The following is a 108,030-nucleotide window of genomic DNA, read 5'->3' on the forward strand; positions in this document are numbered from 1 at the left end:
ACCGCCTCACACCCAGTAGGAGATCCACTATCAAAAAAAAAATAATAGGGACTTCCCTGGTGGTTTAGTGGTTGAGGCTGTGCTCCCAATGCAGGGGGTACAGGTTTGATCCCTGATGCAGGAACTAAGATCACACATGCTACGTGGTGTGGCCAAAAAACAAAAACAAGTAGGTTGTGGAGAAATTGGAACTCTTGTGCACCGTTGAAGGGAATACAAAATGGTGCAGCCATTGTGGAAAACAGTATGGTGGTTCCTCAAAAAATGAAAAACAGAATTACTGTTTAATCCAGCAATCCCACTTACCTCTAAGTGGGATCAAACTAATTCTGTTCCGAAAGAGTTCCGAATTCTCCACAACCTACTTGTTTTTGTTTTTTGGCCACACTGCAGAGTATATCATGAGAAACGCTGGGCTGGAAGAAGCACAAGCTGGAATCAAGATTGCCGGGAGAAATAATAACCTCAGATGTGCAGATGACATCAGGCAGAAAGTGAAGAAGAACTAAAAAGCCTCTTGATGAAAGTGAAAGTGGAGAGTGAAAAAGTTGGCTTAAAGCTCAACATTCAGAAAACGAAGATCATGGCATCCGGTCCCATCACTTCATGGCAAATAGATGGGGAAACAGTGGAAACCATGTCAGACTTTATTTTTGGGGGCTCCAAAATCACTGCAGATGGTGACTGCAGCCATGAAATTAAAAGACGCTTACTCCTTGGAAGGAAAGTTATGACCAACCTAGATAGCATATTCAAAAGCAGAGACATTAGTTTTCCAACAAAGGCCCTTCTAGTCAAGGCTATGGTTTTTCCTGTGGTCATGTATGGATGTGAGAGTTGGACTGTGAAGAAGGCTGAGTGCCGAAGAATTGATGCTTTTGAACTGTGGTGTTGGAGAAGACTCTCATGAGAGTCCCTTGGACTGCAAGGAGAGCCAACCAGTCCATTCTGAAGGAGATCAGCCCTGGGATTTCTTTGGAAGGAATGATGCTAAAGCTGAAACTCCAGTACTTTGGCCACCTCATGCGAAGAGCTGACTCATTGGAAAAGACTCTGATACTGGGAGGGATTGGGGGCAGGAGGAGAAGGGGACGACAGAGGATGAGATGGCTGGGTAGCATCACTGACTCGAAGGACGTGAGTCTGAGTGAACTCCGGGAGTTGGTGATGGACAGGGAGGCCTGGCGTGCTGCGATTCATGGGGTCGCAAAGAGTCGGACACGACTGAGCGACTGAACTGATGCTCAAAATAATTGAAATCGGGGTCACAAAGAGATATTGTACACTGATGTTCATAGCAGCATTATAAGAGCCAAAAGGTGAAAGAAACTGGAGTCCAACAGATAAATAAGCTGTGGTATACAATACAATGGAATAATTTCAGCCTTTAAAAAGGAAGGACATTTTGATACATATTATAACGTGGTTGATTCTTGAGGATATTATGCTAAGTGAAATAGGTCAGTTACAGAAAGACAAATGTTATATGATTCCACTCAAGGTACCTGGAGTAGACAAATTCATAGAGATGAGTATCTTTGGTGGTTGCCCTGGGCAAAGAGGAAATAATGAATTTTACAAGGTGCACAGAGTTTCAGTTTTGCAGGATTAAAAGATTTATGGAGATGGGTGGTGGTCATACTTGCACAACAATATAAATGTCCTTAGTGACAATTCTACTCTTAAAAACGGTTAAGATGATAAATTTTGTGTCAGGTGTATTTTAGTTTAAAAAAAATTGTGAAAAGCAACATACACACTCAAGTGTACTACATAATATGCCAAATTTTAACATACTTTGAAATTTGCTGCCAATAATCTTATGTACACCTCTCATTCCTCCTAATGTGTAAAATTCATTACTTCTTCTTTGGAGAATTTTCTGAACCTGCAAGGCCAGTACTTACGGACAAAATCAAAGCAAAACTTAGTATTTCCAATTACCACAAAGCGTGCACTCCCCAACCCTTCCCCAGACCCAATACTACAGGACTACTGTTGTCATTAATTATGCCCCATTAAAAAAATTATGCTCAGAACAGATTTATGGGTTTTATTGCAAATATTAAGTATTCTAGAACTTAGAGGAAAATAAATGGATAAGAAAATATGCTTCGTACCCGTTTAATATATTTGGCTTCGAAGTAAGATTTCACTTGGAGAGTTCAGCTTATGAGGATCAAGAAATGCAGGCCTAAAGCAGGCCGACGGAGGTCGGCCCCGCCCCCTTGACGGGCCAATCAGCCGCGCGTCCGGGAAGGACGTTCAGCCGCCGGCCGAGCGAATCGATGAGGACGCGCGCCAGGCAGGCCCCCAGCTGAGGTGTTCGGCGGCTTGCCGGGCGGCTGGCCATCTTCGCTAGCTGCCAAGTCTGTTATCTGTCTTCCCGGAGAGGCAGGCGGGCGACCCGAGACGTGAGTCCGCGAGGTGGGTTGCGTTTGTGCAGCGGGCGGGTTCCGCAGGCGGCGGCGCAGGCGAGGCCAGGGGCGCTGTCGGGGCCTGCGGGGGACTTCGGAGCGCGGCGTCGACCGGGGTGGGCGAGCGACCTGCCCCCTTATCTTACCGGCCAGTTGGCGGCCTTAACTCTGGTTGCCGCGCGGTTGCTCTCACTTTACGCGCTTCGAAGGGCGTCCTCGGGAAAAGGGGCAAGACGCGCAAAACGAGACGCGAGCAAACGTTGACTTTTGTTGGCTTCAGTTATCTCTGAAAACTTTAAAAACAATCTGAACGAATACCGTCAGCAGAATGGCTCGGATTTGGTTGTAGTTAAGTTTTCAAAAACTCCAAATTAATTTGAATGTTAAAATTAGAGATGAATATTTATGACTGGGTGGTGAAAAACAATGACATTTTTCACTGTGATGGTGGTTATGAAGGCGTGGTCCCCAGACTAGCTTTATCATCATTACTATCATCGTCGTCCTCATCTAAGAACTGTTAGAAATGCTCTCAAGTTTGAGAACCACAGTTCCAGGAAACTGCACAAATGCACGCGAACTAAATTGCAGCCCCCTGATTCCTATGCCCTTCAGTTGACTCTAATATCCACGTTAATTTTCTCACTCATTTCACGTGTAAACTCGTTGAAATCAGATGCTCCTCTTTTATGCCGATTTCCACTCAGTGGCTGGCAATCTCTTTGGAGATCTCTTTGTTGATAGCTGCCCAGTCTAGTATCTCCTGTTACAGCCCACTCTGCATTTCCCACTTTGTAGGGATGGGATCCCGCAGTTCCTCTCCGCCTTCTCAGAATAGCCCCTCAGGACCTTTGGCATCCTGCTCTGGAGAGGCAGTTTTTAGGTAGAGCCAGTATGGGTTGGAGGGCTTCCCTGATAGCTCAGTTGGTAAAGAATCAGCCTACAATGCAGGAAACCCCAGTTTGATTCCTAGGTCAGGAGGAACCTCTGGAGAAGGGGTAGGCTACCCACTCCAGTATTATTCTTGGATTTCCCTTGTGGTTCAGCTGGTAAAGAATCCGCCTGCAATGCGGGAGACCTGGGTTTGATTCCTGGGTTGGGAAGATTCCCTGGAGAAAGGAAAGGCTACTCACTCCGGTATTCTGGCCTGGAGAATTCCATGGACTGTTTAGTCTGGGTTGGGCCACATAATAGCTGAGTGGCCTTGGGCAAGTTACTTGTTTTTCTATTCTGTAAAATGAAGATAACAATAGTACTACTTCTAAGAGTTCTTGTGAGAATTAAATGAATGAATGTAACAGGTTTTGGCACATAATCAAATACTTGTACTATTATTTAACAACTTTGACGTTATAAGCGTCAAACTTGCTACTATTATTTAACAACTTTGACGTTATAAGTGTCAAAATACTGACAGATGAAAAAATTGATTAAAAAAAAATAAAAACTAGGGGAGAGAGACTGCTGCTGCTGCTAAGTCACTTCAGTCATGTCCCACTCCGTGTGACCCCATAGTCGGCAGCCCACCAGGCTCCTCCGTCCCTGGGATTCTCCAGGCAAGAATACTGGAGAGGGTTGCCATTTCCATCTCCCATGCATGCATGCATGCTAAGTCACTTTAGTCGTGTCTGACTCTGTGCGACCCTATGGACAGCAGCCCACCAGGCTCCTCCATCCACAGGATTCTCCAGGCAAGAATACTGGAGTGGGTTGCCATTTCCTTCTCTGGAGAGAGACTGATTATTGACAAATAGTAGAATCACAGATAGTGCCACTGAACTAAACCAACATAAGGTACTTTTCCTTAACACTTTGAGTGAGATGGTAACGAATCTCTCCAATGCAGGAGACCTGGGTTCAATTCCTAGGTTGGGAAGATCCCCTGGAGGAGGACATGGCAACCCACTCCAGTATTCTTGCCTGGAGAATCCCTTGGACAGAGGAGCCTGAAGGGCTGCAGCTCACGGGGTTGCAGAGTTGGACACGCCTGAACGTCTAACACTTTGACTTCACTCTTTGCACTCATAGTGTAGTGTGCAGGCCAACATCTCTGCCATCACTGGGAGCTTGTTAGAAGTGTAGAGGCTCATGCCCACCTCAGATTTACTCAGTCAGAATCTGTTTCTTAACAAGATCTCCAGCAGGCTTGGATGTGGCTTTGTATGGAGGACGTGTGAGATCACCTGTGAGATTTCTCAAGGAGAAGTCAGGGACCGGAGGGGTTTGGCAGAAGGGCTTGACTTGGCAGCTGCTTCCACTATTCTGCTTCGCCTCCTGGTCTTTTATCATTTCTGCATTGCTAACCCCTACCCCTAGGGCTGCTGATCATTATTGGAGAAAATAGCATAGCTGCCAAGAGTATTACCTTGTGGGGTTCATAGTCAAAACTCAGCTGCTTGACAGTTTTTTGATTTATCTCCCTTTGCGGAATGCCTCCTATTTTTCCAAATCTCCATTCTCCATCCCAGCCTGTGCACACAGAGACAGTCCGGATTTTCCAGTGGTCTTTTTCTCTGTCCTCTTAATAGTCACAATGTGAACCCTGAGCTGCTCTTTTTGCTTTCGAGCCTTTATTTCCATTCTTCCTTATTCGTTTCTATTGATGTGCTCAGTCACTCAGTTGTGTCCAGTTCTTTGTGGCCTTATGGACTGTAGCCTGCTCCTCTGCCCATGGAATTTTCCAGGCAAGAATACTGGAATGGGATGCCATTTCCTTCTCCAGGGGATCTTCCTGATCCAGGGATCAAACCTGCCTCTCAGGTGGCAAACTGTCCTACCAGAAAAGCTCTATTGATGAAGTCATGTAAAACCTTGTTGCCTATGAAAATCATTAAGTGTAGCCTTGATTTACACTGCTGTCTTTTCTGAATCTCTGCTCAGTTCAGACTGTCATTGTCAGCTACCCTTAGTTCTTTTTTTTTTCTTTACTCACGCCTTGCAGTTTGATGGATCTTAGTTCCTTAACCCGGGGAAGGCAACGGCACCCCACTCCAGTACTCTTGCCTGGAAAATCCCATGGACAGAGGAGCCTCGTAGACTGCAGTCCATGAAGTCGCTAAGAGTCAGACACGACTGAGCGACTTCACTTTGACTTTTCACTTTCATGCATTGGAGAAGGAAATGGCAACCCACTCCAGTGTTCTTGTCTGGAGAATCCCAGGGACGGGGGAGCCTGGTGGGCTGCCGTCTGTGGGGTCGCACAGAGTCGGACACGACTGAAGCGACTTAGCAGCAGTAGCAGCAGCAGTTCCTTAACCAGGGATTTATCCCCGGCCCATGGCAATGAAAGTGCAGAGTCCTAATCACTGGACTGCCAGGGAATTCCTTAGTTCTTTTATTCTCATTGAAAATGGTTGATTTACATTGTTGTGTTGGTTTCTGCTCTACAGAAGAGTGATTCAGTTATACGTATATATGTACACACTTTTTTCTTTTCCATTATGGTTTATCATAGGATACTGAGTATAGTGCTCTGTGCTATAGAGTAGGACCTTGTGGTTTATCCATTTCAGATATAGCAGCTTGCATCTGCTAACCCCAAACTCCCATTCCATCCCTCTCCCACCCCCTTCCCGTCGGCAACCACAAGTGTGTTTTCTGTTCACCTACTTAGTTCTTAACTGCTTAGAATTAGGCTCTTCGTCATTTTATGAAAGTCATTTCACAGATGACCAACTAATTAACCAATCCAGTGATTTTTTTCAGACTTTCTTTTTCTCAGCTTCTCTGGAGTACTTAATATAGTTGACTAACACCTCCTTCAGATTAAGCCCCTCTTGGCTTCTACACTTTGCATGTTTTTAGCTTGCCTTCTATTACTGTCATTAGTCTTGAGTCTCCTCTTTTATATTTGAATCTTCTCAAGGCTTTATTCCTTAGCTTAACTCTTTTTTTCCCTAATAAAGTATACAGTTATCCAGTATTTCTAAGTATCTCTGGAGCGTCAGAGGGATCTTAGGATGCCTTTCCCATCATTATTGTTATCTAGTGTTTTGACTTCACATTTTTAAACATAAAAAGTTAGTTTTTTCCAAAAACTCTCAGTTGTTTATTAAGTTTATCAGTATACTTGATTAGTCCTCATACTCCTTGGTTCTTTTAGTCATACCTTGCCTCATTGCAGGTAAACTTCTTTAACATATCAAGAGTCTGTGTGTTGTTGACTTTGTTTTTTTATGTCTGAAGAAATTTGTGTTAGTTTGCTAGGGCTACCATGACAGAGTACCCCAGACTGGGCAGCTTAGACGACAGAAATTTTTCTCAGTTTTGGAGGCTACAAATCCAAGGTCAAGGTGTCTGCAGAGTGGGTTTCCTGTAGTCTCTCTGGCTTGCAGGTGGCCATCTTCTCTTTGTGTCTTCATGTCATTCTCCCTCGGACCTGCCTGTGTCCAGATTTCCTCTTATAAGGACGCAAGTCATAGTGGAGTAGGGCTCATGCTAATAACCTCATTTTAACTTAATCACCTGTTTAGAGATCCTGCCTTCAAATATTCTGAGGAACTGGGGGTTAGGACTTCAACTTACGAATTTGGATGGAGGGATATAGTTTAGGTCATAACAGTAGCTTAATTAGTCTTTCCCATAGCGGGGAAAAAACCTTTTGTAAAATGTGAAATAGACATACGTACAGAAAAGTGTGTAAAATACAAATGTTCATCTTGCTGCTGCTGCTAAGTTGCTTCAGTCGTGTCCAACTCTGTACGACCCCATAGACGGCAGCCCACCAGGCTCCCCCGTCCCTGGGATTCTCCAGGCAAGAACACTGGAGTGGGTTGCCATTTCCTTCTCCAATGCATGAAGGTGAAAAGTGAAAGTGAAGTCGCTCAGTTGTGTCTGACCCTCAGCAATCCCATGGACTGCAGCCTTCTAGGCTCCTCTGTCCATGGGATTTTCCAGGCAAGAGTATTGGAGTGGGGTGCCATTGCCTTCTCCACCTTTTAAGCTAGGGTAATATTAATTTTGAGATTATTTATCAAAACTAGTTTAAATTATCTCACTTTCATGTTAGCTACATGAAATTGATTTATACATATGCTCAATACTCTTTACAGAGGGAAAAAATGTGCACATATATATATAATGTATACATATGTATATATAGTCGTTCAGTCATATTCAACTCTTTGCAACCCCATGGACTGTGGCCCACCAGGCTCCTCCGGCCATTGGGATTCTCCAGGCAAGAATACTGGAGTGGGTTATGTTCACCTTAGCGAGTTACTAAAAAGCAAGCACCTATGTAATTACTGTCCGGGTTAAGGAGTAGAACATTGCCAGTGTCCTAGATGCCCTCCAGCACCTTTTCCCTTGTCTCATTCCTGATCGCAGAAGGAAGGGTCTCAATATTTACCAAGTGTAGTGCTTGCTATAGTACTCTGACAAAGTTTCTTTTATTCTTGGTTTGCTAAATGTTTTCTTTTAATCATGAATGAGTTTTCATTCTTTGATACTGGTTTTGGGGGCCTTCTCTTTTTCTTCGTTAATCTTATTATATATAGGGTTATCAGTTTTATTCATCATTTCAAAGAACCAAGTTTTGGTTTTATCATCTTCCCTATTACATGTTTTCTTACTTCTTTTTATTCTTTATTTTTGCATTGAATTCTTTCTGTGGTTCTTTCTCAGGCCTCAGCTACTTTTATCTTATGCGTGCATTGGTCAGCACTGTGCTGAATACTCAAAGGGGTCTGTTTTGATACCAGTTCTCTCAGACTGGGTGTCCGCCAGTTTAGTTCTGACACTGCCTATCCAGAGTTAGTGTACACCCCGCAAGATAAGGTTACAAGACTTTCCCCACATAAGATGCAGGTCTTAGAGGCCACCTGTACTTTTGACCAACTAACTATAGATTGAGTGCTTCCCACAACCCCATCAGATTGGATGATTCACTAAAATGACTGAAAGCACTACAGTTAATGGTTATATTATAAAGAATATAGACGAAGATCAGCCAAATGAAGAGACAGACAGGGCAAGTCTGTGGGGGAGAGTGCAGCGCTTTTGTGTCCTCATGGAGGCCAGGGGTTTCATCAGCTCAGCACAGCAGTGTGTCACCAGCCAGGATGCTCCTGTGAGTTGCAGTGTCCGAGTTGTTTTTTTTTTCTGAATATATATATTTTATTGAAGTATAGCTGACTTACAGTGTTTCAGGTGCACAGCAAGGTGATTCATTACACATATACACATATGTTATTTTTCAGATTATTTTCCATTATAGATTATTACAAGATATTGACTATAGGTCCCTGTGCTATACCGTAAACCCTTGTTGCATATCTATTTTTTAAAATTAGAAATCTAGCATTCTATTCATACTAAGTCAAATGAGTGGAATCAAAATGTCAAAAATTTTTTAGTTAGGCAAAATTAATAAGTTTTCTAAAATATATATATTATGCATACTATTTAGTATAGTATAATATACATATATTATGCTATACTATGCTGCTGCTAAGTCGCTTCAGTCGTGTCCGACTCTGTGTGACCCCATAGACGGCAGCCCACCAGGCTCCACTGTCCCTGGGATTCTCCAGGCAAGAATACTGGAGTGGGTCGCCATTTCCTTCTCCAAATATATAAATATAAATACAAAAGCTTTTCTGTGCTTGCTAAAGGCTTCAGAAAAAACGTCAAAAAAAAGATGGAGAAATTGGAAAACATAATCTAAATGAAATGGGAGCACTGAATATGAAATAGAGAAAGTAAAACTAGATAAAAGTAAAAGATCATCATATGGTCCAGTTGTTTTTAAAATAAACATGGCTGCTAGTTAAAAACATCTGGAGCTCTGGGGAAAAAAAAAGCAATACCTGAGCATTTGTATTTTTCAAAAAAATTTCAAGATAATTCTGCTATGCATCAGGATTTTAAAAAGCGATTAAAGGTTTTTCTATTAAATGGTAGTTTTGGTGATACAGAATTCTATTATTTTCCTGTTGACCAATCATGATACAGTGGTATTGAGTACTAGTTACATAATCACAATAGTAAAAGATGTTTATCAGTTTTCACAATCAATAGCCAGACCAAAAAAAAAGATAATTACAATTGCAAGCCATAATGGGAACATGTGCTGTGCTTAGTCACTCAGTTGTATCCAACTCTTTGTGACCCCATGGATCCTGCCAAGCTCCTCTGTCCAGGTAAGAATACTGGAGTGGGTTGCCATGCCCTCCTCTGGGGGAATCTTCCCAACCCAGGGATTGAACCCAGATCTCCAGTATTGCAGGCGGATTCTTTACCATCTGAGCCACCAGAGAAGCCCAGTGTAAAATAATTACATACAATTTGGAAAGTCAAGCAGGGTGCTGTGGTAAGTGGAAATGCATATATGTACATGTTTGCATCTGCCCAGCCAGTCTGTGTCTTTTGGTTGATGCATTTAATCCATTTAAATTTAAGGTAGTGATTGATATGTATGATCCTATTACCATTTTCTTAATTCTTTTGGGTTTATTTTCTGTAAGTCTTTCCCTTCTCTTGTGTTTCCTGCCTGAAGAAGTTCCTTTAGCTTTTGTTGTAAAGCTTCTTTGGTGGTACTGAATTCTCTTAACTTTTGCTTGTCTGGAAAACTTTTGATTTCTCCATCAGATTTGAAGGAGAGTCTTGCTGGGTAGAGTATCCTTGGTTGTAGGTTTTTCCCTTTCATCACTTTCAATATATCCTGCCATTCCCTTCTGGCTTGTAGAGTTTCTGTTGAGAAATCAGCTGATAACCTTATGGGAATTCTCTTGTGTGTTATTTGTTGTTTTTCCTTGTTAATATTTTAACTTTGTCTTTAATTTTTGTCAGTTTGATTACTGTATGTATCAGTGTGTTCCTCCTTAGGTTTGTCCTGCTTGAAACTCTGTGCTTCTTGGACTTGGTTGACTATTTCCTTCCCCATGTTAGGGAAGTTTTCATCTATTATCTCTTCAAATATTTTCTCAGGTCCTTTCTCTCTCTCTTCTTCTCGGACCCCTATGGTGCAAATGTTGGTGCATTTAATGTTGTCCCAGAGGTCTGTTAGGCTGTCTTCCTTTTTTTCATTCTTTTCTCTATATTCTGTTCCGTGGCAGTGATTTCCATCATTCTGTCCTCCAGGTCATTTATCCGTTCTTCTGCCTCAGTAATTCTGCCATTAATTTCTTCTAATGTATTATTCATCTCTGTTTTTTGTTTTTTAGTTCTTCTAGGTCTTCGGTAAACATTTCTTGCATCTTCTCCATTGTTTTCAGAGCTCCTGGATCATCTTCACTATCATTATTCTGAATTCTTTTTCTGGAAGGTTGCCTATCTCCACTTCATTTAGTTTCTTTTCTGGGGTTTTATCTTGTCCCTTCATCTGGGACATAACTTTCTGTTTTTACATCCTAATTAACTTTCTGTAATGTGATTTTTGCTCCAGCTCCTGTGGGATTATGGTTCTTGCTTCTTCTGTTTGCCCTTTGATGGATGAGGCTAAGAGGCTTGTATAAGCTTTCTGATGGGAGGGACTGGCTGTGGGGAAAACTGGGTCTTGCTCTGGTGTGCATGGCCTTGCTCAGTAAAGTTTAATACAATTATCTGCTGATAGGTGGGGTCATTTTGTTGTCCTCTGATCACTTGATCTTTCAGCAGCATTTGATACAGTTATCTGTTCCCATTTTTCTTCACTTGGCTTCTGGAATAACAGCCTCTCCTGGTCTTCCTCCTGCCTCACCCATCTCTTATTAGCATCCGCTTGTTCTCTCCAACCTCCAAGTGTTGGCATGCTCCAGGTCTCAGTCTTTTATCTTCATAATAGATCCTGTGGTGATCTTAGCCAGTCCATGGTTTATCCATCTCATCTACATCTTTGTTGTTCAGTTGCTCAGTCGTGTCCGACTCTTTGCGACCCCATGAACTACAGAGAGCGTGCCAGGCTTCCCTGTTCATCACCAACTCCCAGAGCTTGCTTAAACTTGTGTCCATTGAGTCGGTGATGCCATCCAACCACCTCATCCTGTGTCATCGCCTTCTCCTCCTGCCCTCAATCTTTCCCAGCATCAGGGTCTTTTCCAGTGAATCAGCTCTTCACATCAGGTGGCCAAAGTATTGGAACTTCAGCTTCAGCATCAGCCTTTCCAATGAATATTCAGGGTTGATTTCCTTTAGGATTGACTGCATTGATCTCCTTGCTGTTCAAGGGACTCTCAAGAGTTTCTTCCAGTACCATAGTTCGAAAGCATCAATTCTTCGGCGATCAGCCTTCTTTATGGTCCTGCTCTCACATCCATATGTAACTATTGGAAAAACCATAGCTTTGACCAGACAGACCTTTGTTGGCAAAGTAATGTCTCTGCTTTTTAATAAGCTCTCTAAGTTAGTCATAGCTTTTCTTCCAAGGAGCAAGCGTCTTTTAATTTCATGGCTGCAGTCACTATCTGCAGTGATTTTGGAGCCCCCCAAAATAAAGCCTCTCATTGTTTCCAGTGTTTCCCCATCTATTTGCCTTGAAGTCATGGGACTGAATGTCGTGATTTCATTTTTCGCTGTTGAGCTTTAAGCCAGCTTTTTCACTCTTCCTCTTTCACTTTCATCAAGAGGCTCTTTAGTTCCTTTTCACTTTCTGCCGTTCGGGTGGTGTCATCTGCATATCTGAGGTTATTGATATTTCTCCTGGCAGTCTTGATTTCAGCCTGAGCCTCATCCAGCCTGGCATTTCGCATGATGTACTCTGCATATAAGTTAAATAAGCAGAGTGACAATATACAGCCTTGATGTTCTCCTTTCCTAATTTTGAACCAGTCCGTTGTTCCATGTCCAGTTCTCACTTTTTTTTTTGTAGTTTTTTTTTAATTGAAGGATAATTGCTTTACAGTATTGTGTTGGTTTCTGCCAAACATCAACATTAATCAGCCATAGGTATACATACGTGTCCTCCCTCCCCATCCCACTCCTCCAAGTTGTTACAGAGCCCAAGTTTGAGCTCCCTGAGTCATACAGCAAATTCCCTTTGGCTGTCTATTTTACGTATGGTAATGTATGTTTCCATGTTACTCTCCATTCAGTGTTGCTTCTTGACCTGCATATAGGTTTCTCAGGAGGCAGGTAAGGTGGTCTGGTATTCCCATCTCTTTAAAAATTTTCCACAGTTTGTTGTGATCCACACGGTAAAGCATCTGCCTGCAGTGCGGGAGACCCGCGTTGATCCCTGGGTTGGGAAGATCCCCTGGAGAAGGAAATGGCACCGTACTCCAGTACTCTTGCCTGGAAAATTCCATGGACTGAGGAGCCTGGTGGGCTACAGTCCATGGGGTAGCAAAGAGTCGGACACGACTGAGGGACTTCACTTTTGCTTTCACTTACACAAAAGCTGTGACAGGCTTTAACATAGTCAGTGAAACAGAAGTAGATGTTTTTCTGGAATTCTCTTTTTCTATGATCCAATGGATGTTGGCAGTTTGATTTCTGGTTTCTTTGCCTTCCTAAATCCAGTTTGTACATCTGGAAGTTCTCGATTTATGTACTGTTGAAGCCTGACGTGAAGGATTTTGAGCATTACCTTGCTAGGAGGTGAAATGAGTGTGGTAGTTTGAACATTCTTTGGCATTGCCCTTCTTTGGGATTGGAATGTAAACTGACCTTTTCCAGTCCTGTGGCCACTACTGAGTTTTCCAAATTTGCTGGCATATTGAGTGTGGCACTTTAACAGCTTCATCTTTTAGGATTTGAAATAGCTAAGCTACATCTTGAAGGCTGTCACCTGTATTTCTGTAGATCCACTTCTCTCCTTACCACCATACTGGTAAGGAGAGATGGGACATCTCTATGTGGTTATCAGTAAACATTTGAAATGTACTGTGTCTGAAGCAGAACTCTTGATATATCAGAACTTGTTGTCTGCCCACCTGAGTGTCCTTCAGTCTTTTCCCATTCTCCCTGTTGCTCTGGTCACAAACCTTAACATCATCCTGTATCTTTTCTTGTCCTTACTTCTTACATCCAATTTACCAGAATTTCTGCAGTGCATTTCTATATTAATTACAGTAGCACAAGATGGTATTAAAAAACCAACCCCTCAAATCTTAGGACTTACCCTAAAATAAATTAATTTTCATTCACGTGAAAGTCAAAAAACATGTTCCCACTTAATAGGTGGCCTTGCATGTGGTTGTTTAGGGTCCAAGCTCCTTCCATAGTCAAGCTGCCCTCCTCTAGGGCTCAGCGTCCTCCCCATTGCCTGGTGGGGGCTTGGGGGACAGCTGATGGAAGTTTAAGCAGGGAGGCTTTCACGGATGTGGTGCATATTTCTTCCACTGCTGTTGTGCTGACCAGGACTTAATTGTCACATACTTAACTGGAAGACACCACTTGTTACCATGTGTTCAGAAAGAAGAAGTAATGTGCTTGGTGACCTGTTAGCTGGGCTTTGCCACGTGTCTTCTTTCTAGTTTTCTGCTTTTGCCCTTCTGTTCCTGCTTCCACATAGCAGCCCCAGTGATTTTAAAATGTAATCCTGATTCTATCGTTTTTGTGCTTAAAACTCTCTAGTGGCTGGCTTCCTGTTACACTTAAGTAAAAACCATACTCGTTACTATGGCCTATTCCCCTTCTCCCCTCCAGCTCATTCACAAGACGTAGTTCACAAACCTTGACATCATCCTGAATCTTTTCTCATCCAATTTACCAGCAATCTCTGCAGTGCATTTCTGTGTTAATGTGCATAGCACAACCTCATGGTGTAAAAAAACAGTTGTTCTAGCCTTCTTACCCATTCTTTGAATACGTCAAACATAATCCCTACCTGGGCCTTTACGCTTGCTATCTTCTCTCTGAATTTTCTTTTCCTGAATCTTTCTACAGTTCGTTTATTATTTTTCTGCCTAATAATGTGGTTATGTACCACTGTGTAACAAACCACCCCAAAGTTTAGAGGCTTTAAACAACCATTTTCTCATCTCATAATTCTGTGGCTTATGGACTCTGTTGGACTCAGCTGGGTAGTCATTTTTTCCCACATGATGGTGGCAGATCACCAAGTCAGTTATCAAGGGATTGGACTGGATCCACCAAGAGGACTCACCTACATGACTGGTTGTTGATGTTGGCTGCCAACTGGGAGATCAGTGTGCCCTGACACGTGGGGTCTCCTGGTGACTTAACCTTTTCACAGCCTGGTGGCTGAGTTCCAAGGGAGAGTCCCCAAAAGCATGTCTTCCAAAGTAGTAAAGTAGAAGCAGCTGATCCTGGTATAGGGTAGGCCAGGCCATCTACACCTTCATCTTGTGTTGTTTTCCTCATAGGACTTATCACTATCTGAAATTAATTTTTTGTCAATTTATTGTCATCCGCCACTAGAATGTAAGTTTCTTAAAGACGACCTGACTGGTCTAGCTTTCTGTTAGCCCCATCACGACAGTGCTAGAATCCAGCAGCTATTTTGTAAATGTTGAACAGAGGAGTGCTGAACTCTTCCCCAGGCTGTATTCTCATTCTGTTTCTTGAAGTTAATGATATCACCGTTTTTGTTGATGGTGGGCCTTGAAATCTTACAGCCCTGTCTGTCATCGTTCTCCTTTTTTCCTTCTACGTGCATCCAGCTGCCAAGGTCTCTAGAATTAATCTTTAAAATGTGTCTGGGGGGTTGTTTCTGGTCTCATTGCCACAACTCTTTCAGATCAACATCCTTTTCTACTTCAGCCTCCTTTTGAACTGAGTGTACATTTAATTCTGGTTTCATCTTCCCCAAATATAGTTCCCATCCCCCTTGAAAACTATTGTTAGCAGGTAAAGTTAGTTACAAGCTTTTTACTTTGGCAGAGTCATCACAGCCCACCTCTCCAACTCTGTGTTCCACCATGTGCGTCCTCGTGTTTGCAGTTTCTGAGACGAACATGTTGCTTTCTGCCTCCCATGTCTTGCACTCTTAGAATGCTGCCCATACTACAGAGTCTATTTCCCATGCCCATTCCATGAAATCTTCCCGGTTGTTCCCAGTCAGATGTGCTATTTCATCCTTTCAGCCCTTGAAGCTCTGCTCTGAATCCTTGCTGAGGCCTTGATTGTTTGCATTTCCTGCTTACATTACTGAGTGTCTTTCACTTGCTGGCCACTGGGCTGGTTGTTGGGTTTAGAGAGGGGTGAGGCAAGATGGAGGAGAGGGCATTAGGAAGGTGAATTCAGACTTAAGTAAGGAGTTAACCTTCCCTGAAAGAGTTCAGATTATAGTGCTGTGGTTTTCTACCTTCATTGTGTGATGGAACCAGCAGGGGAGCTTTGAAAATCCCTACACTTGGTTTTGACTAAAAAGATGCACAGCGTGAGAGTTGTGAGTTAAGTTTTATTTAGGACAAAATGAGAACTGCAGCCAAGAGACAGCACCTCAGGTAGCTCTGAGAGATTGCTCCAAAGAGGCCCTCCAGGCTCCTCTGTCCCTGGAATTCTCCAGGCAGGAATACTAGAGTGGATTGCCATTCCCTTCTCCAGGGGATCGTCCCAACCCAGGGATCGAACCTGGATCTCCTGCATTGCAGGCAGATTCTTTACCATCTGAGGCACCAGGGAAGCCCCCAGGGGAAGGTAAATATATGATTTTGATGCAGGGGGAGTTCAGTGCAATCAGGTGCTTACTTTACAAAAGGTTTTCTGCTAGTCACAAGGAGCTGATGTCACCACGAAGGGATTTAGTGCTTTTCTAGATAACGAGGAGATGCAAGGATTGGGATCATGAACTCAGTTCCCGAAAATATCTGTCTGAAGACCTCTTCCACCATTTCCCTGGAGCTCAGAACGCCTCATTCTCTGCCCTGAATTCCCCGCAGGGGCTGTTGAAGGTTTGCAGCTGCAGCAGCACAGGGTTCGGTCTTTGCAGAGGCAGATGGCGAACACCCCTGTTGTTTTTCAGTCACTGGCAAATGCTTTTGGCAAGTGCGTGTTTGTAGTTGACAGGCCAGTGCCGATTTGTAGACAGTGGTTCCTCACCTAGAGATTCTGATTTAATTGACTTGGGAGGTGGCCATAATATTGGAAAATTTAGAAACTTCCCAGGTGATTCTAATGCAGGATTGAGAGCCTTTGTGGCAAGGGACGAGACTGACCAGTAAGTGGTTAATTTCAATCTGTGTTATGCTAGAAGAAGAAACAGCACACCAGGAACACAAAGAAGTGTTTGGTTTAGCCTGAAGTTACTTTTATTCCTACAACTACACTGTAAGCCATTACTGGGCAGGGCCCAGGGCATTCCCATCTTGGAACTCCCTCACCTGATCCTTATTCACAGAGGCTGTTTGACAGAACATTCTGCAGTGATGGTAATGCTCTGTATCTGCACTGTCCAGTTTGGAAGCCACTCTGCCCAGTTTGGAAGCCACTAGCCATAGGTGGCAATTGAGCACTTGAAATGCAGCTAGTGAGAATAAGGAAATAATTTGCAGTGTAATTTTAATTTAAATAGCCACGTGTGGCTAATGGCTGCTGTATTGGACAACGTTGAATAGAGAAGATAGTGTGTTGAAACAATTTGACAGTGTTTATGCAGAGGCTTAGATGAAACAAGCTATTTTCTCTGAGAGTTTAGTCACCTCATTTGAATCTTAATTTTGCACCTTTTAAGTTTCCCATTTCCCACAGCTTTACTGAGAAATTATTCATATACTGTACAATTCATCCATTTAAATTGTATAGTTCAGTTTTTTGGTATATTCACAGATAATGCACAACCATTTCCACAGTTAATTTTAGATCACTTTTCATCACCTCAAATAGAAACCCTGTAAACAGCTCACAGATATAGAGGGAAGACTTGTGGTTGCCAGGGGGCAGGGAGTTGGGGGAGGGATGGATTGGGAGTTCGGGGTGAGCAAGACAGACTATTATATTAATACATAGAATGGATAAATAACAAGGTTCTACTGTTTAGCACAGGGAACTATATTCAATATCCTGTGGTAAACCATAATGGAAAAGAATACAAAATGGAATGTATGCATATATATACTGAATCACTTTGCTACACAGCAGAAGCTAACACAACATTGTAGATCAACTATACTTCAATCAGAACAAAAGCTCTGTACCACTTAACTACCACCCCTGTGTCTCTTATATCCTCAGTCTCTTATATCCACTTACCAGTCTCTCTAGACTTTCCTATTCTGGACAGTTCATGTCAGTGGAATCATAATATATGGTTTCTGGTGACTGGCTTTTTTCACATGGCATAATGGGGGCTCAGTAGTGAAGAACCCACCTGCTAATTCAGGAGATGCGGGGTTGGATCTCTGGGTGGGTACGATTCCTTGGAGAAGGAAATAGCAATCCAGTCCAGTATCCTCAGTGGAGCTTGGTGGGCTACAGTCCATAGGGTCACAAAGAGTTGGACATGACTTAGCGACTGAACAACAAGGTTTTCAAGACTCTCCCACGTTGTAGCGTGGATCAATACTTCATTCCTTTTTATGGCCTAATAATAATCCACTGTGTGATAGTCATTAGCTTATAGACATTTGGGTTGTTTCTCCACTTTGGCTATTGTGAATAATGCAGCTGTAAATGTTTGTGTACAGGTTTTTGTGTTGACATATATTTTCACTTCTCTTGGGTATATACCTCGGAATGGAATTGCCAAATCATTTAGAAAAAAAAAAATATATATGTATATAGTCTCAATGAGACTGTGTGCACATGTATGTATGTGTTTATATACAAACACCATTTTACTAAGTATTTTTATTTCAGTTATTATGACCCAGAGGGATGGTATGGGGAGGGAGGTGGGAGCGGGGGGTTCAGGATGGTGAACATGTGTATACCGGTGGTGGATTCATGTTGATGTATGGCAAAACCAATACAATATTGTAAAGTAATTAGCCTCCAATTAAATAAATTTATATTAAAAAAAGGAAGCATTATCTTAACACTAGAAGTAGGTTGTTTTTATTAAAAGTAATCATACTTCAATATATGTGCTAATTTTTGTAGCATTCACGCAGGATGCTGTATTCTCTGCTCCTCTGTGAATGTCTGTGGCTGATAACTGCTTATGCTCATGATGATGAATGGATTGATCCCACAGACATGCTTAACTATGATGCTGCTTCAGGAAGAATGAGAAAATCTCAGGTATTTACAAAAATCCATGTGTGTATAATACCCTACCAGTCCTGTGATGGAAATAGTCTACATTTGTTATTGTTTTTCACAGAGCTGTGAAAGAGTCCTATGTCAGTGATTAATGACCATGCAGAATATCTTCCTGTCTCTTAGCCTAAGATGATTTCAACCCCACCTGTTTAATTCTGTTTCAGATTAGAATGTAAAGCTGATCAAGAAGCAAACCCATTTGATTTTAGTTCTTAGCTAGTATATAAATTTGAGGCTGTTATTTTTTTGGTGGTTTAATACAGTTGAAGAATATAACAAGCAAAGCCATAAAATGATGGAGTCAAAATTGTAGTCTTCACTAACTGTAGATTATTTTTACAACTGAACTATAAAGAAATAAAACCTCTCTCTGCTTTGCTTTAGGTGAAATATGGTATATCAGAGAAAGAAGAGGTCAATCCTGACTTGTCATGTGCTAATGAATTATCAGAATGTTACAACAGACTTGATTCTTTAACTTATAAGGTTAGGATTTTTTATTCATGATTTTTGTATTACTTATAGTATGTTAAATTGTTCTGTGTTTTCTGTCTTTGCTAACATTTCTTGTGTTTGTATGGATGTGAGAGTTGGACTGTGAAGAAAGCTGAGTGCTAAAGAATTAATGCTTTTGAACTGTGGTGTTGGAGAAGACTCTTGAGAGTCCCTGGGACTGCAAGGAGATCCAACCAGTCCATTCTGAATAAGATCAGTCCTGGGTGTTCTTTGGAAGGAATGATGCTAAAGCTGAAACTCCAGTACTTTGGCCACCTCATGCGAAGAGTTGACTCATTGGAAAAGACTCTGACGCTGGGAGGGATTGGGGGCAGGAGGAGAAGGGGACGACAGAGGATGAGATGGCTGGATGGCATCACCAACTCGATGTACATGAGTTTGAGTGAACTCTGGGAGTTGGTGATGGATAGGGAGGCCTGGCGTGCTGCGATTCCTGGGGTTGCAAAGAGTCGGACACAACTGAGCGACTGAACTGAACTTGTGTTTCTATCTAAAGTACAATTTACAAATATATAAATAATTTTTTTCTTTAATTACCCTAGCCTTGGTTTCGCTTTACTCTGGCCTTGAATTTTTAAAAATTGTACTTTTATTTTCCTGTAATAACATTTATCTCACTATGTTGTAATTATTTCTTTACCAGGCTGAACGTTTCTTGGAACAAAGAATAATTTACTCATTCTTGATGCTCTATCACCTGTCACAATGCTGGACTGTAGTAACTCATGACAAGTATAGCAAATGAAGAAATGTCTCTGCTGCTAGCTTATAAGCGTAACAGTTGCTCCTACAAATATAAGGGATTATTATAATCTGGTGTGTGGTAACTCTTATTTCATTTATTCAGTCCTTTTATTTCTGTGGCTGCAGTAGAGTTTGAGAAAGGAAGTAAGTCAAGATTGTTGGTTGGTTGAGTTGTTTGGGTTATGCTGCAAGAACCCACCTCTGTTGGTTTTGAAGCAGGGTGCTGGCGGCAGCGTGGAGGAGGCTGGGATGGGGGATGGCAGAGGTGCAGCAACGCTGAAGGCTCACCCTGAGGCTGTGACGGGGTGAAGAGAAAACTTTTCTGTGGTAGAATAGGCAAGTTGTGGTGGTTGAGGAATAGGGAAGAGCGAGAGTGAATGGGGGAGGGTTCCAGCTTGAGAGGCTGGGAGAGCTTGCTAATTGAGATCCAGATGTATCCCAGTGAGGTCTATAAGCAGCTGCTTGTGGTTCTTACCAAATGTGAATGTTGTCTCATCTGAGTGCTAGCAAAGAAAGGCTTGGATAAAATTTCCTTCAGTCTTAACTGCATTTTGTAGTGTAGTGAGCTAATTTGGCTGCCTGGTAGGAAATGGAGAAATGCCCTTTTACTGAAATTTTTCATTCCATTGTTTGTGACTTTGGGTCTGACATTGTAAAAACATGATTAGTAAAATGAAGTCTTTAGTCTTTGTTTAAAAAATTTTTTTTTACTCTTAAAAAGAAATTTAAAAATGTTAAGGTTTGTAAACCTTGCCTAAAAGCTGAGGAGTGCCCTGTGACTTCTTGAGTGTCATTCTGTCCTGGGTCTGTGTGTGCTGCTCAGTTCTTACGTGTTTATCATCTGAAGCCCATTCCAGTGCTCCACTCAGCTTGTGGTCCACACTCAAGTAATAAGTGGAAGTTGCTTATCGCAGGTTCTAAATGTCTTACGACGTGCACTACCCTCACTCAGAAACTAGCCGCTCTGGTGATTATAGACCTGAGTTCAGAGGAAGTCTGTCCTCATGAGGGATTCTGTGCAGACGGGCTGCCGTGTGTGGACGTCTGGAGAGGCCTTAGTTGAGTTGCTCAGTCGTGTCCAACTCTTTGCGACCCCATAGACTGCAGCACGCCAGGCTTCCCTGTCCATCACCAACTAATTGTTCAAACTCATGTCCTTTGAGTCGATGGTGCCATCCAACCATCTCATCCTCTGTTGTCCACTTCTTCTCCTGCCTTCAATCTTTCCCAGCATCAGGGTCTTTTCCAAGGAGTCAGTTCTTCGCCTCAGGTGGCCAAAGTATTCCTGCCATTTGGTAGGGCATGATTGATAGTTGGCAGGAAAAATCAGCAAAAGGCCAAAAAGTAATACACACATTCAAGAAAATCTTTGCTGTGTCCTTCATCTTCTAGCTGCATGTTGCCTCTGTTTTTGTTTGGCTGTGCTCTCTTTCTATTTTTTTTCTCCCCTTTTCCTTTTTTCTTTAAATCATTACTTTGGAATTAGGAAGGGGCAGATTGGTCCAAATGTTCTGCTTATCCACATCTCTGCTTCCTTGTTTCATGATATTCAGCTTTACTGCTGAAAGTCAGCAAGAAAACTGCCGGTTGGTGCAGTATGGGACTCCTGGTGCTCTTTTGTTGCCTACTCTTTGCAAAGAGAACCCACAGAAAGCAGGCCAGCTCTACATTTTAATCAAGCTTGATGAACATAACCAGCTCCTTACTTTGACCTTGATGGGGCCACTAGGCTAGAAACTTGACCCTTACATTAAACTCTGACACTAACTAATGTATTTGTTTTGTGGTGCAGATTGATGAATGTGAAAAGCAAAAGAGAAAAGACTATGAAAGTCAAAGCAATCCGGTTTTTAGGAGATACTTAAATAAGATTTTGATTGAAACCAAAAAGCTTGGACTTGTGAGTATTTGATGTGATACTAATCAGTGTAGTGGATATTTTTGTTGTGTGTTAATCTCACATTATGTCAGCAGTGATAAAGCATCATTATGCTTCAACAGAGAATACCTGACTTGCCCTTTTACCAAAACCTTAATCATGCAGGATTGAAGGTAGCGGCCTGCTGGTTTGGTGGAAGGCAAGTGAGCAGTGCTGACCCTTCTGCTCTTTCTTATAGTTCACGGGAATTTACTTACTCTGTGCACTGCTGTACCACCTAATTGAGTTGCGGGGAGAGGGAGATTGTTTTAAATTTGCTATTTGAACTTTGCTGATCAGTTGCAAACTTAAACTCATGACTTGGTAAGGAAATTCTATTCCAGTCCTTAGTTCTTTTCTATCATTTCCACACTTTCTTGTTCAAATGATGTAATATCATTACATATTGAGAAAAAGAAAAGTGGGTTTTAAGATTTTTCCCCTAGCTGTTTATTGTGGCAAGGGCTGCTTTATAGAATTACATGTCATGGACATATTGTTCATGATTAATATTAAGATTCCATTTTTTCGAGTCATTGTTTTCCCTTCAGGGAGTTGAAACATCTAGAAAACTTTAAAAAAGGGAAGGTTAAAATGAGCAATAATCCCACATTATTTTGGAGATGTAAAAGCAGATGTAATCATATGTATAACCTTCAGTTAGAGTCTTACAACAAGTGCAAGGTGGAAAAGAGTCTGTTTTATAGACGAGGAAACAAATGGAGCTAGAAAATACTCAAGATGGAGAAGCTTGAAATAGTTTTGGTTTTTTAGAAATATTTAATCAGTGACTACTTTTTTATACTTACTGATGATTTGTGATATTACATGACACTTGGGTTTTTCTCATTTTATACCTACTTTGTAATATAAAAATCAGTATTTACTGTTAGAAAAGATAATTTTCTCTTATGTGAACTGTTTAATGTTTATAGAGATTTTGCTAACCTGTACTCGCACTAATAAAGATAGTTGTGCATGTCATGTATGTTCGTGGAAGCCCAGATTTTGCTGCTTTTTGAGATCCTTTTTGTTTTTCTTATTTTTACACTCTAAATTTTAGGCTGTTTGAAAGCTGTGTCAGCAAATGGAAAGTCATAAACTGAATCATAAAATAATGATAGTTTATCCTCACTATTTGTGGATTCAAATTTTGTAATATTTTGAATACTAAACTTTATTTGTAACCTCAGAATCAGTACTCCTGCTTTTGTGTCACCCTTAGACATGCTCAGAGTGGCAAAACATTTGAGTTGCCTGATGAGCCCACTTTCAGTTGAGGTGAAACAAGGCCATTTTCAGCTCTCGTGTTATCTTTTCAGGCTATTTTCTAATTTTTAAACTTTTGCTGTTTAAAAATCTCCCAAGTGTTTTGCTGTCTAGTGATCCTAAGCACAGGGAGGCTGAGCTGTGCCTTAGAGAGAAATACCCTTGTTAGATAAGTACAGTTCAATCGCGAGTCATAGTGCTATTGGCTATGAGCTTATTGTTAATGGATCCACAGTGTGTATTAGGTGTCTTTAAACAGTAACATAAAAAGGTTATGAATTGATTGGTTGATGAAAATATGGGTGCAGGAAACTAAGCCCATATTTCCTTTAGGAACCATGGTTCAGTATTTGCTAACTGGTTCAAGGTGACTTTATAGAATGTAAGTACTACAGATAGCAGGAATCAACTATAATTTAGTAAAATGTACTGTATGTTACTTGCATAGAGTTTTATAATTTTGAAATGTTTTATAATTTTAAAAACATGTTTTAAATTTGAAAATTTTGTACTTTTGAAATGTTTTTCATGTTTATTATCTTTGGTTTTCATGTTGGCCTGTGAGACAGACAGGTAGATATTATTATTCTTATTTTATACCTGGGAAATATCATGAACTAGTTATATATTTAGTTCCAAGTTGGTTTTATCTTAATGTTTCATTGAGTAATGATAAAATTCTCCTTTTCTGTTTTTTTTTTTTTGGCAAATTTAATTCAGCCTGATGAAAACAAAGATGACATGCATTATGATGCTGAGATTATCCTTAAAAGACAAACCTTGTTAGAAATACAGAAGTTTCTCAGTGGAGAGGATTGGAAGCCAGGTGCCTTGGATGATGCACTAAGTGATATTTTAATTAATTTTAAGTTTCATGATTTTGAAACATGGAAGTGGCGATTTGAAGAATTTTTTGGAGTGGATCCGTATAATGTGTTCATGGTAAGATGGGATGAGGGGCACCTGATTAACAGTTTACTTTTTAAAATACTTTAAAAACTTCACCGTAATTATATTGAGAACTCATGCTAAGTCACTGATACTGGCTTGATGAACATGCAGCACAGTGGTACAAATGATTTTGTGTATTCAAGTCCAGTTCTTTTTCTTTGCTCTCAGTCAGCTCTTTTGATGGGGAGGATGGCTTGGCAGTGACTCTGTGTTTCTGTTTCCAGGTGCTTCTGTGTCTGCTCTGCATCGTGGCGTTAGTAGCTACTGAGCTCTGGACCTATGTTCGTTGGTACACCCAGTTGAAACGTGTTTTTTTCATCAGTTTTCTCATCAGTTTGGGATGGAATTGGATGTATTTATATAAGGTAATATATAAGTAGAAGTTTCTAAAACTCTAAAGTGTTATTTCATAATAGGAGACTAAGCTATTTAGAGCTAGTGTAACCTCGGGTGAGGGTGTGAGGCAGTGATTGGAGTGTTGGTGAGGAAATTGGCAGCTGCTCAGATGTCCCTGGTTTTTGGGTCCTTGACCAAGTTAGTGGAGGGAAATGTGCAGTCCTGATTTTCATCCTGCTTATGTGTGGCATCTGGACAGCTAAATTAGAATAGAGTTATGTAGAGAAGTAAAAAATTCTCATGTTGGTAACTTGGGGTATGTCTTTTTTATTCTTTGCTAGAAATGATGCCAAAATACTATTTTCTAAAGTTAGATTATTTTATGACTATAAGAATGGTGTATTTATAGCAGAGAATATAGAAAGGATAGAAAAATACAGAGAAATTTAATTTTTTAAAAATTGTCTAGGGAATTTCCCGGTGGTCCAATGATTAGGAGTCGGTGTTCTCACTGCCAGGTATCCGGTTTGGGGAACTAAGAATCCTGCAAGTTGTATAGAGTGGCCCCCCAAAAAAAGTCTATAATTTTACCACCTAAAGATAACCACTGTTGATGTTGTGAGGTATTTATAAACTTTCCCAAATTTTTATTCTTTAAAAATCAGGACCACATTATATATTAACATTTGAACGAAGCATTATTTTTCGTGACAAATTGACATATTGTTCCTGTCAAACTAGCATAATCATTGAAGAAAAATTTTAGACCTTTTAATGAGTCAAGTGGCCAGCTATTTTCAGTGAATTCATCTGATTAAATCTTTGTGATATTTCTTTAACCTTTCTCTCTAAGTTCTGTAGCTTCTAGAACCAATTATTTACAAATTAGAGGAAGGAAGAAAGTTTGGTTGAAAATTATCTGTGATTTCCCCCAAGGCTTTGATTTATAAAAGACATTTTGGCCATTTGTGCTGAAAATCATTCAAAGCAAAACACCATTTTGTCATGAATTGTTTGGGAGAGTGAGTAGGCACTTAATATGTATAGTTATGTTTTGGGGCATGACGTGAGCTATATTTGAACTAATTTTTAAAACAATCTTCTCAGTAAAAAGGTTTTCTAGAATTCCTCCTCATAATTATTTTAAAAGAAGGCAATTGTAGTTAGTTCTTTACCAATTGAATGTGTTTTGCCGTGAGTTGAAAAGAGCCACTCTTTTAAAATAATATGTATTTTTTTCTGTGAAAAATTTTTAAATAATCTGGTTTGGATGAATGGTGAAGACACGCTTTGAAGTGTGGTTTTTAGGGTGAGTAGGCATAATCTTTATTGTTAGTAGCCTCTCATGGTTCCCTTTGGTGTTGGTCAGCTCGCTTTTGCCCAGCATCAGGCTGAAGTTGCCAAGATGGAGCCACTTAACAATGTATGTGCTGAGAAGATGAACTGGAGTGGAAGTCTCTGGGGTAAGATATTGGTTCTCTTGGCTTTATTTTGAGTAGAGTTTCTGAGAATGAGGAAACATTTTAATAATTACAAACAAATGATAAAATGCCAGAAGGAGGCTTTCCATGACTGAATCGTTAGTATCAGAACCGGCAGGAAGAGTTGTAGGCTTCAGTGACTTCTATGTTTATATGTCACAGGAAAGGGATAGAAAGTATGTATGTGTCAGCTCTGATATTATCTGTCTGCCTGAATTGGACTCACTTGTGTTTGTCTAGTTCTTAGCACAGTGTCTAGCACGTCCTGGGTCCTCAGCAGAAGTTTATTAGAGTATTTTCCATCTTTGATTTCATCTCTGTATTGACTTGTGAAATCTTATGTTGTAGCTTCGCTGTATGTTTTTTTTTCATTAAAGGGGAAATTATTTTACTTTTCTTTTCCTTCAGATTTTATAAACATTCTCACTAATGTTGACTGCCTTTAGTTATATGTACCTAACAATGGGAGTGGTTTAATGATCAAATACTGTTTGTAAATAAAAGTCCAAACAATGACTGATTCAGAATAGAATTTCGGCAGCAAATCAAGGTGTCCAAAAAATTAATTTTCTTAAAAAGATATGGGAGCTAAACCAGCCCAGCCTTACTTCCCAGCCTCAGGGAATAACTGAATGCCTCCTGTAGCTCATACTAGTACATAAAATATTATTCAGTTCAGTTCAGTCACTCAGTCATGTCCGACTCTTTGCTACCCTATGGACTGCAGCATGCCAGACTTCTCTATCACCAGCTCCCAGAGTTTCCCCAAACTCATGTCCATCAACTCGGTGATGCCATCCAACCATCTCATCCTCTGTCGTCCCCTTCTCCTCCTGCCCTCAATCTTTCCCACCATCAGGGTCTTTTCAAAAGAGTCAGCTCTTCGCATGAGGTGGCCAAAGTATTGGGAGTTTCAGCTTCAACATAGTCCTTCCAATGAACACCCAGGACTGATCTCCTTTAGGATGGACTGGTTGGATCTCCTTGCAGTCCAAGGGACTCTCAAGAGTCTTCTCCAACACCACAGTTCAAAAGCATCAGTTCTTCAGCGCTCAGCTTTCTTTATAGTCCGACTCTTACATCCATACACGACCACTGGAAAAACCATAGCCTTGACTAGACGGACCTTTGTTGGCAAAGTAATGTCTCTGCTTTTTAATATGCTGTCTAGATTGGTCGTAACTTTTCTTCCAAGGAGCAAGCATCTTTCAATTTTATGGCTGCAGTCACCATCTGCAGTGATTTTGGAGCCCAGAAAAATAAAGTCAGCCAATGTTTCCACTGTTTCCCCATCTATTTCCCATGAAGTGATGGGACCGGATGCCATGATCTTAGTTTTCTGAATGTTGAGCTTTAAGCCAACTTTGTCACTCTCCTCTTTCACTTTCATCAAGAGGCTTTTTAGTTCCTCTTCACTTTCTGCCATAAGGGTGGTGTCATCTGCATATCTGAGGTTATTGATATTTCTCCCAGCAATCTCTTTAATAATTTTCCACAGTTAAAGTATTATACATGAGTCTGATTTAGAAGAAGAGAACTAATGTTCTACTTTGTTTTATAAGTAAAGAATTGACTTTTTAAATTTAATTTTATTGAGATAGTTGTAGATTCACAGGCAGTTGTAAGAATACAGAGAGATCCTACAGACTCTTTACCCATTTCCCCCACTGGTAACATCTTGCATGATTACACTAGTGCAGTATCACAGCCAGGATATCGACTTTGATACAAGCCACCTATCCTACTCAGATTTTTCCAGTTTTTTCTTGGATTCTTTGGTGTGTGTAAAGGACTGTTTTTAATTATTTACCATTTAGAAATCTTCATAAAATATTTTCTCTGTATAAGACTTGTATAATTTGAATGGATTTTTAAAATAAACATTTTGGACATGAGATGACATTTTAGAAAATCACTATTAGTAGGAGTCTATTTGTAAACATAGTTTAAAATTAATTGGGGGTTGTGGGGGGAAGGAGAGTTAAAACTAAAATATTATTTGGGAATGAAATGCAACTTAAAAAAAAAGACTGTTTTTTGTCTTCTAACAGAATGGCTTAGAAGTTCATGGACCTATAAGGATGACCCATGCCAGAAATACTACGAGCTCTTACTAGTCAACCCTATTTGGCTGGTCCCCCCAACAAAGGTTAGAATATATTTTGTGAAAATTACTTACACAAAGTGAGTAAAAAGTCTCTGTTTATTAAAACTTGTTTTTTTTTAACTGTCACTTTGCTAATAATAAACCTTTGTTCTAGGAAAAATACTTCCATTACTGTCGTTTCCACATTAAAAGTATATGATAACATTTGTGGAATTTCGTAATTTCAGCCTCAGCACAGTTGATTTTGACTTACTCTATGCACCTCGATCCTTTGAGGGAAAAAATTAAGTTGCTTTTACCTTTCATTGTAGGCACTGGCAGTTACATTCACCAACTTTGTCACGGAGCCATTGAAGCATGTTGGGAAAGGAGCTGGTGAATTTATTAAAGCAGTCATGAAGGAGATCCCAGTGTTACTGCACATTCCAGTGCTGATAATTATGGCATTAGCTGTCCTGGTTAGTACATAGCACTGTTAACAATTAATAGGATTTATAGAAAAAGGCAATTCTAGGATTATTAGGGTTTTTTTTTAGTGTTGTAAATTGGGCTAAATCATGCTTAATGGCATGGAAAGATGATTTTTAAGTGATAAACGTTTGTTTATATTTGTCCATTCCTCTTAGTAAGAAAATGGTTCTCAAGTTTAATTGTAGATGTCAAAGTGGTGATTTAGAATAATACCCTCTTTTAATATTTGTTTTTTAAACTTTGTGAATCAATACGCGTGGTATCAGTTGCTTATGTCCTCGTTGAGAAAAGGGGCATTATTTCAGTGTGAGCTTTTTTGCCACACTGAGAACTGGAGAACATTGGTTTTAGCATAGAATCAGAGAGGGATGTAGAAAGAGGTGCATGTACTGAGAAATAATTTAGGGGATCCAGGAACAGAGATTTATTAAGGAATCTTACAGTGTTACTTGTCATTCATCCATGGTCTCTTCAGCTCTTTTTTGGGTTGATTTTCAGCCCTTACCCTAATAAAGTAGTTGTCCCATAAAACAAAATGTAAAGAACTCAGATGTGCCATGGGAAATTATTAAAGAGTTCTCTTCCCTTAAGGATGTAAAATTTACTATGTTCTGTTTACTTAAAATTGATACTCTTTTGGTATTGCTGTTTGGCTTGTGACTAGGATTCATTGGTTCAGGGATCTGTTTTTGTTAGGTGACATTCGTGCAGTAGTAATTTAGTCTCTGAGACTGAAGTTAATAGCAAAACCCTATTATTGCTTGTTGCTTCATCTGCTGCCTTTTGCTGCTCCATCTTTAAAGAGTCATGTCTCTACTACAGTGGTTTTCAAATTTTTCTTCTCAGGACCCTTCTGTAGTCTTAAAAACTGAACACCACAAAAGCACTTGTTTGTGGGAGGTTTATTTATTGATATTTATCAGAAATTTAAAAAATACAGGTATCCACAAGCCCACAGTGCATGGGCCATCAGAGTGAGGGGGTCATTCTAGCCCCGCAAGACTCCACTGTACGTTTCACAAGGGCAGAGTGAAGAAGACTTACGTCTTTGTATTATGAGAAGTTGAGACCTCACAGATTTGTGGAAGTCTCTGGGACCCCTAGTGGGTCCCTGGGCACACTTTGAGAACTACTGCCTAGTTTTTCCTTGGAGTGTGACTCAAAACTTTTTGAATTTTAGCTGTGGCTAAAGCAAGTTTATAAAATAAATAAAGCTACTGGAGAATATTTGTATAATGGTATGCAACTTTAATTTTCAGCATCTACCTTATATGATGGATGTGAATATAGACAGCATATGAGCAATGATCAGACAATTAGTACCTTTTAAATTTCTAGGCTTTAGCCTAACTGCCATTATATAATTCAATAAAAATGTGTCCAGCTGATTGAAATGTCTACTTAATACTTAACGATTTCTCAAGTTTTGTTATGGGCTCTTCTGGTTCTATATTAATCTAGAGAAGAGATCTTTAATGAAAACCCTGTGAAACTAACATGTTTATGTCTATAACACAAGTTAAATTACATACTTTTGTTGGCATCAAGGAAATCACCTCAAAATTTCATTGTCAGTCAGTCATTAAGTACTCAGGAATATGTATTTCTTTTCCTTCTAGAGTTTCTGCTATGGTGCTGGCAAATCAGTCAATATGCTGAGACATGTGGGTGGTCCTGAAAGAGAAGCACCCCAGGCGCTTCAGGCAGGTGAAAGAAGACGGCAGCAGAAAATCGATTATAGACCCCATGGTGGAGCAGGTGATGCAGATTTCTATTATAGGGGCCAAATTAGCCCCATTGAGCAAGGCCCTAATGACAACACATATGAGGGTAGAAGAGATGTTTTGAGAGAGAGAGATGTTGGCTTGAGATTTCAGACTGGCAACAAGAGCCCTGAAGTGCTTCGGCCATTTGATTTACAAGAAGCAGAGGCGAGAGAGCATCCCAAGGTCGTACCTGGTGTAAGTCAGCAACTTTTTATTTTGCTGTCTCTTATTAATAGGCTTAAGTGCTTCCTATTAAGCTTTCAGTTAAGTGTTCTACTCTTACCTTTCATGGTTAATTATATCACCAGTGATACAATTATTCACTCTGTTTCCCTCATTCTGGTCAAGTTAGTCCAGCCTCAGAAGAAGTGAGATTTAATTTTTATGTTAAATACTAGTTAGCAGTAATTTGTTAGAACAGATAGCAATTCGTTTTATAGGAAGCCAACAAGTGACCATGACTGAAGTTTCTACCTTTGAAGAGATCAGAGAGAACTACCCCCTGAGGCTGGAGCCTTAGGGAGCTGGCCCACAGGAGAGCCCTGAAACCTTAGCTAGATGGGAGAGTGAGCTGGGGAAGGATCAAAAACCTTGCTTTTCCAAATCTTTTGGCTGGCTAGACTAACTTTTTTTATCTGGGGAATGGTCAGGCCTCTTTTCCACCATTATTGGCCATTTAAATAAAGGGACATTTCCATTTCTGTTTGAAAGAAGAATTTGTATTGTCATTTGCAAGGTTTACATTGCAGATGTAAACCTTTGGGAAACCGTGACGAACACAGTAGAATCTAGGAACTTGTAGAATCCTTCCCATGGAGTTCCTGAGAAGGATAAAACATCTGCGTCGGACTAGAAAATTAAGATGTTCCTTTCACATGAAACCGTTAGTCACTCAGTCGTGTCCAACTCTTTGCGACTCCATGGGCTGTAGCCCACCAGGCTTCTCTGTCCATGGAATTCTCTAGGAAAGAATACTGGAGTGGATTGCCATTCCCTTCTTCAGGGTATCTTCCCAACCCAGAGAGACCCAGAGATCGAACCCAAGTCTCTTGCATTGCAGGCAAATTCTTTACCATCTGAGCCACTGTTACTTAATCTCAGAAATACTCCAGTTCCCAGCTCACTTGAAGGGAAAGCCAAAGATATCAAAATGGCCTAGGGCCTCCCACTGCTCTCCCCTCCCATGCTCCCTCCAGGCTCATTCTGCTTCAGTCACAAGGGCCTCCTGTCTGCTCCTTGAGCTCAGCCTTTGTACTTGCTATTCATTGTCTAGAATGCTGTTCCCATATATTCATAAGGTTCATTTCCTCAAGCCTTTACTCATATCTTTTCAGACCACGCTAATTTAAACAGCAATTCAGCCTTCCCACCCCCAGCATGATACTTTATTGCCCAGTAGTGAAGAGGAACTAAAAAGCCTCTTGATGAAAGTGAAAGTGGAGAGTGAAAAAGTTGGCTTAAAGCTCAAATTCAGAAAACGAAGATCATGGCATCCAGTCCCATCACTTCATGGGAAATAGATGGGGAAACAGTGTCAGACTTCATTTTTCTGGGCTCCAAAATCACTGCAGATGGTGACTGCAGCCATGAAATTAAAAGACACTTACTCCTCGGAAGGAAAGTTATGACCAACCTAGATAGCATATTCAAAAGCAGAGACATTACTTTGCCAACAAAGGTCCGTCTAGTCAAGGCTATGGTTTTTCCTGTGGTCATGTATGGATGTGAGAGTTGGACTGTGAAGAAGGCTGAGCGCTGAAGAATTGATGCTTTTGAACTGTGGTGTTGGAGAAGACTCTTGAGAGCCCCTTGGACTGCAAGGAGATCCAACGAGTCCATTCTGAAGGAAATCAGCCCTGGGATTTCTTTGGAAGGAATGATGCTAAAGCTGAAACTCCAGTACTTTGGCCACCTCATGCGAAGAGTTGACTCATTGGAAAAGACTCTGACGCTGGGAGGGATTGGGGGCAGGAGAAGGGGACGACAGAGGATGAGATGGCTGGATGGCATCACTGACTCTATGGACATTAGTCTGGGTGAACTCTGGGAGTTGGTGATGGACAGGGAGGCCTGGCGTGCTGCGATTCATGGGGTTGCAAAGAGTCGGACACGACTGAGCGACTGAACTGAACTGAAGTTCAGGGAAGGGGGCAGGAGTTTTCTTGCAGTCTTTTGTATCCCTAGGACCTATAACTTAAGGTATGCTCAGTGAACATTTGTCAAATGAATTATTCTCCCCAGGCAAGAGGAATTACAGTACTGGTCACCAGTCTTCCTGACCCTTCCTAAGCTGGGTCACTAGACCACCTAGCATATCCTGAGTGTCCCACTCTTCCATAGAGAGTTCTTTTTTTAATGTTTATTTTTAATTGGAGGATAATTACTTTACAAAGTTGTTGGTTTCTGCTGTAAAACAAGGTAAATCTCATAAGAATATATATATCCCCTCCCTCTTGAACCTCCCCACCATCCTATCCCTGTGGGTCATTACAGAGCACCAGGCTGAGCTCCCTGTGTGAGGCAGCAGCTTCCCACTGTGTTTTACATGTGGTAGTGTCTGTTTCCGGAGAAGGCAATGGCACCCCACTCCAGTACTCTTGCCTGGAAAATCCCATGGATGAAGGAGCCTGGAAGGCTGCAGTCCATGGGGTCGCTGAGGGTTGGACATGACTGAGCAACTTCACTTTCACTTTTCACTTTCATGCATTGGAGAAGGAAATGGCAACCCACTCCAGTGTTCTTGCCTGGAGAATCCCAGGGACGAGGCATCCCGGTGGGCTGGATGTCTATGGGGTCACACAGAGTCGGACATGACTGAAGTGACTCAGCAGTGTCTGTTTCAGTGCTATTCTCACAATTCGTCCCTCCTTCCCCCATTGTGTCCCCAAGTCTGTCTTCTATGTCCATAGACAGTCCTGTAAAGCTTAACATTTATCTAATTACAGTCCAGCACCGGGACAAGGACTTGAAAGAATTCAATGTTTGCTATAACAGATTTGTGGGAACTTGTTGAACATGTATATTACAAACCTTCATGTTATGTTAATTGAACAATTACAACACTGTAATTCTCTTCTTTGTAGCTTAAATCACCTAATTTGGAATCGAAGCCCAGAGAGATGGGTGAAATCCCAGGAGAAAGCACTCCGACAGAAAGCAGTACCGAAAGCAGCCAGCCAGCGAAGCCCGTCTCTGGCCAGAAGGTGTCAGAGGGTGTAGAAGGTTGCCCTGCAGTGGAGAAGGCCCAGCTTAGGACTGATGCCGCAGGTGGCCCAGAGGAAGGCAGCACGTGCAGCCCAGCAAGCACCGCAGTGGAAGTGTGCGGCTAGAGGAGCACAGACACGGGCCACGGTTCTGAGGTCGTCTTCAAGTTCTGTAAAGTAATCTCTTCACAGCTGTTTCTTCTGCACATATTCTGATATTTACTACATAGGTGCCAACTTTAAACATCAGTATTTTTACTGACAATCAGAATTAACAAGTGTGCATGTATCTCTGTCCAAATTCATTTCTTTGATATTAAGATGCATCCCATAAAGTTTTTGAAGTGTTAATTTTGGAACAGGATCTCATAGATGAACATATGGCAGGTATTAATGATTTTGAATCGTGAAAAAGACCGTGTGAGGTAGGGGACATTGAAAAAGAAGTTGTTTACAGGCATGTATAGGAACCAACTCACCAAAGTGTGCTTTGCCTTTTGGAAGTCCTGTGATACCTACTTTAGTTAATAGAATTATTTCTTAGTTGTGCATTGGACCCAGAATGTTTCTAAAAATGGTAGCTACTCAAAATCAACATTGAAGGAAAGTCACTGTAGTCAAGTTTACCCTTGAGGTTTGCCCCTGAAGCCATGCGCTGCAGCATTTTAGAGCAGCCATGGAGTCTGCATCACCAGTGTCAGTCTGACCCCCTGTAGGCGGCCCACCAACCAACCTCATTGCTCAGCTCTTACAGCTGTTACTGGGCCTGCTTCTTTATCACCCTTTTACTTTATCCTTAGCTAAGACAGAACTGAAGACTGTCAGGGGAATTTAGATTACATAGCTTGTTAAATTGATAATCTCAATTTTACATACTTTGAGAATGGCTTTATTTCCCCAGCAAATAAGTACACAGGCTTTATAAGGCCTGTGTTCCTTGCTACTTAGAATCCCAGATTTGAGGTTATTAGATATTACTGTATCTTACAGTATAGTAAACCATATTGTCCAAGCCATATGAAGATCTAAATTTTAGAGATCTATACAAAGAGAAGGATAAATACCATGATAAAAGACGAGTGGGTTTTTAACCCTAGACAGGTGATATAATCCACACTTTAGTTATTCTGATTTTCAAACTGTTCTTCATTTTAAACTTAAAAAAAAAAAGCAATTTATAAATTTTGCACGAAATCTAGCTAGGAAGCCACAATTATACGCATTTGGGTATTCTTTTAACCTTCACACTACAAGTTCCAGTCAGCTGCTTACTAAAAATGATACGAGTCGTTTTAAAATTTTCATGCAGGCATTTCTTTTAGAAAAGATTTAAAGCATTTGCTTTTCTATGTTTTTTTTTACATGAAATGCAGAATACCCCTTCTTGGATCCCAGAAGCATCACTTAGATGCCTATAACAAATTTAATTTTGTGTTAATATTATTTTCTAGCTTAATACTGCAAAACATCATTAGTATTTCATCAGAAAGGTAATTTTTTCCAATAAATGCAAAATGATTTATATAAAACTTTACAACACAGGCATGTAAGGATGTCTGCATTTTGGGATAGACTTGTGAACATCGATGCATATAAAGTAGTCCTCTGGGGGCCAGGTCTGTTTACTCTGCTGGTGAATGTGCTCCCAAGGTGCTATTTATCCTCTGAGCGGTGAAATGGATCCTCAGTTGATAGACTGTAACTGTGAGAGTAGAGTTAATGTTATTTTGCACTTCTGGCTGCTGCTTATCAGTCCAAAAATGAATCTTTACAAGAAAATTTAAGTAAAAGTTCACCTTTGTATTCTTTCATTACAGACAACCATTTGGGGATGAACTCTACTTTGACAGCTAGCAAGGCAACAAGGTACTGCTGTTGGAAGATAACAGCAGAGTTCAGGGAAGACTTATTAAAGCAAATTGAATATTCAAGGTCAGTTTGTAACTAAAAGAAATAGGCTTGTTTATTGTTTAGCCAACATTTATCATTAAAGTCAAGGATTATAGTAACAAGCTTTTAGGAATAGCAGACTGAGGCAGACAGCTTTTTTAAAGCAATTTTTAAGTGGAATGGCTAACACTGAATGTTTATGGGGTCTAAGACCTACACAAAATAAACACTTATTTTTACATTATTGTGTTTTGGTATGCTGTCTTTGCTCAATAAATGTGCTTGTAAGAAAAAGCCCCACAAAATTTAAGTGCAGGTTTTAGTTTTAAACAGGTGCTAATCCAGGACATTATACCCTATATATAATAAATAAAACATAATATAATAAACCTTGGCCATTTGGAGAAGTGGTTCTCATTGCCTATCAGAATCACCTGAAAGAGTTTTAGAATGAACAGAGGCCTAGCTCCCATCGCAGCTGTGCAGAATCAGAAGCAACCAGAAGCGAAGGAGTTGCCAGCTTGCTCCAGGTGTGGGCATCTGTATTCCGCAATTCAGTCTTAGTCCAGTCCCAGCTCAGTCCCATCCTGGTTGACTTGCTTTCGCTAAACTTACGTCACATTATGTCCCCTTGTAAAACACCTTCAGTTTCTGGAAGGAGGAGGAAGAGGCTTAATGACAACTGGGGGCTTAACCTACATCTTTCATACTTAATTTTTGTGGCCTAGGTTTTTGACATAGTCACATAAGGGTTTGGAGAAGGCAATGGCAAGCCAATCCAGTACTCTTCCCTGGAAAATCCCATGGATGGAGGAGCCTGGTAGGCTGCAGTCCATGGGGTTGCGAAGAGTTGGACACGACTGAGCGATTTCACTTTCACTTTTCACTTTCACGCATTGGAGAAGGAAATGGCAATCCACTCCAGTGTTCTTGCCTGGAGAATCCCAGGGACGGGGGAGCCTGGTGGGCTGCCGTCTCTGGGGTCGCACAGAGTCGGACACAACTGAAGCGACTTAGCAGCAGCAGCAGCATAAGGGTTTTGGGGTTTTTTTGGACATTGGGTCCTAAAAAACTTTACAATAGTATTGTGCAACAGAACATACAATTTTAAACCATTACACACACACAAACACCACCCCCCCACACACAAATGTACATATATACATACCTGTACTTATATGTATGCACATAAATTATTTTTAAAATTACACAAAGAGGCCAAACCACACTAAAACAAGTTTATTCTTAAATTCTTTTATGATGGCTTTGGCCTAAAAATATATTGAAAATAGAGATTTTCTTAGTGGGAAAAAAAATCTAGATTCTTTAACAGACTATATAATTTTTTACACATTGGTCAAGTATATTATTTTTATGAAACAGCGTAATTTCTCACTACATCCATGGTTAGGTATAAAAAATTGCCATTATCAATTAAGAGTAAAAAAATTACCCCAACAAGAGGATTAAATCCTACTCTAGATTCATTTTAACTTCCTGCTTTACAAATACTAGGTAAAGGAGTCTGACAAGTTGCCAAAGAACATAATCCCAAGCAGTAATCACAAAAGTTGATGAAGCACCTTTCAAGACACTTCCACTCAGAAACGAGTGAGTGTCCAGAGGAGTGTGAACACTATACTATTGAAGGTTAAATATTTACATCATGCTGAAAACGTTTTAAGCTGTAGTATAGTGCTATACTTTCTCCTTTTGGGGAAAAAAGTAGTAGATTGAATTTCCCTGCAGTGTTCTGAAAGGAAATAAGGTCATTAAAAAAAAAAAAAATTCAACAGTATACTAGTGGTTTGCTTATTTTTTCCCAGAATTTTCAAGTTCCAACAAAGCATTACTCTGCAAAAGGTCCTTGAGGCCAAATTCAGTGTCTCTGTTTTGATCTCTTTGTAAAAGAGCTCTCTGTTCATCCATTCTTTTTGCTTGAGACCGTAAAATGAGGCTAAGAAAGTCCTCATCTGGTACTGTTGGGCCCTTTGTGGCAGCAGGTGGTGGAGCGCATCTCTGATCATCTAATCTGGAGCCCTAGAAATTCACAAGAGATTAAAAGACAAATAAGGTGAGCACCAAGGTATGTTGTGTCTACCATTCACAATAAGAAGTGTAGCTTTAAATGTTTACTGCCTTTTAGAACTGCTTAGAAATTTACTCAGTCTTTGGATCTGAAAACTAGTAAGATTGCTTCTTTGAAATGACTTATATAATCAGAATATGCCAGTTATGTTATAGTACACAGAAGTATAGCCATAGCTTCATGGCTTTGGTAAGAGTAGTTAAGACACAAGGTCACCTGTGTCCACAATGACAGCTCAAGATTATAATCTTACCATAATAGGCATCACCCAATAAAACTTACCAAATCTTTAGAAAGGTAATGTGAGGTACAGAAACTCTGCATCGCTTCCTTTTAACACTGTCTTTGGCCAAGGGTCAGCAAACCATAAGTCCACTGCCCATTGTTCTTGTAACAACAGTACTTTCATTTCAACACTGTGCTCATTTGTTTTGAACTGTGTATGGCTGTTTGCCTGCTACAGTGGCAGAGTTGAGCAGCTGCAACAAAGGCCAAAGGGCTCAAAAAGCCTAAAATAGTTTCTCTATGGTGGCTCAGACAGTAAAGCGTCTGTCTACAACGTGGGAGACCTGGGTTTGATCCCTGGGTTGGGAAGATCCCCTGGAGAAGGAAATGGCAACCCACTCCAGGACTATTGCCTGGAAAATCCCATGGACAGAGGAGCCTGGTAGGCTACAGTCCATGGGGTCGCTAAGAATTGGACACGACTGAGCGACTTCACACTTCACTATATGGCCCTTTACAGAAAAAGTTTGCCTACCCTTGGTCTTAAGCATTTAAATCTTTAAGTTCTAGCTTATGGTTCTTAGAAGTATGTTAGAAATGTTTTTGATCAAATAAAAAATAAAAGCACTTTAAAAGTCTACAGGATGGTGTCTGGTATTGTAGCCTACGAGGAAGAGTAGGACTGTGACAGCTGACGTCTGAGTGCCCTCTGTGTTGCCAGGCGCTGTGCACCGATGTGCCTACACATTTAGCCGCGCGATCCCGTGCGGATGCAGTGGTGGACTGGCCACTCGTCAGCACCACGCTGGTGCCCACACACACCTGCTTCACTCTTCATCATCTCTCCTGTCCCAGTTCTTGGTCCTGTCATTGTCCTCTAATTCATCCAGCACTCAGGCACTTCAGTTCCTAGACCTCCTCTCCCCTGGTGTTCTCATCCTTACCCTCTGCCTTATCCATTAGCTCTCATGGTCAGAGGCCAGACAGTTATTCTCATAAACTGCACCATCTCTGAAATCACTTTAATATCCCATGTTGACCACTGATTCCTATTTTTCCAGATCAGGCTCTCCAGTACTCTTCCAGTAAATCATTTTTTTAAAAACTGAGATAAAATAAACATAACAAATTTACCATTTTACCCATTTTTAAGTGTACAGTTCGGTATCAGGTACATTCATATTGTGTAATTATCACCACCATCCATCTCCAGAACTTTTTTAGCCTCGCAAGACTGACACTCTACACCTATTAACAACTCCGCAGCCTCCCCTCCCTCTAGCCTCTGCAACCCCCATTCTCCTTTGTCTCTCTTAACTGACCCATACAAGTGGGATCACACAGTGTGTCCTCTTGTGACTGTATTTCTCAGCATAATAGCTTCAAGGTTCATCCATGTTGTAGTGTGTTTTTAAGGCCGAAAATATTCCATTGTGTAAGTACATCACGTTTTGTTTATCCAGTCATCTGTTGGTAGACACTCGGGTTGCTTCCAGCTTTGGCTGTTGTGAATATGGGTGTATCATATTGTGAACAAGTATCTGTTCATGTCCTCGTTTTCAGTCATACCCAGAAGTGGGATTGCTGGATCATATGATAATTGTTTTTAATTTTTTAAGGAACTGGCATCGAGTTTTCCATAGGAGCTTCACCATTTTATAATCCTACCTGCCATGCACAAGGGTGCCAATTTCTCCACATCCACAACAACATTTGCTATTTTCTGCATTTTTTGGTTTGTTTCGATAGCTGTCCTAATGGGTGTAAGGTGGTATGTCACTGTGGTTTGATCGTCCTTTCTCTAATGATTTATGATGTCAAGCATCTTTTCCTGTACTTATTGGCCATTTGTATATCTTCTCTGGAGAAGAATCTATTTGTGTTCTTCTCCCATTTTGAATCAGGTTTTTTGTTGTCGTTGAGCTTTTGGAGTTCTCTATATTTTGGATTAATCTTTATCAGTTACATGATTTGCAAATATTTTCTGTGGGTTGCCTTTGTGCTTTGTTGATAGTGTCTCTGCATAGAAGTTTTAAACTTTCATGAAGTCCAGTTTGTCTTTTTCTTTTTTATTCCCTATGCCTTTAGTGTTATAATCAAGAAACCACAGCCAAATCTCAAGTCATGAAGCTTTCCCCTTATGTTTTATTCTAAGAGTTTTATAGTTTTTAGCTCTTATATTTAGGTCACTGATCCACTTTGAGTTAATTTTTGTATATGGTTATTAGGTATGTATGTATGTAGATATCCAGTTTTCCTAGCATCAATTGTTAAGATTCCTTCCATACTGAATGGTCTTGGCAACCTTGCTGAAAATTGTTTCACCATATATATATGAGTGTTTGCTTCTGGGCTACTGTTTTAATTACTGTAGCTCTGTAGTAAATTCGGAAATCTGGAAGTGTGAGTCCTCCAATATTGTTCTTCCTATTCAAGACAGTTTTGGTTATTTGGGTTTCCTTGAGATTCCATCTGCATTTTCGGATGGATTTTTTATTTATGTAAAAAGGCGTCACTGAAGGAAAAAGTCTTACAGTCCATGAACGTTGAGACTTATGTCATCTTTAATTTCTATCAGTTTGTAGTTTTCACTGTATGAGTCTTTCACCTTCTTGGTTAATTCCTAACTATTCTCTTTGATACTACTTACAGCCTACTGTAATTGAAACGGTTTTTTTAAATTTCCCTTGGACTATTCATTATTAGCTTATAGAAACACAACTGATTGTGGATGTTGATATTATATCTTTTAACTTTGTGACTTTCTAACTTTTTTTTTCTTGGTGAAATCTTTGATTTTCTACACATAAGATCCTGTCATTTCCAGGGAATTTCCTGGTGGTCCCGTGGTTAGGGCTCCATGCTTTTACTGCAGGATCATGGCTTTAATCCCTAGTTGGGGGAACTAAAATCCCTCATGCCATGTGGTGCAGCCAAAGGAAAAGACAAAGACCCTGTTATCTCTAAAACAGAGACAGTTTTACTTCTTTACCAGTTTGGATGCCTTCTGTTTCTTTTCCTTACCTAACTGGCTAAAATTTCTGATACTATGTTGAATATAAGTGGCAAAGTGGGCATCCATGTCTTGTTCCTGATCTGAAGCTGTCGGTCTTTTTTCACTGAGTATGATGATCACACATACTGAGCACTGATATGATGATAGCTGGGGTAAATGATTTTTATTATGTCATGGTAGTTTCCTGCTATTCCTAGTTTGTTTATCATGAAAATGTGTTGAATTTCATCAAATAATTTTTCTGCATCAATTGAGATGATTGTTTTTTCCTTCATTTCATTATTGTGGTATATTACATTGGTTGATTTCCATATGTTGAACAATCTTTGGATTCTAGAAATAAACCACATCAAATTTTATGGCATATAATCCTTTTAACATGGTGCTGGATTCTGTTTGCTAGTATTTTTTTAATTTTTGCATCTATATTCAAAAAGGATATTGGTCTGTAGTTTTCTTATAGAGTCTTAACTGGCTTTGGTATCAGGGCAGTATTTGCCTCATAGAATGACATAGGAAGTGTTCCCTTTCTTCAATTTTTGGAATTGGTGTTGTTTAAACATTTGGTAGAATTTACCCATGAAGCCATAGTCCAGGGCTTTTCTTCTGTCAGGATTTTTTTTCTTCTTCTTCTTCTCTGTTTCAGTACATGGCACTGAATTTACTAAAATTTACTGAATTTATTGAAATTTACTCAGTTATTCAAGCCGAAAAGGTAGGAATCATCCTGAAGTCTCTTTCTCATGCCCTCCATCTAGTTTATTAACAGATCTTGCCAACCAACCCTAATTTCAAAAATATGTCCCTATTCTGACCACTTACCACTATGCTACCACACTAGTCCAAGTCACCAATATTTTTTGCTTTATTAGCACATTAGTTTCCTTCTGACACCCTTGCCATCACATTCTTTCAGCAGTTGTTAGGATGATCCCCCAGAACCCTCTAATGTCTTTCTGTCACATCTGGAATACAAGACCTCATCATGGCCTACAAGAGTCTATGATCTAGGCTCTGACTACTTCAGCCTCATCCTATAAGCTCTCCTCTACCTTTTACCCTATACCAGTCACACTAGCCACCTTGCCATTCCTTGAACATGCTGTCTCTGCACGGAATGCTCTTTCAGTAAATATTCACTGCTTTACCTTATTCAGGTCTCTGTTGCGGTGTCTACCACAGCTCAGAGGGAGTCATCAGCAACACCTCACCTCACAGCCAAAAGGAACACAAAAGAAGAAGCTATCACAAGGGAATGTTTCCCCGAATAATCAACTGATTGCCTCACTAATATACAATGAGCTTTTCCCAAGTTAGAATCATAATACTGCAAAAGTTCTCAACAACATCTGAGCTATATACAGAATGACAAAACTATGCAGACATGCCTGACATTTGACGAGGATGTCAAAGAAGTCTTCCTCAGGCTCTTTGTTGTCATTAGTCATCAGATGGCCAAGTACTGACTGACTGTTGTTTTGTGTCAGACGAAGCCCGGGCAGATTACTGAAACTGGCCCTCTGGTCATCTAGACGGCGGCTCTGTGAGCTGGCAAGAAGGTCTAAAAATTCATCTGTGTTGGGGGACACCACAGAAACTGGTGGTGCTATGGATAGAGGGGGAAAAAAAAATCCCAAAATAACAGTCATTTAAGCATATTATACACATATAATTTATTTCTGCCTTATTCAGTCCCAGTGCCCTCCCTGCCCTCTAGTTTAGCTCTGTTGCTGAGCGTCACTGATAGGCTAGGGCCAGACTAGATGGGTGGTGAAGGGAGAATCAATTTCAGAGTACTGCATATGGTTATTCGGATTTGACTGTATTTCCCTTTATCTAATAGCACCTAATATGCAACTTTATAAGATATGGGGCTAGATTTTGGAGGTAAATAGCTTTTCTTACATAATTTCTCAGCCCAGGATGAATGGGACAGGACAGTATTTTTATTTCATGCTCTGGTCAGGACATTGAGCTAACTATAAGTGCTGCTGGCAAGTCTTGATCTTCAGAAGTCTTTTGATAGCTGAAATAGAAAATTTTAAGTAGCCAACCTATTTTAATCTTTCTAAGGCTCAGGCAAGCCTTAGCTTCAGGTTCAGCCATAGCCACAGATTCCACTTCAGTCTGTCTAAGCTTTTCTTTTTTAAACCACGCATGAAACATTCGTATTTTACATGTAATCATAAGGTATGTATAACTAAAATTTTTTCCTTATTATTGTTAAGTTAGATTTTCTTTTCCCCAACCCCTAGGAAGCTCAGGAGGCAGTATGATATAGTTATTAGAAAGTACACAGCACTAGATAGAAATACAGATAAACTCAGGGGAACTAAAACAAAACCTTGTTTAAAGCTGTACAAATTCCAGCATTTCAAATATACTTCGATTCAGGCTCCTTGATTGTACCTCCTATGATAAGAATTAAATTCTCAGAAATAACTATATCAAAGAGAATACTCAAACTGCAAGAGAGGCACAGATAACTTACTTTTTAGCATCCTTTTGAGGGGAGTGGAAGAAGCTGCCGCTGCAGCTGATGTAGAGTTCTTCTCTTGTAAGCAGCACCTCTGATCATCCATCCGATTGCTTTGAAATCGGCTTAATAGGTCAAAGAACCCTTCATCGCCGATAGAATCTGCACTGATTTTCTAAAATATTGAGAGAGAAAAATCTCAACATTCCAGTATTATCCTTAGATCATCAGTGAAACAATATCATCTACCTCAAATGCAAAGGATGAAGATTTAGAGTAAAAAGTTGACATTTTCTTTGTGTAAGATGGCACCACTTGGTAATAGTTATTTCAGTTCAACTAACAAAAAGCATTTCTAGTTATTTTACTTTTTGATCCTTGTATTTCTAAAGCTAAATAAGTGTACCTCAGACTTAGGGGAACTGTTACAGATACTGAATGAATTACCCAAATATCAGTGATAGGAACATGTGCCCCAGGTTCAAGTTCAGCTCTTAGATTCTACAACAGAATTTAAGTAAACAGAACTGATAAACTAAGAAAGCGTGTATATTTTCTTGATATAGTGACTTCTAAGGTCTTTTACTGTAAAGATTTGAAGATCCTGAAAAAAAATATAAACTTCAAATGAATACTTGAGAAAGAGGGATACCTGTTATACTATATTTGGAAAGATTCAAAACTAAAATGACTAATGTTTAACAAAGGTAATTTTTTCACAATGATAGTCTTTATTGAAGTACATATACACAAAATGTTATGAGCCCTAGGAGAAGGGTGCAATTAATTCTTAGGTGAAATAGAAGCTTACGTGATATTTGAGTTCCTGAGCATAAGCATTTGCAGGGTAAAGATGTTTCATACTGATTAATATGCAATTCCAAAGATTTGTAGTGTTCAGGGGATAATGAACTGAAGGGCAGGCACAGGTAGTGAAGAAAGGGAGAAGAGGAGGCCAAGACAAAGGCCTCTGTATGACAGACTAACAAGCTAATTAAGGCTTATCCTATGTAAAATGAGAGGAGCATGGAATAGTCAACTTTAAGCAGTTTTGTACAGAAATAAAGCTGGCCCTTCCTGGTTTGAAGAGGTTAATAATGCAGGGAGAGGGATTAGTGCAGGTACCTATTCCAGAAATTTGGGTAAGATAAAGTAGTACATTAAGAATTAATACACAGTAGCAGAGATTTCTTAGGGATTAACTGGAAGGGAAGGAGGAGGAGTCTAGAATGACGCCTGCGTTCCCAGCCTGGGAGACAGTGTACAAACAGCATCCCTTTTACTGAAGTAAGGAAAACAAGAGGGCTTGAGGTTTGGGAATGGTAAGTATGTGTATAAGCTACAGTCAAATGCCTTAATCACTAACAAGACTTTTTCTAGAAGCATGAAGCCTCTTAATTCATAATTCTGCACACTGAAAGACAACAAGTCTCCGAAAATACAGACATCTTCAGTTAGGCTAATTGTGCTTGGTTAAGACCTCAAACCTTGAACAAAGATATTGCCTTCCAGTTCTGCTGTGGATCTACAAAAATATTCCTGGACCATTTTTATATACCTCATAATGTTTCCTTTTGTTAGTCATACATGTGTAAGAAACATGTAAAAAACTGATAGAATCAAGGCAAACAACACTGCAGGGTGCAGATATAAATAAAATGCTGACAACAAGATCAATAGAAATCTGTTAAATAAAAGACTACCACAGTTGTTTCAAAGGTTCTCACTGCTTGAAAACTGGACTTGGTAATTTGAAGTAGCTTCTTTGTAATTTATCTGATCTTTTTTTATCAGTGTAGGGTAGCTTCAGAGAAGGCAATAGCACCCCACTCCAGTACTCTTGCCTGGAAAATCCCATGGATGGAGGAGCCTGGAAGGCTGCAGTCTATGGGGTCACTGAGGGTCGGATACGACTGAGTGTCTTCACTTTCGCTTTTCACCTTCATGCATTGGAGAAGGAAATGGCAACCCACTCCAGTGTTCTTGAGCCTGGAGAATCCCAGGGACGGGGGAGCCTGGTGGGCTGCCATCTGTGGGGTCGCACAGAGTCGGACACAACTGAAGTGACTTAGCAGCAGCAGCAGGGTAGCTTAGAGATACCCCTGATACTTACCAGTAATCCCATGGTATTTTTCAATTTCTAAATATTTTGTTATATTTAATAATATGAGTCCTACACTCACTTTTAAGCAAAATTGTTTTTAACTCTATTAGAATTTTAGTAACAGAAATAAAGTTGATGCATGCAGACAGTTCTCACTTTAAATTAGTATTTAAAAATCCTTGAACATCTGAATTTAATTTGTTCTGACTTCTAAACTGAATGGAGGACATTTTAGTTTCTAGCTTTGAAAAATACAGAAAAAATAGGAAAATACAGAAGACTACTTTGAATAAGAAAGACATATTGACTATCTAATAATAAATTATAAAAATCCAGTATGAATATAAAAAACTCAAAACACAATATTCTAAAACTTATTTTAAACATACCCTTTGAGAATTCGGAATTTGGTGATCAATGGAATTACTAGCGTCTTGGAGAACTTTAGTGGAGGAATTAGTTTTGTATTTTTTCCCCTTCAGTCTGTTGACAAAGAGGAGCTTTGCAGAAGGTTTGGCAATAAGAGGCTTTTGTTTAGCAAGAATTTCACTGTTCCAGTTTTGTACCTACAGAATTATAAATGGAAAACAGGACATTAAAAAAAACAGTAACTGGGAGCAGGGTGAGTTAATACATTCCTTTTTGACAATATATCTCACTGTTTTCAAAAGCTTCGACCAAATGTATGCTATGAATTTATTATCAAAATATTAAAGTGGAGGTTTTTAGAAATCTTAATAAGTTTGCCAAAAGTCATAAAAATAAAATTTGGATGGTCAGAGAAGCTGAAGTTTTATTCTCAATGTGAGTTACCTGAAAATCAATTACAATTGGAAAGTTTGAATATCTAGAATTTTTAACCTTAAAAATTGACATCTAAAACTTACAAAGCAGTAGTAATTTTTTGTTGATAAAACTACTGAACTCTTTGACTTTATTATGAGGTAAAAAAAAAATCACAACTTAGAGATAAAGCCTTATCATCATTTGTCTATTGGAAAATTACAGGGTTGAATGTGATCAGCTTCTCATGGAATTACTGTTAGTACCACTTACAGATGCACCAAATTAATTTTGCTGCTTATTACTAGGTTCCTACCTACTAGAAGAAGGAAGATCTAAACTGACTTAAAAGTTTTTCTATTTTTTTTTAATACTCTATAGATTTAAAGATTTGCAAACCACACTCACAATATAAGAGGTAAATATTTGGAGAAAATCACAAAGCCCTTCAGAAGTTAACCAGAAGTTAAAAAAAAGTTTGTAATTAAAAATATATATTGGAAATTAGTTCAAATCAGATGTTGGTCTCATGATGACTACTTACACAAAACATGTCAATATTCAAAAATCATATGCCTATTATAAAAATAGAGCAGAAGAATATTTAATGACACTAAGATGTTGATATAGTACTGTATTATAAAATAGTATCTTAATATTCATATAAAATGCAAGATGAACAAATACAAAAATATTAATTTTCCTTTTGGAAGGCGTGATTATTGATAATTTTAATTTGCACATTGGAAGTTTCCCAAGTTATTATAATATATCTTATAAAAAGTGTTTTAAGAAATATCAATACAGCATAAACAAATAAGAGCAAACCATAGCAGTGTATTTAAGATAAATGGAGGTGGAAGAAAGCAGCCTAGATTTATTCTTCAGTAAACGTTTTCCCAATTAAGTCCCTTCTCTGTTACTTAAAAAACCAACAAAATCCTAGAGAAGATGCATCTTGAATAAAGAGTTATTGCTTTGTTTAAAAAAGCTTTTCAAAAGTGCAGCCAGAAAAACTAGCTTGATCATAAGTATCATTAATCTTGCCAATAATGTTGCTGATATTTAGTTGAAAAAGTTTCTCAATCCTTTTTTTAATTTCCCTGATCTTCTTTTAATTAAAGAAAAACAAAGTAGTGCATGTACCTGGTAAAATATTCAAACACTTCAAAACAGTATATTAAGTAAGCATTTCTTATAACCCAGACAGCAGTTTTCCCAGAGGTAATCAAGTTGTCAAGTATCTTACATACCCTTCTGCTGCCATGCAATTACAAAGGATATATATGCATAAAAGTTCTCTTGAACAGATGGCACCATACTGTACACATTGTTTTTGCACTGTACTTGATTCTTTTCAAAGGAAAATGTTCAAGTGTTATCCATATGACAGGACTTAAATTATTTCATTTAAATTAGAAGTTGCTGAAATATTTTAACAGTTCAAGAAATTTAAAACAGAAAAACTGTCAACCTTTTCTGGTGTTAACTTCATAAGCTCCATGTTTTCCATACTGTGTCGGCGTCCAAACTTGGGGCGTGCACCTTTGGGAAAAAAATGTTAATTCAAATAAACTAGGGAGCCCTTAAGACTGCAAATTCAGCATCACTATGTTATTTAAAGTCTGCTCCACAAACCCATATGGAAGGAGGAAACATGTATAAACATATATTCTTTCAAGAATAATAATTTTCCACACCAACTAAATGAATAAAACATTTTGATGTAAGGAAGTTAAGATTTTGGTTGGAAACTAACTTTGGTTACTAACATTACCCCTTAATTTAGAAAAGGCATTTCATAATAACTGGTTTTATATGATACACACAGTCTCCTAAAACCTACCCAAACGGTAGAGCAGTTTAAAAGTAAAAACATAAGGAAAGCATAAGGCCTTCAATTTTGAGGTAAGAATCAAAATAACATCCCCAAAACACTTCTCAGTTATCTGTTTCCATTTTAAGATCTCCACTGACAATAGATTTACTGCCAGTCAGGAAAAAAGTTTAATAAAAAGATCTTCAAATATCCTTTTCAAAAAGGTATCATTAAATATGAAAAGTTTTTATAGCCAAGAAATACATAATACCCAGTTTAAGAAAAAAACCATGGCCAACACATTAACTGCCCCTTTTGTAACTCACCCTATAAAATCCCTCTTCCTCCATAATTCATGTTTTTATTACACATGATACACCTCTAAGCAATGGAACTTGTTATATAGCGCTATAGAAATGGTCTCATACTGTGTGTTCTCTAACTTGGCTTCCTTTGAGCAATCTCATGTTTGTGAGACTCATCCAAGTTGCTACAAGGAGTTCAGTTTTCATGCGATTTATAGGACTAAGAAAGCATATACCGTTTCTGTTGGTGACATATTTAGGTTGCTTCCAATTATTTGTTGTAAGCAATATTACTATAGAAATTCTTGGAAATACTTCATGTACATGAGCAAGGCTTTGTTTTTTGGATGTCAGACGTGTAACTGGGAGTGGAGCTGCAGGATCATACGGCTGGTACATCTCCAACTCTACCAAAATGTTGCCTGACTGCTCTTTTGAGTACAACTTCTACTCCCATCAACACTGCGTAAGGATTTCTATTACTTATTTGTTTCAAACTGGTATCAGGCCTTTTAATTTTCATCCACCTCATCCACCAATACTACCTCACTATGGTTTTCCCTGATTAAGTGAAAGTCACTCAGTCATGTCCAATTCTTTGCAACCTCATTGATAGTCCATGCAATTCTCCAGGCCAGAATACTGGAGTGGGTAGCTGTTCCCTTCTCCAGGGGATCTTCCCAACCCAAGGATCAAATCCAGGTCTCCCACATTGCAGGCGGATCCTTTATCAGCTGAGCCACCAGGGAAGCTTTCCCTGATTAAATGGGTTAAAAAGTGAAAATCACTCAGTCGTGTCCAACTTTTTGCAACCCCATGGACTATACAGTCCATGGAATTCTCCAGGCCAGAATACTGGAGTGGTAGCCTTTCCCTTCTCCTGGGGATCTTCCCAACCCAGGGATCGAATCCAGGTCTCCCGCATTGCAGGCAGATTCTTTACCAGCTGAGCCACAAGAGAAGCCCAAGAATACTGGAGCGGGTAGGCTAGCCCTTCTCCAGGGGATCTTCCTGACTCAATTGAACCAGGGTCTCCTTCACTGCAGGCGGATTCTTTCCCAACTGAGCTATCAGGGAAGCCCACCTTCTCACATATTTATGGGCTATTTGTATTTCTTCTATTCATCACTTTTGTCTATCTTTTAGTTAGGTTATCTGTCTTAATTCATAGGAGTTCTTATACATTGAGGATACAAATCCTTTTTAATCATTTGTGTTGCACATGTCCTCTCAGTTTGTGGTTTATCTTTATGGTTTCTTTTAATGAAAGGAAGTTCTTAATTTCAATGTCAGTCTTCTTAATGGTTTTGTTCTTGTGTTTTGAGAAATCCTTCCCTCTCTGATATCTTGACGATATTCTCCTTTACTTTCAGAGATACCATACCGATTGAACAGACCACTCACTCACTGTGATATGACCTTGAGCAATTACCTCTGTGTCATTCTGTTTTTCTCATTTGTAAAGAACAGTGATACCTACCTTATATATCACTGTGTGATGATAAATGCATCATCACTTGTAAAGAGGTTGGTCAATGCCTGGTACTCAGTAAGCATTTAGCAAGTGTTAGATGGCTGATCATAATTACTGCTTTAAATCTGTCTTTCATATTTAAATCTTTGGTCCATCAGGAATTTTTATGTGATACTAATTTCCATATATGCAAGGATTAAAAATATAGAGGCTCTATATCCTATTTGAGCTATTTGTCTCTATGCCAATAACACTGTCTTAATTAGCTTTATAATCTTTATATCTGTACAGAAAGCACTTCTCATTTCTTGTTTTTCATCAGAAATGTTTTGGCTTTGAGTTCTTAGCCCATTTTTCTTTCATGTAAATTCATGAACGACCTCATTGAGTTCCATGAAAAAGCTGTCATGATTTTCTTAGCAGCACAATGAATATATATCAATTTGGGAAGAACCGCCATCTTTTATAATATTTAGTTTTTTGACAGGAGCAATTCCTGACAGAAATGTGTTTAAGTTTCCCTTTATGCTAGCTTTTCTCATTTCTCCTTTCAGTTTAGTTCGTTTGCTTTTGTACATTGAAGTTTTGTTATTAGGCTTACCAGGTATCATACATATATATATAAGACTTTTTCTCCCTGCTGAATTGAATTGTTAACCATTGTGAAGTGACTGTCTTCTTAACAAGATCTTTTGCCTTAAAAGTACATTTTATCTGTTATTAATACAGCTGTACAGCTGTACTAGATTCTCTTCATTAGTTTTTCCATGGTACCCTTTTTTTTCCCCCAGTCCTTTTACTGTCAGACTTACATATTTAGTTGGATTTTGCTCTTTTACCAATTGGATACTCCTGTCCTTTACATGGAACATTTACATTTAATAGAATTACTGACATATTTGGATATTTGAGCTATGTTCTTCTTTATTGTGTTTACTAATATATATTATTAATTGGTTTCCTGATATTCAGTAGACTTGAATTCCTGTTTATTTTAAATACATTGTGGACTTGGTTTGCTAATATTTTGCTCAGAATTTTTCCATCTATGTTCATGAGTAAAGATTTGCCTGTTATTTTCCTTTCTTATATATATTGTTCTTGTCTAGTTTGGATATCAAGGTTATACTGTTTTTAGAAAGACTAACAGTGTTCTACTTTTCCAGTTACCTATATAATTTTACAGAAGGTTGGAATCAGTTTTTTTTAAATGTTTGGGAGATCACACTGTAAAATCCCCTTGGCCAGGTATTTTCTCAGTGGAAGGATTTTAAATAATGGACCAAATTTCTCTATGGTTTTAGGCATTAGTGATGTCATCCATTCAGATTACATTCTACCATTAGATTTTTTTAGATTGAATTTTGGTAAGCTTTTTTTTTTTTTTTTTAGAAATTGTCCATTTCTTCTAAGTTTTCAAATAAAACTACTCAGGATAATTTCTTTATAATGTCTGCTGCATCTATATTATATCCCTTCTTTCTCTTTTTTTCTCCCTCAAATAATCTTGCTGTAGATTTGTTAGTCTTTAACTAAATTTTTGGGTTTTTAAAAATTCTCTTGGGCTTCCCTGGTGGCTCGGTGGTAAAGAATCCACCTGCCAAAGCAGGATACACAGGTTTGATCCCTGGTCCAGGAAGATCCCACATGTGGCAGAGCATGTGCCCATGTGCCATGTGCCCATGTGCCACATGTGCCACAACTACTGAGCCTGTGCTCCAGCGCCCGGGAGGCGCAGCTACTGAAGCCCGTGCCTCAGAATGAATGCCCCACACTAGATAAGCCACCACAGTGAGAAGCCCGTGCCCCACAACTAGAAAGGAGCCCCCACCTGCCGCAGCTGGAGACTAGCCCGCCCAGCAAAGAAGACCTAGCACAGCAAAAAAAAAACAAAACTCTCTATTGAATCTTTGTTTTAATAACATTAATTTCTGTTATTTCTTGCCTTCTATTTCTTTAGAGGGTTTCTTAAATTTTTTACTTAAAAGCTGGATAATCAGCTCACTGAATCTTTTTCCTTTTTAAACATATGATGTAAGTTTTGCACCAATGTAAGTTATGTATCCTATAAATTAAAACTCAGTCCTAAATTATTTTCTAGTTTTATGTTAAGATTTCTGCTTAAACCCATAAGGTTTAAGTGTGTTTTTAAGTTTTCAAATGAATATGTGTTATATATTATCTTCTTGTTAATTTCTAACTTAACTGTACCATGCTCAGGGCATGAAATCTTCGTGATACAGATTCTTTCAAATTTGCTGGTTTGGCATGGTGGTTAAATTTTTGGAAGTGTTTCCTTTTTTTTTTTAATTTTATTTTTAAAACTTTACTGGAAGTGTTTCATGAATGCTTTCAAAGAATGTGAATTATCAATATTGTGAAAATGACTATACTACCAAATGCAATCTATAGATTCAATGCAATCCCTATCAAATTACCAATGGCATTTTTCACAGAACTAGAACAAAACATATTACAATTTGTATGGAAACACAAAAGACCCTGAATAGCCAAAGCAGTTTTGAGAAAGAAGAATGGAGCTGGAGTAATCAACTTCCTGACTTCAGACTATACCACAAAGCTACAGTCATCAAGAGAGTATGTACTGGTACAAAGACAGAAATATAGACCAATGGAACAAGATAGAAAGCCCACACACCTTATCTTTGACAAAGGAAGCAAGAATATACAATGAGGAAAAGATAGTCTCTTCAATAAGTGGTGCTGGGAACACTGGACAGCTACATGTAAAATAATGAAATTAGACACTACCTAACACCATGCACAAAGAAAAACTCAAAATGGTGTAAAGACCTAAATGTAAGACCAGAAACTATAAAACCCTTAGAGGAAAAAACAAGCAGAACACTGTAGGACATAAGTTACAGCAAGATCCTCTGACTCACCCCCTAGAATAATGGAAATAAAAGCAAAAATAAACAAGTGGGACCTAATTAAACTTAACAGCTTTTGCATAGCAAAGGAAACTACAGACAAGGTGAAAAGACAGCCCTCAGAATGGGAGAAAATAATAGCAAATCAAACTGACAAAGGATTAATTTCCAAATATACAAGCAGCTCATGCAACTCAATACCAGAGAAACAAACAACCCAGTCAAAAAGTGGGCAAAAAACCTAAACAGACATTTAGGTGGTTTAATCGCTAAGTTGTGTCTGACCCTTGAGACTCCATGGATTGTAGCCCAATAGGCTCCTATGTCCATGGGATTTCCCAGGCAAGAATACTGGAGTGGGTTACCATTTCCTTCTCCAGGGGATGGAACCTGGGTCTCCAGCATTGCAGGTGGAGCCACCATCTGAGCCACCAGGGAAGCCTTTAGCCACTAGCCATATGTGGCTTTTAAAACTTTAAATGGTATTTAAAAATTCACTTCTTTTTGCACTAGCCACATTTCAAGTGCTCAACAGCTACATATAGCTAGAGGCTATTCTAGTGGACAGCACAGATACAGAACATTTTATTCTTCACAGAAAGTTCTATTACATGGATCTAGAGTGTAGGATAAGAGGGAAAAGGATAACATTAGAAAGGAAGGAAGGATATGGATAGGCAGAAAATAGAAAAGGAAAGAGGGAAGAGAAAAGGTCAGCAACCAAACCCCAGGCACGACAGATGTCAAGGATGGAAACATGAGAAAGAGTAGAGTCATGAAGATGGGTGGTCAAGTGAGGTGGAGGCAAACCAGAAAGAAGTTAATCCTGGAGGCCAAATGAATGAAGCATTTGAAGAGGCAATGATCAGCTGTAGGAAATACTGCTGAGAAATCAAATAAGCTGACATCTAAAACTGACCATTGTATTTGGTAAAATGGAAGTCTCTGGTACCTTGAAAAGGTCTTAGTGTCATGATGGGGCCAAAGTCAAGAGTCCAGTAACTCTGAGGCAGAGTCCGGTGGGTTGAAGAGAGAATGGGAGGAGAATACGACAAGGAACAGTGATATTACTTTCGAGTTTTGTTACAGAGGGATACAAAGGAATTGATCTATAGCTGGAGGGATCCATGAGGACACATGATCATTTGTTAAAATATGAGAAGCTATTACAACTTAACCTACTTGAAAATTAAACACAGGAAAACCTTTTAGTCCATTATTCAATTGCAATGTACACGGTTGAGTTTACCATACTGTTCATACTTCACTATCATTTTTCAACTAAATGTTCTTTCACAGTCTTGATCAGGTAACTAGCCACTAATTTTTTCTTTTCCTTGTTGCTTTTCTTTGTATGGGTTAGAGGAGGATATTGCAAAGATAAAAGCTAGATTTTTCACTGACTTCCAAGTTCAAAACATGTCTGTGTCAGTAATTTTTTTCAGACTGAGAATTTTTAAAGCCTAAGCTGAATGTTTAATGGAACTCACATAAGATTACATATAAATGGTATTCAAAACTGTGATTCTAATCTTGTTAATTTTATTTTTTTAATCAAAAGGGTTTTTTTCCACTTAGAAACAGTAGCATATTTTTTCCTGTGACAACATCAAAACCAAATCAGCATCTAAAGAAAAGTTCTAGGTGTTCTGAATTAAAAAAAAAAAATCCTAGGAGATTTTCCCTTAGAAACAAAATGAGGGGAAAAAACCTAAACAAATGTTAAATATGTAAAGACATTTGAAATTTAAAAGGTTAAATAGTAAAATTTTAAATTTTTGTTTCTTCATGTTTATACATTTTTGAACCAGCCCACAGATACAGAATTTAAATGTATTTTTACAAAAAAACTATACCTTCACCATATTCATGATAAAAGCTATAAAATAGGGTATATTGATAAATTAATGGGACAGTGGTAAAGCAAAAAGGTATAAAAAGTTCCTATGTTATATATCTTTCTGGATATGGTGAACTTGAAATAAATAATTTAAATATAAATCTTAAGGATAAAGAAATTGGGTTTTGAACACCTAATACTTACCATGCAAACTGTTATCAATTTCAATATTTTCTGATATCATTGAATTGTTTGTGCTGTAGCTCAGACCAAGAACCATTTGAAGGTCTGAGAGATTCAGTCGTGCTGTAAGCTCACCACTTCTATCTCCAACCTACAACCACAAGCATTTATTTATATATTTAGAGTAGTATTTAAAGTAAAGAATGGTGAAGATTAGTTGAAAATATTGTGAACCTAAAACTGGAAGAAAATATGGAGAAATGAAAATAGTTATTTTAGAATTATAATACTATAAATGAAATGGTTTTTTCCATTAATACTATTTTAAAGAAGAAAGAAAAGGAAAGTTTCTAAACTATGGCAGTAGGACTAATGAATATATTCTATCAACTCTTCTCTAAATATTAGACTGCTCTCAATCTCTGTGATCAATTAAATAATAATGTAGATTATTCTGTGACATGTTAACTTGGCATCACATGAATAAAATTTCCTTATAATATTTATTTCCATACTGCTGCTGCTGCTGCTAAGTCGCTTCAGTCGTGTCTGACTCTGTGCAACCCCATAGACGGCAGCCCACCAGGCCCCACCGTCCCTGGGATTCTCCAGGCAAGAACACTGGAGTGGGTTGCCATTTCCTCCTCCAATGCATGAAAGTAAAAAGTGAAAGTGAAGTCGCTCAGTCGTGTCTGACTCTTAGCGACCCCATGGACTGCAGCCTAGCAGGCTCCTCTGTCCATGGGATTTTCCAGGCAAGAGTACTGGAGTGGGGTGCCATTGCCTTCTCCCATACTGTAGTAGCAGTATTAAACCAGCACTAGACATCACACTAGGCACTTTTATATACTTTCTCTCTAATCCTTATAACAATTTGCAAAGCAGTTATTATTCCCATTTTACAGATGAAAGAAATGATGCTCAGAAAAGGTTTCCAAGCTCAAACAGCCAGCAAATGGCAGAACTGTAACAGGAACCAGTCCTTGATTCTAAAAGCCATCTTCCTCCTTTCATACCATGCTACTTTTCCACAAAGAGATGGGGGACAGTGGAGATAGGTCAGTAATCCTCTCCTCTATCCTACATCAAGGCCAGTGCAAACATACCTCTGATCTGTATCTTAAAATGCTTTCAGTTCTTATGCCTAGAGAACAATATATAATTAAATTTATTACTTGGCCATATAGCAGGATCCTAGAGAAATAATAGGGCTGCAGATCTGTGAATCACAGTAGCACAGATAAGCACAGATAACCATTTTTTAGTTTCATACCTCTCTTGAAATTTCCAAGTGTTTTTCAGCAAAATGCATTGCTTGGTCATGATTTCCTAGAGCTGTGTATGCATTTCCTAAGCTCCAACATGCTCTTCCTTCACCAATTCTACAAAATAATTCAAAGTTAACATACAGTTATCTGAAAGGAAGTCGGTGTGAAGAATAAAATCAGGTAGTAATTAAAAGTATAAAACAATTCTTTGAATTTATTTGGTCTTTCTTATAAAGAACAAACTATCATAATACTAGAGATATACAGTTGGCCTGCTTCAGGTTATGCATCTGGGGATTCAACCATGATCTGAGAAACTCCTGGATATGGAGGGCCGGTTGTACTACACCATTTTACACATGAGGCTTGAGTCTCCATGGCTTTTGGTATCAACAGGGGTCCTGGAATCTTAACCACCATAGATATCAAGGGACAACTGTGTTAAAATATCCAGATAATACTGAACTCAGAGTCAAGTTTTAAAATGGAAAAGATTTTTTTAAAACATGTAGTGTATTATAAAGTCTCAGGGATAAGTCTTGTAATTCAACTACCCCATTTTCTTTCTATGATAGCCTTACTGGGTAATCACTCACCATGAGGAAGACAGAACTCACTACCTCTTGAATTAGCATACTTTATTTTGAATAAGTATATAGAATTTTTCACACTGAAATAAAAATCTATCCTATTTAAAGCAAATGTCAGAAACTAAAGTCCTGTACAAATATTCTGTTTTTCCATATAGTTAAAAAAAAAAAAAATTAGCCATCAACATTTAAAAATCAGAATATTTTATATAAAACTCAGAATTCCTCCCTTCTCTTGAAAAAAGAGGTGGCTTTGGATCCTCATTCCTGGCCTGCGACACTTAGCTGGAGTGAAATAGCAGCTGTCCCCTTAACATTAGGAGTAATATCGAATTTCACCACAATTTTCCACACTGATCTAGTCAGGAGGACCTTTGCAGGCATGTGAGTTTGTGACCTACTTGGTTCAAGATTATAGGGAACCAGTCAAATCCTCTAAAATGTGCTAGCCCTTCAAAACATATGCTAGCATACAGAGAATGCTACTGAAACAGAGAAGATACCTTATAAAGAAATTAAAAAGAAAAGCAAACCAAAAAAGAAACTTAAAGGAAAAATTCTAGGGATTCAACAATATATTTTATCATAACAACAATAAAAAGGTGTAGAACTTACCTATCATTAAGCTCTTGAGCAATTGTTAAGTGCTTCAGATGATAATCAATGGCCTTCTCATAGTCTTGAAGTAAAGTATATGTGTTTCCAAGACTGTAGCAAGACTGTGCTTCTATAGCTCTGTCTTTAAGCTGGCGAGCCAAGAGTAGAGTCTTTCTGAAAAAAGAAATTAATTCTTACATAAAGATCATTTTTATTATTGGCTATAGTAAACATAAAATAAAACTCACTTTTCCTCCTGCCTTTAAAGTAAATCTACTTTAGGGCCTAATATCCCATACTTTCTCCACTACTTCTAGGTAAAATGAAAAGGCATTCTTGAAACACAAAAAACAAATCCAGACTTTTAGAATAAATATAAGAGTCCTATTAATTCCCCAGATAAAAGAAGAATTGATGCATGAGATCAAGTGCCTCTAAAGATTAACAGTATTTTTAACATTTAAAAAAACCTTTCCCTGTTGCTGAAGAATTGATGCTTTTGAACTGTGGTGTTGGAGAAGACTCTTGAGAGTCCCTTGGACTGCAAGGAGATCCAACCAGTCCATCCTAAAGGAGATTAGTCCTGAATATTCATTGGAAGGACTGGTGTTGAAGCTGAAACTCCAATACTTTGGCCACCTGATGTGAAGAGCTGTCTCAACTGAAAAGACCCTGATGCTGGTAAAGACTGAAGGCCCAAGTAGAAGGAGACAACAGAGGATGAGATGGTCGGATGGCATCACCGACTTAATGGAAATGAGTTTGAGTAAACTCCGGGCATTGGTGATGGAGGGAGGCCTGGAATGCTGCAGTCCATGGGGTCACAACTGAGCGCCTGAACTGAACTTCCCTGTTGCAGTGCAATACCATTAAGTCAGTTTGTCTACATACATCATACTGTTGCCTTTACATTTTGTCAAAACTGAAAATACTTAATGTAAATTGCTTTGTATAGGCCATAAGTCACCAATTCATGAAAAATATTAAATGCCACATTTAAATATTAACCAAACTCTACCTTGTGGAATCACCAATGAGAAGCCAGTGCAGTAGTTAAGAGCATGGGCTGTAGAGCCAGGAGGACTGGGTTCAACTCCCAGCTTTGTGAGTTAGTACATCTGTAACTGGGACAAGTCACTCACCCTCTCTATGTACTAGTTTCCTCGTATGTAAAAAATAGGTTTTGTTAGGATTAAATGAATTAGTATATATAATGTGCTTAGCATAGCATCTTGCTCCCAGTAGAAGCTAATAAATGTTAGTGTTTTGTTATTATTCTCATTAGTGCTTCAATCTACAGATGCTTTTGGAGCCAATAATATAAATGACTCTTTCCTATAATTTCTGCCAAACAGTATAAATACTTCGTATCATTATAACTATATGAAAAATAAGTATATGATAATGTGATAGTTTTATTAAGCAAACAAACCTGAAATTATGTATTTAATGATGATACTTTCAAATTTGTCACCCAGCAAGGCTACACACTTACTCTAACCTTGCCTGTCCTCACAAACATTTTTGGAAGACTTTTGGAATTGTCTTCTGACCCTGTGGCACAATCCTTTCTGGCATATGGTTATCCTTTGAGAATACAGTTAATTTGAAAATGGTTGGAAGTCTTTCTATAACCAAACTCTATTACTAAAGTAGCTTTACCGACTACTGTTTCTACCCTTTCTATTATAGACCTATAAAAGTAAGATAGTTTTCCAGTGTGGCTCTGAAAACAATTCCAAAGAAGAGTTCCAAAAATATTTTTAACCAATATTTATGTAATATGTATGAAGTTCTGAGTTCTCCTTGCTTGGGGGTGTGTGGGGCAGGAGTAAGTTTCATTACTTTATACTCATGCTTCTTTAGTTAAACAGCCACCATCTCTACTTTCTTACAGAACTTTTCAGTATTTAATACAAATACATCATTGTTAAGACTTTTCTATGTCTTTTGGATTTAAAATATAAGAAACTTTTATATTTAAAATCAAAATATATACTCCTTGTATAGTGATGTATTTTATTTAGAAGGTTATTTCACATCTAACTAGTCAACCAACAAATACCAACCATTAGTTGAAGTTTAAATGGGATGACATTCTAGTTTTTAATATGGACCTAAAGCAATTTTACTTTTTTTTTTTTTAGATGATAAACTTTCCAGATCTCTCTCACATTAGATTTTTTAACAAAACATAAATCAGTGACTGCGTCTTTGGTTCAGTCATATTGGCTTCTGCCTAAGGCCTGTATGGACCTTCAATTCCCACTAATTAAAGAAAACACCAAACAATCTAGAAAGCAAAGATCAGGCAAAATGAAGCAGTCCAAACTTTGCTATCATGTATGTTTCAAGCCTACCAATAGCTTAAAAAGACTCTGTCTCAGAAGAAGCTGGGAGTGCTACTCAAGTGAATAGGGCCTCAGCTTAAAGAGAGAACCAAAGATAGGCAGAGAGGGTGGGAGAACTCGATAAGATGGTAGGATGAGGTGGGGGACATTCAGCAACTGCTGGAGGAAACCAGGGCATCTGTTTGTTACCAGGCTTTCATGTGGCCTGTCTGCAAACCCATCATTGGTGGTGGGGGAGCATGTAAATATATACACCATACATGCTGAACCAGTGTAAAAGACTTTAAACGTTTAGAATGTCATTGAAAACAGTTTTAAAGATAAAAACTAATAAAAATATAAAGGGGCTATGCTGCTGCTACTAACTGTTAACAATAATACGTATCGAGCACTGTGTGCCAAGTACTATGCTAAATAAGTGCTTAATATAGTCTTTATTCAGTCCTTATAACAATCCCCAAAGCAAAGTATTGATATCTTTGATTACAGATGAGAAGGCTGAGACTTAGAGAGCCAAAGGTCCTGCTGCTTAAATGCACCAAAAAAGTCATAAACCCAAAGCCTATGATTTATTGGACTGCATAACTAACCATTTTACATTTATCTACAGAAATATTAGACTAACTTGTAGTATTCAGAGGCAGTTTCAAATTCACCAAGAAATATATACGCATTTCCAAGGTTGCTGTATGCTCTTCTTTCAGCTGCTTTATCTCCAAATTCTTTGGCAATAAGGAGACGCTGAAACAGAAAGTTTTAATTAGATAAAACTAAAGAAAGCCTGAAAGCTGTTCAAAACACTGATGAAGAAAATGATCTGCTCCAAAGCTTTACTGTACCTGTTCATGAGCTATAACTGCATCCCTGAAGTTGCCAAGGAGGTAATGCGTGTTTCCAAGATTTCCAAAGGCACGTCCTTGGGCTGCTCGGTCACCCAAAGCAGTTACTAGTGATAAATTTTCCCTAAGTGGTAACAAAAAGTTTTTAAAAAACAAACAAGGTTGAGAAAACCATTTATTGATTTTCATTTACAAATCGAATTCTTTTTTTTTTTTTTTTTATGGGCGGGAGTAGTCTGAATTGGGTTATGAGGCCCCCACGCAGGGTACCTCACCTCAGCCATTGAACTCACTTCGCTGGCAGTGAGTCTGTTCCAAATTCTGGCTAAGGAGGCATCCGCCAGGACCCTCTGCAAAGGCGGGGTCCATAGCACCTCCTGCCCAGTCTGCCCTTGTGTGCGTGGAGCCCCGTTCTCTGGGAACTCACCTCCCCAAAGCTCAGGGAAGGCCCTTTTAGGGCCGTGCTATGGCCCTAGTCCCAGACCTTCCCAAGGGACATGGGACAGAGTGACTAAGTGCACTCAGCTCCTAGCCCCACTGATGAGCTTCTCTACAAATTGAATTCTTTATAGGAAAAAAAATGTAAATAAGCTTACAGCCATAATGTGCCAGGTTTTAATGATATGTCTGTGCTGGAGGGTGGCTACAGGAAATAACTGGGAATATTTTACTCAACCATTCAGGTAGGTTTCTTCTCAGAGTCCAGGACAGAGTAATCTTAGAACCCATACAGCTAAGAAGTTCTATGAAAGTCTGTTGATAAAAGACTCCGAATAACCCAAGACTCACTACTGATATTTCTTATTTGTACCACTAAGTGGCACTGGTCTGCAGTTTAAATGAAAGTTTTCCTGGGGAGGGAGGAGATTACGACTAATAGAACACTATAACATTTTAGCAGCAACTTCACGGTTTATTTTACTTACTAATGATTTTAAAATGTCTGCCAAACTTAAAAACTTTACTACTGTCTGAGGTGGACCACATGACTGTGTCAGGGCTACTCACTCATAATAATCCACAGCTGCCTGCAGAGCATTTCTTACTTCTTCTGGGAATTCTCCTACCTCCTGAGGACCAGGGCAGCCAAAACTTTTCCCTTTAGCATGATACACATTTCCAAGATTGTAAAGTGCTCTTGCTTCTCCCACCTAGATGAAGGTATCAGCAGTTTACATTTTGAAATCAGAGGCCAGTACTACAATGCTTATCACATATACTTATTTGTAACATCCTTGATATTATGGTCAAGAGAAAAAAATGTTTACATCAGCCATCCATACAGAACCACAAAACATATGACCATGTATGAAAGAAGGACCTCTATTTCTTTTTCTCATCTATTAAAAATTTTTTTTGTTTCTCTTCTCATTTTCTCTTCTCTCACTTTCTTTTTGGTATTAACTTTTAGATAAACTACAGAATAATTAAATAGGATTAAAACACAAAGCAATTTCAATGAAAACATTTGGCCTACCATCTAACGTTTCCTCATTACCTTGTCATTAAGCTCTCTGGAAATATCCAGGTGTCGCTGACAACAAACTATAGCTTCATCAAAATTCCCAAGAACTTTTAAAGTATTTCCCAGATTACCACTAGCTTTAGCTTCCCCCAACTGGTCTCCAATAGTCCTGGGGTTTAAAGAAAAGATGTGTTAAAATATAAATCAGCCAGAATACAGTTTTCCCTAGAGAACAGATGACATGCTTAAGGTAAGAAAGACTCATTATTCTTGAAACCTACTTTAAATAAAAATTTTAAACTTACATTTCCGTATTTAAATATAATCTTAATTCACTTAATTAAACTCTAACATCATTTCACCACTATTCATTTACTTAATTAAACTGTGTTCAGCCTAAAGATTACTTTTAAAATACAACAGAAGATGAGATGGCTGGATGGCATCACTGACTCGATGGACGTGAGTCTGGGTGAACTCTGGGAGTTGGTGATGGACAGGGAGGCCTGGCATGCTGCGATTCATGGGGTCGCAAAGAGTCGGACACGACTGAGCAACTGAACTGAACTGAACTGCTAATGAATTAAAACTCATTAAATGTACTATTCATTTAACTGAATGAAAAAATTTTTGAAGTAACAGTTAATTTAGGGAGAAAGTATGAAAAAGCTTAAGTTAATTACCTTGCAAGAGTTAAATCATGATGATGGTATTCTAGTGCTTTGGCATAATCATGCAAATAGAAATAAGCATTGCCCAGCTGGCTGTAAATAGCGCTAAGAGTTTTTAAGTCTTCAGTTCCAACTTGAACTGCAGCTTCAAAGAATGACACACCAGCACGGCAGTCTCCAGATTTACACAGACGCTCCCCTTCCAAGGCCAGTTCGAGGCAAGAGGCTTCCATTCTATAAAATTATATAGGACAGACATTCACAACATTACATTACAACTGCATCACAGTGTCTTTTAACTTCCAGCAATATAATTTCAACGTGGACTGCGGCAATTCTTGGTTACAACAGCTGCCTTTACAACTGAAGTATATACACACTATTGATAAAACAGTAAACTTTTATAGCAAAAGCTAATCTGCCTATTCAAATGTCTCTCAACCACAAAGGTCTTTTTTTGACAGGAAGTAGGATTTATTGGTGGGTGTGAGTGAGGAGGGGACAGCACCAGGGCTCTCATGAGTGCAGGGCCCGCCATTTGTTCAGAGAGCTGCGATCAGGGATGCACTTGGCCTCACAGCTATCCGGGATAAGCCACTTTCCTGCCACCGTGTTTTCAAATTCATCTACATTAAACTTAGTAAAGCCCCAGTCCTGGGGAGATGTGGATCTTCTGGTGGCCAGAGAACTTGAATTTGGCCCTGCAGAGAGCCTCAGTCACATGCTCCTTGCTCTGCAGCTTGGTGCAGATGGACGTTATGACTTGGCCAACATGGACCGCGGCCACTGTGCCCTGGGGCTTTCCAAAGGCACTCTGCATACCTGTCTGGAGCCAAGACTGGGGACAGCATGCCAGTCATGAGTGTCCACTGGAAAAAAGGGTGTCTCCAAGGTGCCTTAGGACAACCTGGAGAGCAACAGGCTGCATACACTACCGAGGAGGGTGCTGATGCAGCCACTGCACACTGGGCCCCCGTGGGGAGAAGAAGTCTTTTTTATAGGATAGCTGAACATCTCTATATGGAGCTGATGAAATAAAATTCACATTTTATGACAAGAGGAGGAAGACTTAAATAAAATTTTTCTTCTGCTCATTTGGCCTCCTTCCTCCCCTTTTGTGTGTGTTGCGCATCTGCATTAACCAGACCTCCTTAGGAGATAAGATTCCTTCTCAATCTCATCAGGGGTCACAACGACCCCTTAGGAGGTCTTGTAAGGAGCCACAGTGGTCCATTACTCATTTCTTGCTTTGTACAGGTAGATGTGGATTGTGAAAAATGTCAGTAATATGTCATCTAATGTACAGTGCTTGGACCTCAAAGGGGCAGAACAATTCTCCGAGCTTTCTGAGAGGTGTTCCCAGGTTATAATCCTCAATTTGGCTTGAATAAAATATTTCATTTCTTTCTTAGATCCATCGATTACTTTTTTTTTTGTCAACAGAGCTCATTCTAATTGGCTAACCTAGAGAAACCTGTTTTACCAATGAGAGAATCTAAAATAGTGTTTCCTAAACTGTTCTGAGTTATGGCAGACTAACGGGCTTTCTGGGAGTTTGGGGAGAAAAGGAATGCCTGTGGAGGAGAAGGCCTTTAAGTAATACTCTTCTCTATCCAGGTATGCAGGTGATCTACTCAGCCCCTCCAACCACACATCTCTATGTCATACTCAGGTGAACTCTCATATGCGTGCAGGCACGCGCACGCACGCGTGCACACACACACACACACACACACACACACTCCTTGTCTTACCACCACAGGATCACCTATACTGTAGAAAAATAGAAGAGCAAAATATCTTCAGGTACGAGGTACATTTCCATGAAAGAAGTGTTAAGAAACCTTATGTTATAAAGCAATGATTTAAAGATTTGCAGAAATTCTAATTCTCAAAGTCTGTCACTAAATTTTAAAAGCCAGAAGAATTAAGTTACTATAAATATATCTAAGAGAAAAAACACCAATACTTCCAATTCCAATCCTACACTTTAGTAGGTGCTCTTCACCAAAGTTGCCATGGTGGGTCTTCAACATTTTCATGATTTCTGCCATTCACTTAAAGGTATTTCTGTATTTGGCAAATTCCTTTCAATTGGCACGTGCCATTAACTGCCTTCTCTGGTGGCTCAGACAGTAAAGAATCTGCCTGCAATGCAGGAGACCTGGGTTCAGTCCCGGGCTGGGAAGGTCCCCTGGAGGAGGGCATGGCAACCCACTCCAGTATTCTCGCCTGGAGAATCCCCATGGACAGAGGGGCCTGGTGGGTTGCAGTCCATGTGGTTGTGGAGAGTAGGACACGACTCAGTGACTAAGCACAGCACATTAAAAAAAAAAAAAAATCTAGCTTCATCTAAAGCAGTATCCATGAAATTGAGTTTGATGTGATACTCACTTTTCTAATGCACATCAAAACAAATATGTAACTATTAAGACAGGGTGCTCAGGGCTGGGGCACTGGGATGAGGGATGGGATGGGGAGGGAGATGGGTGGGAGGTTCACGATGGGGAACACACGTACACCCATGGCTGATTCATGTGAATGTACGGCAAAAACCACCACAATATTGTAAAGTAATTAGCCTCCAATTAAAAAAAAAAAAGTGAGTAAAATAAATTTAGGTACTACCAGTGGTATACCACCACCCTTTGGAAGACTCTGATTTAGCTCATCAAGCATTTTAATTTTTAGAGCAGCACTAAATTACTTCTTACTAAAATTGTCTTTGAGCAACACTACAGGAGTGGTGGTTCTTGATCCCGGCTGCACAATAGTGGAGCTCACATGGAGCACTTGTTAAAATTCAACTCTGGGTCCCACTCCCCTGGGCATGAGGTATGCCCTCAGAATTGTTTAAAAGCTCCCAGGTAATTCCAATGTACAAGACAGGGTTGAGAATCACTCCTGTAACAGGAAATGTGAATTAAACCACCACTCACCCTAAACTCATTGAGATCAATTAATACATTTCTTCAGGTGCTGTCTTTTAGCCTATAAAATTTCAAGGATCCTTAGAGTCATAAATTAAAATAGGGTTGTAAGAGTGGAAAATAAATCAGATGAAGCTAGATGAAAAATCTAAACTAACAGAGCCAAAGGTTCAAAGCAGAATTCTCGCTCAGAATAAGTAGATGAAAGTAGTCATCTCTGAGAGGTAATTTTTAAGTTTTATATCCAAGTGTCTTTTTTTTTTTTTTTAATAATTTAGCCAAAGGCTAAACTGCTTATTCACAGTTAGACTAGTGACTTCACCCTCACTTTATAAATCAAGGTAAAATAATGCAAGTTAACCTCTTTTTAGTATTTTGCTTTAACATTAGACTAGGAATGGGGTGGGGAAAGATAAAGCACGTAGAAAAATAAATTAGTTTACTAGAAATCTTAAATTGCTGTTTTATATTTCTTTATAGGTCACTTCAAATTAATAAAGCCTATTTTTGTCTTTTACAAGTGAAAACTTCCCTTTATTTTTGAATATGAAAGAATTCATAAAAGAAAAAAGATTACTTTTGTTTAAGGTCTTATGAGGTTACTGGTGTATCACATGTGTGAAGAGAAATGAGTCAGCAAAAGATTAATATGTAAAAATGTGGTTTTATCAAAGGCTTCTTTTGCCAGACGTGGTACTTGAGCTAGTTATCTTTATTTGTCTAAATACTGAAACCACTGAACTTCTAAGAATTACCATGGGGGAAAAATTGGAAAAGACATTTTTACACATAAAATACATTACTGTTTCTATTAACAAATTTTAAGCATAATACCAATTATGGAAAAAATTATATGTTGAGCAATTTCACCACTAGGAGTTTATTTTAAAGCTACATCAATACAAATTTAAAAGGATGGTCACAGAAGCGAAAATCCACAAACAGTTTAAACGCCCATCAACAGAGTAGTGGTTTAAAAAATTACATGTCACCATACGATAGAATCCTAGTGATGGCGCACGGCTTCACCCAGGGAGAGAGACACACTGTCGTCACCTGCGGAACCATCAACCCAGGATGATTAGGTTGCTGGCCAGGAAATTAATAAAAGACGAGGCTATTGAAGCAAATTTATTTTTAAAGCAGGACAAAAAAAATTAACATAAAAACTTCTCTGCCATTTGAGTCACTGCCTCGTGCACTGTGTATCTGCATGACACATTAACCGGATCCCCCAGAAGACACGGGAACGCCTACTTGCCCCCTACCCCCAGAAGGCAATTACTCCTGGAGCTAGCACATAGCTCCTTAAGAGAAAACTTTTTTCTCAATCCTGTAAGGGGTCACAATAGTCCACTACTCACCTTGTTGGATGATGTAAACTGTCAACATGCTACTTGGATGTAAAACTCTCCTTGTCTCAAAAACTTGTATTACTGTGCCTTGACTTCTCAGGCAGAGTAGTCCTTAAAGCTTTCTGAAAGACTGTCTCCAGGGTTATAATCCTCCGGTTAGCACAAATAATTTCCCTTTCCTTCTAAGACTGACTAGTGATTAACTTTTTTGTCAGAACTATTCATATATAGGATGTGTAAAAATTGGAAGTTAATAACAGTATAATATCCATATAGAACAGAGGAGCATCTTCTTCAAATATATATCTTCACCACAAATATTTGATGTTCTGAACTTAAATTTATACAACATTATAATGGAACCATCAATCCAAATGCTGTTGCATCTCACAAAACTTAACTATAAGGCTGAATGGCATCCTAAGAATTACAAATTTTCTAAAAGGTATTTTACATAATTCTCATTGGAAACAGTGATAGCTACCTGGAATCCTGCTGGCTACACCGCCGTCCTTAAAGGTGAGAGTGCCCTACAGGACAATCTACCTTAGAAAATTATTTCAGTAACAAATGCTCAAAATAAAGCTCCAACTCTCTAGCTTATGAGTTTATTTTGACATACAGTATAGTTCCGATATGCTTTATTGGAAAAGAAGTCAATGTTCTGGCAAAGTCTCCAACACCTCAAATATAGCTAATTGCAAAATAGCGAAGGAAGGTTGGTTTATAAATTTTTTAGAAGATCATTAAATAGTAACAGAGAAAGTAATTTCATATCCTCTCTGTCTCTATGAGAGAATAGAATTACTTCATCTGTTTACCAGTTGGGTTAAAAACAAAGAACATACGAAGACTAGAAGACAAGCCAGGAAAATATCTGTCCATTAAAATATATCCCACATATAAAGTTTTCTTTTCATTCTTCCTAATGGCCCACTGAATTATATAATAAAAAAAAAAGTACATTTCTAGTAAGTATAAAGACAGCACTACTATCTTGACTGAAATGTTTACATTTTTGTCAACAGATTGAACATTACAGCTTTAAATCTTCATCTTTGCACAATCTCACATCATTTCAACTTATTTTAACTTTTATATTTTATTATTTTTCACTTTTCTCCTACAACTTGATTTTTTTCTTTACTTTCTTCTTTCTGGTTTCTTGTGTTTACAGTGTATCAATGAAAGCAAAAGAGGATTAAAATCTTGATGCTATATTAAAAAAATTAATAGCCAGTTCTGTCCAAATCTGACTTCCCTTCAAAGACTTATATACTAATTAAGAATAAATGCTGGGATTCAGGACTTAAGATCAAAGCAAGAGTGCCCTGCACCTTCTCCACTGTGCTGTCTCCTGTGGCTGTCGACTGGCTCACTGTAGCCCCTAGTTCCACCTTCCACGTGTTTTAATTGGGCATAGATTTTTTATCACCAGTCCTAGCTGCCATAAACAATTTTCATCTGTCCAGTCTACCACATATATCGAGTTATTCTAGTTTACTTTGTCAAAGGGAAAGCGTAAAACTATCTTGCATTAAATTTAAATTCTGATCAGTAACTTGGTTTTAAAAGTGATTATTCTATACATTATAACAAATTTCATCCTCAAAATGATGCTGGGAGATGGGAATTATTATAGAAGGAGAAAATGATGCTCAGTGACCTGCTTAAGATCATATGATGGCAAAGCTGAGAGGTGAAATCCTGTCTTTGTCTCCAAATCCAGTGTTCTTTCCACCACTCCACATTACCTCAAACTATTCTTCAGAAAGAATATTATTAATAATTATATTTATCTAGCAAAATTGAAAGTCAATACTAAAATTGCATTCCTTCACAACTTAATTGCAATAGCCTAATTTTTATATTAAAGTATTGAAATGTTTTTCTTCAAAGTAACAAGTATAAACAAGGAAATTTCTTTGTTTACTTATATTTTTTACTTATATAATTTACTTATAAATTATATAAGTAAACAGTATAATTATATAAGTAAATAAAAGTATTTACTTATATTTCTTTGTTATACTTAAACAAGTATATAACAAGCTAAACAAAGAAATACAAAACTAGAGAAATTAATATAATGAACCTGATATATCTACCTTTCTACATCAACAATTACCAATATATGATACATTATCAATATATATTTCATCTTTACCTCCACCCTCACTCTGCAACTTTTGAAGTAGATTCTAGAAAACATAGAATTTCATTTGTAAATATTTTGGTATGTACCTCTAAAAGATATGGAGTCATTTTCAAAAAATACAATCACAGTACTATTATCAATCCTAAAAATTTAATGGCAGTTATTTAAAATCAGTTGAACACTTTTAAAAAGTTTAGAAACAAATCCCATTTTTCTGTCAGTCTCCATTTCTCTCTACCTTCATAAATAAGTTGCAAAATATTTCATAAAGCATTCTGATATCTCTTAGGAGGTTTCTTAGTATCTGAAGAATTATTCCATGTCAAAATTTACAAACACACCGTACCACAGAAGCTCCTCCAGGGACAGACGAGGACCTCGATGAAAGAACCAGACGGATGCAACAGCACATGCTAAGTGTTTACCAGAATAGAAAAATAACCTATACAAGGACATGACATCTAAAAACGGGATACAAACTATTACCTGCAGTTATATACTAATCCAGTCATATACAGAATGCTAATTTCACAGGACTGACAAAACCAGAGATTTGTTTGGTGTAGTCTTACTAAAAATAGTTAAAAGTTTTACATTTCTTTTATAGGTGAAGTCTTGTATCAATATATAACCATGTTTGACCTATGCTATATCATGAAAAACAATAAATCTAAGATCTTCCTATAGGCACAGGTATAATCCACTCCTCATCAATTGTTACAATATTAAAAACATGGAAATATATACACTACCATATGTAAAACAGATAGGCAATGGGAATTCGCTGAATGACTTAGGGAACTCAAACCAGGCCTCTGTAACAACCTATTTGGGGGGGATGTGGTAGGAAGTGGGAGGGAAGTTCAAGAAGAAGGGGACATAGGTATACCTATGGTTGACTCATGTTGATGTATGGCAGAAACCACCACAATATTGTAAAGCAATTATCCTTCAATTAAAAAGAAATTTTTTTAAAAAGTAAGCCACTCTTGAAACTATTTAGCAAGACAGATAAACATCTTACTACATGTCTTATTAAACATTTTCAAGAGTGAACCATCAAGTTCATTTGATGGTTATATCCAATGAAATTCAAAGGACATTCCATCAAATGCGGTGCCAGACAACAAGCTAGGCATCATGGCTGCCCAAAGGGAGCCAATAGTCAAAGTAGGGAGTGGCAAAGGAGGAGGAGACAAACACATATAAACAGGTACACTGAATTTTAATATAGTTAGTGCTAAGAGAGAGAGATGCACAGGATATTTGAGCACAGAGAGGGCACTTAAAATATGGAGTTCAGAAACAGTTTCCAGAAGAATATTTTTGAGCTGAATTCCTAGATATTGAGTAGAATTAGCTAAACCAATAAAGTAGGAAGGGCATTCAGGTCATAGGGTGTAGCACGAACAAGGGCACTGAGTCACATACAAGGAACAAGGTGAGGGAATGCAGGAAGTAAGGATGAAGGAACACGTAGAGGCCTGGTAATGCAAGCTCCTGTGTACTACATTAAGCATGGCCCTACCCTGCAAGTGACTAGAAGCCACCAAAGAGATTATGCAGAGGTTGCATGATTAACTCTGTATCTGCAGACTGAGCCCTCTGGAGGAAAATTTAAAAGAGATTCCAAGAGGCCAGAATGGAGAATGGAGGGAGTCTGGAAGGAAGATGATGGGGGCCTGAACTTTCACAGTGGTGGAGAGAAGCCAGATGGATAGATGAATCTGAGCAGCATTTAGGAAGTAAAACTGGCAAGACTTCACACTAGACACAGAGGTTTCTGGAACTATGCCCCAGAGGGTACAGCAAGAGCATTTCTATTAAAAATTCATTTAAATTATATTGAATGTCTTCCATTTTCTTTCATTTGAAACTTTTAAATTTGCAATAAAAATGCCCTCAGCTTACCTAGATAAACTTTCTTGGCAACATGCCCTAACATGAACCATCTGCTCCAAAGCCAATGACAGTAAATCTCATTCTTTCCTATGCAAGTGCTAAGATACCTAAGGTTTGGTATCAAACATCTTCACTCATTAGGGATAAGAACGCTATTCAAAGCTAGAAGTTCTGATGTTTATTTAATATTAACTCAACAGTTTTGATAAGGAATCTATTAATATCTAATCACCTGATAATTAAGTCTTCCATTCTAATATTTGTGTTTATTTTACAGTTAAGAACAATGAGCATAACTTCCAAAATAAATGTTAAATAATGACGATATACATATTCTTGCTTTGCTCCTAAATGTCTTAGAAATGTCATTAATATTTTACCACTAAATATTAAACTGATTATTAGTTTATCATGTTTAGAAAGTACCCACCCATTCCAACATTAACACCCCTTTTCTTAAAAGCTCATTTATAAAAGATCACTATTTAAAAATTGTAACAAAAATTAGGTTGTTCAGCCAACCACACTACAAAATCTATCTTCTACCCTCGAAGATTTAGAAATATATTTCACTTTAATATCTGCATTATAAAAAGAGTAACAGAGTTTAAAATAACTAATCATAAACTCTTCCACAGAACATTAGCAAACAAACTATAGAATATAATTGTTCTCTACTACCATTTCCCTATAGAAAGGATATAAAAACTTACTACAACCACAACAAAAAGAAAACACTGTTTAAAGGAGATACTAACTATGGCTAGTATATTTTCATATTTAAATTTCAAATGATCAGAGTTAAACACATGTTTAAATAAATATTAAAATTACCCACTAAGAAAGCAGCAGTCTTACCTGTAACGAACATGAAAAGAATGGTCTTCTCTCATGTTTATCAAATTTTCCTCCATCGAGTCATATTATAAGCTGGGTATACTAAGAAATTATTTTATTTTGTGCCAATCCAGCTCTACAATGTAGAATTGCTGCAGAACATTGTCCGGTTAGTATATTAATGAGTTGGTGTTAATACATCCTAAGCTCCTGCTTCTTCTTTATTAATAATGAAAGGAGGTCAATGTCAGACAGCTTAAAGGTTCAAAATGTGTCCCAAATCCTTGCATCTCTGGCCCTTTCAGCAGCACTTCAGCAACATTTCTGCAAAAGGAATACAAGATGTTTTGCTTGAAGTCCTATTTTCAAAGAACAACCTAAAGTAATTCCAAGCTGTACATAATCACACAGCTAATTTCACAGACTGCTGTCATGTCAACTATGGCAGAAAAACAGCAAAGGACTTAATCAACAGAGGGCTTCTAAATAAGGATGTAAACATATGATATTTACTTGAGACATGCACTTTTTAATTTTTTAAATTGGTTTAAAATACAATAATTTTATGTAATATTTTCCATTACAAATATAAAAGAATAGATATAATACTAGTATCTTAAAATTGTAATATTTTAAGATTTAAAAAACTACCATTAACAAATAAAATGAAAATTCAACAACTCATTTGAACAAGTCAGTCCTAAACTCTATAAATTTACTTCTTCAAAGAAGATATTTGTGCTGATTTTAAAATTTTCTCTGAAAGCGATTATACCCACAATGAACAGCAAAAGGATGAATATGAAGATGTAAAAGAGGACATCAAAATCGTAAAATGTGGGCGAGGGGAGTAAGAAAATGTAGATCTTTTTCCCCCTGGAATGTATCTGAGCCTGTATGACTACCAGTCTAAGGCAAGTAGATGTACGAAAGGGTTAACATACTTGAAAAACAGGGTAACCACAAATCAAAAACATACAATAGATTCACAGAAACCAAAAGAAAGAGAACATAAGTATAATACAAGAAAAAATCATCAAACCACAAAATGAAAAGCAAAAAGAAAAAGGGACAAAGAAGAAATACAAAAATCAACAGGAAAACAATGTTTAAAATGGCATAAATACATATCTATCAATAACTACATTAAATGTCAATGAACTAAATGCTCCAATCAAAAGACGGAATGGCAGTCTGGATTAAAACAACAGACTACAATATGCTGCCAACAAGAGACCCACTTTAAGGCAGAGTAGACTTATAGATTGAAAGTAAAGGGATGGAAAAGGATATCTCATGGAAACAAAAATGACAAGAAAGCAAGAGTTGCTATACTCAGACAAAATAACTTTAAACCAAAAGCCATAAAGATAAAGAAGGATGCTATATGGTGATAAAAGGATCAATACAAGAAGAGGATTTTACACTCGTCAACATATATACATCCAGCAAAAGCAGTTATAAGAGGGAAGTTTATAATAATACAATCTTACCTCAAGAAACAAGAAAAACATCAAATAAACAAGCTAAACTTGCATCTAAAACAACTAGAGAAAGAAGAACAAACAAAACCTCAAGTTAGTAGAAGGAAGGAAATCATAAAGATTAGAGCTGAAATAAATGAAATAGAGACAAAGAGAACAATCGCAAAGATCAATGAAACTAAAAGCTGGTTCTTTGAAAAGATAAAATTGATAAACCTTTAGCTAGACTTATCAAGGAAAAAAAGGAGAAGACTCAAATCAGTAGAATTAGAAATGAAAAATGAGAAGTTACAACTCACCCCATAGAAATTCCAAGGGTCATGAGACTACTATGAACAATTATATGCCAATAAAATGGACAACCTGGAAGAAATGGACAAATTCTTATAAAGGTACAGTCTCCATAGACTGTGAACCAGGAAAAAATAGAAAATATGAACAGACCAATCACAAGCATTAAAAGTGAAACTATTATTAAAAACCTCCCAACAAACAAAAGTCCAGGACCTCACAGCTTCCCAGGCCAATTTTATCAAACATTTGATTCCTTGTGACCCCATGGACTATACAGTCCATGGAATTCTCCAGGCCAGAATATTAGAGTGGTTGCCATGCCCTCCTCCAGGGGATCTTCCCAACTCAGGGATCAAACCCAGGTCTCCCACATTGCAGGTGGATTCATTACCAGCTGAGCCACCAAGGAAACCCATCAAACATTTAGAGAACAGTTAACAACTATCCTTCTGAAACTTTTCCAAAAAATCACAGAGGAAGGAAAACTTCCCAACTCATTTTATGAAGCCACCATCACCCTGATACCAAAAGCAGATACCATCACCCTGATACCAAAACCAGATAAAGATACCACAGAAAAAGAAAATCACTTTTTATGATAAAAATAAAAAAGCTCTCCAGAAAGTGGGCATGCTGCCAAGTCGCTTCAGTCGTGTCTGACTCTGTGCGACCCCATAGGGCAGCCCACCAGGCTCCCCTGTCCCTGGGACTTTCCAGGCAAGAACACTGGAGTGGGTTGCCATTTCCTCCTCCAATGCATGAAAGTGAAAAGGGAAAGTGAAGTCACTCAGTTGTGTCCGACTCCTAGCAACCCCATGGACTGCAGCCTACCAGGCTCCTCCATCCATGGGATTTTCCAGGCAAGAGTACTGGAGTGGGATGCCATTGCCTTCTCCAAAAGTGGGCATGGAGGGTACATAACTCAACATAATAAGGCCATATATAATAAACCTGTATCCATTGTTTTCCCATCTAATTGCCATGAAGTGATGGGACTGGACACTGGAAACAGTGACAGACTTTCTTCTCTTGGGCTCCAAAATCACTGCAGAATGTAATTGCAGCCATTAAATTAAAAGATGCTTGCTCCTTGGAAGAAAAGCTATGACCAACCTAGACAGCATATTAAAAAGAGAGACGCTACTTTGCCAACAAAGGTCTGTCTAGTCAAAGCTATGGTTTTTCCAGTAGTCATGTATGGATGTGAGAGTATTCCATAAAAAAAGCGCCAAAGAATTGATGCTTTTGAACTGTGGTGTTGGAGAAGACTCTTGAGAGTCCCTTGGACTGCAAGGAGATCAAACCAGTCAATCATAAAGGAAATCAGTCCTGAATATTCATTGGAAGGACTGATGCTGAAGCTGAAGCTCCCAAACTCTGGCTATCTGATGCGAAGAACTGACTCACTGGAAAAGACCCTGATGCTGGGAAAGACTGAAGGCAGGAGGAGAAGGGGATGACAGAGGATGAGATGATCGGATGGCATCACTGACTCGATGGACATGAGTTTGAGCAAGCTCTGGGAGTTGGTGACAGACAGGGAAGCCTTGCGTGCTGCAGTCCATGGAGTTGCACACAACTGAGTGACTGAACTGAACTGAAGGAGACAACTGAAAACTCTGTTTCAGACAACTGAAAACCTGTACTGTGAAAACTATAAGATGCTGATGAAAGAACTTGAAGATGACATAAACAGATGGAAAGATATACCATGTTCATGGATTGGAAGAATCAATGTTGTAAAAATGATTATACTACCCAAGGCAATCTATGGACTCAATGTAATCTCTATCAAATTACCAATGGCATTTTTTCATAGAACTAACACACACAAAAATCTCAAAATTTGTGTGGAGACACAGAAGACCCCAAATAGCCAAAGCAATCTTTAAAAGAAAAACAGAGCTGGAAGAATCAGGCTCCATGACCTCCAACTATACTACAAAGCTACAGTCATCAAAACAGTATGTAACCAGTACAAAAATAGAAATATAGACAACAGAACAGGATAGAAAACCCAGAAATAGCCCATGCACCTATGGTCAATTAATCTATGACAAAGGAGTCAAGACTACACAATGTTGGAAAGAGTCTCTTCAACAAATGGTGCTGGGAAAACTGGACAGCCACATGTTAAAAAAAAAAAATGAAATTAGATCATTCCTTAAGTCCATACACACAAAAAAGCTCAAAATGGATTAAAGACGTAAATGTGAGACTGGACGCTATAAAACTCCTAGGGGAAAACATAGGCAGAATACTCTGACATAAATCACAGCAACATCTTTTTAATCCATGTCCCAGAATAATGGAAATAAATGCAAAAATAAACAAATGGGACCTACTTAAACTCAAAAGCTTTTGCACAATAAAGGAAATGATAGACAAAATGAAAAGAGAGCCCACAGATTGGGAGAAAACATTTGCAAATGATGTGACCAATAAGGAATTAAGTCTCCAAAATTTACAGCTTATTAGGCTTACTAGCATCGATACAAACAACCCACTCAAAAAATGGGCAGACCTGAATAGACATTTCTGCAAAGAGGACATAAAGATAGCCAATAGGCACATGAAAAATGTTCAACATCACTAGTGTTCAAAGAAATGCAAATCAAAACTACCATGAGATATCACCTCACACCAGTCAGAATGGCTATCATCAAAAAATCCACAAACAACAAATGCTGGAGAGGGTGTGGGGACAAAGAAACCCTCTGGCACAGTTGGCAGGAATGTAAATTGGTATAGTCACTACGGAGAACAGTACGGATTTTCCTTAAAAAACTAAAAAACAGAGCTACCACATGACTCTACAATCCCACTCCTGGGCATATATCCAGAGAAAAACATGGCCCAGAAAGATACATGCACCCCAATGTTCACTGCAGCTCTGTTTATAATACCCAAGACATGGAAGCAACCTAAATGTCTGTTGACACAAGAATGGATAAAGAAGATATGCTATACATATACAATAGACTAGACTATTACTGAGCCATTATAAAGAATGAAATAGGGTCTTTTGAAGCAACATGGATGGACCTAGAGAATGCCATACTGAGTGAAGTAAGTCAGTGAAGAGATATATCATATGACATTCCTTACATAAGGAATCTAAAAGAAATCATGCAAATGAACTTATTTACAAAACAGAAAGAGACTCATGGACTTAGAAAATCAACTTATGGTTGCCAGGGGGAAGGGACAGTTAGGGACTTTGGGAAAGTCAAGTACACACCGCTGTATTTAAAATGGATAACCAACAAAGACCTACTGTATAGCACATGGAACTCTGCTCAATGTTCTGTGCCAGCTTGGATGAGTCGGGGGTTTGAGGGGGAACAGATACATGTATATGTATGACTGAGTCTCTTTGCTGTTCACCTGAAACCACCAGAACATTGTTAATCAGCTATACCCCAATACAAAATGTTTTTGGTGTTAAAAAAGAATTAAACATATATGCATCTAATAAGGGAGTGCCCAATACGTAAAACAAATACTAATAGATATAAAGGGAAAAATGAATAGGAATACAATAATAGTAGGAGACTTTTCAACACACTACTCACTTCAGTGGACAGATCTTTCATTCAGAGAATCAACATGGCAACAGAGATACTCAATAATGTAACAGAACAGTTAGACTTAATTGATATTTTCAGGACAAGACATCCAAAAAACCAGAATATAGATTCTTTTCAAGTGCATATGGAACATTTTCCAGGACTGATCACATACCAGGGCATAAAAGAAGCCTCAACAAATTTAAGAGTACAGAAATTAACTCAAGCATCCTTTCTGACCATAACACCATGAAATCAGAAATTAACCACAGAAGAAGAAATGAGGAAAAAAATAATTACATGGAGATTAAACAATATGCTACTGAAAAACCTCAACGGATCAACAATGGAATCAAAAAGGAAATTAAACTACAACCTTTAAGGTAACAGTTAAGAGAAACAAGGTAAAAATAAGATATATGTGCTTACATAAACAAAATTATATATATGTGTGTCTGTGTGAGTGTGTATGTATTCCTGGAATCCAGTGTTATAAACAACCCCATAGGTGAGCTAGTCCAACATATTACTACCACATTCCCAGAAAGGTTACAAGGCAGCTAATCCTAATTTTGAATAGTCCTTTTAGCAAGCTATTCCATATTTTGAGCAATCTTTCCATTTCTACCCATTTCTCCCTTCTACTGGCATCCAGTAAAGCCTAACTCCTTTTCCACATAACATCCTTTTAAGTATTTCAGCTATAATATAAACTAGACTCTAACTAATACACATTCACTGCTTTGTTAATTAACTATAATTAGAGAGGATAGTAGGGAACAGAGCAGGCGGAGCAAGGTAGAAAGGATTAGTCTAGAGGGACTTCCTAGAGCGAATGAGGTTTTCATATTAATAACCAAAGTGGCATATAAGAAACACAAAATATTATTCCTCTTATCCTCTCTCCTGGCCAACAAATGAAGCAGTATCTTTTTTTTTTTTTTTTTTTCTCAAAAATTTTATTTAAAAAAAATCACATGCTCCCCATCCTGAACCCTCCTCCTCCCAACCTCCCCATACCATCCCCTGGGCCTTCCCAGCAAGCCCCAAGCATCCAGCATCGTGCACTGAACCTGGACTGGCATCTCGTTTCATACATGACATTTCACATGTTTCAATGACATTCTCCCAAATCTTCCCACCCTCTCCCACAGAGTCCATAAGACTGTTCTATACATCAGTGTCTCTTTTGCTGTCTCGTACACAGGGTTATCGTTACCATCTTTCTAAATTCCATATACATGCGTTAGTATACTGTATTTATGTTTTTCCTTCTGGCTTACTTCACTCTGTATAATAGTCTCCAGTTTCATCCACCTCATTAGAACTGATTCAAATATATTCTTTTTTAATGGCTGAGTAATACTCCATTGTGTATATGTACCAAGCTTTCTTATCCATTCATCTGCTGATGGACATCTAGGTTGCTTCCATGTCCTGGCTATTATAAACAGTGCTGCGATGAACATTGGGGTACACGTGTCTCTTTCCCTTCTGGTTTCCTCAGTGTGTATGCCTAGCAGTGGGATTGCTGGATCATAAGGCAGTTCTATTTCCAGTTTTTTAAGGAATCTCCACACTGTTCTCCATAGTGGCTGTACTAATTTGCATTCCCACCAACAGTGTAAGAGGGTTCCCTTTTCTCCACACCCTCTCCAGCATTTATTATTTGTAGACTTTTGGATCGCAGCCATTCTGACTGGTGTGAAATGGTACCTCATAGTGGTTTTGATTTGCATTTCTCTGATAAAGTGATGTTGAACATCTTTTCAAGTGTTTGTTAGCCATCTGTATGTCTTCTTTGGAGAAATGTCTATTTAGATCTTTGGCCCATTTTTTGATTGGGTCATTTATTTTTCTGGAGTTGAGCTGTAGGAGTTGCTTGTATATTTTTGAGATTAGTTGTTTGTCATTTGCTATTATTTTCTCCCATTCTGAAGGCTGTCTTTTCACCTTGCTAATAGTTTCCTTTGATGTGCAAAGCTTTTAAGTTTAATTAGGTCCCATTTGTTTATTTTTGCTTTTATTTCCAATATTCTGGGAGGTGGGTCATAGAGGATCCTGCTGTGATGTATGTCAGAGAGTGTTTTGCCTATGTTCTCCTCTAGGAGTTTTATAGTTTCTGGTCTTATGTTGAGATCTTTAATCCATTTTGAGTTTATTTTTGTATATGGTGTTAGAAAGTGTTCTAGTTTCATTCTTTTTTACAAGTGGTTGACCAGATTTCCCAGCACCACTTGTTAAAGAGATTGTCTTTAATCCACTGTATATTCTTGCCTCCTTTGTCAAAGATAAGGTGTCCATATGTAAATTTATCTCTGGGCTTTCTATTTTGTTCCATTGATCTATATTTCTGTCTTTGTGCCAGTACCATACTGTCTTGATAACTGTGGCTTTGTAGTAGAGCCTGAAGTCAGGTAGGTTGATTCCTCCAGTTCCATTTTTCTTTCTCAAGATCGCTTTGGCTATTCGAGGTTTTTGTATTTCCATACAAATTGTGAAATTATTTGTTCTAGCTCTGTGAAGAATACTGTTGGTAGCTTGATAGGGATTGCATTGAATCTATAAATTGCTTTGGGTAGTATACTCATTTTCACTATATTGATTCTTCCAATCCATGAACATGGTATATTTCTCCATCTATTAGTGTCCTCTTTGATTTCTTTCACCAGTGTTTTATAGTTTTCTATATATAGGTCTTTAGTTTCTTTAGGTAGATATATTCCTAAATATTTTATTCTCTTCAATTTGCAATGGTGAATGGAATTGTTTCCTTAATTTCTCTTTCTGTTTTCTCATTATTAGTGTATAGGAATGCAAAAATATCCTGCAACTTTACTATAATCATTGATTAGTTCTAGTAATTTTCTGGTGGAGTCTTTAGGGTTTTCTATGTAGAGGATCATGTCATCTGCAAATAGTGAGAGTTTTACTTCTTCTTTTCCAATTTGGATTCCTTTTATTTCTTTTCTACTCTGATTGCTGTAGCCAAAACTTCCAAAACTATGTTGAATAGTAATGGTGAAAGTGGGCACCCTTGTTTTGTTCCTGACTTTAGAGGAAATGCTTTCAATTTTCACCATTGAGGATAATGTTTGCTGTGGGTTTGTCATATATAGCTTTTATTATGTTGAGGTATGTTCCTTCTATTCCTGCTTTCTGGAGAGTTTTTATCATAAATGGGTGTTGAATTTTGTCAAAGGCTTTCTCTGCATCTATTGAGATAATCATATGGTTTTTGTTTTCAATTTGTTAATGTGGTGTATTACATTGATTGATTTGCGGATGTTGAAGAATCCTTGCATCCCTGGGATAAAGCCCACTTGGTCATGGTGTATGATCTTTTTAATGTGTTGTTGGATTCTGATTGCTAAATTTTGTTTAGGATTTTTGCATCTATGTTCATCAGTGATATTGGCCTATAGTTTTCTTTTTTTGTGGCATCTTTGTCAGGTTTTGGTATTAGGGTGATGGTGGCCTCATAGAATGAGTTTGGAAGTTTACCTTCCTCTGCAATTTTCTGGAAGAGTTTGAGCAGGATAGGTGTTAGCTCTTCTCTAAATTTTTGGTAGAATTCAGCTGTGAAGCCGTCTGGACCGGGGCTTTTGTTTGCTGGAAGATTTTTGATTACAGTTTCAATTTCCATGCTTGTGATGGGTCTGTTAAGGTTTTCTATTTCTTCCTGGTTTAAGTTGTACTTTTCTAAGAATTTGTCCATTTCTTCCTCGTTGTCCATTTTATTGGCATATAATTGTTGATTATAGTCTCTTATGATCCTTTGTATTTCTATATTGTCTGTTGTGATCTCTCCACTGTCATTTCTAATTTTATTGATTTGATTTTTCTCCCTTTGTTTCTTGATGAGTCTGGCTAATGGTTTGTCAATTTTATTTATCCTTTCAAAGAACCAGCTTTTGGCTTTGTTGATTTTTGCTATGGTCTCTTTTGTTTCTTTTGCATTTATTTCTGCTCTAATTTTTAAGATTTCTTTCCTTCTACTAACCCTGGGGTTCTTCATTTCTTCCTTTTCTAGTTGTTTGAGGTGTAGAGTTAGGTTATTTATTTGACTTTTTTCTTGTTTCTTGAGGTGTGCCTGTATTGCTATGAACTTTCCCCTTAGGACTGCTTTTACTGTGTCCCACAGGTTTTGGGTTGTTGTGTTTTCATTTTCATTCGTTTCTATGCAAATTTTGATTTCTTTTTGATTTCTTCTGTGATTTGTTGGTTATTCAGCAGCGTGTTGTTCAGCCTCCATATGTTGGAATTTTTAATAGTTTTTCTCCTGTAATTGAGATCTAATCTTACTGCATTGTGGTCAGAAAAGATGCTTGGAATGATTTCTATTTTTTTGAATTTACCAAGGCTAGCTTTATGGCCCAGGATGTGATCTATCCTGGAGAAGGTTCCATGTGGAGAAAAAGGTGAAATTCATTGTTTTGGGATGAAATGTCCTATAGATATCAATTAGGTCTAACTGGTCTATTGTATCGTTTAAAGTTTGTGTTTCCTTATTAATTTTCTGTTTAGTTGATCTATCCATAGGTGTGAGTGGGGTATTAAAGTCTCCCACTATTATTGTGTTATTGTTAATTTCTCCTTTCATACTTGTTAGCATTTGTCTTACATACTGCGATGCTCCGTGTTGGGTGCATATATATTTATAATTGTTATATCTTCTTCTTGGATTGATCCTTTGATCATTATGTAGTGACCTTCTTTGTCTCTTTTCACAGCCTTTGTTTTAAAGTCTATTTTATCTGATATGAGTATTGCTACTCCTGTGAAGCAGTATCTTAAGAAAGGAGGAAAAGATGGGTAATGGTTATTAAACCAACAAATCTCCTCTTTTTCCTTTTGTTTAGAATTCATTGTACTTTTTTTCTTTAATAAAAAACATTTAGGAAACTGGGCTTCCCAGCTGGTGCTTGTGGTATAGAACCACCTGCCACTGTAGGAGACACAAGAAACACAGGTTCAATCCCTAGGTCAGGAAGATTCCCTGGAGGAGGGTATGGCAACCCACTCCAGTATTCTTGCCTGGAGAATCCCATGGACAGAAGAGCCTGGCAGGCTATGGTCCACAGGGTTGCAAAGAGTCAGACATGACTGAAGCAACATGGCATGCAGACACATTAAGAGAATTAGTGTATTCAGAGCAACAGCTCCAAAGTGCATTTAAATTACACAACAGCTAAACTGTCAATTAAACTGTTTTCCACTACCACTTTGAGGTTTAGGTTATTTATAGTATGGGGCAGAAGGTGAGGTATTAGAATTAAGTTAAATTACAATTTAATTGAAATATTTTTCCAGCCGTGGTATCATAATGAAATCCCCAAGCTCACCAAGTATTAAAAAAAAAGTTAACTTCATACTTATTAAAAAAATAAGTATTAATTAAATTAACAGATGTATATAAATGGAGCTGCATAATACCTTACTTGATTAGGACTGCATACAGAACTGTAAAAGAATGTATTTCACCACTTTACCAAGACAATTTATAAATGGTTTTACTATTTTCAATGGGAGAGTATCCCCCAAAAGTTACTCTTAAATTCAATCTCTGTAACAATTAAGTGGTATTTATCTTACATTTAGTCACTGAACAAACAAGTAATTCTTTTTTTTTTTTGCCACTTCATTTTTTTAATTGAAGGATATTTGCTTTACAGAATTTTGTGGTTTTCTGTCACACATCAACCAGAATCAGCCATAGGTACACCTCCCTCCTGAATCTCCCTTCCATCTCCCTCCCCATCCCACCTTTCTAGACTGTCGCAGAGCCCCTGCTTGAGTTCCCTGAATCATACAGCAAATTCCCATTGGCTATCTATTTCACTTATGGTATTGTAAATTTCCATGTTACTCTCTCTATACAACTCACCCTCTCCCTTCTCCCCCCGCCCCCCACCCCATGTCCTTAGGTCTGTTTTCTATGTCTGTTTCTCCACTGCTGCCCTGAAAATAAATTCATCAGTACCATCTTTCTAGATTACATATATATGTGTCAGTACATGATATTTATACTTCTGAGTTCACTCTATATAATAGGCTCTAGATTCGTCCACCTCACTAGAAATGACTCAAATGTGTTCCTTTTTATGGCTGAGTAGTATTCCATTATGTATATGTACCACAGCTTCTTTATCCAGTCATCTGTCAATGGACATCTAGGTTGCTTCCATGTTCTAGCTATTGTAAATAGTGCTGCAATGAACACTGGGGTACATGTGTCTTTCTCAGTTTGGGTTTCCTCAGGGTATATGCCTAGAAATGAGATTGCCAGGTCGTATGGTGGTCATATGGTGGTTTTATTCCTAGTTTTTTAAGGACTCTCCATCCTGTCTTCCATAGTGGCTGCATCAGTTTCTATTCCTACCAGCAATGCAAGGGGGTTCCCTTTTCTCCACACTCTCTCCAGCATTTACTGTTTGTAGACTTTTTGATGATGGCTATTCTGACTGGTGTGAGGTGGTATCTCATTGTAGTTTTGATTTGCAGTTCTCTAATAATAAGCCATGTTGAGCATCTTTTCATTTGTTAGACATCTGTATTTCTTCTTTGGAGAAATGTCTGTTTAGGTCTTTTTCCCACTTTGATTGGGTTGTTTGTTTTTCTGATATTGAACTGTATGAACTGCTTGTGTATTTTGGAAATTAATTCTTTGTCAGTTGTTTCCTTTGCTATTATTTTCTCCCATTCTGAGGGCTGTTTTCTCACCATGTTTGTAGTTTCCTTTGTTGTGCAAATGCTTTTTTAAGTTTAATCAAGTAGTACCACTTGTTTATTTTTGTTTTTATTTCCATTACTCTAGGAGGTGGGTCATAGAAGGTCTTGCTTTGATTTATGTCATTGAGTGTTCTGCTTATGTTTTCCTCTAAGAGTTTTATAGTTTCTGGTCTTACATTTAGGCCTTTAATTCATTTTGAGTTTATCTTTGTGTATGGTGTTAGGAAGTGTTCTAATTTCATTCTTTTGCATGTAGCTGTCCAGTTTTCCCTACGCCACTTATTGAAGAGGCTATTTTTGCCCCACTCTACTTTCTTGAACAAACAAGTAATTCTTTATTCAATGATTCATGTTGCAAAAATCTCTAACCAGTTTATTAACAATATGTTCATTCATGCTCCACATGGAGTTAACAAACTCACTGCATATTTTTATGTATTACTAGTACAACACTAATAAAATTTACAATAATATTAAATCATAAATTTTTCATTAAGATAAGAAAATTTAATGACAGGACCAGGAAATGGAATGGAAATTACAGGTTTGAAAGAATATTAAGAAGTCATCAAGTTTAACTTCCACTCTCCATTAAGACTTACAACTAATAATTTACAAAGAACACATATGCCCTTAAAAACACCTCCCACGTTTAACAGCAATGCTCCAAAAACCACACTGCTAACAAAATTGTTAACTTACAGCATTTTTTGGTCTGACTATAGATAAAGAGAAAGCAATAAGTACTTTCCATATCCTAGAAACTGACAGAAGCATGTAGACTGCCTCATGTCTAATTACCTGATTAGGAAGTCAAAACAGGCAGACTCCCCAGTTACATACCCAGTCAGACTTCTAGACACTATCCAAGGTATGCAATCAGAGTAAACAATAAATCCCAGACTTGTTATACTCCACTGGCAACAAAGTATCTTCAAACTAGGTGACTAGGAAAAACAGGGGATAGACAGTTACAGCTGATCTTTTTGAATGGGTTTGAACTCCACAGGTCCACTTATAGGGGAACTTTTTTCAATAAATACATGCTATAGTACTATACAATCCACACTGTCGGAGAAGGGATAAGATACCCACTCCAGTATTCTTAGGCTTCCCTTGTGGCTCAGCTGGTAAAGAATTTGCCTGCAATGTGGGAGACCTGGGTTCGATCCCTGACTTGGGAAGATTCCCTGGAGAAGGGAAAGGCTACCCACTCCAGTATCCTGGCCTGGAGAATTCCATGGATTGTATAGTCCGTGGGGTCACAAAGAGTCGGAAATGACTGAGCAACTTTCCCTTCCCTTCACTTCACAGATGTAGAACCATGGATACAGAGGGGCCAAATGTAAAATTATTAATGGATTTTCCACTGCACAAGGGGTCAGCACCCCACACCTCCACAGTTTTCAAGAGTTAACTGTCTATTTTTTGTCCTTATTTTGATTTACTGGAGAAGGCAATGGTAACCCACTCCAGTATTCTTACCTGGAGAATCCCATGGCCAGAAGAGACTGGTGGGCTACAGTCCATGGGGTCGCAAAGAGTCGGACGTGACTGAGCAACTAACACACAAACATTTCGATTCATTTAAACTATCTACTCCTGACTGTAACCTAAATGCCAATAACTTTTGGTCTGATTCTTTCATTCATGTATCTCTATATACTAGTAAAACCCATTCGATAATAAATATAACTTACTTTTCTTGCCTCCAGGTTTGATAATTTAAATTCTTTAAACTTCTCTTATCTTAATAATTCCCTCTAAAGTACAATATTCAAATTCCCCAAATCCCTTTCAGTTGTAATGTTTCAAATCAGACATAGTAGCTGTTTATAAATTGGAACTGGAATAAATATTGAGGAAGAATGAAGGACATATTTAAATAAAATTCTTCCACTTTAGAATTCAGGGTACAGGTTAGAGCAATAATACACATCATAGTGCTAATGGGGTAGCAAAGTAGGATGCCGAAACATCCACTTATAAAATAAACTCAAGTAACTACCTTAGGTAAACTATTTTCTGTCAAATTAGGTATCTGTAAGTATATTCTTTGCAGCCAAAGATGGAGAAGCTCTATACAGACAGCAAAAACAAGACCGGGAGCTGACTGTGGCTCAGATCATGAGCTCCTTATTGCCAAATTCAGACTGAAATGGAAGAAAGTGGGGAAAACCACTAGACCATTCAGGTATGACCTAAATCAAATCCCTTATGATTATACAGTGGAAGTGAGAAATAGATTTAAGGGACTAGATCTGATAGATAGAGTGCCTGATGAACTATGGACTGAGGTTCGTGACATTGTACAGTAGACAGGGACCAAGATCATCCCCATGGAAAAGAAATGCAAAAGAGCAAAATGGCTGTCTGGGGAGGCCTTACAAATAGCTGTGAAAAGAAGAGAAGTGAAAAGCAAAGGAGAAAAGGAAAGATATAAGCATCTGAATGCAGAGTTCCAAAGAATAGCAAGAAGAGATAAGAAAGCCTTTCTCAGCAATCAGTGCAAAGAAATAGAGGAAAACAACAGAATGGGAAAGACTAGAGGTCTCTTCAAGAAAATTAGAGATACCAAGGGAACATTTCATGCAAAGATGGGCTCGATAAAGGACAGAAATGGTAGGGACCTAACAGAAGCAGATGTTAAGAAGAGGTGGCAAGAATACACAGAAGAACTATACAAAAAAGATTTTAACAACCAAGATAATCATGATGGTATGATCACTCACCTAGAGTCAGACATCCTGGAATGTGAAGTCAAGTGGGCCTTAGGAAGCATCACTACGAACAAAGCCAGTGGAGGTGATGGAATTCCAGTGGAGCTATTTCAAGTCCTGAAAGATGATGCTGTGAAAGTGCTGCACTCAATATGCCAGCAAATTTGGGAAACTCAGCAGTGGCCACAGGACTGGAAAAGGTCAGTTTTCATTCCCATCCCAAAGAAAGGCAATGCCAAAGAATGCTCAAACTACCGCACAGTTGCACTCATCTCACATGCTAGTAAAGTAATGCTCAAAATTCTCCAAGCCAGGCTTCAGCAATACGTGAAACGTGAACTTCCAGATGTTCAAGCTGGTGTTAGAAAAGGCAGAGGAACCAGAGATCAAATTGCCAACATCCGCTGGATCATCAAAAAAAGCAAGAGAGTTCCAGAAAAACATCTATTTCTGCTTTATTGACTATACCAAAGCCTTTGACAGTGTGGATCACAATAAACTGTGGAAAATTCTTCAAGAGATGGGAATACCAGACCACCTGACCTGCCTCTTGAGAAACCTGTATGCAGGTCAGGAAGCAACAGTTAGAACAGGACATGGAACAACAGACTGGTTCCAAATAGGAAAAGGAGTCTGTCAAGGCTGTATATTGTCACCCTGCTTATTTAACTTCTATGCAGAGTACGTCATGAGAAACGCTGGACTGGAAGAAGCACAAGCTGGAATCAAGATTGCCAGGAGAAATACCAATAACCTCAGATATGCAGATGACACGACCCTTATGGCAGAAAGTGAAGAGGAACTAAAAAGCCTCTTGATGAAAGTGAAAGAGGAGAGTGAAAAAGTTGGCTTAAACCAGTTGGCATCTGGTCCCATCACTTCATGGGAAATAGATGGGGGAACAGTGTCAGACTTTATTTTTTGGTCTCCAAAATCACTGCAGATGGTGACTGCAGCCATGAAATTAAAAGACGCGTACTCCTTGGAAGAAAAGTTATGACCAACCTAGATAGCATATTCAAAAGCAGAGACATTACTTTGCCAACAAAGGCCCGTCTAGTCAAGGCTATGGTTTTTCCAGTGGTCATGTGTGGATGTAAGAGTTGGACCATGAAGAAGGCTGAGCGCCGAAGAATTGATGCTTTTGAACTCTGGTGTTGGAGAAGACTCTTGAGAGTCCCTTGGACTGCAAGGAGATCCAACCAGTCCATTCTAAAGGAGATCAGCCCTGGGTGTTCTCTGGAAGGAAAGATGCTAAAGCTGAAACTCCAGTACTTTGGCCAGCTCATGTGAAGAGTTGACTCATTGGAAAAGACTCTGATGCGGGCAGGGATTGGGGGCAGGAGGAGAAGGGGATGACAGAGGATGAAATGGCTGGATGGCATCACTGACTTGATGGACGTTGAGTCTGAGTGAACTGCAGGAGTTGGTGATGGGCAGGGAGGCCTGGCATGCTGTGATTCATGGGGTCGCAAAGCGTTGGACATGACTGACTGGCTGAACTGAACTGAACTGTGAAATATACACTAATTTATTTGTAGATGGTCTAAATATGGCTTGTCATCTGATCCAACCATCTATTTCTAGTTACATTTTATCTGAACGATATAGAGGCAACAGGATGGCAAATATAAGGAACAATGCATGAAAAATTCAAAGTAGGAAGGTAAAAGCAGGAAGTTTACTTAGAGTATTCAGTGTGTAAGAAAAAGCAAAAGCTATAGTAAGCAAAGTCCAACAGGAGTTCAGAGCTTGATTTCAGTGTGGCAGGTGTTGAGCCAGTCAAAGAAAAATTATTCTGCCATCAGAATAAGACTGATGTGAGAAATTAGTGCCTAAAGAAAGTGAAGTCAGGATCAAGAAACACTAGGTACTTGATTAAGTAACCTAGCTAAGAGTACCTACAGAAAAATGAAAATAATGCCCTATGGCTTGAAGAGGGGCAAAGGTCAAACAGTGACAGCTGCTTACAAGACTTCCAATTATGAGGATAGGTGGAACAGTAGCAATATGCACAGTAACTGATGAACTGGACTGTAAGAGTCATACTTCAGAGATGAAATAAATGGAATATTTATATTAAACTTGTGCTTGGTAAGTGCTATGTTCACAAGAAACAAAAAGATATCAAACTTAAGATAATTTTAAATCAGATAAAACTTGATAAATGGGGAAGGATGGGAATGGGGGAAATAGAATGAGAGATTAATATTTCTTAGATTAAAATTTGTAAAGTACCAATGAGATTTAAACACTGTTAAAAACTGTGATGATTCAGTGGCAAAATTAAGGAGAAATTGCTAGGGGATAAAAAAATAAGGCAATGCAAAAAAGGTCTGATTCTTTATTCAACATATTTTCTACCAATAATATAAGTGTTGTGTAATACTGTGAATTAAACATAATTTCAGATTATATGCATCTGTGTATCTATATCTATCTATACTGTTACATATAGTTTTAGCGTTAACTGATAACTGTCATATATATCAAATGTAAATTACATAATTCAAAATTAATAAAAAATAATAGTGCATAGTAAAGCAGATCATTTCTTTCTCTATCATTCTGGAGAAAGGAGAATTTGCCAGAGTATGCTGTAAAAACTGAATCAATAAAGTTTTCTTTTAGCAAATATATAATCCTAAAGTATGTACATCAACTAAGGTTACATCTTAACTTATTGCTAACCTTTAAGTTTGCAACAATCAATATAAGTCTATAAGATGTTAGGCCAAGTTAGGTTAAAAAACAATAACTGTAACTGCTTACTAAATATATATTTTATTATAAAGACTTTCTAATAAGCTGCTTGTGACCACTGATCAGCAAAATAAAAAGAATAAATTCAAAGACTAGATTAGAATAATAGTTCTAGATTCCAAGTAAATCTATATCTTAAAGGCACACCACCAGTCAGAAGAGTTCTTATTTATTTTGAAATTAATCCTCATGGATCATTTTGAAAAACAGCAAATACATGCAAAGTCAAAGCACTATTGATTTTAAACTCTCGTATTTATTCTTGGCAGATCAGAACAAAAGAAATTTAGGTTCACAGCTGTGGACGTTAAAAGGCAAAACAATGAATGCAACTATTTCAAAGTGGTATAATCCAAAAACAATTTTAGTAATATAAGAATTCCCCATCATGTTTTCAAAGGTTTACACCTAAAAGTTCACCATTCTAAACAACTAAACTATACATAATCTTCCATTTTGGTGAAGAATATTTATATTTCTATCCATCACATAAAGCTAAAAGGACTTCAAAGAATATGCTCCCTGGATAATCAAAATACTTAAAAAAGTCATACGTGAAATTTCAAATTAGATACATACTAAAACAAAATGGAATCTAGAAGATAGATTTGACTAGTTCAAGCTTTCATCTCAGCACTGCTGTTAAACAGTGAGAAAGGACCAAGTGTATGAGGCTACGTACAAGAGACATGCTGAATGTCTGTAGTTCACATTAGTTTCCAACAGTCCCTACACGAAGCACTGCAGATATAATCATTACTGTACAGGCAGCCTCTTAAGTGTCTTAGGGTTTGGCAGCCCATGATAAAGCAGAAAGAAGCTGAATACTGAATATTTTCCTGAGAGGAAGGTGATAGACTAGAAAGGGGCTCTATTTTTAGATTATATATGGAGCCAGTATGAATTATGCCAGTGACCACGCTAATCATTGAAACTGCTGAATGGGGTATGATGAGGTAGTTGCCTAAAAATTTCAAGAACCAAAGTTAGTTTCTTTTATGCAACAGCTCTAACCTTGGTTACCTTTTTCCCCTGCAAAGCAGTTAATCAAAAATCCTATTTCAACAAGACTACTTACTTATATTTAAAAATATAAGTATGTCCAACTAAAGGAGAAAAGTCTCATCTGTGTTCATTAGACTAAAATTAGTAGTTTTCTCCCTATTACTTGGTCTTATTTCTCCTCAAAGTGAAGTCCAGAGTTTACAAATAATGTTAATTTTTCCTCCTATAAAAAATTTTGAATATACTGTACTTTTAATCATTAGTAAAATCAATAACCTTTTAGAGTTTCAATTAAACATATAAGTTACTTTTAGTTAATTACTGTAACCATGTAAAATTGGATACAAAGCAGTATTTTAATATCAAGATTATAGAAGACACAATGATAATTTTTTAAAAATTCTAAATTCAATCAACTCCAATTATATTTTCAGTACATTACAAATGACTACTCAGGTTATAAGGCCAGGTAATCACAAGAAAAATGTCTGCAATCCAAAAACCCTATGATTCACACTAAGCTCGACTTCCTTAAAAAAAAAAAAAAACCTAAATATATACATTAATCATTGCCCTTTCCAATCTGTACCTTTTGTTAATAAATAAGTTAATGGATAAACTTAATGCAATTAATAGGAGCTTTCAAAGAATACAAAATAAACATCATCTTATGAACACATTACTATGACAGAAAAAAAAGAAATACTTATTTGTAAACAATGGGGAGAACATAACTTGGAGAAAAACTGGTCACCAAGTCACCAGAAAATACAACTCACAGCCCTTTACTACTACCAATGTTGGTCAGCCATCAGCTTAAACCAATTAATATATGTATGAAGAACTAAACAGCGAAAGAGAAAAGAAGTGGTTCCGTCTACTGAGCCTTGTTCTTGAATTAGTAAATGACAATGAATGAGTTCTCTTAACAGAAAAACTATGAAATGACAAAACTGGTTTCAAATACATTTTTAAGGAGAAATAAATCCCAAATGTAAAATGATTATATATGCCTTAAAAGAATCCCTAGAGAGTTTGAATTCAGAATTCTTCATGGGAAAATATAACTGCTTTCTCCTTCCAAAAGTTATCACCATTCTGTGTGAAAATGTTTCTATTCAATTCAGTAATGTTTTGAGATGATATTGGAAGAATAATTCTAAGTTAAAAGGACTAAGAAAAGTTTTTTTGAGGCAAGGAAATCTGTTCTGCAACTTGAAGGATGGGTAAACCTTACTACTAGGTAAATTGAGAAAAGGCATTTTAGTCACGGGGAAATGCTCACACAAAAGCAAAGGGGGGTGGGACTGTAGAGAAAGTGTGCCACTTTCTGGGGTTAGGAGTCAGAAAAGAGAAGTCTAAGAAGGCACTAAATTGTGAGAGACTCTGAATACACATTTGGCTGAAGGAGTATTTGGCCTTGTATTTGTATGATAAGAAATCTTGTGATTTTTTCAACGAAGGAATTGAAAAGTTGGATCTGTGTTAGCAAGATAAACTGACAGACAGAAGAAAGTTACTTCAAAAACTCCAGAAACCATTCATGAAAATAAAGCCTTCTCTCCTCATCTCACAACACCAAGCAAATTGCTTTGCACAGAATCGATGTCCAACAAACTTTTTTGATTTCTTGCCTGAAGAAGGTAAGAACTGTAAAGAAGCGAAGAATCCTATGGTAGTGAGAAAACCAGACTTGAGTACATTTCTGCTCCACAGTAAAATGGATATTTATATTTATGTAAATAACTCAGGAAGAATCTTACTCATATTTTTACTGTTTTTATAAGGACAATTAGAAGGATATTGAAAGTGTTATGTGATTTATAAAGTATTGAAAGGAGAACAGCTGTCCAAAAAGAAGGGCTGAAATATTTCTGTATAGTTCACAGCAAAACACAGCATATACAGGCATCTTAAAAGTGGGATTATGTCTCTACAAATGGAATCCAGAGACCCAGAGATTTAAAGAAACACAGAAGCAACTGGGACTTGGCCATGTTTTGAATCTCTGCACAGTGACTAGTTACTACTTAAATGATCTAGTTAAACTCTCAGGGTTAGTTTGGCATAGTGAAACTTATCCAACATGTGTCTTGGTGATTAGAGATATGATTTACAAAAAGCACCTCAATGCCTGGCTCTGGTACTTAACAAAAGTACTCAATATAGTAGAAATAATCATAATTGCCATTGTTATTTTAAAAAAAATCACATGTCTATTAGATTTAGAATGCTAGTCTAAATCTATGTCATGTTTTCAATTTTAAAATTCCAGAGATCTAATTACGAAGTTTTTATCTTTTAGGTAAATTAGAAACATTTTATGCTTAAGAACAAGGCCATTTTAAAAACTACTATATCCTATCTTTGTTTTAATTAGCCGAGTACCAAGTCTGAGATTTATATTAAAACATTGTAACACTGCATGTCTGATTTAATAACAGAAGTTAATACAACTAAACAGCTTATCCAGCCAAAGAGGATTTGGAGGGAATGCCTTCTAAAACAGTAACACATAACTTTTTACTCTGTATCAGCTTCAAGGTAAGCTGTCCCTCCTCCCCTGAGCCTCCACACTACACACACACTCACACATCAACCAAAAGCGATCTGCCCCCTTTAAACGATGATTACTGACTTCGAAACGGTCAGCCAAAGCTGCATCTTGAATAATGATAAGCCAAGCAAAAGTGGTATTTATCAGGTAATCGCACAGGTGATTATCAAGCCGGAAATCTTCCGTGCACCCTTCTAAAGTGGCAGCTTCAAAATTCAGCTTCCCACACAGGCCACCAGAGACTCCAATACAAGCCGAGTGAAAGGAAAGCCAAGAATCTACTTCGTTTAATTCCACGGGAGGGTTATATTATACATTAAAGCAAATAAAATTTCCACCCTTAGTCGTTTTCTTTAAGAGTTCAAATGATACCAGTTTAAAAACGAGCTAACTGGTTACCATTAAACAAGGAAACTATAGGTTTCTTATTATTCCAAGATACTCTATAGATTTTCAGCAAAGGGCTTTCTTGACATTCAATGCTTACGAAAACTTTTTGCACCAACTATCAATTTCTACGGTAAAGCGACAGGTTGATTTCCCCAGAGTCCATTAACTTCAGTATGGTAAACGCAGGTGTCTGACAAAGGCTGCCTGCTCTAGACAGCAAACTCACCACAAGAAACGCCATCCTTCTCGGATTTAATTCCACGGGGTTTCGCGTTTTTGTTTGTTACTCACACTCAGAATACGTAAGTTGTTCTTGTATCTACTGTCCTTTTTACTAAACGAACAAACTAGAGAAGAAAGCCCTTAGGATGTACTCTAATTTTTAAATGTCCAACCTGAAAGAAACTGAGTGCTCGACCCGGAGCGGGCTACTCCTCACCCCGAATTTCTGATTTCTCGACTTGCGTCCCCGCGACCACTCCGGCCCCCTCCTGACGCGAACAAAGGAGATCGCCCCCACACCCCAGACACAGAGCCCGCCCCCTACTCACTCACACGCCCCCCCTCCCTGTCACCTCCCTCCGTCTGGCGTCCGCAAACGCCCCTCCGAACTCACCTCCCGGGGGCCGGCGAGTGTAGCGAGCGCGGCGGAGACGGCGAAGCTGCAGCAGCAGAAGCCACCTGCGCAACAGGCGGGTGGCAGCCGCCGCTCCCGCGGCAGGTCCCTAAGCGGAGGCACCGCGGGAGGCCGGCGCGTGCCCCCCGCCCCCAGGTCACGTGGGCCAGAAGTCCCGATCCCTCCTCACCGCCCCCAGCGTCGGCCGCCACGCAAGGGTCCCGCAGCGCCGCCCGCCCGCTACCGCGCCCCTCGTCTGCGCCTGCGCCCAGCTCCAGGCGCGCCCATTCAAACCGACAACGCCCCGCGTCTTTCGGACCCGCCAATGGCCGGCGGGAGGCGGGGCGATCGGCGCGCTGCCTCCGCCCCCCGGGCTGGGCTGGGCACTGCGTGTCAGGTTGAGGGAGGGCCTGTGGGCTCTTAGTCCCTCCGTTGCTCAAGGGTCTGTCCTCAACCACCAAAGCGAAGTTATTAATACTTTCCTGCCCTCCCGTTTCTTCTTCAGGCACTGACGAGTGGGCGAAAAATATGGTCCGCAAAGCGTCCTTTAGATCGGTCTGGCCGAGACCAGAAAGACCACTGAAAGACGGGAATCCCAAACAAGTGCCTCCTGCCCTGAAGGCTTGGTGCCGGCCCAGAGGCTGTCTCCCAGCGGCATCTGTGGGATGTTTGAGAAAAAGAGGGCTCTGTGAAAGGAACAGAGGGCCCCGTGTGAGAGTTTGAACAAGGCAGCCTCAGTTCTTGAGGCTGTGTGACAATTCTTGGTGTTCCCAGCTGTTAAAAAAGCAAACTTGTGTTGACTTCAGAATCGCTGGTTCCCAGGAAAATTGGAAGGCAGCTTTGCTGCGTTTTAAGCAGCTCCATTCCAAGATACGCTAGGAAGAATACGCTTTATTTACGCTCATTTCCTCTTCATATCAAGTTAACTGAAAAATGGGTCTGTTTGTTCTTTACAAAAATATTAAGATTATAGTCTCTCTTGGTTTAATTGTCTGATGAATTTAATCAGATTATTTCTCAAATAGATATTTCTCCACTGAAATGAAGTTTAAATGTTTTTACAGGCTTAAGAATGTGTTAAGAAAACTCCAGTTTCAGTATCTCTCTGAATGATGGCCGTAACCAGTGATCCAAGCAACATTCCTATTAGGAACGCGTTACGGAAAAGTGGCTAAAATAACAGCTTTGGCATCAAACTAGACCTAGATTTGAGTTTCATCTCTGCCACTTACTGGTTGATTGACCTTGAACAGGTTGGTGGGTTAGTTGCTAAGTTGTGTCCGACTCTTCCGATCCCACGCCAGGCTCCTCTGTCCATGGGATTCTCCAGGTAAGAATACTGGAGTGGGTTGCCATTTCCTTCATCTTGAATGGGTTAGCTTTATCCTTTTTAGCCTTCAGTTCAGTTCAGTTCAGTCGCTCAGTCGTGTCCGACTCTTTGCGACCCCATGAATCGCAGCACGCCAGGCCTCCCTGTCCATCACCAGCTCCCGGAGTTCACTCACACTCACGTCCATCGAGTCAGTGATGCCATCCAGCCATCTCATCCTCTGTTGTCCCCTTCTCCTCCTGCCCCCAATCCCTCCCAGCATCAGAGTCTTTTCCAATGAGTCAACTCTTCGCATGAGGTGGCCAAAGTACTGGAGTTTCAGCTTTAGCGTCATTCCTTCCAAAGAAATCCCAGGGCTGATCTCCTTCAGAATGGACTGGCTGGATCTCCTTGCAGTCCAAGGGACTCTCAAGAGTCTTCTCCAACACCACAGTTCAAAAGCATCAGTTCTTAGTTTCCTCAAATGTAAAACACAGATAGTAAATCCTCTTTGAATAAGGGTGGTTGCGATGCTTACGTGAGGAAAGTTTTAAGTGGTTAACCTGACTGCTCAATAAATGGTACCTATTACCATTATTGTCAACCACTACCCTTAATATCAGGAGCTTATAAACACCTGAATTAACTGGCTGGTCTGGGGAGGCCTTACAAATAGCTGTGAAAAGAAGAGAAGTGAAAAGCAAAGGAGAAAAGGAAAGATATAAGCATCTGAATGCAGAGTTCCAAAGAATAGCAAGAAGAGATAAGAAAGCCTTTCTCAGCAATCAGTGCAAAGAAATAGAGGAAAACAACAGAATGGGAAAGACTAGAGATCTCTTCAAGAAAATTAGAGATACCAAGGGAACATTTCATGCAAAGATGGGCTCGATAAAGGACAGAAATGGTAGGGACCTAACAGAAGCAGAAGATGTTAAGAAGAGGTGGCAAGAATACACAGAAGAACTATACAAAAAGATCTTCATGACCAAGATAATCACAATGGTATGATCACTCACCTAGAGCCCGACATCCTGGAATGTGAAGTCAAGTGGGCCTTAGAAAGCATCACTATGAACAAAGCTAGTGGAGGTGATGGAATTCCAGTTGAGCTATTTCAAATCCTGAAAGATGATGCTGTGAAAGTGCTGCACTCAATATGCCAGCAAATTTGGGAAACTCAGCAGTGGCCACAGGACTGGAAAAGGTCAGTTTTCATTCCAATCCCAAAGAAAGGCAATGCCAAAGAATGCTCAAACTACTGCACAGTTGCACTCATCTCACATGCTAGTAAAGTAATGCTCAAAATTCTCCAAGCCAGGCTTCAGCAATACGTGAAACGTGAACTTCCAGATGTTCAAGCTGGTGTTAGAAAAGGCAGAGGAACCAGAGATCAAATTGCCAACATCCACTGGATCATGGAAAAAGCAAGAGAGTTCCAGAAAAACATCTATTTCTGCTTTATTGACTATGCCAAAGCCTTTGACTGTGTGGATCACAATAAACTGTAGAAAATTCTGAAAGTGATGGGAATACCAGACCACTTGACCTGCCTCTTGAGAAACCTATATGCAGGTCAGGAAGCAACAGTTAGAACAGGACATGGAACAACAGACTGGTTCCAAATAGGAAAAGGAGTCTGTCAAGGCTGTATATTGTTACCCTGCTTATTTAACTTCTATGCAGAGTACATCATGAGAAACGCTGGGCTGGAAGAAGCACAAGCTAGAATCAAGATTGCTGGGAGAAATATCAATAACCTCAGATATGCAGATGACACCACCCTTATGGCAGAAAGTGAAGAGGAACTAAAAAGCCTCTTGGTGAAAGTGGAGAGTGAAAAAGTTGGCTTAAAGTTCAACATTCAGAAAATGAAGATCATGGCATCTGGTCCCATCACTTCATGGGAAATAGATGGGGAAACAGTGGAAACAGTGTCAGACTTTATTTTTGGGGGCTCCAAAATCACTGCAGATGGTGATTGCAGCCATGAAATTAAAAGACGCTTACTCCTTGGAAGGAAAGTTATGACCAACCTAGATAGCATATTCAAAAGCAGAGACATTACTTTGCCAACAAAGGCCCGTCTACTCAAGGCTATAGTTTTTCCAGTAGTCATGAGTGGATGTGAGAGTTGGACTGTGAAGAAAGCTGAATGCCGAAGAATTGATGCTTTTGAACTCTGGTGTTGGAGAAGACTCTTGAGAGTCCCTTGGACTGCAAGGAGATCCAACCAGTCTATTCTAAAGGAGATCAGTCCTGGGTGTTCACTGGGAGGACTGATGCTAAAGCTGAAACTCCAATACTTTGGCTACCTCATGCGAAGAGTTGACTCATTGGAAAAGACTCTGATGCTGGGAGGGATTGGGGGCAGGAGGAGAAGGGGATGACAGAGGATGAGATGGCTGGATGGCATCACTGACTCAATGGACATGAGTTTGGGTGGACTCTGGGAGTTGGTGATGGACACGGAGGCCTGGCGTGCTGCAATTCATGGGGTCTCAAAGAGCCGGACACAACTGAGCAACTGAACTGAACTGAACTATTTCAGGTATTATAATCCCTTCTTACTCATCTTTTTGGGGTATTGATTCGAAAGCCACAATGGAAGTACAGCAAATTCAACATGTCCAAAATGAATCATCATTTCCTCCTTTCCCGCTTTCAAGTCTTCTCTTACACATATGACTTTCTGTCACTCATATTAGTTACCTCCATCTTACTCAAGTTGAATATCTTTTAAAAGGTGTAAATCAGATTGTGTCACTCCTTTCCTTGATAACCTTTAGTGACTTCTCATTTGGTTTAAAATGAAATCTAAATTTCTTACCATGACCCACAAAACCCTACTCCATCTTCCCCTGCCCACCTCCTCACTCTCTTGAATTTCTCCCTCCAGAGGGTTCACTTCCCTCCAAGGACACAGGACCCTAGAATAGACTAAGCCTCAGGGTTCTCTCAGGGCATTCCCTGTCAGTTCCCTTTGCGAGTTTTTTCCCCCTAGGCTCTTTAAATGCTTGGCTTCTTTTCAGCCCTCAGCTTTCAGCTTATTCATCACAGTATTCAGCAAATATTTACTGAGTTTTTGCTATGTTTTAGGAACTGTTCTCTCTGTGTGTGCAGCTCAGTTGTGTCCGACTTTTTGCAACTTCATGGACTGTAGCCCACCAGGTTCCTCTGTCCGCAGAATTCTCCAGGCAAGAATACTGGTGTGGGGTGTTATTTCCTTCTCCGGTGATTTTCCCAACCCAGGAATTGAACTCGCATCTCCTGGGGCTCTTATGTCTCCTGCATTGGCAGGCGGGTTCTTTACCACTGGCGCCACCTGGGAAGCCCTAGGTGCTGGGAATATAGTAGTGAGCAGGACAGAACACAGCCCTGCCCTCCTGGAATTCAATTAAAATAAATAAGAATGATATCAATGAGGAGAATTCAAAGCAGGGGAATATGAGAGTGACTGAATGACAGCTCTATATTGAGTGTCAAGGTAAAACAGGCCACTCTGAGAAGACAGTATTCAAACTGAGATTTTAATAATCAAAAAGAGACAAGTTTCCAGCACAACTCAGGGAAGAGCACATTAGGCAGAAGGGAACCTCCAATCCAAGGACTAAATTTTAATGTGAGGAGTAGCTTTTTGTGTTTGAGAAGCTGGAAGGAGGCTGAGGAGAGCTTACAGCTCCAGTAGGCCTTTGTAAACCAGGGAAATATGTTTGGGCTTTATTGTTTAAATGTTATAGAAGCCAGTAAGAGATTTTAAACATGAGAATAACTTCATCTGTTTATATATATATTTTAAAAGTACTATGGAATAAATCTAGAATTTGAGACATTCTATAAGACAACTAGCCCAGACTCTTGATAAGCATTATTGTTTACAAAAAACAGACCAGGAAAAATTCAAGAATCTTGATGGGGTTCTATATCAGAGGTGGGTAGGGAATACAGAGAGAAAAAAGAGTCGAAGAAAAGTGACTATAAAAGACAGTTGAAAAGCAACCAGGAAATTTTGAATATAGACTGTATATTAGACAATATTATGGCATTACTGTTCGTTTTCTTACATATAACATGGAATTATGGCTATATAGAATTTTTTATTTTTAGAAGATGCAAGCTGAAATATTAAAGGTAAAGAGCCATGACTTCTGAAACTTATATTCAAATGGCTCAGCAAAAGAGAGAGAAATACAAACCAAATATTAACAATTGGGTCTAGATAAAGATATATGGGGAGGTGTGTGTGTGTGTGTGTGTGTGTGTGTGCGTGTGTGTGTCTAGATAAAGATATATGGAGGGGTGTGTGTGTGTGTGTGTGTGTCTAGATAAAGATATATGGAGGGGTGTGTGTGTGTGTATGTATGTATAGCTTCCCTAGTGGCTGAGTGGTAAAGAATCTATCTGCCAATGCAGGTTCAATCCCTGGATCATCAGGAAGATCCCCTGGAGAAGGAAGGGGCAACCCACTCCAGTATTCTTGCCTGGGAAATCCCATGGAAAGAGAAGCCTGGTGGGCTACAGTCCATAGGAGTAGCAAAAAATTTGGACACAACTTAGCAACTAAACAACTATATATATAGATAGATAGATACTATTCTTGCACTATTATATAAAGTATAAGATACTATTCTTGTACTATAATATACTATATATATATAAGTATACATGTGTATATATATATATATATATATAGTATATATACTAAACTATATTCTGAAAGAGATAGGAATACCAGACCATCTGATCTGCCTCTTGAGAAATTTGTATGCAGGTCAGGAAGCAACAGTTAGAACTGGACATGGAACAACAGACTGGTTCCAAATAGGAAAAGGAGTTCGTCAAGGCTGTATATTGTCACCCTGTTTATTTAACTTATATGCAGAGTACATGATGAGAAACACTGGCCTGGAAGAAACACAAACTGGAATCAAGATTGCCAGGAGAAATATCAATAACCTCAGATATGTAGATGACACCACCCTTCTGGCAGAAAGTGAAGAGGAACTAAAAAGCCTCTTGATGAAAGTGAAAGAGGAGAGTGAAAAAGTTGGCTTAAAGCTCAACATTCAGAAAATGAAGATCATGGCATCCAGTCCCACCACTTCATGGGAAATAGATGGGGAAACAGTATCAGACTTTATTTTTCTGGGCTCCAAAATCACTGCAGATGGTGACTGCAGCCATGAAATTAAAAGACGCTTACTCCTTGGAAGGAAAGTTATGACCAACCTAGATAGCATATTCAAAAGCAGAGACATCACTTTGCCAACAAAGGCCCGTCTAGTCAAGGCTATGGTTTTTCCTGTGGTCACGTATGGATGTGAGAGTTGGACTGTGAAGAAGGCTGAGCGCTGGAGAATTGATGCTTTTGAACTGCGGTTTTGGAGAAGACTCTTGAGAGTCCCTTGGACTGCAAGGAGATCCAGCCAGTCCATTCTGAAGGAGATCAGCCCTGGGATTTCTTTGGAGGGAATAATGCTAAAGCTGCAACTCCAGTACTTTGGCCACCTCATGCAAAGAGTTGACTCATTGGAAAAGACTCTGATGCTGGGAGGGATTGGGGGCAGGAGGAGAAGGGGATGACAGAGGATGAGATGGCTGGATGGCATCACTGACTCGATGGACATGAGTCTGGGTGAATTCTGGGAGTTGGTGATGGACAGGGAGGCCTGGCGTGCTGCAATTCATGAGGTCGCAAAGAGCGACTGATCTGATCTGATCTGATCTGATAGTATATACACACAATTCTTGTACTATACTATTCGTGTATTATTGTTTTACCTTTTCTGGAAATTTGGAATTTTTCAGAATAAAAAATTGGAAGAAAATCACTTTGTAGACTTCCATTTCTGACAGTAATGAAATAGTCTCACTCTCAGACTGAAAGCAACTTAAAATGGTTTTAAATATTTTTTAAAAAAATAGAAAATTTGTTAATAAGCTAGCATGAAAGTAAGGACTGATTACTCAGAAGCCAAAAACTAGTGAGAGATAAGTAGAATGCTGAAACCAAGCTTTGTCTTGGCTAAACCAGATGAATTAGAGTTTTAGTTGTCATGGTCTCATGAGGCATAGAAAGAAGAAACAAAGGCCAGGTTCCTGCCAAGATGAGAAATTTCATAAGAGACTCTACACATAAAGCCAGGATCCCCCAGAAGGTCTCTTCAGCCTTTTTCCAGAAGACTACAAGAGAAAGTTACCTATAAGCAGCCTTAAAGTAGGATGGAGGGGGAAAAACCTCCTCTGAGACTTTTTTAAACCAAAGGCAATAATCTCATCTACCTGAGGTGTCTGAAAAAACTCAAGCACATAATTTACCTTAAAGTGGTTTCAGGTTGGTGGTGCTCTCACAGAGCTGGCAAAGGTAAACCAGGTCACGTTTAGAGAAATCTAAATGCTATAGGCTGAATGTCTGTGTCCCTGCAAAATTCATGTTTAAACCTAATCCTCAGTGTGATGGTATCTGGAGATAAGGCCTCTGGGTGGTAATTAGGTCCTAAGAGTGGGGCCCTTGTGAATGAGAATAGAGCCTTTATAAAGATGACCTCGGGACAACCTCACCCCTCTACCATGTGAAACAAAGTGAGGTGATGGCCTTCTATGAATCAGAAAATGGGCCTCACCAGACACCGAGTCTGCCAATGCCTTGATCTTGGGTTACCAGGCTTCAGAACTATGAGGAATAGGTGTTTTATTTATATAATGGTATCTTACTTTATGGTATTTTGTCAACCCAAGTGGACTGTAACACCAGCTTAACCCACATCCCAAACATTTCTACAGAAAAACTTACAAAAGTGAACTCTCAATCAAATCACAAATCATACAAAGAGACATCTTGTACAAGAATTAACAGAAAAGGAAAAAACCCAAAAATAAATAAAAAATCTCAGATAACAGAATCAAATACATAAAGACTTTAAAACTAGAATTGATTATAGCCATGGATTATAAATAAGTATGTTTAATATGATAAAAGAAAATATAAATAACAAAGTTCTGCAAAAATGAATGGCAAGTTTAAAAAAATCTAGACTTAAAAAAAATTTTTTTAAATCCATAATAATTAGAATTTGACAGGTTTAACAGCAGATTAGACATGCTGAAGAGAAACGGCAAATTGGAACATAGAACTGAACTAGTTTTTTCATATAAAAGAATCACAAAGGATAGAGTAAGAAGATCTAATATATGTCTGATTGAAATTCTATGATGAGAAAAGAAGCAGATAATACTTTCAAGCAGGATTAAAAAAAAAAATTTACACCTACACATGAGATAATGAAAATGCAGAGCATTGAAAACAAAGAAGTAAGCTTAAAACCATCAAGAGAGAAATGACCAATTACCGCCAATGGAACAAAATGAGGCAGACATGTGACTTTGCAACTGCAAAAAAAGTAAACCAGAAGAATATCTTTGACACTATGGTCAGAGAAAATGACTGTCAGTCTCAAATTATTTAACCAGTGGAAGTATCTTTCAAAAATGAGGATTAAATGCCTTTTCAGGTAAACAAAAACTGACTTTGCCATTACAGAGCCTCACTGACTGAAGCTGTATGGGTTCTCTGTCAAGAAGGAAAATGGTCTTAGATGGATAGTTAAGGATGCAGGAAGGAAACGCTGACTATATTAAGTGGTAAATATTAATAAATACATATAAACAACTATTAATTGATGTCATTTTTCTTTCTCACCTTGTAAACTCAATCAATCATCTATTCAATAACATATAGGTTGAAGTGCCTATTGTGTGGCAAACACTATGCTGGATACTAGGAAATCAGCAGTGGTGCTCTTACTGCACATTTCTAGATGACCCCCTGAAACACAGGCTTCCTTGACTTTTTCCAGTGCCTTGCAGAAGGAAGAGAGCAATGAGTGTGTATAACCTTAAACCTGCTGGGTTTTTGGGATAGATCAAGCTTAGCTTTTTTTTTTTTTTTTAAGCTGAAGTTGGATAGCTAGACTTTTCTCTAAGTTATAAATGACACCATTGAATCAACACAAATTTGAATAACTAGGTAGATAACACCTGTTGCTTCCAACAAATCTATCAAAGAATAATAACAGCGCTCCCTTTACTGAAAGAAAGAAAGAATGATGGGTGTGGAGGTTCCTCAGCAAGAATGTAAGCATGGCAGCTCTACCTTTTGGAATAAAACAGAAAAAATTAAGGGGAAGGAGCTTTCTAAAGGAATGCCTAAGAAAAGGGCCATGGGAAAGAGACCTCAAAATGCAGGAGGAAACAGCCTATTAACAGGCTTAATCTTTGATCTGAAATGGAGAGTTAATCAATCAATCATAATAGCTAAGATTGCTGTGCTATGCTAAGTCACTTCAGTCGTGTCCGACTCTGTACAACCCCATAGACGGCAGCCCACCAGGCTTCCCGTGCCTGGGATTCTCCAGGCAAGAACACTGGAGTGGGTTGCCATTTCCTTCTCCAATGCATGAGAGTGAAGAATGAAAGTGAAGTCGCCCAGTCGTGTCCGACTCTTAGCGACCTTGTGGACTGTAGCCCACCAGGCTCCTCCACCCATGGGATTTTCCAGGCAAGAGTACTGGAGTGGGGTGCCATTGTAAGATTAATTGATGCTAAATATGCACCAGGCACAGTTCTAAGCACTTTACATGCTTAAGGATTATACCTGTACCTTGACTGATATAAGGACTAAATGAATTAATACGTGTAAATTGCTTAGGACAATACCTAGTGCATATAAATACTATATACTTTTTGCTATTATTATTGTTTTAGGTAGGACTTATTTTCACAGCAACCCTATGAAGTAGGTACTAATATTAACCCCTTTTACAGAATGTAAGGTTGGCTTCCCTAGAAGCAGATCCTGAGACAGGGATTTAGAGCCATAGGATTTATTGAGACCTCTACAGAAGGAACCTATAAAGAGCAGTGAAAGGGATAGGGAACAGAAAAGAGCTGAGCAAGAATAACTCCAAGGAAATCTTAGCCTTGGTTTGATTCATAGATGGAGGGCTCTAGAGTCTAGAGCATAAACCTCACTTTAGAGAAGGGTGCTGACTTTTTGTTCCCTCTATCGTATGGGCCGAAATGTAACTTCCCCAGGTATGGCAGCTCCCTCTAGTGCAAACTCCACAGAGAGGAGAGCAGCTATAATCCTTAGGAGCCAGTCTCACAGCAGCTGGGAGATGTTTATTTAGTAAAGGGCCTCTGAATAGGGCCTCTGTATAGCACCCACCACAGCTGGTAAATAGCAGAGCCAGTGTCGTCTCTCCCTATACTGCCTCTTGTGAAGTCAAAAGGAAAATGGTAAATGGAGACATATGTGACTGCCAAAGGGTCAGTACTAAATACTTAGTATTTAAAGAGCTCTTACAATGAATGAAACAACCCAACAGGAAAAAGAAAGGCAACAACCTGATAAAAAGGCAAAGGACAGGGAACAACACTTTACAATGGAAATTCAAAAAACCACAATGAGCCCACAAATGAACTTCAGCTTCACTAGTGTTTCAATAAATGTAAATTAAAACAATGGGACATCTTTTTTGCCTATTATATTGCAGATTTTAAAGGATGATAATACTGTTGGTGAGAGTATGTGAAATTACTCCTTTCATGTGCTGCTGTTGGGGCTAGAAACTGGTATTACCATTGCTGAGGGAGATTCTGTAATACATATAAAAAACCTCTGTACATCTTGACCAAATAATTCCATTTTTATGGTTTTACATAAATGACTGGACAAGTGCCCAAAATAAATGAACCAGATGTTCATTACATTCACCAATCATTTTTAATATGGAAACATTAGACACAACTTACATGTCCAGAGGATTGGTGAAAATAGTTATTAATCCATATAATGGAATATCATGTAGCCATTAAAAATTATGGCTGGTTGGCATAGAAAGATATTCTCAATGTATTAGATTGAATTCTTTAAAGAGCATGTTATGGACTTCTCGGTGGTGTAGTGGTAAAGAGTCCCCCTGCCAATGTAGGGGACACAGGTTCCATTCCTGGTCCTGGAAGATTCCACATGCCATGGAGCAACTAAGGCCATACTCACAACTACTGGAGCCTGCGAGCTCCAAGGTCTGCAAGTCACAACTACTAAGCCCATGCATTGCAACCATTGAAGCCCACGTACCTGCAGCCTGTGCTCTATAACAAAAAGAAGCCAGTGAAACGAGAAGCCTGCGCCTCTGCAAAGCAAAGAAGATCTGGTGCTGACAAGAATAAATAAATGAATTAAAATTTTAAAAAGAGCATGTAATAAAACTATAAATATTAATATGTTCTAACATTTTATAATATGCTCATTATTTTTTGGTTACTCTTGTAATAAAATAACTGGTCATATTGTGAATAATAGATAAATGAGCAAACTACTGAAATAATGCACAAATAAAGAAATAAAAATGGCCAATAAGCATATGAAAAATGTGCAACCACACCAGTTATCAAAGTACTTCAAATTAAAACAACACTGAAACTACTTTTTTGACAAAGATTTTTTAATTGTTACTATTTAGTGTTGCAGAGTATATATCAACATATCACTCCCAGGTTGTTGATGAGAATATATGCCTTTTGAAACTAATTTAGTATATCTATTAAGAGCATTAACATATTTATATTCTGTCCTAATACTTTCTCACCTAAGAATTATTTCAAGAGGAAATAATTTAAAATACAAGCAAGAATGTTTACCGTTAGGTTATTTTAAAACATTGAAAAACTGGATACAACATAAATGTCTGTCATTAGGGAAATGATTAATTATAGTATAGCTATAGAGTGGATATAACTTTTAAAAAAAGGTATTTATTTCAAAGTTTTTAATAACAGGGAAATATTCTTGGTGTTAAGTGAAAAAAAGCATGTTGCAAAACTGTTTGTATATTATGACCCCAACTATATAAAATATGTGGCTCAGACAGTAAAGAATCTGCCTGCAATGCAGGAGACCTGGATTCGATTCCTTGGTCAGGAAGATCCCTTGGAGAATGAAATGGCAACCCACTCCAGTATTCTTGCCTGGGAAATCCCATGGAGAGAGGTGCTTGGAGGACTGCAGTCCATGGAGTTGCGAACAGTCTGACACAACTGAGCTACTAACACTGGAAGAAAGAATTTGAAGCATTCTGACTCTACAGTTTTTGCTACTTTCACATTTTTTATTAAAGAGAAACAGGAATATTTTTAAGTTTAAAAATGAAGAAAAATTACTATGGATTTGTATATCCCCTCCATAAGGGCACATCTCTGTCATTTCCTTCTGGTGGCTTTGTATAAAAATTACTTAGATATGAAATGGGATTAATAGCTTAGAAGTGAGGGGATCATAGAGTTTAGAAGTCTGGCGGGGGTGAGGAAATGCATCCTAAGCTGGGATGACCAACCGTTTCTGGACTGAGGGAGCCGCAGGATGCCAAACTTTCTCTTAAATCAGGACAGGATTGGTAAAGACAGGTGAGTTTGGCAACCTTTAGGGCTTGTGGAAGAAAGAAGGTAAGTGTAAGAAGCCTGTCTGAGAAAGAGAAGTGGTTCAGGGCTTTAATCAGGAAACAACTGTGGTCTTTTACAGAGTTAATTCCTGGGGTTCTCTAAAGTTGCATTAGATGGTTAGTATTGTAGCATAATAGCAGTTCCGGAGTCTGCCTGTTAGTAAAACAGTCAGGTGCTCTTACTTCACATGGCGTCATGAGTGAAAGAAGTTGCACAATGAAACTTACTTACTACCCTATTATTCCCAAAGGTCACTTAGGAGGGTGGATTGCTTAAAAAGGAAGCGAGACTCTTATGACTCCCCTATTGTCTGACTTCTAAGAGTTTATTTGTCTCTGGGATAGTGTGAGTACTCAGAAGTTCTCCTCTGAAGATAATACCCATGTTTTATAATGCTATTATCAGTTTTAATTATGGGATTGCAAATGTGCCCAGAGGTTCCCTTTGAGAAGGGAATCATGCAAATCTAAATTGTATTCACTTAGAATTCCTTCTACCTTTAATAATAACTAGACCCCACCTCAGACAGGTGTCACTGACACTTTCCAAACAGTCATTTCATTTTGTTGAGTAGGACTTCAGTAGGACCTGGAACTCAGAGTCACAAAGGACTCAGTTAACTTTTAGAGATGCCCTACTTCCCAGTTAGCTCAAATTCCTCCCAAGAAGTTGGGTGTAGTCATCCTACAGATACTTGCCAGCTAGCTTGCTGGGGGGTTGTGCAGAAAAGAGCACATCTTTTAAGAATATTGAATTTAAGAATATTGAGCAACAACTCCACATTCAGTTCAGTTCAGTTCAGTTCAGTCGCTCAGTCGTGTTCGACTCTTTGCGACCCCATGAATCGCAGCACACCAGGCCTCCCTGTCCATCACCAACTCCCGGAGTTCACTCAGACTCACGTCCATCAAGTCAGTGATGCCATCCAGCCATCTCATCCTCTGTCGTCCCCTTCTCCTCCTGCCCCCAATCCCTCCCAGCATCAGAGTCTTTTCCAATGAGTCAACTCTTCACATGAGGTGCCAAAGTACTGGAGTTTCAGCTTTAGCATCGTTCCTTCCAAAGAAATCCCAGGGCTGATCTCCTTCAGAATGGACTGGTTGGATCTTCTTGCAGTCCAAGGGACTCTCAAGAGTCTTCTCCAACAACACAGTTCAAAAGTATCAATTCTTCAGCACTCAGCCTTCTTCACAGTCCAACTCTCACATCCATACGTGACCACAGGAAAAACCATAGCCTTGACTAGATGAACCTTTGTTGGCAAAGTAATGTCTCTGCTTTAGAATATGCTATCTAGGTTGGTCATAACTTTCCTTCCAAGGAGTAAGCGTCTTTTAATTTCATGGCTGCAGTCACCATCTGCAGTGATTTTGGAGCCCGAAAAAATAAAGTCTGACACTGTTTCCACTGTTTCCCCATCTATTTCCCAAGAAGTGATGGGACTGGATGCCATGATCTTCGTTTTCTGAATGTTGAGCTTTAAGCCAACTTTTTCACTCTCCACTTTCTCTTTCATCAAGAGGCTTCTTAGTTCCTCTTCACTTTCTGCCATAAGGGTGGTGTCATCTGCATATCTGAGGTTATTGATTTTCTCCCAGCAATCTTGATTCCAGCTTGTGCTTCTTCCAGTCCAGCATTTCTCATGATGTACTCTGCATAGAAGTTAAATAAGCAGGGTGACAATATACAGCCTTGACGAACTCCTTTTCCTATTTGGAACCAGTCTGTTGTTCCATGTCCAGTTCTAACTGTTGCTTCCTGACCTGCAT

The 108,030-nt window shown here is 38.7% G+C and overlaps 2 protein-coding genes and 1 non-coding gene across 6 annotated transcripts; 1 reads left to right on the forward strand and 2 right to left on the reverse strand.

Annotated features, from left to right (window-relative positions):
- The first annotated feature begins 2,266 nt into the window (after window positions 1-2,266).
- On the forward strand, window positions 2,267-35,397 carry CLCC1 (chloride channel CLIC like 1). Of its 2 annotated transcripts, none has more exons than XM_070367569.1 (11): window positions 2,267-2,427; window positions 18,339-18,479; window positions 18,885-18,986; window positions 21,553-21,660; window positions 23,668-23,889; window positions 24,123-24,263; window positions 25,604-25,697; window positions 27,767-27,864; window positions 28,134-28,280; window positions 29,913-30,254; window positions 33,143-35,397. In XM_070367569.1, exons 2-11 carry the CDS (start codon window positions 18,351-18,353, stop codon window positions 33,386-33,388), a joined length of 1,629 nt encoding a protein of 542 aa, XP_070223670.1. In that variant the 5' UTR covers window positions 2,267-2,427; window positions 18,339-18,350; the 3' UTR covers window positions 33,389-35,397. The 2 variants fall into 2 exon arrangements, with proteins under 2 accessions (XP_070223670.1, XP_070223671.1); XM_070367570.1 differs by having other exon boundaries at window positions 2,269-2,427; window positions 18,350-18,479.
- A 291-nt stretch (window positions 35,398-35,688) lies between these two features.
- GPSM2 (G protein signaling modulator 2) lies at window positions 35,689-93,705 on the reverse strand. 3 transcript variants are annotated; one of them, XM_070367567.1, is made up of 16 exons: window positions 93,454-93,705; window positions 73,107-73,170; window positions 71,345-71,647; window positions 62,154-62,375; window positions 61,504-61,639; window positions 61,014-61,156; window positions 60,006-60,129; window positions 59,792-59,907; window positions 56,834-56,989; window positions 55,634-55,742; window positions 54,382-54,511; window positions 47,320-47,390; window positions 45,452-45,628; window positions 42,974-43,133; window positions 41,871-42,088; window positions 35,689-37,192 (listed from the first exon to the last, which is right to left on the reverse strand). In XM_070367567.1, the coding sequence occupies exons 3-16, from the start codon at window positions 71,398-71,400 to the stop codon at window positions 36,965-36,967; spliced, it is 2,046 nt and encodes a 681-aa protein (XP_070223668.1). In that variant the 5' UTR covers window positions 71,401-71,647; window positions 73,107-73,170; window positions 93,454-93,705; the 3' UTR covers window positions 35,689-36,964. The 3 variants fall into 3 exon arrangements, with proteins under 3 accessions (XP_070223668.1, XP_005891393.2, XP_070223669.1); XM_005891331.3 differs by lacking the exon at window positions 73,107-73,170; XM_070367568.1 differs by lacking the exons at window positions 71,345-71,647; window positions 73,107-73,170.
- On the reverse strand, window positions 63,021-63,153 carry LOC138987327 (small nucleolar RNA SNORA70). The gene has a single exon (XR_011463813.1). It is a non-coding gene; the product is annotated as a small nucleolar RNA SNORA70 (small nucleolar RNA).
- Window positions 93,706-108,030: the final 14,325 nt, after the last annotated feature.

Source organism: Bos mutus, chromosome 3 (genome assembly GCF_027580195.1).
Source record: "Bos mutus isolate GX-2022 chromosome 3, NWIPB_WYAK_1.1, whole genome shotgun sequence".
Lineage (NCBI taxonomy): Eukaryota > Metazoa > Chordata > Mammalia > Artiodactyla > Bovidae > Bos > Bos mutus.

Coding starts and splice junctions, on each gene's coding strand:
- CLCC1 (XM_070367569.1), top strand. CDS start 18,351: ATGCTGTATTCTCTGCTCCTCTGTGAATGTCTGTGGCTGATAACTGCT. Junction 28,281..29,912: donor TTATGGCATTAGCTGTCCTG/GTTAGTACATAG, acceptor TTTTCCTTCTAG/AGTTTCTGCTATGGTGCTGG. Junction 30,255..33,142: donor ATCCCAAGGTCGTACCTGGT/GTAAGTCAGCAA, acceptor TCTTCTTTGTAG/CTTAAATCACCTAATTTGGA.
- GPSM2 (XM_005891331.3), bottom strand. CDS start 71,400: ATGGAGGAAAATTTGATAAACATGAGAGAAGACCATTCTTTTCATGTT. Junction 43,134..45,451: donor AAATTCCGAATTCTCAAAGG/GTATGTTTAAAA, acceptor TCAATATTTTAG/AAAATCAGTGCAGATTCTAT. Junction 42,089..42,973: donor CCTCAAAAGGATGCTAAAAA/GTAAGTTATCTG, acceptor CTCTATCCATAG/CACCACCAGTTTCTGTGGTG.